General features: G+C 38.0%; 1 protein-coding gene and 1 long non-coding RNA gene across 6 annotated transcripts; both read right to left on the bottom strand.

Annotated features, from left to right (window-relative positions):
• Positions 1–7,724: 7,724 nt before the first annotated feature.
• Positions 7,725–108,370, bottom strand: LOC115209716 (serine/threonine-protein kinase A-Raf). 5 transcript variants are annotated; one of them, XR_004999529.1, is made up of 18 exons: positions 108,145–108,368; positions 73,766–73,867; positions 60,438–60,668; positions 53,930–54,039; positions 45,835–45,943; positions 41,863–42,062; positions 40,974–41,136; positions 38,849–38,915; positions 37,255–37,401; positions 26,498–26,658; positions 26,175–26,371; positions 21,170–21,346; positions 18,952–18,998; positions 14,268–14,386; positions 13,946–14,077; positions 13,576–13,710; positions 9,761–11,880; positions 7,725–9,728 (listed from the first exon to the last, which is right to left on the bottom strand). XR_004999529.1 is itself a non-coding variant. In XM_036503513.1 (18 exons), exons 2-18 carry the CDS (start codon positions 75,268–75,270, stop codon positions 11,701–11,703), a joined length of 2,298 nt encoding a protein of 765 aa, XP_036359406.1. In that variant the 5' UTR covers positions 75,271–75,403; positions 108,145–108,286; the 3' UTR covers positions 7,725–11,700. The 5 variants fall into 5 exon arrangements, 4 of the variants coding, with proteins under 4 accessions (XP_036359406.1, XP_036359404.1, XP_036359402.1 ...); XM_036503513.1 differs by adding an exon at positions 75,250–75,403 and having other exon boundaries at positions 7,725–11,880; positions 108,145–108,286; XM_036503511.1 differs by having other exon boundaries at positions 7,725–11,880; positions 40,974–41,091; positions 108,145–108,370.
• A 5,692-nt stretch (positions 108,371–114,062) lies between these two features.
• Positions 114,063–117,038, bottom strand: LOC118763791. The gene is made up of 2 exons (XR_004999533.1): positions 116,866–117,038; positions 114,063–114,178 (listed from the first exon to the last, which is right to left on the bottom strand). It is a non-coding gene; the product is annotated as an uncharacterized LOC118763791 (long non-coding RNA).
• Positions 117,039–125,174: the final 8,136 nt, after the last annotated feature.

Genomic DNA, 125,174 nt, shown 5'->3' with positions numbered 1-125,174 from the left:
GTAGGTTTATAAGCCCTAAAAAATTCACTCTACAATTGCCCATGGGCATATAGCGTAGTGGTTAAGAGTGCAGGTTACTAACTCTCTAAGTTCAATCTTGAAAAATAATATCAGCAACATAGCTTAGGAATGAGAACAGTGTACCGCATTAGTCAAGTGAAGGATTGGCTTTGAAATTCCACCAGAACACCTGACGAAGACTGGAGAGTAATTAGCTGGAATGTTGTGATAACACCTACCTGTCCATTATAAATAATTCCTCATCCCAAAATATAGAATAGTAATGAGCCTTTGTTAACTTGGAGATGTAATTAGCAAAGGAGGTGGTTGCTGTGAAAATATAGTTTTTAGGGTTCTAGGAAAATTCGCCTCAGGATTTTTGGCCATAGGAAAGTTTTGTCGCAAGACAAAACATGAGTTGCTCCCCTTGGTACATGATAGTTACCAATAATAAAAAAAGGGGGGAAGTAAAGAAATTGGATCTAATTAATTTCAGTTGGAAAACCAGCCCCCCCCCCAACCCCCCAATTTTGCTCAGATTGTTTTCAGTTTTGGTGCATTGTAACTTAAAGAATCTGATTTCATTTCGAATTAAAGTTAGGAAAATTTGGGTTATTTTAGCCAATCAACAGACAGCAAGGCATTAACAGCTTGTTACCACGACAACCACAAGTGTTTGTTTTACTTCATCCACACATGTTGTGTTGATTCTTCACGCCACAAAATTCAATTCATCCGTGTGTTTTGTTTCAATAAAAATTTTAATTTATCAATTAGAATTTTATTGTTGATATTTTTCGTCAATTGTCTTAATATTTTACACAAATTTCTTCAAGTTGGGGTCAGAGGAGCTTGGCTTTTCTTTTGCCTCTGACCTCTAATATTACGAGACAAATGCGATGATGTTGGCATCAGTGACTGTATTATCGTTTAAAATGGGTAAAATTTCTGCAATTAACGACTGTGCAGAAGTTTGTAAATTAGTGGCTGGTGATTTCAATTTCATTTTTGCAATGCAAACTTTTGGTTTTGAAGGATGGCAATGCTTGCTGAATGTCTTACATATAAATTATCATTTCCCATCTATCCTATAAACAAAGGTAAGATCATCAACTAATTTCATACCACCTCTGCTAGTTCCCACTTGATAGACCATTGTAATGGGTTGACTATACAAAAAAATATTGTCGAATGAATTAAGAAATTTTGGTTGAAACAATTATATACCAAGGTGGGGCAACTCATTTTTTGTCTTGGGGCAAAATTTCTTACGGCCAAAAGTCCTGAGGCAAATTTTTCCTGTGGCAAAAATGTTTGTGGCGAACTTTCTAGATACGAATTTTTTGAGTTAGAACTGTACTGGAGAAAGTTCAGAGAAGTCCTACCACTGTTATCAACAAAGATCTTTCCCCTAAGAGTGAAGAGTGAATTGTATGAAACTTGTGTTAGAACTGCAGTGCTGCATGGTAGTAAGACATGTACCTTGAATACAGAGGACATGAGAAGACTGGAGAGAAATGAAGTGAGCATGTTCGGTTGGATGTGCATGAAAAAATGAGTACAAAGGCACTTAGTGAAAAACTGAGCATTAGATATGTGTGAATGAGGACAACAGTTGTATAAAGGAGTCCATCTCAATGTAGAAGGTGGAAGAAGACCCAGGAAGACATGGAACAAATTGAAAGTTGATGTCAGGACTTTGAGCCTGATGGATGAAACAACAAAGTACTGGGATCTCTAGTGAAATGAAGTTCTCAATAAGACTTGCCCTTCTCAGCAAAACTAAGTTCTAGAACTGCTATATTTTGGGTTCTCCACCTGTTACAGCAACACCCTTCTCTCATGCACTAAATGTGCCTCTTTTTTTGTCACTCTGCCTTCCCTTGCAACTGTATCGTCTGGACGTTAAACAAACTCTGGCTACTTGCTATCCACACTCTTCTGCACCCCTCTATCATCCCCAGTTCATAACTCGTCTCATCTTTCCTTGAACCCTACGCATTTTTGGCATCCTTCCCCTCCCATCTTTCGCTTTTCCATACAGTCTTACAAACCACTCACTCACTTCTCAGCTTGTGCCTTATGGGGCCATGTGGACACCTCATCACCATTACCGGTTTTGCAGCTCCTACTGATCATTTTCTCTTCACCTTTTTTCTTTCTTCATACCCACTGCAAGAACCTGCTTTACCCATCCCTCTCATAGTAATTCCCTTGACCCCTATCAAGAAGGTGACCTCCCCACCCTGGTTTGTAGTCCTGTGAACTGTATGGTGACACAAAAAAAAGTACCCAGTTCATGCTGTGAAGTGGTTAGTGTTAGGAAGGGGGCATCCATCAATAGAAACCATGCCAGAGCAAACTTTGGAGCTCAATGCAGCCGTTGGACACGTTGGTTCCTGCCAAGCCATCCAACCCATGGCAGCATGAAACATGGATGTTAAATAATGATGATGAAGGTGATACATACATATGCAACATTGTGTTTGAAAGGCAGAGTACAAAGGTGCTCTGAGCAAAAAACTGGGAAATTGGGCAGAAGTGGAATCTGTGCCAGAAAGAAGAACCCAGGACTACACGACTGAGAAGTGAACTACATCATTCAGTGTTGCCCTATAGTACAAAACATAAGTATCAATGTAGAGCAGAATTTACAGATTTATTTAGATAATTGGCAGTATGCCTTCTCTCTCTCTCTCTGTTTATCCATCCCTCTGATATACATATCATCATCATTTAACGTCTGCTTTCCATGCTAGCATGGGTTGGACGATTTGACTGAGGTCTGGCAAAGTTTCTACAGCTGGATGCCCTTCCTAACGCCAACCACTCCGAGAGTGTGGTGGGTGCTTTTATGTGCCACTGACACGAGGGCCAGTTTGGTGGTACTGGCAACAGCCACGCCCAAATGGTGCTTTTTACGTGCCACCTGCACAGGGGCCAGTCCAGCGGCACTGGCGACGACCTCGCTCGAATATTTCACATGCCACCAGCACAAGTGCTAGTAAGGCAATGCAGGTAATAATCACGCTCGAATGATGTGCTTAACGTGCCATCGGCACGAAGGCCAGCTTGTTGCTCTGGCAACGATCTCACTCGTATGGTACTCTTAGCACTCCACTAGCAACGGATGCCAGTCACCGAATTTGATTTCGACTTCAATTTCACTTGCCTCAACTGGTCTTTGCAAGCAGAGTTTAGTGTCCAATGAAGAAAAGGCACACATATGTGGACCCCTAGCATAGGCCACAAGGTTATGGTCACACATGCGCTTGCCGAGTCTTCTGCAGCACAGCATATTTCCAGAGGTCCTGGTCACTAGCCATTGCCTCAGTGAGGCCCAATGTTTGAAGGTCATGCTTCACCACCTCATCCCAGGTCTTCCTGGGTCTACCTCTTCTCTCAACTGCTAGGGTGTGGCACTTTTTCACACAGCTATCCACATCCATTCTTGCCACATGACCATACCAGCGCAGTCATCTCTCTTGCACACCACATCGGATGCTTCTTAGGTCCAACCTTTCTCTCAGGGCACTAACACTCTGTCGAGTATGCACACTGACATTACACATCCATTGGAGCATACTGGCTTCATTCCTTGTGAGCTTACGCATATCCTCAGCAGTCACGGCCCATGTTTCACTGCCATGTAGCATGGCTGTTCATACACATGCATCGTACAGTTTACCTTTTACTCTGAGCAAGAGGCCCTTTGTCACCAGCAGAGGTAAGAGCTCTCTGAACTTAGCCCAGGCTATTCTTATTCTAGCAGCTACACTTTCAGTGTACCCTCCCCCGCTACTGACTTGGTTGCCTAGGTAACGGAAGCTATCAACTACTTCTAGTTTTATCTTCCTGGAATGTGGCGGAAGTTGTTTTCCGCACATTTTCAGTGTTATTTATAGCTCCTGAGCATCTGCCACATATGAAAACTAGCCAATTCTCTGCTATACTTTTACAATCTCAGTATTCCATTAAAACACTGACAAGTCATTTAGTAACAATACAGAGGAGAAATCAGGTTGGAACAAACATTTTGTTAGATTTTCAAGATGAAATTTTAGATGACATTCATTGAAGTATTGTCTCTTGTCATCAATCCTGGACTGAAGCAATGAGAGATTTAAATTTTCTTCTTTTGGGTTAAAAGAATATTGGTCAGAATCTGCTTCAATATTCACCCCCAATGTTCATCCTAACTAAAGAACACATTAGATGTGCTTTACTCAACATGTTTCATAAAGGTGCCAATGTGAGTGCAGCAGCAAAATCCATTCAGAGCACTGATGGAGATGATATAGTGAATGACAGAAGTTGCAGGAGGTGGTTTCCCTGTTTTCAAAGTGAGAATTTCAGCCAAGACGATGAGTCAAAGGAGGGTCGTTCCAAGAGTTGGAAGCTGCTATCACAGCAAATCCTGTTAGTAGTACTAGGAAACTCACCAAGAAATTTAAAGTAAACCATACGACTATCCTACGTGATCTAGAAAGAATTCTGTGGCTGGAAAATGGGTCCTGCATGACCTGTCTGAAGAGAATCCGCAACATATTGCTGGTTGTGAGCCATATTTGGATAGGCTTGTTATTGGTGATGACAAGTGGGTCCTTTTCATTAAACACTGCTGTCAATGAATGAGTTGTGGAAGCAAAACCTCCTCAGTAACTGAAGGGATGACTTCATCCAAAGAAGATCATGTTGAATGTATGGTGGGATATTCAAGGAATAATTCATTATGAACTGGTAGGCAACAAACAATCAACCTTGTCATTTGAAAGCAGCTTTAGGTAAAAATCGCCCAGCCTTAGTCAACAGAAAGGGAGTCAGTCTGCATCATGATAATGCAACACCCCCACTCCCACTGCACAACTAGATAAAGAGCTCTGCTGAGAGAAACTGCTTCGTCTTCCATATTCTCCTGACCTTGCATCTTCTGATTATCACTTGTTTAGGGGATTACAGAATCATTTGGATGGCCTGAGGCAGACATCAAGAGGTTGAAAATGAGTTAGCATTGTACTTTGCATCAAAATCCAAAGAATTTTACAAGCATGGCATCTATAAAGCTTGTTGACAGATGGAATGAAATTCAATGAAGTAATGGAGGTTATGTTAATAACTAAATATTTCTATAAACAAATTTTTCATTTATTAACAAAAATTTTTATTAATTAATATTAATAAAATTAATAATAAATTTCATTTATTTATTAATAAAAATGTTTAAACTGGACATAAATTTTGTTCCAACCAGATATATATATATATATTATATATATATATATTTGGCGTTAGGAAGGGCATCCAGCTGTAGAAACTCTGCCAAATCAAGATTGGAGCCTGGTGCAGCCATCTGGTTCGCCAGATCTCAGTCAAAATCGTCCAACCCATGCTAGTATGGAAAGTGGACGTTAAACGATGATGATGATGATATATATATATATATATATATATATATATATATATATATAAATGGAAGAAGTACCACTCCCAAACAGTTGAAGGAATCCCGGGGAGAGGTAGACCCAGGAAGACATGGGATGAGGTGGTCAAGCATGACCATCGAACGTTGGGCCTCACAGAGGCAATGACAAAAGACCGAGATCTCTGGAGATATGCTGTGACTGCAAAGACCCAACAAATAATGAGTTCATGGCTGTTTCCTGCACCAGCCCATCCAAAGTACCTTGGATTGCAGAACAACCTGCTGTGCTTACCTTGGATCATAGGGCGACCTGCTGTGCTTGAGGAGACCAATTGAGTCAAGTACATCAACATCAAAATAAATATCAAATAGAAATTGTAGTTGTGATACATGTGCCGATGGCATGTAAAAAGCACCCACTACACTCATGGAGTGGCTGGCATTAGGAAGGGCATCCAACTGTAGAAACACTGCCCAATCAGACTGGAGCCTGGTGCAGCCTTCTGGCTTCCCAGATGCTGGTCGAACCGTCCAACCCATGCTAGCACGGAAAACGGATGTTAAACGATGATGATGATGATGAAATGGAACCACCATCTAATGTCTGTGCTCCATGCTGGCATAGGTTTCTATGGCTGGATGCCCTTCTTAATGCCAACCATTTTACAGCATGTACTGGGTACTTTATTCATGCCACCAGTACTACAAAGGAGGGGTAGGGTATTAAGTATGGGGGTGGGAAGAAGGGAAGGGCAACCAGGTTATGCTGAAGAGTTATTTGGTTACTAACGTTTTGGAGAGAGAGAATGAGGAAGACCTGTCTTCTTTCTTACATCTGATCCCTCTCATGCCCAGTTTTTCTTTCAGCACATTTGTACTATGTTATTCATTCACACTTACATTGCAAGTCTAATAGAGCCTGTTCACCTCATTTCTTTCCTGTCTTCTCAAGTCCTTGGCATTTAAGGTCCATTTCTCACTACCAAGCAGCACTGCAATGATATGTGTCATTATCTAATAAATGACAGGAATATATATTTTATTCAATTCATTTATCTAGTGTTCATTTCATTTCATTTGAGTTCGAGTCCATGCTCAGGACAAGTCGAAGACTCCACCCTCAGAGTCTGGTGTGGTTGCCAGGTTGTATTCTCTGTTTAATTTTGACATGTGTAGGAGCGAGTTTGAGTCAGTTTGTGCTCGTTGTGTATATCCTGGGAGATGGGGTTCATCTCTAATGGTGCTTAAGTATCTATCCAGCTGCAATTTGAATGATTCCACACTGCATCCTGATAGATTTCTGACATGTACCGGAATGGAGTTGAATAGTTGTGCTCCTCGAACCAACAGACTTGACTCTCGCAGAGTTTTTGCTGCCTGGCCAGCCTTTTTGTTGATTGGTGGTAGCTGGCATCGTCTTCCCAAATAATTAACCTAAAAAACAGGACATTTATCACCTGTGCATTTCACACAAGTATCACCTAGGACATACCATATGTGCACACACAGACATTTCAGAATTGGGTGGTTCACTTAATCAGAAATGGAAACTCAAACAATTGCATCATAGGAGAGTCCTGGTAGATATTTCATCACGAACGACCTTATTATATTCAGGATTTTGAAAAAAATGTAACAATATTATCTTAACATCAAGTCTTAAACATCATATATCTACAACCTGATGAATGATAATAAATGAAAACGAAAGAAGCATATTCCTACATAATGCACTCAAATAATAACCACACTAAATTTACAGAGCTGGGATTCTTGACAGACATTCAAAATAAAACATTTTTGGTATTTAAACCATGTTAATAGTTCAACTAGCTTCAATGAAAAAAAGGGGAAAAGAACCTATTAATGATATACCTGGTGCGTGTGTCTACAGGCTTTGCAAGCCCTCTTACATTGTTGCAGAAATTCTGGATGGGCATCAAAGTAACTGATCCAAAACCTCACAAAATAGTGAATCTACTCAAGATAATTAAGGATCAGGTGGTGTTATTAAGGCAAGTTCTCAATTAGGCAACAACTAACTCTCAAACTTATATTTTAGGCTCTGACTATTTGCATATTATAACTGAATTATTCATAAATACCATGGTTGTTAATTAGTAACAATCAGATTTGCAATGATAAAACAAGATACTCACCTATGAACTGGTGCCTATCAACAAACTAAAATAGTCAGGCAGAGAGTTTTTAAAGTGATAAAACTCTCATTGAACTCGTTTACAAGCTGGAGTACAAGATATTAAAACATTAGAATGGAATAAAAACAAAGTGAACAAACACAACAGTTTTTACAGAACTTCATTGTAACATCTTTACAACTTATGTGAAATATATAAAATGAAATAGCCTGTCCTGAAGTTGATATAAATAATACATTTCATCAGTCCTCATATATTAACAGTCTTCATTTTCATGTTTTCCTTTTTTTTAAATGTTTCTTAAATTTTACTTTTTTTTGAAAATATTTTTTTAAAGTATTTTTTTTAAAAAAAAAACATGTCCATTTTTCATTTCCAGAGTATTTTAGTCAGAGTTAGGATGCTCAGGACAGAAAAAAAGTTCTTTTTTCCTCCACTGATCTTCCATACACACATCCATATTCTAACATGCATCATATATTTGTTCTCCTCCTTTTCATCAATAGAATTTGTCTGCAGATGTTTGTTAATCGTAAGAGGGGGGAGGGGGGGACAGCAAGCAAGAGCAGAGATGAGCAGGAACTCGGTAGCATCACTTGCAGATTTGGTGGCAGGGCTGGCAACATCTGGCACTAGAACTGAATGAGCATGGGGTAGGGGGGATCAAGGGTGCCCGCATGCAAGACTCTGATTCATCAGCCATTTCACTGATAATGAAATGTATGGTGGGTGAGATAGAAGATTACAGGAAACCAACAACATTGGGAAAGAACTGTAGCAAAGAAGAACTCTCAGAAGAAAGAATTAATAGTAAGAACAAGAAATTTGAATTCAAAGCAACTTTAGTTGAAGAGTAAAGAGAGGAAGAAAGACATTTTCTATAGAGAATAAGAGAAATTGTGGAATGAATAAGATATAAGGGGAAAATATAAATTTTGGTATCAGCATTAAAATGTTATCCAATACAAGTTTAAAGGGAGGAGCAAGCTGAAGAATTTTTTTTCATTAAAGGAGAATATTTAAAAGAATAAACATCACTGCTACATATTTGTCAAAGAAAATGTTGGTCTTAAGCTAAGAATACTAACAAAAAATGTCCAGTCTAAAACTAATTCACCAAATATATCTTTAAAATTTTTTATTTAGGAAAAGAAGTTATGGTAGGCATCATAATGTTTGTTTTTCAAGAATACCCCCCTACCTACACACACACTTTGTGAATGCAAACAAAAGGAATTTGTAACGATCTTAACATTTCTTTTATATGTCATGAAGCTAATATTTTTTTCAATTTTTAAAAAATATTTTAAAATAAAAAAGACTAATGCAACCAAATGAAATTCCCACTTTTAAAAGTTGTAGACAATTAAAAAGAGCAGCCTGTGGCTTGAAGAGGGTACTGCTATATTTTGCATACTATTAAATAAAAATGATATAGAAACTTTGGACTGTTCGTTTTGTTTAATAACAACACCAGCAAACAAATCAGAGCTCTGAGGAACATAGACAGCAAAATTTCAAAATGTTTCATCACCAACTTAATGTTAACTGTAATAGCAAAATAAAATAAATGTATTATATTGTTTTCAAGCCTTATCATCATCATCATACACTAGTACAAACAGCAGGAAAAAAGAGGGAACTTAGATATTATTTAAACCTAGGTTTGTTTTAAAGAAACTTTACTAATAAAATAAAATTTAAAAAAACCCAGTTTATATAAAATGTTTAGATGCAGAGCCAGAGTCAAAATAAACAAGGAATATATTTTTAACATTTTAACCTATTATCAAAACATTATTAAAATTTAAAAGAAAAGTAAAATTAAAATAAACTAATCATAAGGTTTATGTACAGAATTATTGGTTTACTTCATACGAAAATGTTTCAACAAATCTGCATCACACTTTGCACAAGGCATACAATTGGATTTTGACAGCAACCTGCAGATTTTGTCTTCTCTGTTTATCAGCTGTGATAATCAGTGGCCACAATGTGCGTGCACGTGTGTGTGTGTGTGTGTGAGTGAGTGTGCATGTGTGTATACACAAACACCTGCATGTGGTCTTTTGGCTAAGATTAGTGTAGTTTATATACATATACATGCATACACACACACACACATATCTATGCACACACACACATATCTATGCACACACACACACATCTATGCACACACACACATATATACATATTACACACACATATATAATTTATTTAAATAGATGTAATAATTTACAGAAAGGAAAAATTCCACAAAAAGGTGAAAAAGAAAAGAAAAACGAAAATTGGCCAGGATATGAGAAGTATGAAAATCAACTCCATTTTCTTGACATTTAATACTAATGAATGGAGCTTGTTGAGAGAGTTTTCAATAGATTTGCCAGACTCAGTTAAAAATGTTCTAAAAATGAATTTGATGCTATGAGAACATTACAGAACTGTGGTAACTTAGCACCAACAATTAGGAAATTTCCTGTTAGAATTGCCAAAGTTTTAAAATTTATACTTTATTTTTGAAAAAAAAATATCAAACAAAACATTAAATTAGTTCCATCCTTGATTTCTATAGAATAAAATGTGGTTACAATTTTAATGCAATAGTTTACTGTTTAGCTACAGTAAATGACAGGCCTCTACAGCTAAAGGAACAGTGATGAAGAATGCTTGGGCAAGATTAGATATGGCATTAACTGCCATGATACAACTAAAGTTATTTAACATCAGACACATGGATGTTTTAATGCTGATGGCATCATTGAAAATAAGATGCAATAAAATTTGGGATGAAGTATTTTTCAATATAAAAACACAAACTAGTAAGAAAAAAAAATATAACAATATCTGTTAACGCATAAGCCAGAGAATCAAATATTTAAGAGATTAAAAAAAGAAGCTAGAATAGCAGCTTTATAGAGACCAAAATATTCTGAAGAATCCAGTAGAATCTGTCAGAGACATGAAGCTGGTAAATTGGAAGTGAAAAGAATCAATAACAGTAAATATAGCTGTAGAGAAAGCAGAGATTAAAATTCACCAGATTAAAAAGGCACAGGATATCTTAAATCTACTCAGTGATAAATCATTTCACTAATGGTTTCTTCTTCTCTCTCTCTCTCTCTCTCTTTAATCAAATACAATGTGTGAGTGTGTGTGCGTATGTATGTGTATACATATATATATATATATAAATTTGTATGTGTATATATATACACACACACACACAAATATATGTGTAATTGAAAAAAGCCACACCCTCACCACACACACACACACACCACACATCTATGCAAACATTGTAACATTGAAAAAAATATCTTTAGCAATCACGTGGAAATGGCACCAATGTTTTAGTATATAAGTTAGAACGTGTTTATAAAGTGTTAATGGACCAGAAGGAAGAGAGAGAATGGCACAAAAGAAAATACACAAAGAAAATAAAGTGAATTCATGATGTTTCAATGTGTTTGTTGATGACTAACTTGTACTCATCGTTAGCTGTAATACTATCAATGGAACCAGTGATGAATCCTCGAGCCCAATCCAAGAGAATAATAGCAGGTGATAACAGCAACTCTTATCTGTGTTGTTCTTTCTTGCTCATCCTGAAATGAGTGAAATTGTTGTTTTCTCTTGTCAAAGTAGCAATAACAGTTTGCAGCAAGGAGAACAGTGATTGAAGTCAACCCACAAATAATATTGCTGCTGCTGCTGCTATCTTCTCTGTTTCAACCAACAGTATAGACAGAATGAAAAAAAAAAAAAAAAAAAAAAAACCAATATAGTACAGCCAGAAATATTGGAATTCCAGAAATCCATGCAATATTCATTGGATCTTCACTTCCAAGTAAAGAAAGACACGGTACTGTTCACAGAAACCTAAGTTCCCTCATTGCTTATAAAATTATCATCATCATCTTAGTTTCCACTGGAACGCTTTGACAGCAGTGTTAGGAATGAACATTAAACTTAAAATTGTTCTTTTATATATTAAAAAAAAAAGAAAAAGAAAAAAGAAAACTCATACTTTCTCTCTTCATCATTTACCTAAATTTTTTTTTTCTTCGATCTTACTGGAGAAATACAACACCCCAAACTGTTGATATCAACATTACCTTCTCAGGTATCTAAATCATAAAATGTGAACTGTGCATATTGACAGTTGACGGGAGTTTTTGGTGATGAAAATACATTAAATAGATCCAAGTCATCTGATGACTGTGGCCGCAGTGTAGGTTCTGAGTGGCTTTTTTGTAGTCTTTGAAGAGATCTCTTCAGAGATTCAATAGAAGACAATATCTGAAATTGACAAACAAATAAGCAGACTAATTAAATGGGAAAGGAAAAAAGACACAAATGAAAAAATTCCTTAGAAAGGATTACATGAACTCATAATGAATCAAAATTGTAAATGATGGTTGTGGAGTGAATTACATCAACACATCACATTTACTAGAGATTTCGTTAAAACTAGTGTTATGGATACGTTATCACTCATAAATTAGTAAGTAGCATATGCTTTGGTATGCTTTCTACAGATTGATGTCCTTCCTAACGTCCAATCACTCGAGTATTGCATGCTTTTTTTTTCATGTCACCAACATTTGTGAAGTCAGCATGCAAGACTACAAACCCCAAGGGAGGCAACTTTAGGTTGAAATGAGAAATAGAAACGGGTAGAGTATGAGAGATAAGGCCCAGAGCAGAAAAAGTTTTTTTTTTTTGTTGTTTTTGCTGTAGAGGTGCTGCATGACTGTTCACATTTTAGAAGAGAAGTAGGAGTGATCAGATGGAGTAGGAAAACGATAAAAACATAGTGCTGAGATGGTGCCAGGGTGGACCTTCAAGGTATAAAGTAGGTAGGACAGAAGGGCCAAAATACAGTAGACAGGAGAAGGATGAAAGAGAGATGATATGTTGTTGGGTAAGTTGTGGAAACATGGGGGAGAGAAGGGCAGGTGTAGTGTATGGCAGAAGGTGGGATATATGGCAGAAGGAGAAGAAAGAAAAATTTGGTGGCACAGTGAGTGGGTGGGTGATCAATGAAAGTATAGGTGGAGAGAACAGTATTAATGAATAAAAGACAGAGAACAAATGAAAGGGTTTTGGGTTGTAAGAAAGGAGATATTAAGGAAGCACTGCAGTCAGGGAGGCAGTGGGTGCCTTGAGAAGGAAGGAAATTGGGTGAAGGGCTCAATTGTGAATTTCATTGAGATGAATAGGTCTTCTTGGGAACAGCATATCACCAGTTATCCTGGTCCTTTGCTCAGTGAAGTTCAAGGTCCTGAGATCAGCCTTTATAATCTTGTCTCATGCCTTCCTGGGTTTTCTTCCTTCTGCAATTTCCATCCACATTTGTCTTACTACCATTAATCATTAATTATAATTCATCAAGTCATTTCATTAGTTTTCTAGCTACCTTTACTTTCTATGTTGGTAAGAGACAGATAAGCAAAAACTTCATATATCATCATCATTATCATTTAATAGCCATGTTCCATGCCAGCATGAATACTCCTGATCTTTTAAAACGACAGTCTTTGAAGTAAGATTGACTAACTGTGCTGAAAAGTCAAGCAATGAACATAGAATCTCTAATATTGGTTAATATTGGAATTCTAAACTTTGATGGTAAAATGAAAACATTAGCAATGGTTAAAAGTTTGAAATATTGTGAGTACTGACACTTTCTGACAACAAAAATGGAATGGAGAATGTTGCCATCTTTTAAACTAAAGAAAATTTTCTGGTGCTTCAGCCATTACTTTTGCAAATTTGGGAGCAATAGTCCTGACATTACATGCCTAGTATGGTTGTAAAAATTCTAACAGCTATCTATTATGATAAAGGTTTATAACTGAAGTCTTAACATTAAGTAAAGTATGCTAAGTAGAAATACAGTGTGATAAGGAAATGACCACCCATTTCAAACCATTTCAATGTGATTAATACATTAACCCTAACTACCACATTTAAAAGTTTTCCCTTGCATACCTGTGGAAATAGAGGCCTTTCATTTCGATCGTATTTACAGCACTCCATCATCAAACGTTTGAAAGCTTTGGGTGTATCTGATCTGGATTTACTGGGGTCAGGTCGTATATGGCCTTTACCAACCATGAAGAGGATCTAATTGAGAGAGAGAGAGAAGTTTTTCAAAAATTATGAATATTTTAATAGTAAAGCTGGTACAACAAATAGCTTCCACAAGAAGTTAAATGTAATTGAGAGGACAAATAGTTCAACAATACTGCAATGAAGATATTTTTAAGCAAAGGTTCAATAATTTGAAGAAATCTGAAATGATAATGACTTTAAAATGCACATGTATATTCTGTATATTGTTTGAAAACTTTTCTCTTACCTGGTCCTTATTGTTGATGTGAGAATATGGCAGTGAGCTGGTCATCAACTCAAAACAGACAATACCATACGCATACACATCAGATTGGAATGTGTAAGGGTTGTCATCTTTCATCCTTATTACTTCAGGAGCCTGCAGGAAACACCAATATTTATAGTAGCATCAACATATTTTCAATAAAAATATATAATTTAACAAGTTTTTCTAATTTTTTGTATTTCTAGTGTAGTTATTCTCAAATTAAATCCCAAAGCAAATATGAAACAAATTTCAAAATGATATCAAGTTTAACTGATTAGATTTTATTAAAAAATAATTTTACCATCCACAGAATGGAACCAGTTGGCTGTTGGAATTGATGGGATCCACTCCATCGAGCTTTCACAGTTGCAAGACCAAAGTCACCAATTTTGACAGTGAAGTCTTCTGTCAAAAATATATCTGGAGAGCAATAATTTAAGGGAAATCATTTTGTTTTTGTGTTAACATCTAATCAATAAATGAATTTTAAAAATATTGTTTGTTGAGTTAATAGACAAGAGTTGAAGCAGCACCTAGAAGCATAGACATATTTCCATGGGTTTTATAAACATTTATTTAGGTTAGAACGGGTTAGACAGATTGTAATTAAACCATCCCAACATGAAGTGAATACAACAAATTTTTAATAAGATCAGCTTCTAGAAACATCTACCTTAAACATGACTCATTACAATTAAAACAGATTTGTTAGTCAATGAACACTAAAGCAACTGTCATTATATGGGGAAGAGGGGGCATAGAATTTATTCATGTTACCTGTATCACAATTTAGAGATAAAGATAATTCATGTTACTTGCACCACAGATTAATATGGAGAAAGATAACAATGGGCAACAAATTTCTTCATATTTTCTGTTACATGAAATTTTCCCACTAATTCTATTCATTTGTCAATGCTGATTTCAAATATGAAATAGGTTTCCCTCAATATGCAATTTGAAACTTATTTTCACAAAAAAAAAAAGAACACATTGCTTTTTAGATGTACCTTAACCTTAATTAGGCAATTTCTTTTTTTAAAGATATATTTTCTTTATTTTTAAAGTTAATTTTGGATTTTAGAGATTTATCTGATTTACACAAAAACAACAGCTGTTTCTCTTGTTTCAAATCTTAAATAGTTTCTTTAAGTAGACATGTGTAAATACACTGTTATGTATGTGGCTGCTGCTGCTTTGCACTTCATCAAAGGCACAGTACAACATTGTGAGGAGCGGTGCCCTATAAAGCTTACTCTCAAGTTCTCCCGAAAAACCAAGACCAGAAATGGGCTCTTCATATTGTGGGTCACAATTGTGAGGAAATGGTTCATAACTAGACAGAATGAAAATGAAAGGGCCTGCTTTTGGAGTTTCTATGGTTTGGTGAAAACACAAGGACAACATATACAGACTGCTGTTTCTGCTTGATCACCATGAACGTTTTGGCAAGAAAAAATTAGCATCAGATCTTTTATCTTTGTATTCGCTCAACAATTCAACCTATTCCACACTATGAGGAACTGCCAGTTCCCGTTTTTAATGGTTTTGCCTCATCTGAAGACAAAGGGAGTGAACAGGAGAAACATGAAGATTTTGATAATGAGCTTCAAGAAACGGTTTTAGAATCCAAAGATTCCTCATCTGATACCATTGTAATCAGTCCCTCAGCAGTTATCCAAACAGAATATGACTTTGTGCATGATTCAGTACCCTCCAGATGGAAACTGAAAGAAGCCTGTTGTATATATATAATGTATGTTTGTGTGTCTGTGTTTGTCCCACCCCACCATCGCTTGACAACCGATGTTGGTGTGTTTATGTTCCCATAACTTAACAGTTCGACAAAAGAGACCAAGTGCTAGGTTTACAAAGTCCTGGGGTTGATATCTTCTATTAAAGACAGTGCTCCAGCATGGCTGCAGTCAAATGTGTGAAACAAGTAAATAAATAAATAAAAGAGTACTTGGCAAAAGATTCATAATTCTGAAAGTGGGACCAGACTTTTGTGATCTTTTTTAAGAAGACAAGCAGTTTGTTTACTGCCATGATATCCCAGGATTTCTCAGGCAATTTAGGTGTTACCACATATAGTCCAACAGAGTGGCAATTATTTCTGGATACCTTTCAGTGCAGCCTCAAGCATGTTCCACTTGCACAATGGCAATGTTTATGGGGCAGTCCAGTTGGTCAGTTGTGTATTTGTGAGAAGAACATAATGACATGGAAAAAATAGTTGTTGACATACTCGAACATCACAAGCACAACTGGACCATTTGTGTGGACATGAAAATGGTCAATTTCCTCTTTAGTCAGCAGTACATGTGGGACAGCAGAGCTTGAAAGAAACACTGGAGCCAGAAAGGGTGGCCCATTTGTAATGGCATGCCAAACAGTGTGAATGACTCAATGGTAAGCTGAGAATAGATAATCTTGCTCCCATTCCATGTCAAGATTGGCTTGATGAAATAGTTTGTGAAGGCATTGAATACTGATGGTAAATGGTTTTAACATCTAGTTTCTGTTTTTCCTTTTGTCTTTTGAGAAGATCAAATCCTGTATATATATATATATATATATATATATAAATTTTCAGAATGAGATAAAAATCCAAAGCTTTGAAAGATTCTAGAACATTTATAAAGAGGTCTTACAGCTGTTTCCGGGATATTTTATATATCCCTTCATTGGAGACAGCGTGAGAGAATGGTTAAGCAATAGTTATTTTAGATAAGATATGATATAGAGAGTGAAGTGGAGGAATGAAAATAGACGTGAGATATGTAAGGACATTGCATCTGTAGATCCATTATTTAGGCAGAATGGTATACATATAAGATTCCAGTACCTTGTGAGTAAGTTCCAAATATAGAGTTTGTACATGGTGTTATTGAATAGAGGATTTTATTTAAAGTGACTTAAAAGTTGGGAATGTATTTATAAGGTCAAATTGAAAACAGGAAGAGAGGAACAAAGAGAAGAAAAAAAAGGAAAAAAGTGGGGAGAGAGATAATGAAGAGATGAAAAGAGGGAAAGTGTACTGGTTAGTGGTCAGTCAAGATAAATTGATAGAAGGAACAGGAATGTGAGGGTGATAGAGAGATAAAGATATGAGAGTGTAAAAAGATGATAGGGTAAAGACTAAAGGAGTGTCAGATAGAAGGAATGAGGGGGTGATGGATGACAGAGAAAGGTATGAGAGTATAAAGAGTGAAGGAGTGTCAGATATGTAGTGATAGAGCCTAAGTGAGGGGAATTTGGAAATATAGATTAGGTTGGTTGGACAGGTCAGTGCTTAGTAGTAGAAGAAAATATATACGTGAAGATGTATACAGATGCATATATTAAACATGCATATATATATTTATACATATTAACATCTACACATACAACTTGTACTCATAATGTACATGTATATATGTATACCCATATATACATGTATCTGTATGTATTATCGCCCTGCACATGCAGGTATATCTTTCTTTCTATCAATTTATCTTGACTGACCACTAACCAGTACACTTACCCTCTCTTCATCTCTTTATTATCCCTCTCTTCACTTTTTTTTCTTTTCTTTGTTTCTTGCTGTTTTTTATTTGACCTTATAAATCCATTCCCAACCCTCAATTCAATAACGCCCTTTACAAACTCTATACTTGGAATGACCAATTTTAAATACTATTGGAACTTACTCACAAGGTACTGGAATCTTAAATGTATACCATTCTGCATAAATAATGGATCTACAGATGCATTATCCCCGCATATTTCACGTCTATTTTCATTCCTCCACTTCACTCACTATATCATATCTTATCTAATTTAACTATTGCTTAACCATTTTTTCACACTGTCTCCGATTAAGGGATATATAAAATATCCCGGAAACAGCTGTAAGACCTCTTTATAAATATTCTAAAATCTTTCACAGTCTTGGATTTTTATCACATTCTGAAAATTTTTTTATACATACACATGTTGATATATGACCTACGTTGGACTCCACAATCGCATAATCACCGAACCTGGAGCTTAACTATAGTCTGTCCATAGCACTTAGCATTACCTGACACCTTTGGTTCTTATTGACACCATTACCTCTCATAACATATTATTATATACTAGCAGTATTGCCCGGCGTTGCGATTTGTTTAGACCCTTTAGAATTGGAATTTTTTGAAAAGTAAAAATTTGGCAGTATGTAGTTTGTTATTCTCTTTAAGTGAAATACACCGAAAAATGGCGACACAGCAGTCAAAACATCATAAAAAATAGGGATTTTCATAGAAAAAAGGCACCTTTTTGATGCAAATAATTTTTGGTGTTAACATGGTCCGATTTGAATTTTTTCTTCTACAGAAGGAAGAGTTAGCCTTCTTCTATCATACTCTCATATGTATATATATATGTATATATATATATATATATATATTAATACGAAAAAATCCCTCCAGGCTACATCCCGAAAATTCATTTCTTTGCCGAATTTCTACAACGTTTATGGTGATTCGTTTTTATATCTTGATTTTTTTTATTTTTCATGCAATTTACACATGCTTGCACGCATGGTGAACACAGTTCACGTCAAACAGCTGACTGAGTAAAGTTTACTATTCAATGCATGAGATAAGGCCTAAACAAACACATTATCGATTTTTGCACTTGCAAGATGAATTTTGGAACAGAAATAGCGCAGTTCAATTTTCATTCGCCTAAACTTTAATGACCCATTTTTGGTGGTTCTACGATTTGTTGGCTAGGAGATGTGCCGGGAAGTTAAACACACAGATACACAGATACACACACAGACACACAAGTTGAATTTTATATATATATATATATATAGATATATATATATATATATATATATATGAGAATTTTAAAAATAAAATTAAACAAAACAACTCTAATATTAGTTTTCTCAACAAAATCATTACACAAATGTTTAAAATATCTAAATTTACAATGAAATTTTAAAAGGATACTGTTGGACTTCAAATCTCTATGAATGATAAACTTTGCATGTAAATAACTGTAAAAAAAAGAAAATGAAAAATTATATAACACATGTTTAACTAATTTTCACATCATTCTTTCAAGAAAAAGGGTTCCTGACAAAAAGTGTTGTTGCCACCATTGTCATTGTTATCATCATCATTTTTATGTCTGTTGTTTCTCTGCTACACGGACTGGATGAGATTTCTTGTGATAGTATTCTGCATTCTGTGTTGCCTTTCTAGATATCAACCCTTGTTTTCAAGTAAGTTATTTAAAACACAGATTATTCCAGGTCTTCACATGTCAAACTACCCTATGCTGCTGGATATAAACATCACTACCATTCAAAGCTGTCAATGTGAAAACATTCTGGGGAAAACCCACACATTATCATCAGTGTATCTACTTCTCATGGGTTATGTGCCTATTATAGCCCAAATCAGTTCTTAACAGGAGGAGTATGTTTCACTTATGTCCTTTTTGGGGTTTCTTTTCAACAGCTGTATGCCCTTCCTAACACTGACCATGTTAGAGTGTACTAGTCTTTTTTTTTTTTTTGTAGTTGTGATACCTGTGCCGGTGGCACGTAAAAAGCACCATCCGAACGTGGCCAATGCCAGCGTTGCCTTGACTGGAGTCCGTGCCAGTGACATGTAAAAAGCACCAACCGATCGTGGCCATTTGCCAGCCTCCTCTGGCCCCTGTGCTAGTGACACATAAAAAGCACCCACTACACTCAGAGTGGTTGGCATTAGGAAGGGTATCCAGCTGTAGAAACACTGCCAGATCAGACTGGAGCCTGGTGCAGCCTCCTGGCTTCCCAGACCCCAGTCGAACCGTCCAACCCATGCTAGCATGGAAAACGGACGTTAAACAATGGTGATGATGATTACATGAGCACTGTCGGGGTTTGCCTTGTAACTTGCAAAGCAAAAGAGAACATCCATGATTGATGGAACGAATTTCTTGCAAGAGGATGATAATGGAGGATAAGAGTAATATCAGGGTTTTGTGTGGAAGGGATGGACAAGGTGGTAATGGTAATGGGATGGGGTGGGATGAGCGGACAAGGTTAAGTAGGTGGAGCCAGTGATGGACTGGTCAGTCTGTCTGCCATACCAGCAGGTGCTGGCTGTTTGTCAGGGTCCAAAAAGTTCTTATTGGTTAGACAGTTTTATTGTTGAAAGAGGGTAGTAGGAAAGACAATAACAGAGACAATGTTAGGGAAGGGGGTTAAAAGAGGGAAAGTGAGAACATGAGAGAGAGAGAGAGAAGATAGGGGTAGGGCCGAACAGGAGGAAAAGCAGTGTTACCCCCATGTAATACATGGGTAGGTGGAATGGTGTATGGGCAGGAGGAGAGATAAGATGATGATAAGGAGCCAGGGTATATCCAAAGTAACGTCCAAGAGATTGTGAAGACAGGTGAATCAGGGAGGATGGGTAAAGGTTGATCCCCATGTAACATCACTGGTATCCAGGTACAAACAAGATCATGTATGAAAGACACTCCACTAAATAATACTAGGCATTGTAAAAAGAAAAAGAAAAAAAGTAAAAAAAAATGAAACAAACAAAAAATATCAACTGGTGGGACATCAACCACATATCTATCACTTGCTGTTGTTGATATGTGGTTTATGTCCCACCAGTTGATATTTTCTGGGACTTATAATGTCTATAAGATCTTTTGAGTCAAAAAAATATTGGTTTGCTATTCCTGATCCTGTAGAATTCCTTATTTGCTCAGCTGCAGGTTTAAGTAAAAAAAAGGTAAAAAGAAACACTTGAAATTAACTTTCTTAATTTACAGAATGAAAATAATAATTTTTAAAACAAAAATTGTACTTAATTTAATGCACAAAACCTTCAGATTCATTTATGGACAATTCACAACTGTTCTTGTAGTAAGCATGTAGTGGGAATTCTTAAATATTTGATACAACTATCAGTTTGCTTATTCAAGTACAATCTCCACTGAACTATTTCCTCTTCAAAAGAACTCAAAATGCTAACAAGTCTTTCAAATTTAACCAAATACAAATCTCTTGTATGTAATATATATATATTATCCCCCTATAACATAAACATATTGACAATTTCATTTACTTTTGTTATACTTAACCACTATGTAGCAGAAGCAGTTCTTTCTTTGAAATGGCTAAATAAAATTTGTATTAAAAGGAGAAACAAAGTGCCAACTTACTCCATGCCTTGTGAAGTTTGACGACCTATTTCAACTAACTGAGACATATCATACTTGGTTTCTTCTACATGTAAACGTTTGTAAAGACTTGACCCTTCACACCACTGAGTGACAATCTGAAGCTGAGGTTCAATGGTGTAACCCATAAATAATAAGATGTTTAAGTGTCGAGTTTTCCTGAAAAGAGAGAAAAATAGGTAAAAAAAATGTCAGTCTTATGGAATAGTATGTTTTAAAGACATTTCTTGTTAGAGTTGACGAAAAAGATTAGGAAAGAGATTTGAATATATCATCATCATCATGGCTTAACATCTGCTTTCCATGCTGGCATGGGCTGGATGGTTTGACTGAGGACTGGCAAGCCAGGAGGCTGCACCAGGCTCCAATCTGATCTGGCAAAGTTTCTACAGCTGGATGCCTTTCCTAACACCAACCACTCCAAGACTGTAGTGGGTGCTTTTTACATGTCACCGGCACAGGGGCCAGTTAGGCAGCTCCTGCATTAGAAAATATGAAGAACATGTATCAAAAGTAACTATCTTTCCAGTACACTTCTTGCCAGATGGTAGAAGTAGATTCCTTTGTTCTCAGTATTCAGTCAAGTTCTTGGAAGAATGCGAAAGGTTTATGAAGGCAGTCCAACCCATGTCAGCATGGAAAACAAATGTTGAATGATGATGAATAAAGATTCATGGAGTGTAAAACAGCTGACAATTTGAAACTTGTTCCACTGCAGGCAAGAGGAAGACAGTTTAGATCTTATGCAAAGGCAAGCTTTGCTTTGCTGGTATAATTAGTGTAAAAAATGACAGCTCAGTTTCCTTGTTGAACCTACCTGAAATAACCTAGTCTTATTTAAATTAGAATTTCATTACAAATCCTGTTATTTTTAAGCTTTACTAGATAAACAATTGCCCAACAATTCTTAACATGAAATTTATTTTGTTCAACTCTTAAAATATTTTTTTCACTTCACAACTATTAGCCAAGGGAGTAGCAGAAAAGAAGTTTGACAATGTTCAGTAACATGAGGACCAAAGAACTGAAGTAGTTCGGATAGCAAGACAATATGTGAGAGAAAACCATGATGTCATACGAAATAAATGTATCCGCATGGATTGGTGCCTTTGTGTTTAATGATTCTGCAAAGAAAGAGGCTTGGAGAAACCATTATGAAAGACTGCTGAATGGGGTGAATGAATGGGAGGAGGAGAGTCTGCCAAATGTTGACCTAATTGAGGGACCAGCTATCCGAATAGACAGCAGATAAATCAGGGAGATAAAGCAATTAAGGATATGAAGACAAGGAAAGCACTTCCCATCAGGAATCACTGCTGTGATGCTTAAAAATATCAGGTGGTGTGGGTTATGGTCTTGTCACCCGCATCGTAAATCAGGTAGTTCATGAAGGAGTCATACCCAATGACTAGCATAGCAGCACCATAGTCAACTGCTACAAAGGTAAAGGTGATGCTTTAGATAGAAATAACTACAGGAGTATCAAATTATTGGATCAGGTGATGAAAGTTACAGAGAGGGTCATAGCCCAACTAATTAGGGAGAGAGTTAGCCTAGCCAAAGATAAATCTCTGTACTTGGCTTTTGTTGACTTCGAAGACTGCCTTGCAAGAATAGAAGTTTTAACCAAGTTGGAATTAAACATCTGTGTATTTCTCATGGGAGATTTCAACTTGCCCAATGTAGAGTGGCCTGAGGGCCTTTTCCTTTCAGGAATGACATGATGTGAACAAAGCCAAGTGGAGTCAACCTCACCAACAAGTTATATATGGAGCAAGTAATACTCCAACCAACCAGGGCAAACAATATACTTGGTCTCTGTTTCATAAACAATATGGATCTCATCCATAATGTGAAAGTGACTCTAATCTTGGACTACAATACAATAGAGCTGACCATGTACATACCAAAGACATGTAGCTTATGAGAAGCACCCAAAATCTATCCAATCTGAACTTCCACAAACCAGACTGGAAATCAATTGAGAAAGAGATCACCAAACAGGATTGACCCCAATGTCTATCTACACCTGACACTGATATGAAATTCAAACAATTTATGTCCATAATGCAAGCCATATGCTATAAGATTGTTCCAGAGGGAAAAGCCACTGCACATAAGAACTAGATTCTCAGGGAGAAAAAAATTCTTATGAGATAGCATACAAAGACTGCAAACTACCTCAACAGAATACTAAACGGCAGTGAAAAATCTCACCTGGAAACAGCTGGAGATTGAGGAACACCTGAAATGTTCCCACGAAAAAGAAAGAGAAGATAAAGAAGCCTGGGTTATAAGAAATATAAAATCAAACCTAAAGCCTTCTTTAAATATGCCATAAAAACTGCCTGTGTGTGTTGGAAACTAGTACCCCTCCTCTAAAAAAGATGGTTCCTTCATGGGAAACACAGTGAGGATAAGTGAAACATTGAATAAACAATTCAAAAGTGTCTTCACCTCAACCTTCTGGCACATGCAAGTCAAGAAACCTCTAGAATTCTTTACCACTACAAATGTAAAAAGAGAGGCAGTAACAACTGAATTACAACAACATCAAAGAAGATGATGTAGATGCAAACTCAGCCCCAATGAATTCCCAGCAATCCTCCTCAAGTCATGCAACTGAGTCCTTGCAAAACTACTGCAACTTCTTTTTCAAAGCTTCCTTGCAAATGGTAAGCTCCTGGACAAACTGAAAGAGGGAATAATATATCCTATTCATAAAGGAGGAAGCAGAGTAAATGCTAAAAACTATTGGCCTCACACATCAGCACATCTTGGAATGAATAGTCTGAAGGAAACTAATTGCATTTCTTGAAGAGAATGACTTGCTGACAACCAGCATGGCTTTCAACCAGGTAGAAGCTGCCTGACACAGCTCTTGCTGTACTATGACTGGGTATTAAAGCAGCTGCTCAACAACTCAAATGTGGACACGATATATCCTAACTTTGCAAAAGCCTATAACAAAGTCGACCATGGTACGATATGTCACAAATTATGTAATCTTGGTATAGTTGGAAAACTTGGAGAATGGCTACATGACTTTCTAGAAGAGAGAAGTCAGGTAGTGGTGGCTAATGGGGCTATCTCCAAGGAAATGCAAATAATGAGAAGTAATAATAAATTGCCATATGCATGGTGAGCAGTGAGAATTGAAATGATACAAAATTGAGCATAAATTCCACTATTTCATATTTTACCTTCAGGGTACACCTACTTTTATGTAAATTTAACTTCAATTGAAAATTCAGTAATGCACACAATTCTATCTTACAATTTTGCTGTATATCCAGTAACTTAGTAAAGGGAGAAATCAGATGCGTGGTGAGAGGTGTGTTTATAATGATAATGGTTCACTTGTTTTTACAGACGCCAAAGAGAATGAGGAATGGAATGCAACTTTGAAATGATGCTAAATGAGGGGATTGCATGAGAGAAAGACCACATCATGTAACCCAACAGAGGGTAAGCTATACAGTCGAAATGGCTATTAAAGAGATATGAAGACAGGGAAAACAGCTGGTCCATGTGCTGGTGACTTGCATAGATAATCAAGTGGTGCAGGGAAGTGTTTTATCCAATGACTGGGCATAATAGTATCAACAGCTGTTACAATGGCAAAGGAGATGCTTCAGAAAAAAGCAACTATAGATGTATTAAACAGATGGACAAGATTATGGCAGTGGCAGAAAGAGTTACAGCACAAGGAATTAAGAAGAATTGGCTTTGATGAAAAGCAAGACAGTTATGTGTTTGTACAGGATATCACTAATGCCTTCTTCCTGGTGAGACAAGTGACATTTTCAGCAAAAAGTAAGCCAGTACCTAACATCCATCAACCAGGAGAAGGCCTTTAACAAAATATCATACCCTGTAATGTGGTGTTTGCTAAGAAAATTACATGCAGATGAATGGTTTATGAGAATTATGTACAAGGTATGAGATCAGTGGTGAATTTTGCATGCAAGGTGTATATCATGGCTCAGTTCTAAACTTGCTCCTATTTATGATAGTTCTTCAGGCCATTATAGAGAAGTTAATGACAGACTACCTGTACCAATGACCTAGTTCTCATAACTGAGAGTTATGTTGGAGCATTAGAGAAGAGATTTCAAAATGGAAGTAAGTCCAGATACATGATAATTTAGAGTAAACCAAAGACAAACGTTTTAGCAGCAAAGAAAACAAGAGCCCAGTGCTATTTAGAAAGTGACCATACTCCACATGTAGAAAAGAGTAGATCAGAATGCTATACAGTGTATCCAATGTAAACAAAGGGTGAATAAGAAATGCAGGGGTACCACAGGCAGGCTGACATAGGAGAACTTCATATGAAGTAGATGCACAAGAGTAGTAAGCACCAAAAATACCTTTGAATCAAATTCTTTTAAAAGTCCAAAAGGTTTCCTCAGAGCAGTTGATAGCTGCTGTTATATAGGAATCATAATTAAAAGAGGCGGGAGATGGAATAAGGTTGTAATGGAAAAAGTTCAAGGAACTATCACCCTAGTGACAGCCAAGAGATTCATGTATTCAAGAGAAAGGCAGACTGTATGTGTTTGGTAACAAAACATAACAAATGAGTGAAAAGTGTGACAGCTAGAGAGAAATGAGTTGAACATGCTCTACTGGATTTGAAGTGTTAGTGTATATGAACAACAAAGTACAAATAAACAGAGAGAAAAATACTGAGTAGAAGAGGAAATCTATTTTAATGTATGAGCAAGATGGTTGCATTCTCTGATCTCTGCATGTGACGATGAGTATAAAATAATTGTCAAGTGATCTAAGTGAAAGGGATCTGCGGAATAGCTGTATGTGTGGAAAGAGAGATTTACATCTACATATATACAAAGCAATATATGATATGAGAAAATATAGAAATAAACCCTGTAATATTATCTTCTAAATATAAAGATCACATTAAAAACTAAAATGAATAACTCTCCCAACTTAAGACTGAAAGAAGAAAGAAGATATGTACTTTAAGACAGCAACTTCATTTTTGAAAGCTTCTAATTGCGCAGGTGTTGGATGAACTACATTCAGCTTTTTCACAGCAACAGGCCCATGCCAGTGACCACAAAATACTGTTCCAAATGATCCTGAACCAATTCGACGAATTAATATAATTTCTTTGTCAGGAAGTTCCCATTCTTCATTTGAATCTCGTCGTAGTCGCTATAGATTAGAAAATAAGACAAAATATGTAAAGATCAAATAAACAGTATGAGACTTTGGAAATAGGAGCTTGTTTATAAAACTAATTTATAAATGGATTTCAAACAGATGTCATAAATTATCTACCACATGTTGTCCTAGCTCTGATTCTACTGATTTTGCACGTGGCCGCATTTGTTCAGATTGGTTGGTAGGTGAACCCCTTGCACTGTGGATTTTAGTTGGACTATTTCCCTGACTGTGGCTTGAACCAGAGTTAGGTGGAGCCAAACAATTAGTGTTGTGACCTGAAAAGAAAATAAATATCTGAAAATCAGTATTAAAATTATATCAAGAGAGCAGTTCTTAAAAAAAAAAAAAAATGCACACACACACCAAATTATCTTAAAATATTACAAACATTTGCCATAGAAATAGTAGAGGTGATACATTTTGAGTAATTAGTTTCTTGATCAAAGAAGAATTAGTATCATTTTCAAAATGAACATATTTCTAAAGAAGACTATTTTAAGCATTCCAGAATTCCCCAAATATATTTTGTTACAAAATAAATTGCATGATTTTTTTTTTTTTTACCTCAGAAAATTTTCATGTAAAGCTTTACACATAATGCAATAAAGTGTTCCTTTGACAATCCATTATGGTTAAGCATCCACCAGCACTCGGAACATTCAATGCTGAGTTCCAACGAAACACATGTAGGAACAAATGATATAAACTTGTGTTTATTGTCATTTCTACTACATTTGCTCTGCATTTCCTAACTAGTAGCACTATTAAGTATAGTAGTAGCTAAAGCACTATACTGGAAGCAGACTGGATGATGATTATCAACTTGGAGACTCAACAGTTGCTGTCATACATCTCTTTGTACACTCAAGCTCACAAGATATCCAATATCCATATCTCTATATGTGAATGAATCATGGATGTGTGTGATCTATCTCAAAGTAACTTTTGAAGATCTTTTATAGATTTGATTGGACTTCTAGCTTCTTGGCTATCTTTATTGGTGAAAATTCTCAACCATACAAAACCACAAGCAAGACTATCACCCCAAAAAACTGGACGTTTATGTTAGAATTGATGTTTTGTTATTATTCAGGTTCGGTGTATAGGCTGCAATATGGCCCCTGCTTTATCAATTCCATTGTTTACATCACTTTCTGTGCTTCCATCATTGCTGATGACACTTCTTGGGTAGAAGAAATTGCCCAGGTCTTCCACAACTTGTTTGCTGTTTACAAATGAGGAAATCCTCCGATGGAGCAAGTTCCTATCATTGCATCACATCACGGAGCCATGTCAGTTATACTTGGCAGGTCACATTTTGCACCTGCCTACCACCTGGTACACAAAAACAGCAACGACAGGGAAAATGGCAGATCAATCCTTGCTGCCTTTGTGTGCCTCACAACATGGAATAGCTTAAGTCTAAGTAATGTGTGTGTGTGTATATATATATATATATATATATACACACACACATACATATATATATATATCATCAATATTGTTTAATGTTCACTTTTGCTTGCACGAATCAGGCAGAATTTGTTGAGGCAACTTTTCTATGGCTGAATGTCCTTTCTGTTCCAAATCCTCACCTGTTTCCAGGTGAGGTAATATTCTCCAATGACCTGATGTGTTTCACACAGAAGAATGGAAATGAACAATATCCACTGTATGATGGTGAAGTTCTTTTACAACCATAATATGATACCAAGACAAGAGCGCACACATACACACAATTTCCATCTGGGCCTGGGGCTATTGAAGAAGACACTTGCCCAAAGTGTTATGCAGTAGGACTGAACCGAGATTGTGATTAGAAAGCAAGCTTCTCAACCATACAGCCATATTTACACTTTATACATATAACACACACACGTGTGTTATACGCATATATGTGTGTGTGAGTAATCAATTGGTGAGGATTACCCCATTGTTGCTCAGAGTTTTATGTGTACTGATTAGTGAGACAAATATATACTGTGAATTGCCATACATGCCTATGTGAGTACATGAATGTTTATAATTGTTTACAATCTGCCCCGAGCCACAGCTATAAACAGCGAAACCCCTGTTTTGTAATTTAGCTGCAACTGATGATGTTTATTAACATTTCTTGCCAACAAATTATTAGTTTAGCTCTGTGTTTTTAAATTTCTCTGGAATAAAAAAAAAAACAACCTTACTTGAAAAAATAAGGATTAGTGGCAGGAAGACCATCCAGTTGTAAAAATCCTGCCTTCAATCTTTCTCTGTCGAAGCTGTGGCTGGCATACAAAAACAAACAAATGAACAATGCACAGAGAAGACAATACATGATTCACCATATATTGTCTGACTGATCACGTACATGTTATGGATATGAAACTCCATTAATTGTACTCCATGTATTGGGTGTTTGTGTGAAACCCATGCAAGCATAGAAAAGTGAACATTTACAATGAGGATGATATATATACAAAACAACACACACACACAAATTCAAAAAAAAAAACCCTGTACAATAATTAATTTATAACTCTGTAGAATGAGGATAGTGATTCAGTTGAACAAACAATTCTTGGACATTTTACAATATTGATTTTTCATTTAAATAAAAAAAAAACAAAGAAAAAGTCAATACAATCCACTCAGGTTCAAGGTTAGTGAAATTATTAAACAACAACAAACAACAATATAGATTAAAGGGTTTGAACTGTTGTAAATTCATCTCCATTTCTAAAGTTGAACTAGAAGGATTTCAAATAAGGATTAGCTGCTAAGTAAACACAAAAATTAGTGAAAACCAATTTACTTATTTAGCTGAGGACATGATAACCTTTCTGGTGCTAGGATAAAATAGATAAAATACATCCAGTACATAATAGGAAGGGTATCTAGCTATAGAACAGTTCCAAACATGGAACATATGAGTGAGAAGTAGCAGTCCTCAACTCAATTTCGAGGGCAGTAATTCTAAATAAGTGATTCACACTGTGACAACCTGTTTTAAGTATTGACAGCATGGAAAGCAAACATAAAACAAATAATGACCTATAGGCAATAAATAAGGACAATGTAATTATACATCAGTTACATCCTCTAGTAACTTGGGTCATTGAAAAAATTTAGAGTAAATCCCTTACCCATATGAAGTGGGTTCAACCTTAATTCAAAACGAATGCAGTTAATTTGACAAAGGTTAATATTTTAGTTGAATCATTAATTTAAGTTGTAGGAGTTGGCTTTAAAATGGGCAATGTTTTCTTCTTAAATGTTTAAATTCTAATCCTGGGGAAAATACCTAAATAATACCAATCAACAATGAATTTTCACTATTTAAGTCCATTTTTAAATATCTGAGGTTGAAAGAAACTCTAAATAAAAAGTTTTATATATCATATTCTTGATCAGATTATGTTTTTCATTAAACTTAACTCTATGATAATACCATAAAATAGTCATTATTTATATTTCGTTTTTGGATTTGGTTTGCAAGATTCTTTATATGAGTTCGTGTGTTGAAGCATATTCTGTTGTGTCTGGGGAGAGTCATTCTCTTTTAGTGCCTTATTATTTAACACACTCACCGGTAAAATTTCCACTTATTTTCAGACAGCAGAACATGGTGTTTCTCAATGTCTTGCTAGCTTGACTAAAGCTTATTATATTTCGTTTTTGGATTTAGTTTGCAAATTATTAGTTTTATTTGGTTTGCAAATTATTTAGTTTTATTTGTCAAATGTGATGATTTATCATTCTCTAATAAATATTTACAGCTTTCAGCAAACATTATGTTGATGATAACCAATATGCATATAGCAGCAGCAGTAAAGACAAATTTAAAACTTTATACATAAAAATATTATGGTAATTTAAAGACTAGGAAATTAGTTTGTGAAGACAAAACCTTTATTTAATCAATTACTAATAATAATCATTTATAATAGATGCTTTTATTGGTAAAATTATTATTAACATATAATTTCAGCTAACACAATTTTAATCAATTTAATCTTGTCTCTTTCTTTAAATAGCCAACCTATGTATAACAACAAAACTACACCCACCATACATGACCTCTAAAACCCAAAGGAATTGAAATAATTTCCATTCCTATCACCTGCTGGATGTGTTCTATGTCCCTCGATACACATTCTACATGGGTAATATAATCGTACTTTCTCACATCTCAGTGTTTGCGCAACAATTTCAATCATATATTTAGAAATGAAATTCTAATTTCTAAAAACAATTTGTTGCTCTTCAATTAAAAATGACTTAGTTTTGTGTTGCTTAGTGAGAGGAGACAAGGCAGATAGAATTAACTCTTTTCGATCTAGTGAGATTAATGATGACGTTCAACTGAAAGACAAGATTTTGCAGCAAGAGAACTGCTATTGTATGGAAGAATAAGTGAGTAATATTTAGTATAAGTAATGCTGATGACACAGTAAGTATGCAATTAGGTAATTCACATTAGCAAAGGCCATCACAATAGTGATGGGGAGATGTAGTCATACGAAAAGTGATGTTGAGGAGATGTGGAAGATAATAGGATAGGCAGAGGGGTGCATGCACTGAGCAGTAGCTGGGAATGTGCATGCACTGTCCTATTATTTCATAGCATTTTGCTAAGCTTGCACAGGAGTCAGGGTCTTCTGCAGCACTGCCTACCATCAGATGAAAGTCCTCTCTCATCTCTTTTATCACATGTAATAACTTCAGGTCATTTTCACCACCTCTTCTCAAGTATTCTTCAATCTCCTTTTTTCCACAGGTAGCACTCAATTTGAACATTCATAAGCATTTGCTTATGCAGACGTCATTATGTGCCCTTGCCATCTTCTTTCCCCTCTCATTTCATTTACATTTTGTCATTCACATACACTAACGCAAGACAGCGAAGCATGCTTGCCTTATTTCTTTCTAGTCTTTGCAGGTCCTTCACATTTCACTGCTATACTGCACTGTACCTCGCACACAAGCATCATACAAGTTGCCCTCGTCTTTCAAGGAAAACCCTTTGTTGCCCAGGTAACAGTGCCCTGAACTTTATCCAAGCTGTTCTTGTTATAGCTACAACACTTTTAGAACAGTTGGCCTCAATGCTAATTAAATCACCTGGAAACAAAAGCTTTGAACTGCTTCTGTGGAACTGTATGGGCAGCTAAGGAAATCAGCTTCCTAAGCACTTTTAGTGCTTATTGCTCTGGAGCACCTGCTGCATATGAAATCTACCTTCCCTGTTAGCCTGCCAATGATCCCACATCATCTTTTGTATGTATATTGTTTACAATGTGCACACCACACTCAGAGAACAGGCATGGCTGCTTGAGAAGTTTCCTTTACAACCAGATAGGTTTGAGTTCAGCCCCACTTTTGCTGAACCAGAATGAAGGAGATGGCTGTAACAACACTTTGAACACATCCTACTAAACAGCTTGTCACAGCTGACTAGTTTGTAGAATGCAGTCAGGATGTTTGGAAGCTTGCTATGCAAAAAAGTCTTGTGTTAAACTGGGCGAAAATGCAATAGAAACTTACGAAATGCTCTAGACTGTTTAGTTTATGCATTAACTTTTTTGCTAACACAAGAAGTTTGAAGATGATAGAGAGAAGGTGAGACAATGAGAGGTGTGCAAAGGAAAGGACACCAGAACATCATAGGTAGTTGGGGAAATCTATTTTCTGAATGAAGTTCATCAGGAGTCTATAAAGATAATAAGCATATAGTTTGGGAGTTGGTGTGGCAACTGTATACAGGATTATTCAGGAAGATGTGATAAGTTTGTTCTCAGATTGTTCTGTGATGAACATCCTGGTAACCAACCACTTGACAGAGACAAGCAATCAAAACTGCCTCTCATCATTTCCCACAGTCCAGATCTTGCTCCCAGTGACCTTTTTTGTTGCTCAACAAACTGAAGGACAACCTCGAGGTCAGTCATTTTCAAGAAGAAGGAGGCTGTGACAAGGGTCCTGGACACCTTCACTTTAGAGGATTTCCATGGGGCTTTCATGAAGTGACTGGAGCACCACAACAGGTGCATTGAAGTCAGAGGATCCTATTTTGAAGGACATTAGAGTTTTGTATTTATTTGAAAATAATAAATGTCTCTCCTGAAAAAGTCACAAAACTTCTGGAATGCATGCACCTTGAGTGTGTGTGTGTGTATACATACACACACTAATAATAAAGAAAAAGAAGTTAGAAGTGATGCAGGGTTTGTTTTTCAGTTTATTTTCTAGGGTGTGTGAGAAAGAATTGTGATGTCATAGGAGAGAAATGTGTCCACATGGATGATGGCTCACTTGCATATAATGATGCTGCAAGGAGAGAGACTTGGAGACGCCACTATGAAAGGTTGCTAAATGAAAAGAATGAACGGGAGAAAGAGAGTTTGTAAAATATCAACCCAACAGAGGGACTAGCTATCTGAATTGACAGTAGCTTGGTAGATAAAGTAATTAAGGATATGAAGACAGGGAAAGTCCCTGGCCCATCAGAAATCACTGCAGAGGTGCTTTAAATATCTGGCTGTGTAAGCTATAGTCTAGTCACCTGTATAGTCAACCAGGTGATACATGAAGGAGTCATACCCAATGACTGGTGTAGCAGCACCATAGTCAACTGCTAATAATTACACTATAGTCATCAAATTGTTGGATCAGGTGATGAAAGTTAAAGAGAGAGGCAGAGCCCAACTAATTAGAGAGGGAATTAGTTTAGATGAGATGCAGTTTGGGTTTGTGCCAGAGAGAAGCACTATTGATGCTATATTTCTGGTAAGACAGCTGCAGGAGAAATTCTAAGTCAAAGATAAACCTCTGTACTTGGCTTTCATTGATATGGAGAAACCTGTTGACAGGCTCCCCCCTGATCCCTTATCTGGTGTTCAATGTGGAAACTAGGGATAGATAAGTGGTTGGTGAGAGCTGTACAAGCCATGTACAGGGATGTTGTAAGGTGACAGTTGGCACCTAGTGAAGAATTCGGGGTAGGAGTAGGGGTTCACCAAAGATCAGTCATCCTCCTCTTATTCATCACAGTCCTCCAGGCAATAATAGAGGAATTCAAGACAGGATGCCCCTGGGAGCTCCTCTATGCTGATGATTTTACTCTAATAGCTGACTCACTACCAGAGCTAGAGAAATTGCAGGTGTGGAAGTAAGGTCTAGAATTGAAGGGCCTTAGAGTCAATCTAGCAAAAACCAATGTAGGAAGGCAGACAAATCACAAATCTCTTCAGGTAGATGGCCCTGCTCGACCTGTAGAAAAGGTGTAGGTAGAAATTCCATAAGATGTCTCCAGTGTAAGCTATGGACACATAAGAGGTGCAGCAATATCAAAAGATGGGTAACTGGAAAGATAGTATTTGTGTGTGACAAATGCACAGGGACAATAAACACTGAAAATGTGCAGAAAACAGCTTCTCTTACCTAGGTGACCAAGTCAGTAGCGGGGGTGGTTGCTCTGAGAGTGTAGCTGCTAGAATAAGAACAGCCTGGGCAAAGTTCAGAGAGCTCCCACCTCTGCTGGTAACAAAGGGTCTCTTGCTCAGAGTAAAAGCTAGACTGTATGATGCATGTGTGCAAACAGCCATGCTACATGGCAGTGAAACATAGGCTGTGACTGCTGAGGACATGTAAGCTTGAAAGAAATGAAGCTAGTAGGCTCTGCTGGATGTGTAATGTCAGTGTGCATATATGACAGAGTGTAAGTGCCCCAAGAGAAAAGTTGGACATAAGAGGCAAGAGAGACAACTGCGCTGGTATGATCATGTGTTGTGTATGGATGAGGACAGCTGTGTGAAGAAGTGTCACACTCTAAGAGTGGAGGGAACTTGTGGAAGAGGTAGACCCAGGAAGACTTGGGATGAGGTGCTGAAGCACGACCTTCAAACGTTGGGCCTCACAGAAGCAAGGTAACATATCTCCGAGACCTTTGGAGATATGCTGTGCTTGAGAAGACCCAGCAAGCTAAGTGAGATCATAGCCATGGCCTATGTCAGTGTTGCATAACCAATCCATTTAAGAGTACCCTTCAATCGTCGGGCAATATGCCGTGCTTTGAGAAGACTTGTTGAGTCAAGTGAAATTGTTGTTGTGGCCAATGCCTGATTGGCACATAAAAAGCACCATTCAAGCATGGTCGATGCCAGTACTTCCTGACTGGCCCCTGTGCCAGTAGCATGTAAAAAGCACCCACTACATTCTTGGAGTAGTTGGCGTTAGGAAAGGCATCCAGCGGTAGAAACCTTGCAAGATGAGGTTGGAGTCTGGTGCAACCTCCCAGCTTGCTAGTCCTTAGTTAAACCATCCAACCCATGCCAGCATGGAAAGCGGATGTTAAAAACAATGATGATAATGATATATAGGTAATATAATACAAGTATTAGTGAGAAGGATACAATTGATTTTGAGAAAGAATTTTGTCAAAACACGACTCTAGATAGAACAAATATGTAACCCCTCATCTACCATCTGTAATTGTTCCTATATTATTTTAGTTAATTTCCATAAGCACAGAGATACCTAATTCGCAAAGATACGAAGTTCCAAAGGGTAACAGAGATTTAACGGATGTAGTAGCTAACCGAGGATATTGGCTTCAAAGCAAAATCCAAAATTCTGACAATTCTAGCACAGAAAATGAGGCTTTGTACACAGAATCATTTCCCAAGTCGATTAAATTTTCTTCTGTTAATGTTTATGGCAGGTGTGTACTGTTGTATCTTGTGAAAGGATTGATGACCTACTCGCACATTTGATAAACAAGTGAAGGAAAATACTTAGAAAACGATACAAAGAGGTTGTTTTCTATCTTCTGCATGTGTGACAAAATTTTGAATTTGTTTGGAAAAGACTCTACACCTGGGAAGTAATCAAGCTGTGAGATTTGAACTTTCCTTATCCACAGTTCTAACCTGTCAGTGAAAGACTTTAATTGTAAAATTTTTGTTCACTCCTTGCAGACTCAAATTTAACATCATTGAGAAATGCTACTTCCAGCCACCAATTATCATCATTAATAAATCAAAAGAGCATTTTTCCTTTCGAGAGACATTGCACATCTGTATGAAACATTAAACACTTAAAATCAGAATCCATAGTTTCACATAGAGATGCAAAAGTCTGCGCCATAGGAATGCAATTTTATGTAATTCACTACTTTGACAATGTTGTCTATTGTCTTCAGGAGACCATCAGGTAGAGATTTTGACACCCAATACTCTGTAGTGAATCATGCAATGTACAATTTTAACTTGTGAATTTTTTTGTAACACATGAGCAACAAAGCCTTTTTCTCAACCCTGCATGGATGGAATGCCATCAGTGCAAACACTAATATAAGTTTGCTACTGCATCCCTCTCAATGTAACATTTTGGTTTACCAGGTTAAAGACCATCTTCTCTTGTCATTCTTTCCTTCAATTCTCAAAAGAAAAATTGACTTATGATTTTACCACCTCTGATGATTCACAGAAATGAAATTAGTTGAGCTTTTAAAACCCATGTCTGTACTTTCATTGATTTGTAAGGCTCACAAGTTTTCGAGTTAATTTTTTGCTTCAGTGAAATGTTTGCAAATCATGTGGGCAGACAAAGGAATGGTTTTAGTTTGATGGCTTCATCATCTTATGTGTAGGAGAGAAAAATGGCCGTAAAAATGAATTCAATAGACAGAAAATACACACACACACTGTTGATGTTGACATTCTTCACTGATATTATGACCTGTAACTCTGCACTATGGTATATAAAAAAAAACCCTTGAAAAACACACAGTGGCAGGAAGGGTTTCCAGTCATAAAATCCTGCCTCAAACAAATCCCCATCATACTCATGCTAGCTTGGAAAAGCAAATAGCCAAATAATAATATGAAGGTGTCTACAAATTTGCATCTAATTTGTTAAATATTTTTTATAGTTAGCTTTTCTTCTAATTTTTTTTTCTGTCCACAAAACTATTTTGTATGCAAAGTGTTTACATCTGAGATACAGCAACTCTATAGGTATATTCTGTATTACAATATTACCTTGGAGCAAAACGCTGTTAATGCACCAGTCACAAAATCAGCTGATAGGCAAAAGGTTAATCAATTTTGTCTTGGGAACAGTTCAGAGGTTATTATAGAATCTGAGACCTTCATATTTTGATTAGATACCAAACACTATGTACCGTAATGAAGAGACACTGTACTGCTAAAACAAAATTTTATAGCTTGGTAATTTTTAAAAAATTGATAAAACAAATATAATGAATGATTAATCCATTTTATCAAATGGATTTAATTTGAGCAAAGAAATACTCTATACAAATAAAACTTGAATGGCAGACTTCAGAACTATAATAATCATGGATGTTTCGAAGGGTCTCCTAAATGAATTTATAACCTTTAAAAACTCATGTAAGACATTCACAAACGTATCAGTGCTATTGCTTTCACTTATTCAAATGTATCAAATTATGATACAAGTCCATAATTCTTATTTAGGATTTGAATGAGTAGCCTGGGGGATTGCTTAAAATAAAGTTTCATAAGTTCAAATAATAACTCAATCAACTAGTATGTCACATGATGAACACAGTAGAGAAATAAAGTCAAGAAGCAATTTGAGAGAGTTACTCTTGTTATGAAGACTAATATTTCTAACCATCAGTGATTTTAAGAAGACATCATGATATAAACTGGATACATGTTTCACAATAAATATTAGTAAAACACCTCTGGCGCTATTATTTACTGAAATGTGATAATAAAATGATTAGTTTGCTTCAACTTTATTCTAAAGTCACAGTAAAAGGTTAGGTGAAATGAAAACGTTATCTGAAGGAAGGGCAAACCAAATCTTCACACCACTCTGAAGCATGCAGTAGTGTATACCTCTGGACATAAAGGAAGAGAAAAATGGAGAAATTTTACAAATAGCTGTAATACTGTCGCTAGCATGACGTTTATCTTTATACTGAAGAGCTTGTCTGTGGCTCATGTTACTTCTGTTGCTGTGGTTTGTACCTGGTGCAGCAACATCTGAAATACATAGAAACAATGCCAACAGCAAAAGAAAGGTGATGCTTCAAATACCTTTTGGGCAAACCATTCAGAAAAACCTTTCAAGTTTGAAGTTAAATTTCAGCAAAAGGAAATAGAATTCATAAACTAGTAATTCTTCAACACTATTGTGGCCTTTCCACCTCAAAGCCAGCTTGTCTCATACCCCTTATCTAACTTATTCATCTGCTAAGTCCCACTAACAACTATACACAATCTTTCCATGCCTGAATGTCACCTCTCTGAAATTCCCACACCACTCCAGATTTTCCTGTAGTTCATCAAGAATAACATCAACTTCACTGGTCTAAGAAGTCCTGTGGATGCTATCAACAGAGCTCCTTCTTGCGGTCAAACATTGATCTCACTGGTCTGAGAATATTTTTGGCGGTTATGGACAGTCCTTTCCATAAATTTAAACAATTTTGAAAAATACCCGCAAAACTCCATGATTAACAGAGATATGAAGTAAGTGTAAAATCTTCTAAGAATAAAGTTTTAATTTTGTGTTTCATCATATAAAACACGATTTGAATTTACAGACACCATACATATCAGATAAAACATTTCAGGTAAACACTATGCAAATTGGAAACATGTTTCATCATTTCAAAGTGCCATGGTAATACAGTTTATAGATATTTTCTTCAACCTTTACATTACTTTATACAGTAATCTCATATACTTTTAAAATATACAACACCTAAGAATTGAAGTTGTTAATGATTCACAAATCAGCCCAAATTAAAATCATTCTCGTTATCATTATTACATCTTTTTTGCAGGCATAGTTTATCTCGGATTACATTATGCAATATATCCTTCAGTTTTTCTTTTAAAGTGTTGAGATACACTTGGCTGCTATTTCTAGTTGGTCAAGCAGCTGCAAAGATGCTCTCATTATATAATATGAATGATTTTTATATTATTTACAAGGTGGAACCTTAAAAACATGTCAAAAACAATAGAAATGATTAAAATGTGAAGAACTGACATAAAAAATAATTTCAAAAGAATTCTTGAATCAAATTAGCGTACGTTTGCAATGAATATAAAGGAATGGGAAAAACAATAGAGCAAGTTCCAGAAGGTTTATGAATATGAGATTTTGTGTGAAAAAGTGATGTGAATTTATTACAACATTCTTAAATACAACTATTTGAGTATTTTTTTTTTTATGAAAATGTTACAATGGCAGTAAAGAGTTAGAACAGTGACTTTCTGTATTTTTCACATTTGCAGATTTATAAATATTGCTCTTGAAAATACTCTATGTACAAATAAATTAAAATTAAGAATATTTCTTGGAAGAGATTTCCTTAAATCAATCTACAATTTTACTTTCAAACATAATACATTATACAACTTTGGAAAATTGTAGCACAGAAGTAAATATGTTCAAGAAATGGTTTATAGGTATACATACTTGAATGATCTCCAGGATAGTCCATGTTCTTTCTACCCGATTCTTGTTCAGATGTCAAAAAGGAGCTCTACATAGGAGTGGAACAAAAGAAAACAAAATATATTGCCTAATATATTTGATCTTTTTTCTATTTTAATTATTATATATTTTTCGTGGCTCCTGAGAAACAGTAAAAGTAATTACTTGATCAACGACAGGTATTACTGCTGGTATATTATAATTTACATAAGGCTATCCAACATGTAGAAATAAGAAAAAACTAGTTGTAACAATATTAGAATTTGTAAACAATCTAACATCCCAGTTTACAGAAAAGTCAAGTGACGAAGATGTTAAGAATGATTAAGAAATTTACTAGTGGTAATAATTAAAATCTATTATCAAATTCATAGTAAAAGAGGTTTCAAGTAAAATTTACAGAAAAAAAAGCATAGTTGGCAACATGATTTGTACAACAGCAAAAGGGTAACTGAAATTTCACAACAGCAAATTTGAATCATTCTTCTCCATGTTAGTTGTTTGTAAAATTGAAATTTTTTAAACGTATACATTAGTAAATAGACTAATTAACACCCACATGTGGACACCAATTTTGCCAGTTATGACTAAGATGTCCCAAAATGTTAAATCCTTTCTACTCAGGCTAGCATGGGAAAATAGATATAAAACTCACAAATATGCACGAAGTGACACATGCACACACAATTTTCTTTAAACAAACAGTAAATATTCATACAGATTTTTACTCTACTTCCCTCTCGCTCTCTGTATGTATGTGTATATATATATATATATATATATATATATTGGGTCATCCCATAAATAATGTGGGTTTTTCAATTACATGAACTAAAAGTTGGAAGAGGACAGGATAAACAACCTGTTTCAACTTAGTATAAAAGCAGGCAGTAATTTTACCTTGTTCTTATTGTTAGTGCAGATTGATTTTAACTATTTTGCCAAAGCTACAATGGAAGTGACAAAGGAGTATATTTGGCATATTTTGCTTGATGAGTTCAATAAAGGCAACAATGGAAAGTATTTGGGGATCAGACTATAAGCATAAGCCGGTGTCAACGGTGGTTCTAGCAATTCTGAGCTGGAAACTACAGCCTAGAGGATGAGCCTCATCCTAGAAGATGTGTAGAGCTTGATGAACAGTCCTGCAAACCTTGGTGGAACAAAACCCCATTGTAACTGTTGAGAAACCAGCAGAGAAGCTTGGATTTGGTCATTTGACCATTCATCAACACCTGCGTGCCATCGGAAAAGCCAGAAAATTGGGTCAATGGGTTTCACACAAATTTCTGAGTCTAATTGCACACAGAGAGTAAATGTGTGCTCTTCTTTGCTGTCACATCTCACAAATGAACCTTTTTTGGACCGAATTGTGACTGGTGACGAGAAATGGGTTCCATATAGAAATATCAAGTGGTCAAGACAGTGGGTAAGGAAAGAAGAAACAGCAGCAGCTCAGGCTAAAGAAGGTCTTCACCCACGTAAGATGTTCTTATCTGTTTGGTTGGATATGAAAGGTTTAGTCCACTTTGAACTTTCAAACCCAAACCAAATGATAACAAAGGAGATCTACTGCAAGCAACTTGAGCAGCTTAAGTCAGTGCTAGAAGGAAAAAGATCATTTTTGGTTTCAAGACGAATGGTGTTCTTTCATCAGGATAATGCTCAACCACATACAGCAAGGATGACATTCCAAAGTGTGGAGCAGTTTGAATGGGAAACAATGCCCCACCCAACATATTCGCCAGATACTGCCCCATCTGATTATCATTTATTCCATAATCTTCAAAATCATTTGGACGGAACACATATAAATTCTGTAGGTGAGGTCAGAACAGTACTGGAGGAGTATTTTTCGTCATGGACAAGTGAATTTTGGAAGAGGAACCTTGCAAGTCTACCACACAAATGAAGGAGAGTATATTTTAGATTAAAAAAGAACTTTGTTTACCTTAATTTTGAAAAATAAAAGTATAAGAAAACCGCATTATGTATGCGATGAACCAATATATGTATGTGTATATATATATCATAATGGTGATATACATATATAAAATTTTTACTCAAAGTCAACATTAAGTAATGAAAGGTAGAAGCTATTACTTACATTGACTAGATTACAGCAGACATTTGGAGCTGATGTTGAACGCTCTCTCTGGCATATTGGAGGAGGACGCTTACGAGTGTTACGTTGATTTGGCAATGTCTGGAACTGATTGAACGGACTGGAAACGTATGTAGGTAGTGTATGAGATACATCTGGAAATGGTCTAGAAACAATAAAATTATGTGGCTCACTAAAGGCCAAATTTTTAACAAACAAAAAGATATTTCTCTGAAGGGTCTCTCCATCAGAGCAAAGTGGATGGTGCCTGTGGAAGAGGAAGACCTAGAAAGACATGAGAGAAGAGGCAAAACCCGATCTGAAGATGATGAATCACATAAAAGAGATGACAAGTGACTGCAGCAACTGAGGATATGCTGTAATGGAGAAAACCTGCTCCCTTAGGCAAGCATGGCAGAAAGAAAGCTAATGAGAAGAGTGTTGATGGCTAGGATGCTGCTCCTCTGCCTCTCCCCTTCAATGTTCTCTCTTCTTGCCCACCTTCCCAGGACAATTTCGTTGCTTTTATCTTCTGCTCCTTGCCTTTACAGTATTCTCCTCCAACTACTTATCTCACATTTCTTGTTGCTTTTGCCCTTTACTCTGGGTTATTTTACAATTAAATATCTTAACCACAGACAAGGAATCAAATGTCAACCTCTCAATTGTTTAGTTTCATATCAACTAAAGGATTAAATTGTAATTATTTCTTTAGAATTAGAATTAAATTGGTCTTTAATTAAAAATAAAATGTAACTTAATATTAAGAGGTTTTTAAAATTTAGGTCAGTAACAAATATAAAAAACACATAAAATGTGATAATCCATGAAAAGCAATATACTCTCCCACAAGATACAAATTCCAATGGTAAATAAAATAGTGTTTACTTACTGATTGTACATTGGTTCTGAAATTCTATTTGGACTACCATAATGTGAATGGTAATCATCACCACCATCGCAGTAGCTGTAAGCCCGGTGTATACAACGTTGATGCACGCGGAGGCCACAAGTTGCACAGCGATAACAACCATGGAACAACAACTTTCTGCACAGATCACAGAAAGCTATAGTAAAAAATGTCTTCCTTACCTACAAAAGTTAATTTATACTTTAGATCTTTTTAGACTGCATATAGATAAGAAGGAAATCATAATGTTAGATGGTTAATATTTGAAATGATGTCATGAATGTAATTTACCATAGTAATGACAAAAATAAAAATATATAAACATATAAATTCAAGAAAACTAGAGACAATATAGATGTGGCTGGCAAAATGAACTCAAAAGTTTTATGTTATTATAGGGGACACATTGATTAAAATATTAGATTTATCAGTTTTGTGGTAAGCATACTTCAATTTATAGAATATTTAAAATATTTACTTTAGATATTCATAATTTTGTTTTAAAGCATGATATATATATATATATATATATGCCCATCCTTGGATTTTCTTACATTGGTATATTTTACAATGGAGTTGCCTTTAACTTTAGCATCATTAAATCATCTTGCATTTAAACTTAAACCATTCTACTAGAAAGCTATTGAAATATTATATGAAGTCAGAAAGTTCTGAAAATAGTCATTAACAGATTACAAATGCAAAAATGTAGTATAAATATGAAATGTTTTAAATCTTTCATAAAATATACTAAATTGCTAACAATAGAAATTAGTATTATAATTGGAATATCTTTAAAGTTGCTTAAATTTATAGTATGCTACTGACTCTTAAAATTTGTCAATAAAAAAAGAAAAGCACAAATCGATGCTATAAAGAATTAAATTTTTCTTTTAACATGAAGAAGTGGAATTCAACATTTCCTGGAGGAGTGGGCAGAAGAGAAAGCAGATTTGCTCAGTGCTACAGGAATGGTTTTCTGAGGATTATGTTGCATTAACAGAATTAGTTTGTATTTTTCTGCCCCATTAATAATGATACTTCTCTTTCTAATCTAAAACATCTTGCTATTTCATTTGTATGCAAATTATGATAGCTAAAACTAATGCATTCAAATATGTACTAACAGACTCCATAACAGAAAAAAAGGCCTATTTTCTTCAGTTAACCTAATTAGGAATAATGTACGTCACTATATCAAATGAAGAGAAAATTTGCTGGATTAGTTTTTCTTTACATTTTCTGGTAAGCTAACAAAAATATTTTTGATCAATTTTCCAATGTTGAAGGCAGTTGAAAATATCTTTGCATTACACTAGGTATCACTATAGAGCACCATATAATGGAGACAAGCAGAGTTTGAACACACAAAAACACACTTTTTGCTTCATTTTCATGTCAAAGTAAATATTTTCCTCAAAACATTATATATCATTTGAAAGTTTTAGACATGAACTTTCTTCTTATATAGTTTTAATTAAAGTCTGATTGTTACATATCATGTCAGGGTCCCTCAAACACACTGGTATTTTCTTGCATTTACAGAGTTTATCCCATTTTTTTTCCTGCTGAATGGTAGCCCTTGTTCTGGTTCAATGTCATGGAGCATTGTAACTCAAGTTGTGTTCAAAATCATAGTCATGAAGGGGAATGTTTTTGCTTTATTTTGATATAAAAATATATAGGGGTAGGTCATATAAGCATTACAAAATATAAACGTGAAAATTTTATCTTTACTTTTCATTTAGAACAGATCATATTTTCTTCAAAATTTTTATATCATAGGAAAGAAAAATTTCTTGCAAATTTAATATGGTCATTGCTAAACTTGGCCACGATATGATGATGAAAGGGTACAAAGTCAGTAAAGTGGGTGGTATACTGATGCCACTTGCCAAACTGACATATTTACGTGTAACAACAGATCAAACAGAACATGAGCCAGAATTTCAAGAAACGAATGAAGTAATTACTAAGTAAACACATGCACTGAACTGAGACAAACTTTACCATAGACTCGTTGTATTGAGAATGTTTATTTCATCTCACTTGTTTTAATGTGCAGAGAGCTGCTAGGGAAACCTAGCAGATATTCTTGTACATGTAAACTTTGTTTTCCTTTGAGAAATATTGGTCAAATTTCACCAATAAAAATTATATTGTACAATGAATATAATTTTGTAGACTATTAAAATCAGATGAGATTCTTTTTTTTTCCTGATTTTGAATATAGACAGACAATTAGTGTTATTGTTTACATACTTGTTTAGGTTTTTTTTTTTCTCTCTCTCTTACTAATGATTTTGCTGTAAGTTACAAATGTTTTTAATTTTTGTTTTTTAATGCTTAAAACAAGGAGTTTTCATATTTTGTCCTGTATTTCTTTTTTTAAATCTAGGTCTACATGCAATTCTGAGAAAAGAACCAGGTGTGTGTAGAATGTGTGAGAAACAACAGCTAAATCTCCCTTAAATTACACAATTTCTTTGTTTGAAAATATTAAAAATAAATACAGCTTTTTAGTGAAAATGCTTCTCCCATCGTTTTTAAGTGCTTAATGCAAAAAAAAAAAAAAAAAACATTAGCTAAAATCGGCCTGGATGGGAGGATGGAAAAAAATCATAAATTTTCCAAAAAGCTTACCCCTATCCTTTCCAAGACTTTTATTGAAATAGATTAAAAAAGATAAAGAAAAAAAGGAAACATCTGTCAAAATGGGGAAAATTCAACTTATGTGGGTGTCCTAATCTGAAACTCCACCATTTATAGCCATTTTTAATTGTCCAGTCTGAACTCTGCCAGATCAGACTGGAGCCTGGTGCAGCCCCTGGCTTCCCAGACCCCGGTCGAACCGTCCAACCCGTGCTAGCGTGGAAAACGGACGTTAAACAATGATGATGATGAATGTCATCTTCCAAAATCTCAGGATTTATTTAGTTCTATACCTACTACAAATGTACCAAAACTCAAGTCCCTGTGGCTTGTGCTTCTTGATTTAATTAGGCCTGAAAACACTGTGAAGTTGACAGCTTGTAACATGTAACAAAATAGGTCTGAGATATATATATAAAATTGCTCCCACCCAAGTTTTCTTTCCAAAATCCTGAAAAAAAATAATAACCAACTGGTATACCATGGTCACTAGTAATTTGAGTAATTTGAAAATTATATGAGACCACAAATATAGCTAATTATTCATTTAGGCCAATTAGACAAGATTTCAACAAGTTTGCTGATCATTCAAATTGTCATATTTCCAAACATATTCATCCAAATATAACAAATGAAATATCAAAAATGTTTCTTTTTGGATGCTCTCTCAGAAAAAGTACAGTAGAAATCACATTCAAATAATCTCCAAGATTCATAGAGATACTTAATTATACATTATACAGTGAAATACCGATACAATATAAACTTCTAATGCTTCAAGTAGCTAATAAGTTGATAACCTGTTCAAATGGCTTTCAATAGACGGTAGTTATATGATGATCAGTTGCTCTCTGCATCCTAAGATGAAACATTTACATTTGTCAAGTAGCTGACCTTAACCACAACACATGTTTTGCAAACAAAAACAAGTATTATGGCTAAGGTTCTTAAACAATAGGTACTTTACACTGAAGCAACTCTTTCCAAAAGTGCAACAGAGTATTGCTTTTGTCCAGTAAACTGGCAAGGCAAGCTGCTGATATATTCTCAGATGGCCAACCACAACCTAATAATTTCTTACTTCAAAATATTGAAGTTGTAAATACCTTAGAGTAGCCAGTTATTCTAGTTTATATTGAAATCCTACAGAAGTTAGACTCGCCTTTGATTCAAGGTTAATTAAACAGGTAGCAGTAATATATTGGATGTCATTTTAATCAACACAACTTTCAAAAACAAATGTGCTATCTTGCGCCAATGTGAGATTTCATTATAAAGATATGTCTACAAAAAAATACTTACATAGTTGTGGCATAAAGGCTTGTCAGTGGGGAGATGTTGGCTGATAAATTCAACAGAAAGTTCCTCAGCCGCCAGCATTGAGAGATCAACATCCCAGGGAATAAATTTCCTGAAGAAAAACAGATTATCATAAGTCTCAAAAGCTGAATAAATATGAAAAATTAGGAGATGTGTGATTCAACTTTGTCTTTCATCTTTTGGAGGTTAATGATTTAGACTGAATATCTAGCAGTATTTCTTCTGGTTTTCGGCAGCGGTGGCGATGATGATGGTCATCATCATTTGACATCTCTTTGTGGGTGGTATGGGTTGGATGGTTTGACAGGAGCTGGAAAAGTCAGGGCTGCACCAAGCTCTGCTTGCTTTGATATGGTTTTTCTGCCTAGATGCCCTTCCTAATGCCAACCACTTTACAGAGTGAGCTGGGTGCTTTTTACCTGACACCAGCAAGGTCACCAAGCAAATTACAAGAACAAGACTCTTCAAATGAAGAGGGGGGGTAGTATTGAAGGAGGTGGCTTTGTGTCAAATGATGAGAAGTATGAGCAGAGGGACAGAAATAGGTGTCTTGCAGTTGAGGGGGAGATATTTCTACCTCCATAGGGGGGAGGGGTGTTGGTAAGATAGATAACATGGTAAAGATGTGATGCGGTGTACAGCCATGTTGAGGGGAGATGAATAAAGTGAAATGGATCAGGGATTGGATAAAGTGAGTGAATGGGTAAATACACAAGATTGTGAAAGGTGAGTGGGAGAAGGAGGGGAGGCGTGTCAGGAGGACATGTTGTGAGGAAAAGATTGGATAGAGATGTGTCTTTCAATCCTCTTTCCTGCTATCAACCCAGGTTTTCATCAATCACCCCAATCCCCAACCCCTATTTTGCATCTTCCTGGCAACACTTGACTGCATATATTACAACCTTTGTACCTTTCTTTCTTTTACACATCTATGTTTCGATCCTTGTTACTTGTGAGTATACCCTGGCGCTTCACCATCCCTCTCCTGCTCTCTCTTGCTCTTCCCTCTGGTTGGGTAGCCACAGATCTCTTCTACAGCAGCACACCTATTTCTGACCTCATTTCTAGCTGCTCTCTCTCCCTCTCTCTCACTGGGTAACCATGTACCTCCTCTATAACAAGACACCTATTTCTGCCTCCCTATTTCTCTGTCACACTTTAACCTTTCATCATCTGAGTTTGGATCACCTCCTACAATGTGCCCTCTGTTATAGCAAGACACCTGTTTCTGCCTCTGTTTCTTTGTCACCTTCTAACCTTTCATACCCTGACATGAGTTCTCATCCTCAAATGCCCCTGCCCCTCTCATAATTTCTTGTCTTGCAAGTTACGTAGTGCTGGTGCCATGTAAAAAGCATCCAGTCCACAATAAAATGGTTGGCACTTGGAAGGGCATCTGGCTGTAAAATTTATGCCAAAAACTAATCTCGCCTGTGCTAGTGCCATGTAAAAATCACTGAGTCCACTCTGCAGAGTGGTTAGTGTTAGGATGGGAATCCAGTTGTAAAAACCCTGCCAAAACAGACACAGTAGCAGAGGGTAGATTTTCCACCTGGCCAGCTCCTGTGAATCATCCTACCCATGCATGCATGGAAGATGGACATGAAACGATGATGATGATACTCTGTGCAGGAAGGTTCATGAGGGAGAGTAGGATAGAGGGAGGGGAATACAGTGAGTGGTGAACACAGACGGCAAGAAGTGGGAGAAGCTAGGAAGATGGGCTGTGGGGGGTGAAGTTTGACAGGACAGATTGTGTGTGGGGGGCATGGATATAAAGGACATGTCTTCATGGCATTGATTTTACTTAGCTGGATGGGGCTTCCTAATCAGACCAAATCACCAAGTGTCTTACTCCTTTACTATCTCCTCTCTGAAGCTCAACATCAATTTCTCATCATTTCATCCCATGTCATCCTACATATTCCTCTTCCACATTTAGTGATCAGCACTTCTTTATGCAGTTGTCATCATTCATACACATCACATGACCATACCAGTGCAGTTTTCTCTCTTGCCTCTTCTACCCAATTTCTCTCTCAAAGCATTTACACTTTGTCATACATGCACACTGACATTGCACATCCAGCGGAGCATACTGGCTTTATTTTCTTCAAGCACTTCACATGTCCTCTGCATTCATGTTTCACATGTAGCATAGCTGTTTATGTACAATTTGCTTTTCACTTTTATTAAGACTTTGGTTTTAGTTAAATTGATTCCAAGGCCCTTTGATTCTAGACATTGTTTCCATACCTGAAACTTCTCCTCTAGTTCTGCTAGTGATTCTGATATTAAAGCAAGGTCATCAGCATAGAGAAGCTCCCAGCGGCATCCTGTCTTGAATTCCTTTGTTATTGCCTGGAGGACTATGGTGAACAAGAGGGGGCTGGAATTTCTACACCTCTTCTATATCAAGCAGGACTATTTCCTCGAAGAGATTAGTAATTTGTCTACTTTCCTGCTTACTAGTACTTTGGTCTTTGCCAAATTAACTCTAAGGCCCTTTCATTCCAGTTCTCTAATTCTACAGGAGATTCAGCTACAAGAACAAGGTCATTAGCAAAGAAGAGCTCTTGTATGCAAACAGTCTTCAACTCATCTGTTATGGCCTAGAGGATTATGATAAATAAGATGTGGCTGATAACCGAGTCCTGATGTACTCCTATCTCCATCCTAAATTTGTTGCTCTACTCATTGCTGACTTTCACCCTACTGACAGCATCCTTGTACATGGCTTGAGCAGCTCTCACCAACCATTCATTTACACCTTGCTTCCATAACAACCACCAGATGAGAGAAAGTGAGGGGTCTTGTCAAAAGCTTCCTTTTTTCATGCCAACAAATGCTAAGTATAGCAATTTGCTTTTAGCTGAATGCTTCTCCTGCAAGTGCCTTGCAAGGAATATAGCATTAACAGTGTTTCTCCTTGGTAGAAAACCAAACTACATTCCATCAAGTTTTTCTTAATTAGTTGTGCTCTGATATTTTCTGTAACTTTCTCGACATGGTTCAACAATTTGACATCTCTGTAATTATTTCCTTCCCTTAGTAGCAGCTGACTATAATGGCTGCTACACTTGTGGTTAGGTATGATACCTTCCTGGACAACCTGATTGACTACACAGGTGCCTAGCTCATATCCTACTCCACCAAATATCCTGTCCTCTCTTCATATCCTTAATTACTACAGGCATAAGAGGAATTAGATGCACTATGCAAGAGAGAAGACTGCACTGGAGGATGAATGTAGACAGCTCCATAAAGAAGTGCCAATCACTCTAAGCGGAGGGAATTCGTGGAAGAGGGAGACTCAGGAAGATAAATGGGATGAAGTACTGGAGTACGATCTCAGAACACTGAAGCTTAACGAAATGACAAGGGACTGAGATATCTGGCACCTAGCTGTACTGAAGAAGATTGACCTGCAAGAATCCTATACTGGTGTCATGTAAAAACTACCTGAGCTGGCACCACTTCGAAAGCACCTGTGCAGGCTGCACATGATAGCACCCATGCCAGTGCCACATAAAAGCACCCAGTACATTCTGTAAAGAGGTTGGTGTTAGGAAGGGCATTCAGCTGTGGAAACCAAACCAAATTAGACTGGAACCTGGTGCTACTCTCCTGCTTGCCAGCTCTGGTTAGAGGGAGAAGTAAAGCAAGTGGGCCAACCTATATTATATTAAAGAAAAGGTATACGAGAATCATTGTTTAACATCTGTTTTCCATACTCGCACTGCTGGGATGGTTTGACAGAAGATTGTTCTAAGTTCTACAATCTACCTTGGCATGGTTTCGACAATTGGACCATCATCATCACCATCATCGTTTAATGTCTGCCTTTCATGCTGACATGAATTGGATGATTTCACAAGAGCTAGCCAGACAGAAGACTGCACCAGACTTCAGTGTCTGTTTTGGTTTGGTTTTTACAGCTGGATGCCCTTCCTAGCACCAATCACTCAGCAGAGTGGACTGTAATTTTTATGTGGCACCAGCACAGGCGTGGTCAGTTTGGGTATAGTTTTTACAACTGGATGCCCTTACAAATGCCAACCACTTTACAGTGTGGACTGGTTTTTACATGACACCAACACTGGCAGGGACACCAAGTACCTTGCAAGACAAAAGATATTTTAGAGGGGAGGGGATATTAGAGGAGGTGATCATGTGTCAGATGATGAAAGGTAAGAACGTGACAGAGAGGTGTGTTGCTGGGGTGGAGGTACATGGTTACCAGGAGAGAGGAAATATATGGCTACCCAACCAAATGAAAGAGCAAGAGAGAGAGGGAGTGGGCGATAATAAGAGTGCAAGAGAGAGATGGTGGCGAAGTGCCAGGAACGGGGATCATAGAGTAGATGGGATAGGAGAGTAAGGAAGTGAGAGATAAATGGTGGCAAGTGCCAGAGCATACCCTCAAGATATGTTGGTCATAAAACACATGGCTGGGTATTATCAAGAAAGGCACAAGTAGGAAGCGGAGGTGGGAAATAGTGATTGGTGAGAACCTGGAGATAGCAACAATACAGTGAGCAGGGCAGTGAGGACAGGATTAGGGAGTGGGAGATAATCACAGCATATGAAGAGGAAATGTGAGGAAGAGAAGTGATGCAGTTCGGGAGAGGAGAAGTGGTTTGATTTGTTGGGGTAGAGTGAGTGAAAATTTTATTGTTGTGTGTGGGTGGAGCACAATGCTTCTAGAACTCAGTTTCACTGATGCAGATGGGTCTTCTCCAAAACCTCATATTGCCAGATATCTCAGTCCATTATTATTTCCTCCGTAAGCTCTAACATCTTGAGATCAATCCTCACCACTTCGTCCTGTCTTCTTGGGTCTCCCTCTTCCACAAGTACTGTCCACTTTCAGTGGCACTTTTTTATACAGCTGTCTTCATTCATACACATTACATGTCCATCCTCTTATGCCCAACTTTTCTCTCAATACATTTGCACTTTGTCATTCATGTACACTAATGCTGCACATCCATCAGAGCATAATGCCTTTATTCCTCTCTAGTCTAAGCATGTCCACTGCATTCAAAGTCCATGTCTCTCTACCATGGAATATAGCTGTTTGTACACAAGCATCATACAATATATCTTTTATTCTGAGACTGAGTCTTTTAGTTGCCAACAGAGGTAAAAGTTCTCTGAACTTCCTCCATCCTATTCTTATTCTAGAAACAATACTTTCAGAGTATCCACCATCATTGCTAATTTGGTCACCTAGGTAACAGAAACTATTTACAACCTTAAGAAAACCTCCTGGGCATTTGAGAGAGTCTAAGTCCTGTGTGTCCTTAGTGCTTATTGTTCTTGCACATCTGTCACATATGACTTTATCTGTTAATGTATCTATGATTCTACTGCATCACTTATGTGTCCATAGCTTACACTGGGTGTAGCAAAAGGAATCACTTCCAACTCCTTTCCTACATACTGAGCTAGGCCATTTACCTGACAGAAAGAGAGACTTATTTGCTTTCTTGCTAACAACAACTAGGTTAACTTCAAGGTCTTTGAATCCAGATTTTGCTTCCACACCTGAAATTTCTTTTCCAATTCTACTACAGACATCCAGTTTTGAATTCCTTTGTTATGGCCTGGAGGACTAATCTATATATATATAACTCAACTTGTGTGTCTGTGTGTGTATCTGTGTGTGTGTGCCTATGTGTTTAACTTCCTGGCACATCTCCTAGCCAACAAATCGTAGAACCACCAAAAATAGGTCACTTAAAATTTAGGTGAATGAAAATTGAACTGCGCTATTTCTGTTCCGAAATCATCTTGCAAGTACAAAAATCGATAATGTGTTTGTTTAGGCCTTATCCCATGCATTGAATAGTGAACTTTACTCAGTCAGCTGTTTGACGTGAACTGTGTTCACCACGCGTGCAAGTATGCGTAAATTGCATGAAAAATAAAAAATCAAGATATAAAAACGAATCGCCGTAAACATTGTAGAAATTCGGCAAAGAAAAGAATTTTCAGGATGTAGCCTGGAGGGATTTTTCCGTATTAATCGTTTGGACTTTGTGAACACATACCAATTGTTTTCATAAAATTTGAATTAAATGTGACCATTTTGCATTGAGTCTGCAGTTTGAATCACTTTAACCAAATTTTAGCAGGCCAGATTTTTGATCATCACGATACATCGCCAGCGACTCCCTGAAACTCTCCCCTGAAATCCTCATTGAGAAATACTGATCTAAAAGAATAATTCAACAATGCAATTATTTGATCAACAAAAATTTATGAAACGCTTCTACGTACTTCCTATTGCGGAAATGGAACACATAAGGGCAAAAATAGAGGGCATTAAATGCTTGATTTTAAAACCAAAATAATTGAATTTTGATTGAACTTCATCCAAGTTTAGCTTAATTTGCGCGTGCATAGAACGCACGAGCTGGGCAGTACTGCTAGTGATGGATAAGAGGAGTGGACCGAGAGCTGTGCCCTGGTGAACCTCTACTTGAGCACGAAATTCATCACTGTATTCATGGCCAACTCACCTTACTGACAGCACCACTGTACATGGCTTGTACAGCTCTAACAAGTCACTCCTGTACTCCTAGCTTCCTTAGAAACTACCAGATAACAGTGGGTTACTCTGTCAAAAGCTTTCTCCAGGTTGACAAAAGCTATGCACAATAGCTTACTTTTAGCCAAATACTTTTCCCCCCAACTGTCTCACTCCTCACAAGTACAAAACCAAACTGCATCTCATCTAGTTTAATTCTATTCCTAATCAACTGATCTTTCTAGCTCTAATTCTGAAGTCACTAACTAGTAGCCTATGTTGGGGTGTACACTCTTCAACTGGGAGACTTAACAATTGTGAGCATCTGCCTTTCTGGCTTACTAATGCCAACTGCTTTACTGGGTGTACTGGAGGCTTTTTACATTGCACAAGCAGCAGCAGCAGCACTGAAGTCACTAAACAATTTACAAGACAAGATCCCTCATCTGTGGGAGAGAGTAGTGTTGAGAAAGGTGGCCGTGTGCCACAGTATGAGTAGAGGGACAGAAATAAGTATCAGGCAGTAAAGGAAATACATGGTTACCACAGTAGGAGTGAGAGAAAAGGGAGGGTGAAGATGTGACAAGGGGTACACTCAAGTTTCAGGGAGGTGCATATAAGCGGGACCAAGGATTTAATAGGGTGAGTGGCAATGCAGTGAGTGAACAGAAATAGAGAGATTGTAAGGAGGATATGTTGTGGGAGATAGAGAGGAGGGGTATACAGTGGACAATGAAAATGGGAGAAAGGAAGGGTGAAATGCTGGAAAGACGGGATGTGGGGAAGAGGTTTGTCAGACACAGATTGTCTGTGGGGTGGGTGTGTATGAACATGGCTTTATGGCTTCAGATTTACTTAGCTGGACAGGTCCTCTCAAGCACTGCAAATTGCCAATTGTCTCAGTCCTTTCACAATTCGAATTAAGATTGAATTAAGAATAGGGTAGTTTTGACATACTTAAAATGCAAATATTATTGAATAAAATGAGACAAAATTAAAAGCAAAGAAAACAAATTTGAGCTTATCTGGACATTGCCTTTTGTTTAACATAAGGGAATACAGTTGATAACAGCAGGGTTCAATAAATGAGAAACAAAGCAAACATACTGATGTATTTGTGTGGCGGGATGACAAGAAGTTGGAACTAGCCAATGGACAATCAGGGAGACAGAAGGGACACCAAGACAATGGACAAGATCAAGAGGGCGACCAAAGACAAGATGGCGAGATGATCTCACCTGCTACCTGGGGCCTACATGGCCATGACTGGCCAGAGACAGACAGCAGTGGAAGGAGTCCGGAGACGGGTTCCTCCTTCGAGAGTGTGAAACCCTGGAAATGGAAGTGGATGATGATGATGATGATTATTATATCAACTATACCTCTACCTTGTGTTTATGTTAGAAATTAGCATTACTATTGTAAATTTTGGAATATTTGCAAAGCAACAATCATATTGCATTATATTGTGATAAGATATGTAAATAAATATTATATAACTTTAAGATGTAGAATGTTTTCTTTAAAAAAAAAAAATCTAACCTGGGCCATGGCTTTTGTATAAATACCAAACATCTGTCAGGTTCAAAGTCACGCAACTTCATAGCTTTAGCAAGACTTCCTTTCAAGGTTACTCCTGGTTTTACATGAACCTGTAACAAATGTTGAAGAAAAAAAAAATCAATAAGTCAGATGAGTAATCATTCAACAAAATGGTTACAAAATGTAAAGGTTATTGCTGGTAAAGCATTAGACACGTTAGTTTAATAAATAAACATGTTCAACCTCAAAAACATTATAATTAACTAGTGATCAAATTATCAATGATTATTACAAGCTTATTACAACTAAGATTATTTTGATGTCCCCCACTCTTTGAAGTTTACTATTATCCAAGGCTTATTGGTAATATGGCCAAGTAAGTTATATTATCATTCAAAATTTATTGAATTAGAGAGAGAGAAATGCAACTAATTCTATTTTCATTAGGATAACTTCACTGCCACTTATGAAAAGATAAATGGACAAAATACACTCTTTAAACATTGGTGAGATGTGGTCCCCTGATCCATCTAGGGAAACAATAATTATGAATATGAAGTGACTTGGACTGAGATGACCTGTCCAACCCATGCTGGTATGGAAAGTAGATGTAAAATGATGATGTAGATCATACAAAGAACAGATGATAATGCTTTATTTTTGGTTCTAGTAGTAGTATAGTTGATAGTGGTTGGTATTAGGAAGGGCATCCAACCATAGAAACCATGCCAAAACAGGCAGCTGGAGCCTGGTGCAGCTCTCCGGCTTGCCAACTCTTGTCAAACTGTCCAACCCACGCCAGCATGGAAAACAGATGTTAAATGATGATGATGATGAGATAACATCAACAATATTTCCCAATCACTTTTATAAACTATTTTATTGCTCAAGGGATTATTTAATCTGAGATAAAGGCAACCTTTCATTACTCTGAACATACAAACAATTCCTTGGATTAAATTTCTATAATTCAAAGTTGTTCTAGCTAAGATTATAATTTTTTGTAATATTAGCCTCAGTCACTTCAGAAGATCTACAAATGCATAGGACATTATGTTATATTCCACACACACACACACACACACACACAAATATCAAACAGTGAGAACGAGTGCTCAACACTGCATTTGTGAAGGATCTTCACAACTGCTTATGAATGCCACATGAAAGTGTTGGTACTCATCTCCATTTTGGAGGAGGATACATGAGGTTGTGTGTATGTATATATGATAGCCCCTAATACCTAGGTGACCAAGTGTAAGCCCTGAAAGTGTAGCTGCTAGAATAAGAATAGATTGGACAATGTTCAGAGAACTTCTACCTCAGAGTGAAAGGCAGATAGTATGAGCCCTGTGTGCAAACAGCCATGCTACTTGGCAGTGAAACATGGACTGTGATCGCTGGGGACATGCATGAACTTGAAAGAAATGAATCTAGTATGCTTTGCTGGATGTGCAATGTCAGTGTGCATGAACAACAGAGCGTAAGCATCTTGAGAGAAAAGTTGGGCATAAGAGGTATCAGATGTGGTGTGCAAGAGAGATGACTGTGCTGGTATTGTCCTGTGATGCGTATGAATGAGGACAGCGGTGTGAAGAAGGGTTGATCTATAATGAAGGGGACTGGTGGAAGAGGTAGACCCAGAAAAACATGGGATGAGGTGGTGAAGCACGATCTTTGTGCGTTGGGCCTCACAGAGGCAATGACGAGTGACTGAGACCTTTGGCAAAATGCCATATTTGAGAAGATTCGTCAAGCCAAGTGAAATCGTAGTTGTGGCCGATGCCAGTTTTGGGTAACTGGCACCCATGCCAGTGGCACATAAAAAGCACCCTTCAAAAGTTGGGCTTCATAGAGACCCATGGCAATATACAGTGCTGTGCTTGAGAAGACCTGTCAAGCCAAGTGAGATCATAACTGTGGCTGATGCCAGTGTTACACAACTGCCACCCATGCTGGTTGCATGTAAGAAGCACCCACTACACTCTTGCAGTGGTTGGCATCAGGAAGGGCATCCAGCTATAGAAATCATCCCAAATCAGATTGGAACTTTCCAGCTTACCAGTTTTCAGTCAAACCATCCAACCCATGCCAACATGGAAAGTGGACACTAAATGATAAAGACGGTGTGTGTGTACGTGTGTGTACATGTGCTGTGTAAAAAGTACTATTGCCAGTGTTACAGCACCAATAATGGTGGCATGTTAGAAGCACCCAACTGTAGAAACCAAGTCAAATCAGACTGGAACCTGGTGCAGCTTGCCAGTTCAGGTCAAAATCATACCAGCATGGAAAACAAATATTAAAGGATGGTTATGATGATAATGCATTTATATATCATGGTTTCGGGTTCAGTCCCACTGTGTGGCACTTTGGGTAGGTGTCTTCCGCTATAGCCCCGAGCCGACCGGAGCTTTGTGATTGAATTTGGTAGGCAGGAGTTACTGCCATGTGTCTATGTGTGCCTTTCCGAAAGAAAGAGATATTCTTGTGTGTGTATATATATCATCATCATCATTTAATGTCCGTTTTCCATGCTGGCACGGGTTGGATGGTTCGACTGGTAAGCCAAGAGGCTGCACCGGGCTCCAGTCTGATCTGGCAGTGTTTCTACAGCTGGATGCCCTTCCTAACACCAACCACTCCGAGAGTGTAGTGGGTGCCTTTTTTACAAGCCACCGGCACAGAGGCCAGAGGGGACTGGCATCAATCACGATCGGATGGTGCTTTTTATGTGCCACCGGCATGGGGACCACAACTACAATTTCAATTTGATTTTGATGTACTTGACTCAATAGGTCTCCTCAAACACAGCATGTCACCCTACGATCCAAGGTACTTTTTGAGTGGACTGGTTATGCAACACTGGTGTAGGTTACAGCTGTGAACTCACTTTATTTGCTGGATCTTCTCATCTCTAGAGGTCTCAGTTTTTTGTCATTGCGTCTATGAGGCCCAACGTTCGAAGGTCATGCTTCACCACTTCATCCTATGTCTTCCTGGGTCTACCTCTCTCTGGATTCCTCCAGCTGTTTGGGAGTGGCACTTCTTCACACAGTTCTCCTCATCCATCCATAGTACATGACCATACCAATGCAAATGTCTCTCTTGCACACCACATCTGATGCTTCTTATGTTCAACATTTCTCTCAGGGTACTTACACTCTGTCATGTGTGCACACTGACATTACACATCCAGCGCATCATGCTGGCTTCATTTCTTTTGAACCTATGCATGTCTTCAGCAGTCATGGCATGTTTTCACTTCTGTCAAGCATGGCAGTTCATGCACAAGCATCATACAATCTACCTTTCACTTTGAGCGAGAGGCTCTTTGCCACCAGTAGGGGTAGAAGCTTTCTGAACTTTGCTCAGGCGATTCTTATTCTAGTGGTAACACTCTCTGAGCATCTACCCCCACGACAGACATTGTCACCTAAGTAGCAGAAGCTATCAACTACTTCTAGTTTCTCCCCCTGGCATGTGATGGAATCTGTTTTCTGAATATTTGTTGTGTTTATATAAATATATATATATATATATATATATATATATATATAAACACCACATGTGTATGTGTGTGTGTATATGTATATACACATACACACACACACACACAGATGACACGTAAAAAGCAACCCCTACACTCTTGGAGTAGTTGGCATAAGAAGGGCATCCAGCTGTGGAAACCTTGCCAGATCAGATTGGAGCTTGGTGCAGCCTACTGGCTTGCCAGTCTTCAGTCAAACTGTCCAACCCATGCCAGCATGGAAAATGGACATTAAATGATGACGATAATGATATATATATATATATATATAATATATATATATATATATATATATATATATATATATATATATATATATGAGGGGATGCTGAAAAGTTTCTGGCTTTGGGCAAAGGAAAACAAACAAGATCAGTTAGTTATGATTTTATTCGACATATTCCTCTCAGAATCATAGGCTTATTGCAGCAGTTCTTCAGTTTTTCTAAGCACTGTGAAAGGACTCAAGGTTGGGCCTCCAACCAGGCTTTTCACAATACCCTTAAAGCCAGGAACTTTTCAGCAGCCACATGTGTGTGTGTGTGTGAATGCATGCACACGTCATGCAGACATTTGCAGTAACTTTCTACTAGAGCATGATAGCTGCAGCCATTATATGCTGGGCTGAGATCTCTTATAAAGGAATATATTTTTTGAAGTGACTCATTTCAACTTTATAATCTGCTTCATGTGTAGCAGATTGGGCTTTTGTATGACACTGTAGGCACTTGGCAAATCCTTTCTTAACAACTATGGATAAGAACATCCTCGTTAATTCAGACTCAATCTAGGACTGTGTAAATCATTGAAACATAAATGTAAATACAAGCTCTAATGGTGAGGATAAAAGCCTGGAAAATCAGAACCTTAATACTTAGAAAGTACCAAGAAATAAAGTCTCTCTATAGGAACAGCATTTCTAATGTAGTTGTTGTCAATCATCATCATTATTATCATGGTTTCCATGCTAGCATGGTTTGGATGGTTTGATAGGAATCGGCAAGGCCAGGGGCCACAGTGGATTTCATAGCTGGTTTTGGCTTGGTTTCAACAGCTGGATGCCCTTCCTAATGCCAAACACTTTACAGTGTGGACTGGGTGCTTTCTATGCGGCACCATCACCAGTGCTTTTTATGTGGAACCAGCATCCACACCAATGTTGTTTTATGTGGTACCTTGGTTTTAGGATATCGATTCTGTTGTGGCTGGCAGGCCTTATAAATAATTACATTCTTTGGGAAAAGGAACAAAAGAGCAAAATAAAAAGAATTTAGAGATAAAACATCTGCAATCCAACTAATAGATGTATAAAAGTCGTGGCATAAATATAAATCCATTTGCTTTTTAAACTTTTTTCTTTCATTTGCATCTGGTGCACAAATCAAGAAAATAAATTTGTATTTTAAAACTTGAACATTTTAAAAATTGTTTGTTAAATGGAAAATTGCTTAAAAGTATGGAGTGAATATGGAGGCCTGAAAGATATTCCATTAGTGAAACCCTGACAAGTTTCATTGTTAGTTAATTACATGGGCAAAGTTAATATTCTACTGTCTTCACTCGTTCATTTTCATTTACAATGAAAAGTTATCTTGACAAAGCATTATATTAACATGTGGTACTTTTCCACATGCTACAAAGTGATCATAAGATATTTCATTTCTCTCCAACATAGAATTTATTCAACACTTTATAACCTCATCATGTACTATATTTTTGAAAGGTGATAGAATTAATGTAATATTAGCCACTCTGTCTTGTACACCTATTATCTACAGTTAGTTTTGTAATACAGTAGTTGCTTGAATGTAGATTTCTTCCAACATTTAACTGTTTCCCCAACTTCATTTTTTCCTTTACAGTAAAATCCATTGTGAGATAATCTTAGAGCAGTATTAGTTTGATTCAAATAAAGGATCTTTTCCTTTTGAACGGCACATGTCAACACAATTTCGAGTTAACTAAACACTTTAAAACTTCGTATACTGGTAGAATGTGTCAAAATAAAACATTTTTTTCTCTTGGCTTTCTTGAGAAAATTGTAATTCGTTTGTTTAACATAGTTTAATTTTTCGAATTTTAACCAATCAATTGCCTCTAATTGAGCAAAATCATTTGCTGCATCTAAAACTGAGACAACATCCTGTCACTAACCCTAACCTCACCCTCACCCTAAATTTTAGCCTTTCTTATTTTTTTTCTTGTTAAATTAATTTAAGGATAACAATTAAGAAAAAAAAAATGAATGGCTAAAATGAAAGCAATGGAAAATAATTAAAACAATTAACAAACAAAATAATTCTATAATTTTATACACACGCTTTCCGTACGTATACATAACGAAAGGCTAAAGCAAAAACAAAACGAATAATTTTAGACACACGCGTAACAATTACATTAATTTAACAATTAAGAATAAAAATACGAAAGGTAAAATTTAGGGTGAGGGTGAGGTTAGGGTTAGTGACAGGATGTTGTCTCAGTATTAGACACATCAAATGATTTTAGCTCACTAGAGGCGATTCATTGGTTAAAATTCAAAAAATTAAACTACGTTAAACAAACAAATTACAATTTTCTCAAGAAAGCCAAGAGAAAAAATGTTTTATTTTGACATTCTACTAGTATACAACGTTTTAAAGTGTTTAGTTAACTAGAAATTGTGTTGACATGTGCCATTCAAAAGGAAAAGATCCCAAATAAATTTTAAAAACATATGCTCCCAATTAGCACTTTTTAAAAGTTACACTAATATATGAGACAAATTGTTTTGTGAAAGAGTGAGAGAAACTAAATTAGCAATATGTGTTTTATATTATTGATCGCTCTTACATTTCATAAAAACCTTTATCTCTTCAGCACATTGTATGAAACTAACAGGACCTCCTTTAAGTAGCAGTTTATTATATCTTTATTATGAGAACAAAAATAAAAATCTCAAACCAAAAAAAGTTGACTTACCCGAGTGAATTGTGCATTAGGGAGTAATACCTTTATAGTAGATCTGACAGGAGATTTCAATGGGAGCTTTGGACTAGATGTGGAACTATTTGTAGGTGAAGGTAACTTTTCTTCTTCTTCTTCATCATCATCTTCATCTTCAGTTTCACTTGACGGAATAATCACTTTATCTAACAGCTGCTGCTCTTTTAATTGGAAATCATGAATTTTGTTTGTAAGTTGTTCATATTCCTACATGAAAAAATCAAATTAATCTATTAAAATCATCAAAACTGAAAAGGACAAGTCATGAAAATCAGAGGGGAAGTTATAGCATGACTGATTAGGAAGAACATTAGCTTAGATTAGCAGATGCACCCAACATTGCCCAAGAGGGGGAATATACAAACACACAAATTTTATATAAGTTTATATATCATGGCCATTTAATGTCCATTTCCATACTGGAATGGGCTGAATGGTTCAACAGGAGCTAGCAAGCCAGAGGACCAAGCTGTAATGTCGACTTTGGCATGGTTTCTATGGCTGTTTGCTCTGGCATTACCCTTCCTAATGCTAACCAGCTACCAGCAGGTACTTTTTACATAGCATTGGTACCAGTAAAGTCAACAGGTAACTAACAAGACCTCTAAACTAAGAGGGTAAAATTTTGAGGGAGGTGGCTTTATGTCAAGAAACAAGAGGTTAAAGCATGAATGGAGGACAGGAACAGATGCCTTGTCGTAGGGGAGAAAGTACATGGTTACCTCAGTTGCAAAAGAGAAAGATAGTGGTGAAGGTGTCAGAGCATACCCTCAAGTTATATGAAGATGAATATAAATGGTATAGAGGATTAAGTAAAGTGAGTGGGTAGGTTCATGAAAGTATGAAAGGAAAGTAGCAGATGGTTAGAGATGGGGATGGAGGGGAGCATAGTAAATGGTGAATATGGCTGAAGGCATGGCCAATCATAAATATCAGTTTAGCAGGGAAAGTGGAAATAGTTGGTCAGGGAGGTAATAGGTGGAAGTACAGATGATTGAAGTGTGTGGAGTGCCAGTGACAAAGTCAGAGGTACATAGGGTTGAAAAAAGTAGATGAACAGGGGTAATGGGGGGAGGAGCTATGGCAAAATAAGAGGGTGTATAAGGGAAAAAGAGGGGTGAACAGAGAATTCAATGAAAAATAAAGTGATATGGAAGGACACTGACAACACAAGACAAAGAAAGTGCTTCAAGGGAGGGAGAGATAAATAAGTGCAGTTCTGCTACCACCATCACCAACATTTCACATCCACTTCTCTATGCTCACATGAGTCAGATTTTCAATGGCTGGATGCCATTCCTATTGTCAACCATCACCTGTTTCCAAGTAATATTTCCCTATGACCAGACACATTTACACAGGAGATTGAAATGTGGAATACTGCTTGTATGACAGTCATACATGGCTACAACCATCACACAAAGTCAAGGTAAGAGACAGTAACATATTCACGATAAGCTTCTTTCAGTTTCCATCTACCAAATCCACTTACAGGGCTTTGAAAGGCTCAAGGCAATAGAAGAAGATACTTGCCCAAGGTGTCATACAGTGGGACTGAAACAGAAACCATGTGGCTGGAATGCAAATTTCTTATCACACAACCATGAGCGTTATATATCACCTGACTACTAGATGTTGCTATATAGATCATTGGTCACAATGCATTTCCAACTCTTTCTTAATAGCACTCTTCCTTTCCATCTTGGTACAAGCCATTTAATTAAATCATTTTCCCATTATCATGGTAACCTCCCAAACAGGCCTTTCTGAGCACTTGACAAATCTGAATCTAGCTGGCTGTTTTTTTTATGCATCTTGCAACAACTCTGCTCCAATGGAATTAGTGCTAATGGTTCCAATATGATTCCAACAGGAATCACCACTAAGATGCTTAAAATATCTGACAGAGTAGCATACAACCTAGTCATCTATATAGTTATAATCAGGTTATACTAGAAGGTGTCATCCCCCAATGACTGATGTAGCAGCATTATAATCAGCTGTTACAAGAATAAAGGAGAGACATTAGAATTACTGGACCAGGTCATGAAACTTCCCAAGAAAGTTGCAGGCCCAACCAGCTTTGGGTGGCTTTTAAGCTAGCTCATGTGGAGGGCTCTTTATTGGGTCTAGAGCCCTATAATGACACTTCATGCATATAGTACATATTAAATTTGACTAATATTTTTTCAAGCAATGAACAATTTTCATCAAAACAATGATATAATATGGAGGGCTTGGACTTATTGCAAAGCTTCATGATAGACAACATTCGGTGGGTAGGGAGGTCATCAGTACAATTTTTTTTTTCTGCCTAACATTTCTCTCTCTCTCTTTCTTTCTGTTGATTGTTTTCAACCATCACCATCGCCACAACTGCCATACACACACCATTCAGACTTCTCACGCCACCACCATCAACACCTTTGACTTCACTGTCTTCCTCTCCACCACCATCACCACTGTCTTTCACAACCCTTACTATCACTGTCATGCTTGACTGCCTCAGCTACCACCACCACAGCTGATACTATTACTATCACCCTGTTACCATCTCAACTGTCAATCTACTACTGCCCTCACCTTCTCTATGCCTACTATTACTCTCACCCCAGCAAGAGGAGTAGAAGAAGTGTCATTGAATAGTGAGAGGGAGTGTCAAAGTGTAGCACACTGACACACAGAAATTCATTTAGGCATTTATTATTATAGATTAATGCAGTTTGGTTTTGTGCAATAATGAATTCCAATGGTGCCATCTTCCCAGTAAGACAACTTCAGAAATAGCTAAATGTAAACCATTTTATTTGACATTCCTTGACCCAGAGAAAGCCTTTGACAGAGCCCCTCACTTTGAGATCCAGTGGTCTCTAAGGAAGCTAGGAGCAGACAAGTGGCATTTAGTAGCAGCTTTGAAGAGATAAATATCACTAGAAATCTTATGAAATGCTGTTGAAGCAGTGCCTAGTAAGCTTAAGGCTGTATTAAAGAAACAAAGTGGATTTAGTGAATAATTTTTTTGCTGTAACATTGCTAAAAATGTTAAAAACTGGTGTGCAAGTTTTCAAGCAAATTGGTTCAGATTTAGCTGAAATACATTTAACTTTTGTAACAGAACTTTTGGGTCACCCTGTACAATTTTTTACTTACATCGGCAATGACCTCACTTCTAATGCCATCTCTGTATATTGCAAAAATGTAATACTTTTCCCTAAATAAATTCCACTTCATATTCGAAGGCCCAATGAAGCTATAGAATGTTATTCTGGCATTCAACTACGAGTCCACTGCATCTTATAGCAGAAACAGCTGTAAACTAATGAAGTTCATAACATAACCATTGCTTTTCTGGTGTCATCTGACTTTTTATTTTTTATGTCATCATCATCATCGTTTAATGTCTGGTTTCCATGCTGGTATGGGTTGGACGGTTTGACTGAGGTCTGGAGAGCCAGCGGCTGTGCCAGGCTCCAATCTGATCAGGCAATGTTTCTACAGTTGGATGCCCTTCCTAATGCCCCACTCCGAGAGTGTAGTGGGTGCTTTTTACATACCACTAGCACTGGAGCCAGTCAGTGGGTACCGACATCAACCATGTTTGGATGGTGCTTTTTAAGTGTCACCAGCATGGGTGCCAATCAGGGGGTACTGGCACTGGCCACATTCGGATGATGCTTTTCACGTGCCACCGGCACGGGAGCCAGTGAGGGGATATATATATATATATATATATATATATATATATATAGATATATGTACATACGTGTGTGTATATTCTTTCTTTTACTTATCTCAGTCATTTGACTGCAGCCATGCTGGAACACTGCCTCAAAGGGTTTTAATTGAACAAATCAACCCCAAGTCTTATTTTTTTAGGACCGCTAAGTTATGGGGATGTAAACATACCAACATTAGTTGTCAGGCAGTGACGGGGTAACAGACACAAAGAAACACACACAAACATATATGTGTGTGACGGGCTTCTTTCAGTTTCTGTCTACCAAATCCACTCACAAGGCTTTGGTTGGCCTGAGGCTATAGTAGAAGACACTTGTCCAAAGTGCTATGCAATGGGACTGAACCTGGAACCATGTGGTTGGGAAACAAGCAAGCTCCTTACCACACACCCATACCTGCACACACACAAATATACATATATATCATCATCATCATCGTTTAACGTCCGCTTTCCATGCTAGCATGAGTTGGATGATTTGACTGAGGGCTGGCAAACCAGATGGCTGCACCAGGCTCCAATCTTGATTTGGCAGAGTTTCTACAGCTGGATGCCCTTCCTAACGCCATTGATCACGCTCAGTTGATGCTCTTAGCACCCTACTAGCACGGGGCACAAGTGCCTGTAAGGCGATGCTGGTAATGATCACACTCGAATGGTGCCTTTTATATGCCACTGGCATGGAACCCGGTTAGCCACTCTGTCAGCGATCACACTCGTATGGTGCTCTTTGCACCCCGCTAGCACGGATGTCAATATATATATACATACACACTTTAACCTTTCATGTCCTGGTATAAAGCTGTGGGGAATTTCAACTGTTGAGTGAGTGATGAGCAACTGAACAAAAAATGGTGGGTGATATAGAATTTTGAGTATTAAGATATTTTAACATAAGCTACCCAAATAAATATTCAAAGAAGATATGCAAAGAATCTGTAATAACTATACTAAGTATCCTTGCAAACGAAGAATATTTTGGTATATGCAACACTGTTGAGAAGGGCCATAAACATTTAAAGAATTCTTTGGATGAAATAACATTTTGTTTTTGGATATAAGTTAGATAAGGGAAGGCCACAAACAACTTTTCCCAATAAAATTAAGAAGTGAGCTTGGGATAAACTTGCCAGCACCAAGTGATCACACAAAATCAATACAGGCAATGAGCCTCTAAGAACTCTGGTGACAGGCTGTAGACAGGAAGGTATGGATGACAATGCCAGACTAAATATGAGAACTGCAAGATGAGACCTGTTCACAGCTCAATGCACATGCTCATGTAAACAGACAGCTGCATGAAGCTGCTGGATTGTATTGATAGCCAAGTGATTGCAACACTTGTGTTGTTGCATTTGTGGAGAATAGAAAATGGATGTCGAGTAACAAAACTTTTTTCTGTATTGTACAATTTTTAAACACTCCAATGTCTCCATTTACGAAAATTTGTTGTCAATACAGTATTGATTATTTATCTTATAGGATTATTACTTCTCGTCAGAGCAGTTAATTGCCTATGTGTTTTATATGCAACCAAACTTTAAGCAACAAAGCCATGAAGGCTTCAGGTTTATAGTATCATTTATATTCCAAGCATTCTGACCAGAAGGAAAAACCTTTGTAATATTTCTTCTACCTTAAGACCTAATTCGGAAAGTGGAAAATGATCTTGGGATTTCAGAAAGATAATAGGATGATTGTGCCATACAACATTGTGTTACTGGTTGCAAAGGCCGATAAGCTCCACACTATAGGAGACACATTACTTTGACCTGTTATTGAAGAAGTTCTTTTGACTGTCATGCATAGAAAGCGTGACAGAATTCTCAATACAATTCCACTTAGAAATAACACAATTTCTCAACGTATACATGAAATGGCCACTGATGTCAAACATGAGCTCATCTATAATCTTTAGAGTTCTGAATTTTCCATACAAGTTGACGAATCAACAGTTGTGGCACATCAATACTTAATGATGATGTATGTTAATTTTTTTTTTAAATGAAAATATTCAACTTTGTGAAGAGATGCTGTTCACTGATCAATTGCTACTTGACTCAAAAGGTACATTGAACAATATTGTGCATCTATTTGATGGAACACCTGCTATGGTGGGTAGGTATGAAGGGGCAGGGAACAGCTACAAGGTTACTTGGAAAGGGGGGAGTGGGTGATTAATAGTCACAGAAGTGGCAAGTGGTAAAAAGAGCGTGATGGAATATCAATAATAGTAACATAGAGGAGAAGGAGTGATGATCAGCAAAACAAGAGGGTAAGTGGTGGGGGTATATAAGATATCAACACATCTGATGGAATCCCTCATTACAAAGCATTGTGAGGGGAGACACATGATAGCTACAGGTTTGCTGGAGAGAGAAAGAACAGATGGTAGATAGTAATAGAAATGGTTGAGTGGTTTCAATATTGAAGTGTAATGTTAAGAGGCTGAGATAGATATCTGCATCAGCTGCACAAGCAGAGTATCCTGTCTCTTTCAAAGCCAACTTTAATCAAGGCTGCAAGTCCACATTCACTGACTGCTTCTTAACACCATCCAGCAGGACAGCTGTAGGATGTAGTCAATAAGAGTGGACTTATTGCATTTGACTACTTTCACTGAACCCTTGGCATTTGCACATTGGATTTTTATGTCAAGTCTAAAGTTATGAAAACATAGCTTTGATGGGTTTCAGCCAATGTAGGCCCTAGCCATGTCTAACTTAATAGCACCACCTGGTGAAGTCTTTTAGTCATATAGGGGGCACCATAACCCACTCTGGCAAAGAGTTATTATTGTTGGAGACATATCCTGGTGTAGGAGGTTGGTCTGGGATTTTTTGAAGAAATTTGTCCAGTGAACATTTAAATTTTATGGGATCCATTTCTATTTTGACGTATTTTGGTATGGTATTAAAGAGAGCTGGACTGGTTGAGGTAAAGTAATTGCAATGTAATGTTGCTATGTGTACTGAGTTCGATTTTTGTAGTGGGCAGATAGCACGGGGGCCAAGTCTTGGATGGATTTTAAAATTGATGCCAACATCATTTGTGCAATATTGATGGAATATTTTCCACATAACACAAATGATGTAGCGCACCCGGCAGCGTTGGAGAGAGTAGAGATTGAGTTTTTATAGTTGACCCCAATAATCAATGCCTCTCATGCCATCTATCTTTCTTGTTATTGAGTGCTTCTACTGTCATAATGAGTTGCTTCATATAGGAGGGTGGGACCCGTGGGCAAGAGTATTCAAGGTGAGGTCGGGCAAAAGTAGAGTAGAGAAGGATGATGGTGTAGGCATCTCTAGGCCAGAAAGTTCTCAGAATCCAAGAGCACATCTCGCGGGCCAGGTCAACCTTGCTGTTTACGTGGGAAATCCAACTTAGATTGTTATCAACAATTACTCCAAGGTCTCTGGTATTGTTGGATGACACCAGGGAGTCACCCGAGGGAAAAGCATATGGTATTTTCAGTTTCCTCTTCTCCAAAGTGGATCAAATCAAACTTATCTTAATTTAAAAGCATATTGTTTTTTTTCTGCCCATTGGACAACAGCAAACAGATCCGACTGAAGGCATGTTCGGTCTCCCATGCCGTTTATGGCTTTCTGGAGTTTGGAATCATCTGCAAAGATTTTCAATGTAGAATGTTTGATGACATCTACTATGTAGTTGATGTAAATAATGAAGAGGAGTGGCTGAGCTGGATCGTATTCCCTTAAACACAACATGTTGGGTTCTGCTCATCAAGAAATACTTTATCCAGTGCAGCAGCTTTCCATGGATTCCAATGTTGGACAGTTTCTTCAGCACGATTTTGTGGTCCACTCTGTCAAATGCCTTGCTGAAATCAAGGTATATGATGTCAGTGTTGAAGCCCTCTCCCAACGCTTTTAAGATGTCATCAAAATGGTGCAGAAGCCGTGACAGACAGTTCCTGCCATGATGGAAACCATGCTGGTTGGGGTTCAGCAGATTGTTGTCTTCGAGGAAGTGGGTTATTCGCGATCTCACCACCCTCACAAATACTTTAATGATATGAGGAGTAAAATCAGACAAGAGTTCACTGCACACATTTGTTTCCCTTTCTGAAGACTGGAATGATAGATTGGGAAAGAATATGATCAGGAATGTAGCTGGCATCAAGTGAGTTTCCCCAGAGCTTACTGGAATTTATCGGGATCTTCTGCCAAGTTGTGCTTGATCTTATCTATTTCTGTTAGGATATCAGGAGCACCAAAAGTTATGTCAGATATGGTTAGTAGAGGGTTTACTACACTGATACTAGCCAGATCAACCGCATTAGCGTTAGTGAAGACAGAGCAGTGTTGTCTCTGCAGTATCTTGCACCATCATGTAGAGTGTTGTTCTCATCAACCAGAGGACCAACAGTGGAAACAGCATCTTTATGTTTTTTTGCAAATGAAAAGAACATTTTGAGATTGAGTTTTATTTTCTCAATGGCCCAACTCTCTTCAGCTGCTCTTTGACTGTTAATGATGGTCATCATGCGTTTTTGGAGGTCATGTTTTTTCGATTCAAGAGATGCAATGGCAGTCGAATGGGTGCATTACTGCTGGCAGTATTTAAGTTGGTTGATTTTCTTGTTAATTCTTTTTATTTTTCTGACAATTGCGCTTCTATTTCTAGGGATTCTGCACTTAGATTTGTATACTGATCTTAATGGAGTATGTTTTGTGTATATATTTGTCACAGTATCTACAAATGTCTACCATGATGTGTTTATGCTTAAGGGTGTGTGTGCGTGCGTGAAGACCCAATCAACTTGTGAAAGATCACGATTGATCGCATCCCCATCTGCATTATGAAGATGCATAATGTCAAATGGATGAGCTGGAGAGAAGTCACTGGATTTGATCTTTGGGTGGTAGAATCTCAGATTGCAGAGAACCATATCATGGTCTGAGAGTAGTGGAGTTTTTCCCACTGCAATATTGAGGATAGTGTCAGTGTGGTAACTGAACACTAGGTTCCAGGTGTTTTTGTGACACCTTGTTGGTTCATGAACAAGCTGGGTCAGGAAAAACTCATCCATGAAATCAAAAAGCAATTTGATTGCTTCCTTATACAAGGTTGAGGTGGAAAAACCTGATTTCAAGCTGTTTGTGAACCAATCAAAATAGTTGGTTTTTACTTGTATATGAGTTGATTTAGTGTAAGACAATATTGAAACTAAACCTTGTTAAAAGCCCCCAATAATTACAAGCAATTTTCTATCTTGTATACCAATGTTCCAACACATTTGCTGTTATATCAGAAATCTTCCATACTGCTTCCTTGATTACAAATATCTGTTGTTCATCTTCATCCATATCCATCAACTCAAAGTATTATGTGCGACAGTTTTAGCTAACAAAACCCCCATCTTTTCTTCAACTGTAACTAACACTAAATTACAACTTAAGTGAGTGATACGGAAGTTGAAAAAAATAAATTTGTAGAAGGAAAAATTGTGCCATTTAATATTCAAAAACAACAAACTAACAAAGTTGCTTTTGAATTTTCACACCAACACATACAAAACTGTCAAAGCCCATTTCCAACACAGACATCCCTGGCTTCCTCAACATCTGAACTCACACGATCAAATAGATCTGGTAACATTTGTGCTCCTTTCTTCTCAGCTACTCTGTAACAAAAAATATTCCAAACTAACACAGTGTGGTGTAACAGCATCTCCATATGACAGGAAAAACCTGAATGGATAATGAGAACACAACATGGTCAGAGTAAAAAATTAAATCTAACTGTTAAAGTTAAAAATCACTGTCATTATGAGAACAAAGTAAGGGTTTGGGGATTCATTTGTATAACATTTTAGAAAACAATAATCAATTCCTTCCATGCATTGTTAACAGATGAAGTATAAAAAGAGTATTGGAAGGTGTTCACAGCCTCAAGTAGGTCTTGCTAATCAGTGACACTGCCCACATTACTGATATTTGGGCATGTTTTTACTTACAAGGCCCATGGCTCTCTATTAATGTGTTTGTATGTGCAGACCCCTAAAATGCCTGTGCTGATGGCATGTAAAAGCACCCAGTACACTCTGTAAGTGGTTGGCACTAGGAAGAGTATCCAGCTGTAGAAACCAAGCCAAAACAGACATATGGAGCCCGGGTAGCTCTCCAGCCGACCAACTCCTGTCAAACTGTCCAATCCATACCAGTATGGAGAATGGACATTAAATGATGATGATATCATGATGGCGTTTGGATTTACTAGTGCCACCTTCTTCTTGGATTTATCATCTCAGGGTTTACCACTAGTTGAACCAAGAAATAAACTGAAGTAAATGCTTATAGGGTAATTTCAGAATTTCTCTTATGCTCTAATATAAAGACAAGTCAGGTGTGAGGAGCAGGGGCCACTATAATAGTAATGTTAGAAGCAGTGTTAAGAGTTTGCAGTAGGGCAGAGGCAGGGGTGGTACTTTATGGATGTAATCTAGGATTGTGCACAAAAAATATTTTCATGAAATGAATAGTAGTTTTTCTTTGTGATCATGGAAGTTTGATATTTAACATACCCCTGTTCATATCATATTAATGAAATGAAATGCCAACTCCAATTAATTTTGACAATAATCAAGCATCAATTAATTAATTTTACCATTTACTATTGATGTTTAGTCCAGTAGTTCTAAAACTGACACACTCAAGTCATCACCCCCACCAAATTAATCAACATCATTTCCTCTCCTATTAATGAGTAGACTAAATAGGATTTACATGCATATAATTATTATGCAACACTGGCACAGCTGCTAGCTATGTGACATTTCTATGGGTGCTACTTACATGACACTAGCATCGGCCACATTGCCCCTGTGAGGCCCAATGCTCAAAAGGTGCTTTTTTATGTGCCAGTTACATGATACTGGCATTGGCCACAACTATGATTTCACTTAGCTTAATGGGTGTTTTCAAGCATAGCACCGCCAAAGGTTTTGGTCAATAGTCATTGCCTCCGTGAGACCCAATGTTTGAAAATCATGCTTCACCACTTTGTCTCATGTCTTCCTCATTCCCTCCACAGTTAGAGACCAGCACTTCTTTACACAGCTGTCCTCGTCCATATGCATCACATGACCATACCAGCATAGTTGTCTCTCTTGTACACCATAGCTGATGCCTCTTATGCCCAACTTTTCTCTCAAGATGCTTAAACTCTATTGTACATGCACAGACATTGCATATCCAGTGAAGCATGCTAGCTTAATTTCTTTCAAGCCTACACATGTCCTCAGTGGTAACAGCTCATGTTTCACTGCCAAGCAGCATAGCTGTTTGCACACAAGCATCATACAGTCTGCCTTTCACTCAGAGGGAGAGGCCCTTTGTTGCCAACAGAAGTAGGAGCTCTCTGAACTTTGCCCAGCTTATTTTTATTCTTGCAGCCACACTCAAGGAGCATCCACTGCCACTACTGACTTCACCATCTAGATAACGAATTCTATCAACTACCTCTAGCTTAGCCCCATGGCATTTGATGGAGTCTGTTTTCTATACAAATTTATTGTTTATTGTACCCGTGCACCTTTCACACACAAAAATTATTTTCCCAGTTAACCTTCCTCTGATATTGTTGCACCTCTTATGTGTCCATAGCTTGTACTGGGTACATCTTAAGGAATTTCTACCTAAGCCTTTCCTACTGATTGAGCAGGGCCATCTACCTGAGGGTATCTGTAATTTGACTGATTTCTTACTTACTAAGACTTTGGTTTTCTCTGTTACTAATTACCACAGTCCATTGTGATCTCTTTTGTGTGGCTCAGCATCTGGAGATCAATTTTCAACACTTTACCCATGTCTCCCTGGACTTTCCTTTACCTGATGTTCTGTTAACTTTGAGTGTTCAATATTTGTGTGTGTGTGTGTGTGTGTGAGAGAAAGAGAGAGAGAGAGTGTGTTTGTAATCCTGTCCGCAATAAAAATGTTTGACAGTGGTTCAACATACAGACATGGAATAAAGTAGCTTGCTTGGGAGAAAAAAGGGTTGGCCTTTAGAAGTGCGTCTGATCATAGAATACTGCCCTAAGAAATCTTGTTCAACCTATCCTCACTTGGAAAAACAAATCTAGGTTAAACTGAAACAGACATTATAAGCTGACGAGGTTTATTTTATTGAATTTAGTTTGAAATGGCACAAAAATAATTAAAATGACTCCTCAACATTCAATAGTTCATGTACACTCCACTGTTTGTTTAGATTCAGCAAGTAGAACATTTCAATATGGCAGCTAACAGGCGATGTGAGATTGTAGCTCTCAAAAAAGCAGGACATAGCACCAAAGATGTGGCTTCAAGGGTTGGTGTTGATCTTAAACAGTCTATAATATCATGAAATGCTAGAAAGACAGTTTCAATCAACAGCAAGCCCATTCCTGGTTGAAAATTACCTATAAGGACGAAATAAATGGTGGATGTTGTCCAGCGACTGGACAGGTACAAGAAAATGACAGAGGAGGTTCAGAGTGCCGGTGACAATGTCTTCATCTGATTGGATGAAAATTTATTCACTGTGGAGGCTGTAGCGAAAACTGAGGTCGGATGTTGTTCTCAAAGGCACCCATAAGGTGTTTTGCTGAATTAAACCTGCTAGAATGATGGTTTGGGTATCAGAGCCATCCGATGGTGGAAAATCTCCTCTGGTGCACGTTAAAGAGGGGATGAAGGTCAATTCAGCAATTTACACGAAAATATTGGGAGATAATGTTTTGACATGGTTGACCAAAGCATTTGGAGATTATTACATGTTCATGCAAGACGCTGCTCCTTTTCATACGTCTAATGTGACACAGCAATGATGCAGAGCCATTTCAGCAGGTTCTGGGACAAGAATGTGTGGCCCCAACCCTGCAGCCCAGACATCAGCCGTATGGACCTCGCTATTTGGTCCATTCTAGAAAGTGATGTTTCAAGAGTTTCCTATAAAAATATCACTGCCATGAAGAAAGCCTTAGTTGCGTCACGGGATTGTTTAAGTGAAGAAACCATCCAGCATTCGTGTGACTCAGTTCTTGGCCATCTTTGGGCGATTGTCAAGGGTAATGGCAGACATAGTGAATGAGACACATCTTAATATGCTACATGACCATATTTAATTAAATCCTAAAGAACTTGTGCATTTCTATGCCCCTTACTAAAAATTATGACTAAAAAGCAATCAGGAACACTTTATGATGCACCCTGTAACGTATTAGACAAACTGTTTCTTCTGCCTACCTTTTAACTGATATTACAATAACCTTTGTTTCTTTCCTTCATTCAAAGTTTCCTGACACATTTATCTCTCATCTTCATCTCTGCTGAGTCTCCATATCCTACATTAAACACTTTCCCAACCATTCCCACTTTTGGAATTCCCTGGAGACATAACCAAGGATTAACCACACCAATATCACCTGCCGAGAGGGCCGACAAAGGTAATGCACACTTTTTTGATTAACTTATACAGAAAAACATGACAAAAGCACAAAAGCAAAAGAAAAGACAGTACATTTTCATATGAAGGAGGAACAAAAAGTAACATTACAAACCTGAATATATAATGGATGTGGATGCTGGTGTTTACCAAATTCTTTGTTCATATCTTCAAGTTTTTCTTTGGTTAATCGAATGACATTTCGAATGTTTTTCAACTAAAAAAAAAAAAATATATATATACTTTTCAAATTTCATTCAGAGAAATCAGGATTTATTTTACCAAATTTCAAATATCGGTCATTAGCTGATCCCATAATTTTCGCTCGTTGTTGCTTTATAAAATAAATCTGGAAATATCAGAGGTAAGCATTCACAAATTAGGAAAAGAAATATTAACTTCGTTTTTGTGTTTCGTTTGCAAGATTCTTTATGTGAACTTGTGTCGAAACAAATTGGTGTAACGACTCCCTATATATATATATATATATATATATATATATATTATATATATATATATATATATATATATATTTTAAAAAGGATAAAATACTATCTGTGTAATTTAGTAAATACTTTGAACCGATACTAAAAAAACCTCAAACAAAAAACGTAAACTAAAATTTTAAATATATTAACAGGTAGTGAAAGTTTCAGAAACAAACAGCTAAATCTGTGAAAATTGTTTTTTTTTTATTTATTTTAAGCTTATACTAATAAAGCAATCAAAACTGGAAGCCTTTTAATTAGTTAATATAGAAAAATCCTTACTGAATATGTTAGAACTAAAAATCTATTTCCATCATTGATCAACGGTAACAATAAAAGTGAATTCGAAATGTAGCTTACATTGATGAAAATAGACTAAAACAGTCAACAAATCGTTTTTTTTTTCTGTTTCATTCTTTATTCCAAATGTTTTCACGTCACCAAAGCTCTATTTCTTTTTATTTTACCTTTAAAATTTTTAACGTGACAATCACGATATTTGCTATCAAGGACTTAATTTGATGTGCTTTTCTTTTATCTAAGTTATACGACAGCACAATCAATACGACTACTAGTTGCCAAATGGGGAGGGAGGCAACACTACGTAGGATTTTCCAATAACTTTGCAAATATAAGATAACTCCAAGTGATGCAACTGAAAGATTGTGGTTTATAGAGAAAAAATATTGCCTGAAGGATAAAATATGTCTAATAGGCATCAAACATTTAAATTTATATTTTCTTTGTCTTTATTTTATTTTTTTACAATGACATAAAATTAGCTTTACATAAACATAGCATTTCCACTAAGAAGCGGATATTTACCTCATGACTATATTTTGTTAAATCTTAACGAAAATGGGGAAAGAAAGCAGAAAGCTAAAAATTAGAGGAGAATGTAGGTGATTCTATCAACATGTGAATAACTAAAGGTATCAATAAGTTACATCCAGACCATGCCTAGCTACACCAACGTATATACGAGAACACCCCCATACTTACACAGCGCGTTTGGACATACATCATATGAAAACATACATTAACGCAGACACTGATTGAATACTAAAATGAAAGAGGGGAAAATACACAAAGCTTTCAAATAAATAAATACTTGATTGTCAGTAGTTGTCATTTTCTTAAGATTGTGAGGTGGTTGTAAGACGTTTCTTTCCGAATCAGTCGGGATATCCCAAATCAGTCGCCAATACAGAAGCAGCAGCTCGCCATCATAACTTACCAAGGTCAAGTACAACGCTGGAGAGCACCTGCATCGAAGGGGAGATAATCAATGGAATTCTACCAGAAGAAAAGGAGGACTCGAATCTTCCCCGCTTTCTAATAGTTTCGGAAGCAGCGACGATAGTCTAGAGAGGATAAAAATAAATAGGAAGGAAAAACCTACGAAAGAATTTTACTGGTCATGTCAATGTAACCTATACTCACCAGACTTTCCATATGGTATTAAAACAAATTTATTGTCAGATCTCTAATAATCAGAAACCAAAGAAAAGGTTACTTCTTAAAAACTGATACACGATACCACAAAAACAGGCATTTAATCCGGTTTCTATTTCAATATTATACGTCGCGCGAGTAGTTTACTTAGAAAGTTTCGGAAATTCAAAGAAAACTTATCAATTTCAACAAGATATGAATAATTTTGAAAAGTCAGAGAGAGAGAGAGAGTTGTTTTTCATGTTCCTTGTTGATTGCAGATATATTGTGCACACGCATACACACGTGTGTGTTTGTGTGTACATACATATAGGCTGACTAGATTTGTATATATATAAGCCGAGAGAGACGAGTAAATGAATAGAAAAATATTGTTGTATTTCGAAAGAGTCTGCAAATAAATTCATGCCAAGCAAACTTTAAAATCACATACATACACACTTTAACATAATGAAACAAAGAAATTACGCTTTTTAGTGCACTAAATTCCCAACTATCCCCCTCTTTAAACACATACATACACATAGATACATATGTGTATATATCTACATTAACAGATCTGTGGAGTCTTTTTTTTTTTTTTTTTTTGGCAACGGGCAGTGGTGCGATCATCTGAACTACCTGCAGACTAAATTGGACTTCAAGTGGCTGAGACAATTGTCCCATGAAACGTAATTCTCAGGTGAAATCAGTGTGACACATTCTCTCATTCACGCCACACATACACACACACTCCACAACCACCATCGTTTTAGCGACCACTTTCCAGGCTTCATGGATCAGACGGAACTCGTTGAGGCACAATAAGTGGCTGGATAGCCTACATACTGATAACATTACCTAACACGGTAATATTTCCCCAAGGTCGGACGTATATAACGAAAGACTGAAAACGAATAGCATCGCTTATATGACGGTGACGCTCTTTTACACATATCACGTGATGACAAGACAAGGACAAGTTCCTTTCACTTTCTGTCAGCCAGATCCATTTAGTCTGAAGAAAGAGTACTCAATACTGGAATAGAGATTAATTCTATTTTTATCTATGGGAAACTGATTATCTGATCTACACACAAACACCAAGTAAGCAGAAGACAGACTCTACATGTGTGTGTGTGTGTATGTAGATAGCGGGGAACAAAGCTGCTGGAGTTTTGTGATGCTCATGGCTTACTGGTCTGCAACATCAACTTCAGGAAATCTGCCAACCATCTGATCACTTATCAATCTGGTGGACGTACTAGCTAGATTAACAACATCCTCAGACACAGGGACAGGTGTATACATGTAAATGCAAAATCTTTCCAGGTGAAGAATGAACAACTCAACAGAGGATAGTGGTTAATAACTTCAGGCTTAGGATCAGAAGGATTTAAAAATGCAAATTAATATGGAAAAGAGGTTATGGGAGCTGAAGTATCCTTCAAACAGGCAGAAATTTAGAGATGTTCTTAATGAAACCTTTGATAAGGGGTAAGAAATAGAGATGTATGACAGAGGAGAACTGTAAGTTCCTACAGGACAATCTACAAAGGACAAAAGACCAAATCTGTGGTTGGAGCAAAGCCTCTACCAGATCAAGGGTGACATAGTGGTGGAACAGTGACACTGACAGGGCCATAAAAGAGATGGGTCTGGAAAGAATGGAAAAGAGTGGGTAGCAAAAAATCATATCAGAAAGCTAAAAGGGAAGCTAGATGCCAGGTTTATTTAGCTAGAGCAGAAGCAAAAAAAGAAGAGGCTTGCCAATGTCCTATAGTGTGAAGATCAGAGACTTGAGGTGTTTCAGACTGCTAGACATAGAGAATTGAGATATTGTAGAAGAGAAGCGTGCATGGATGGATAATAGTATGCTTGCACTTAGTGATGAGAACAAGAAAGATATATGGAAGAGTTATTATGCAAGGCCATTGTCCTCCAGGCCATAACAGAGGAATTCAAGACTGACAACCCTTGGGAACTACTATATGCTATCTTGCCCTCATAGCAGATTCTATATCAGAACTAGAAAAGAAATTCCAGTTGTGGAAGCTAACATGGAATCTAAGGGCCTTAAAGTTAACTTAGCAGAGACTAAAGTCTTAGTAAGCAAGAAAACAGACAGGACTCTAACCCATCAGTTAAGTGGCCCTGCTGGATTTGGAGGAAAGGTGTAGGCATGAATTTCATATGGTGTACCCAGTGTAAATTATAGACACAAGGTGCAGTGGAATAATAAGGTTATCAAAGACGAGTCTGTATGTGGAAGATACACAGCAGCCATAAAAACTACAGCCATTAAGGAAATTGAGTTTCTTAAATGCCCCTGAGGCTCATTAGAGGTAGTAGATAATTTCTACTTTTTAGGGGACTAAATGAATTTTTTTTTTTTTTGCAAGGTATGTAAACAAAAGAAAAAAATCTTCAATGAAATAAGTTTTGAGAAAAGTACAAAAAAAAAGGAAAAAAACTGTAGTTCAGTTCATGTAAACAATACATATTTTGTTTATAGTTAAAATTCAAAAATGAAAGTTTGCGATGCACTCAAGGAGTTTGTCAAACAAATTTGAATTTTTTATGCTCTGAGAGCATAGCTGTAAGAATAAGAATAGGCTGGGTAAAGTTCAGAAAGCTTCTACCTTTATTGGCAACAAAAGGCCTTTCTCACAGAGTGAAGGGCTGATTGTATGATGCCTGTGTTACATGGCAGAGGACATGCAAAGGCTTGAAAGAAATGATTCTAGTATACTCCACTGGATGGGTAATGTCAGTGTGCATGTACAACAGGGTGTAAGCATCTTGAGAGTAAAGTTGGGTATAAGAGGCATCAAATGTGGTGTGCGAAAGAGATGTGTGCATTGGTATGGTCATGGTATGGATAAGGACAGCTGTGTAAAGAAGTGCCTATCTCTAACTATAGAGGGAACTGTAGTGAAGCATGATCCTCAAGTGTGGGGTCTCACAGAAGTGATGAGAAGTGATCATGACTTTTGGTGATCTGCTGTGCTTGAAAAGATTTGTCAAGCCAAGTGAAATTGTAGTTGTGGCTGGTGCTGGTGTCACATAGAAGCACCCATGCTGATGACATGTAAAATCACCAGTGCTGGTGACACACAAAAAACACCCACTATACTCTTGGAGCAGTTGGCATTAGGAAGGGTATCCAGCTGTAGAAACCAAGCCAAAGTCAGACTGGATCCTGGTACAGCTCTCTGGCTTGCCAATCCAGTCAAACCATCAAAGCCATACCAGCATGGAAAGTGGATGTTAAATGATGATGATGATGATGTATCTCCTGCATCACATAAACCTGCAGAGATGTAAGTCAACCATATAATAGTGGGTGCCACAGCATTGTTTATTTGTTTTACACATGCTCATGCACTTTCCACTCACCGCGTGTTCCTGAAAGAATCAACTGACATACGCATTCCTACAGTCTGTTGTGATTCAACATGGCGCCACATAAAGAAAACATGAAGGTGTAGGCACAGTCTTCCAAAAACCCATTGCACAGTTAGCACCCTTCCTCAGTTGTATTTACATCTTGAGAAGAGTGTTTTATCTATCTCAAGACCACCAATCTGAATGGGTTGCAGAAAAGATCCTCCATACATATTCCATCAATATAGCTGTTGTAATCAAGAGCTGTGCAGTGGCAAGCAGACTATACCTTTGCTTGTTACTATGGAAACAGACACCAATGTGTATGTGGATTTCAATTGGGTAAAATTTCCCAAAATTTGCAGAGTTTAAAAGCTGCTAACTTTTTGATTATTAATTTATGGCAAAAATGAATTTCCATAATTAGCATACAAAGCTACATCAATATACCAAATTTGAAATCAACTGGAACAAAATTAAAGGAATTGAAAAGTGTGAGCCTAACAGAAAAGATCCACACACATGCACATATATACATACATAATGGGCTTCTTTTAGTTTCTGTCTATGAAAACCACTCAAAAGGCTTTGATTTGTCCTATAGTAGAAGATACTTGCCCAAGGTGTCACACAGTGGGACTGAACCCAAGGCCACAGCCACATAGCTTGGAAGCAAAGCTACACTATCATACAGCCATGCCTGCATCTATGTGCATATGCCATCATCACCATCATCATTTAATGTCCATCTTTTATGCATACATGGGTAGGATGGTTGACAGGAGCCAGCAAGCCAGAAGACTACTCCAGGCTACTGTGTCTATTTTGGCAGAGTTTTTATGGCTGGATGCCCTTCCTAACACCAATCACTCTGCAGAGTGAATTCAGTGCTTTTATGTGGCACTAGCACAGCCGGATGTCCTTCCAAATGCTAACCACTTTACAGTGTGGACTGGATGCTTTTTACGTGGCACCAGCACTGGAATGGTCACAAAGTAACTTGCAAGACAAGGAATTTTGAGAGGGGCTGAAGTGTTTGAGGAGGGGAACTTGTGTCAGGAGATGAAAGATTAAAATGTGACAGAGAGACAGAAACAGGTGTCTTGCTATAACGGAGGGGTCATTGGAGGAGGTGACCCAGTGTCAGATGATGTTAGAGCATGACAGAGAAATACAGAGGCAGAAGCAAGTGTCTTGCTATATTTGTATTTTATTTTTTGGTTGAGTCAGTTTCTTGCTACTCTGAGTTTTGCCTGTTGGCACACAGGGTCTTCAGAAAATTATGACTAAAGGAAATGATGGAATTTACACATCTATACATAGGATTCCTGCCAAGATATGACTGTGGAAGAGAAATGTTATAAAAGAAAAGGAAAAAGAAGAAAGAGGAGAAAGAAATGGAAATAAAAAAGAAGTATATATATACAGGGTGGCCCAAAAGTAGGTTTACAGTTATCATGTAGGCACTTTAAATTTCTTTTAAAACATTTTATTTGAATTTCTATTTTACAAACTAAAAAGGGAGATTGGTAAAATTAACTAAATTAGCATAGAATAATTTCATATTTTTTTATAATTAAGATCTAAACTGTTAATATATGAAAGCTAAAAAGATAGTTGAATAACTGTAAACCTACTTTTGGGCCATCCTCTGTGTATATATATATATATATAGAGAGAGAGAGAGAGAGAGAGAGTGAAAATTTACAAAAAAAAAAAAAAGACGAAGACAGGTGTGTAAACAACAAATAGATGTATTAGTTTAACGCTCGGGAAGCGAGAAAGTCTTTTACATTTCGAGCCTACACTCTTCAACAGAAAGGATATATATATTTATCCTTTTCTTTTCTTCTCTATCTAGTTGGCCATGAAAATTTGAGGGTCTGTGAAAGCAGCGGTTCAGTTGAGAGGTTATATTATTCATGAAACTGGTAATGTGCAAGAACAGTTTGCCTGCAGGCAAATATCTTGAATACTGTTATTCAGCTCCCTACTTGCTCTTTGCTGCTTGTTCACATCCTTACAGAAACCACAGTCAACATAGATATGTTGGAAGATAGGTCTGGTGAAATTGTTGCAAAGCTAGAATGGAGACATACTGCATGCAAAAGATAAGACAAAGAGGAATCTCAGCCTGACTTGTCACAAAACAGATATAGCATCTGGAAAAGCAATAGTGATAGTGTAAGAAGTGTGGCCAGAGAAATGGGTGGATAAAGTGATTGAGACAGTCAGAATGTGATACAATAATTAGACTAGCCTTGGAAAATACAAAAGTAACTTTGTGTATGCCTATATAATTGGGATAGCAGGATGAACAAAAAGATCATTTTGACAAACAACAGTGATGGATTTGGTTCACAAACTGAGGAGGGAAGAAGAGTCTTGGAGTTTTGTGAAGTAAATGACCTAATGATCTGCAACACTAAATTCAGGAAATGGTCAATCACTTCACTACTTATGATCTGGTTTGCACACAAGCCAGATGGACTACATTCTCTCCAGAATGCATGATAGATAAATGCAATGTCCTTCCCAGGTGGCGAATGTAGTCCTCAACATAGGTTGGTTGTTAATTACTTGAAACAACAAGAATTCAGAGAGACAAACAAACCAGTCTGGAAAAAGAATATATGGAAAATGGACATAAAATGAGGATGATGATAGTCATATATATATATATACAGAGAGAGAGAGAGAATAGGCCTCAATAATCTTTGATGTATGCAAGCAGGAAAAGTGGACATTAAAAAAATGATGACATACACTTGAACATGTGTGAATATACATATACCTATATACACACACTCATACATGGATATATATTTATATATATATATACTTATGATAAAATGCTATTTGTGCCCTGTTGGTCATGGTTTGTGGAAAGAAGAGTAAAATAACAAATGGAGTGGGAGTGAGCAACAGTCAGAGGCAGAAAAGCATGCAAACAACCTTCATAGATTTTGCTCTGAAAGACACTGATATTTTACTCAAAATAAAACTGCAAATTTTTATCATAAATTGTATTTACTTATCAGTTTCTCTCTCACCCCCCCCCCCACACACAAACATCTATATGAAATTAAATACTTGTTTTCAAAATATTGTTTACCAGCAACGATTGCGCTGGTATGGTCATGTGGCAAGAATGGATGAAGATAGTTGTGTGAAAAAGTGCCACACCCTAGCAGTTGAGGGAACCTGTAGAAGCGGTAGACCCAGGAAAACCTGGGACAAGGTGGTGAAGCACGACCTTTGAACATTAGGTCTCACCAAGGCAATGACTAGTGACTGAGACCTTTGGAAGTATGCCGTGCGTGAGAAGACCCGGCAGGACAAGTGAGACCATAACCCGTGGCCTCTACCTGGGATGTAGCCAGTTCACTTCTGCATACCTTTCCTTCTTGGGACACAAAAATCTGCTTATGAAGACCTGTTGAGGTAAGTGATATTGAAATCGATCAAAAATCAATGGAAATCGTAGTTGTGATACCAGTGCTGGTGGCACATAAAAGAACCATCCAAACGTGGCCATTGCCAGCGCCGCCTCGACTGGCCTCCATGCCGGTGGCACGTAATAAGCCCAACCGATCGTGGCCATTGCCAGCCTTGCCTGGCACGTAAAAAGCATCCACTACACTCACGGAGTGGTTGGTGTTAGGAAGGGCATCCAGCTGTAGAAACACTGCCAGATCAGACTGGGCCTGGTGCAGCCTCCTGGCTTCTCAGACCCTGGTCAAACCGTCCAACCCATGCTAGCATGGAAAGCATATGTTAAACGATGATGATGATAACATATATAAAGATGTTATGTGAATGAGAATATCACCATCATCATTTAATGTCTGCTCTCCATGCTAACATGGGCTGGACACTTTGATACAGGAGAATAGGATTTCACTCAAAAAACATGTTCTCAATATTTTAATTTTCTCCCTCCCCAACCCGGTTTCTTAATTTTTTTTTTACTTTTTTCTGATTTTTTTCTCGATAATCCATGGAGAAAAAACAAAGTATAAATCTTTAAGAATTTTCTTCTTCCTATTTTCTAAAAGAAACACTAAAATCTCCTTCCTCAACATTCACCCATCACATCACCCCTTTCAAAAAGCTACAAACTCCCAATGTTTCACTTTTAGCTTTTTGGAAAGCAGGGAAGTTTCTACAGAAATAATGTTGTTTAGCTGTTGATTGTAGCATGTTAGGTTTTCTGGTAATGATCTGGTATTTTTTACGTCTGCTATTTCAGTGTGATTCTACGTAAGCATGAAACATCAGATGAAAGTGAAACATTGGGAGGTTTTAGCTTTTTGAAAGTGGGTAGGTGATGGGGCAAGCAAGGTGGGGAAAGGGGCATTGAGTATTTCCTGAAGAAAAACTTTTAAAAATATATATATTTCCCAGATTCGTAATCTCTGTGTTTTCTACATGGATTAAAAAAAATTTTTTTTAACTTACAAATTAAGAAATTGCAATGTGGATGGGGAGAAATTAAAATTTTGAAAACATGATTTCTGGACAAAATCGTATTAATTTCCTTTTTATACAATGAAACAATACATAGTTTGTGACCCTTCTTAAGAACAGAAAGCACTTTCATGCAAACCCATGCAAATTATACCCACACTCTTCACTTTTAAACAAACAATAACTTCCATTACGCCAGTAATCCAGTTCACTATATATCAGCAGTGCCAATTCTGCACACAAGAAAGGAACAAATAATACAATGTGGCTGTTGGTCATAACACCTGGGCAATGCTGGGATACATTGCTAGTGTGTGTATTGTGTACTGTTCTGTGATGGTAAGATCAACAAAAAAAGTACTCCATCTGGTGAGAGTTAAATAGTATTTAATAAACATAATACATGTTTTTATGTGCAAGTAATAGATTGTTGTGTTGAAAACATGCCAAAACGATGCATACCCTGTATGCACATAATTTCTTTTGTAAAAAATCTGCACAGTCAAAACATTTTGATTCATCTGTCCACCAGTTTTGAAGATAATCAAACCGAATTTTCATCATTTTGAGCCACTCACCCAATGAGTATTCCTACTCAATTTGGTGAAAATCCGTTTTCCAGTAATTTTGCAAACACACAAAGATGAGTGACTACAAGACTCTTACTTACATATGCAGGGTAACAAGAGTTTTATGAACTGTTAACAGGATTGGTAATATTGATTTCAGAATTTGGCACAAGGCCAGTAAGTTTGGGGGGAGGGAGTAAGTCAATTACATCAACCCCTGTATTCAACTGGTACTTATTTTATCAACCCTTAAAAAAATGAAAAGCAAAATCAACCTTGGCAAAATTTGAACTCAGAAGAATGTGGAGACGGACGAAATGCTGCTAAGCATTTTGCCCAGCATGTCAATGATTCTACCAGCTTGCCACCATCAGGATTAGAAATAATAGAAAAAGGTGTGTCTGACTATACATACCCCAAAATTCATCCAAAAATATACAAACTGCAGATCTAGTATGGGAGCAGAAACAAAGCAAAATGTGGTGGAAATATATATTTTGGTTTCTTTTAGATGCAACATGATCAGTAAATGTATTTTGAATTGAGAAACACTTAAAGTTCATCTCACATCTAGAATTGGTGAAAGAATTAATAATTGACTATATTTCCAAGAAAAGAAAAGCCCCTGTTGATACCACTTCTCCTGTAATCAAGGAGCCCTGACTCAACATTATACGAGATTCTATCTATCAAATTTCCTCACAAAGCTTTGGTTAGCCCAGGGTAAGACACTTGCCGAAGGTGTCATGCAATGGGACTGAATCTAAAGTCACCTGGTTTTCAATTAAACTTCTTAACCATACAATCAAGATAGTACAATGGTTTATTACAGTGTAGTAACCTGTACATGCTCAAAATATGACCAGAGACATTGTTGGAGTTTAGTTCTAGTTTTCATTATGTAATTAATTAACAAACATAGATGCACATTATTTTTAGCTCTGTGGGATGGTTGGTGTTAAGAAGGATATCTAGCTATAAAAACCCTGCCAGAGTAGACACAGAAGTCTGGCGCAGTCTTCTGCTTGGCCATTTCCTGTCAAGCTGTCCAACCCATGCCAGCATGGAAGGTGGATGTTAAACAATGATGATGATGATGAAATTACTAACTGCATAAGAATAAAAACAAATTCTTTTCTAAAATACAGCTAATTTTCACAGTAACCTGACCACAAAATACTAAAAAGCATTTGAATAAACAAATCCAGTTAAAACTATTTTCTACTTGTATATTTCAGGGTTGAGCTTTTGACTTAAATTTATTCAATAATCTTTTTCAACAAAATGTTAAAAGTTAAACTAGGGACGTGAAACAAAAAAATTCTAGTAAGAAATTAACCCAGAAGACTTGTAACTCTACACTATATAGTGTATATTATATGTGGAGGTTCAGAAATGCGTACAAACTCTGATAGTCTAGCAACAGGAACAATGTTATATTTATCAACTTATAAAAACCAGTGAGGAACCCTCTAGGTAGTTTCTCAATCAACTAGAAAAACAGACAAATATCTCTTGAAACATGCATCAACATATTAATCTTTTGTTACCATATTTCTATTGAGATACAGTACCTTTATTTCAATTAATTTTTAAAATAAAGAAGAATTTAGTAAGATAACTTTGTCATTATTTAACTGATGCTTTGAGCTTAAATTAACAGGAAATTTTGATGGAAGATATTAATTCCAATCAGTTTAAAACAGGGAGTTTGTATCACAGAACAAAGGGCAGTCTTAGCATGTTGGTATCAAAAGTATTAAGGAAAAAAGGCACATTAGATAATGTCCTAAATGCACCCCAAAGATGGGGTGGTTACAATTTGAATTTCTTTGATTAGGGGTCTGCTTCATCAGAATTGATTTGAGGTTAAAAGTCAAAATAATAACTCATCCCTAGATAAGGAGAGTAGTCATCACATATCCAATCTCATTTAATCATCATCATCATTTAACATCCGTTGTCCATGCTGGCATGGGTTGGACGGTTTGACTGGGTTGGCACACTGTGCTAAGATCCAGTCTGATTTGGCATGGCTTTCTACGGCTGGATGTCCTTCCTAAAGCCAACCACTGAGAGTTTAATGGGTGCTTTTACAAGCCACTGGTATGGCTGCCATTTGCATGACACCGGCATCTGCCACGACTACGATTTTGCTTGGCTTGATGGGTCTTTTTCTCAAGCACAACATAATGCCAAAGATCTTGGTCATTGCCTCCATGAAGCCCAATGCTCGAAAGGAGCTCGGCCACTTTGCTACCATGAAGTCCAACACTTGAAAGGAACTCAGCCACTTTGCCTCCATGAAAAATTAATACAGTAATATAATAGTAGTGCAATGTGTAACTACACTGTAACTATATAGGCTTCAGCATATACTAAAATGTTTTACTAAGCAACTCATCTGTGAATGAAAAATAGTTTGTCATCAAGAACAGAACTATGCAAATAACTTTAAAACCACTATACTATTATGAGTAACATTAAACCAAGAAGATAAGGCATATCTAGTGTGTGTGTGTGTGAGTGAGAGAGAGAGAATGTGTGTGTGTGTGTGTGTGTGTGTAGTCAATAATTTTAAGGTTGAGTTGCATGTACCTACAACTGTGTCAACCCAGTGCAGTAGAGGTGTCAGTCTGACTGAAATACTGACAATACAGCTTAAACTAAGTTGTATTGTCTACATAATGTCAAGCTATAACTTTCTTATAAGCTGAACGATATTACTTGTTACATATTTTAGACTTTGTAATTTTAGCTACCAGCAAGTACTTTAAGTTGTTTCTGCTTAGGCTACAAACTTTTGTAGTTTGCAATGTTAGTGCTAACAAAAAAGAAATAATAATAATAATAAAACAATATCTTTAATTAAAAGAAGACACCCTTTACTTTAGAAATATGAAGCCTTACTTTTAGAAACTCATTAGAATAAAAAGTTGTGCAAAACCTAGCCTTAAATTTTCAGCACTTGCATAAAATCTCTATAATCTTTATGAGTTGATAAATTATATCTTTCGTTCTTTTTGCTTTCCACAAGTAACAGCCATTCCCTAAAAAGACTAAAGATGGATGTAACTTTGTGGTAAACATAGCAGACACATATTTAAATAAGTTACCATTGATGTTCAGCCGCTTTAGTTTTCAATGGTTGGTTTATTTTTGATGTCATTTTTATCAGATAATAATCCTATTTCTGTATTTTCTGAACGACATTCTTAGTGTCAAATACAGCAAGGTGCTACCCTTAATTATTTTTTACAGGTTACTTCTTATTTCATCAAATATTCCAAGCTTATTATAAATCAAGGCTGTGATAAATTCGTCAAACTAAATGCACCCTTAATTATTTTCATAAGTACTTCCAACATGCTTTGGCATCTGGCAGCTCTATTAATTCATTAGTTGTATGAATTTATTATTTTCTGATCTATCCTAATAACTTTGTTCTGTAGATTTTTGAGTTTCTTGTGAAATACTCTGCTTTTCCTGCTTCTTTTGAAAGGGTGAGCTTTTAGTCAGGTCAACTTGCAGAGATTTCCTGACATCCATATTCCTTAATAGCATAAATACATCACAATAGAATTTCCCTTATGCTCACTCTAATCAATATTATCTCAGCACTCTTCAGTCTTATTAATCTAAACATATCACACCTACCATCACTTATTTCAGTCTATTCCACAACTTTCTTTACTCCACCCATCTTTCATTTTATTGCCTACCTTTTAGAATCAGTCTATTCCACAACTTTCTTTACTCCACCCATCTTTCATTTTATTGCCTACCTTTTAGAATCATACTCTTTATTCACCCAAAATTCCATTCTTCTTATACTTGTCAACATTCATTCTTTTCTAGTTTTTTTACCACAATATTCAGCCCCTAAACCACTAAATATGACCTTTAAGAACTCATATGAAAGTGCAAAAATTTAGCAACTTGCATATAACATGTTCAATCTAATATCTAATTTTATATAATCATTATAAAACTTCTGCAATGTGATTACTACTAAAAGAAGGCTTTTAGTTGAAGTTTTTTTTTCATACTTAACCCTTTTGTGATCATATTTTAAATAAAATTCACTCAAAACATTAAACACTGTAATCTACCATTATAGTGTCTCCAGTTGACAAACACATGACTAAATAGGTTTCATTTGCATACAAGTTGAATTAACATTGTTTACATATGATTCAACTGATAGAAGAATGTCCACAAATAAATGACAGTTACATGTTGTAATAGATAAACTTTCCTCTTGTATAATAGCTTATTTTCATTAATTGTTGCACATATTAGTAACAATACTTTTTCACTCTCATAAGTATAAGGAAAATGTCTAAAAGTCTTTGTCTTCTCTCTTTAAGAGTAAACACAGCTATGTGGTAAAGAAGTTTGTTTAGCAACCATGTAGTTCAAGATTCAACCCCTCTGTAAAGTACCTTGGACAAATATTTTCTACTGTAGCCTCAAGTAGACCAATATCTGATGAGTAAAATTTAAGAGATGGAAACTCTGCATGTATATATATATAACCGATTCTTCTTCCTACTCGTGGGAGTTGCTCAAACTTTCTTAAAAAGGAACGGGGTACACCAGTGTAAGCACATAAACGTCAATCAAAACTGTTTGACGAATAGGGACCATTAATAATGTTACGGAGGTAAAATTAATGGGAAAACATTAATGCGGACAGCCAGCCAGGAGATGACAACGGTGAAGTGAGGAAGACAGCCAGCAGCCAGGAGATGAAGATGAGAGAGACAGATAGAGGTAGTGAAGAAGATGACAGTGAAGGGACAGGTACGAGAGACGGTCAGTTAGCGAGATGAAAATTTGTAGTGTGCTCAGAAAGTGTTGCCGATGGAATATGTGCCGGTAATATTTATTTACGTTTCGATTTGTGTTTTGAACTTTGATGTTTTGATTGTAAAAATATGGGGAATCTGTGACATAGTCTGTTGAAAAGAAAATTAAGAAAAAAAAAAGAACTGTAAGATGTGTTTCTAAAAGGAAGAAGTTTTAAGAGACTGTAAAAAGAACATTGTGTTGGAAGGAGGAGAAAAGGAAAGAGAAAGAGACTGTGAAAAGAAAAGAGAAAGACTATTTGCTTCGATTGTTCTCCAACTTCTGTATTGTTTTGATTGTTGTTGGACGTTGTATTTTGCTAAATGCCATTGATTGTTCTTTTTTTAACTCTGTGCACGATCTGTTAAATGTCTGTTAACCTTGTGGTTAAATGCTTTTGTTTGTAAATGTATTTGAAATGTTTTGATTGATTTTGTGAAGTTATATAAATTGTTAAATCTAAGCAACTGCCTTCCGCTGTCTCTCTTTGTTGTTGTTGTCTTCGGTTTCTGGCTTGCGTTTGCTGCCCACCCCCGCTTTCTGTTGTGGATTTCCGATTTGACTGAGCGTAGTCGTCGTCGCCAACTTAGGGCCCTTTATCGACCCGGAAGGCCTAGGGTCTTAGGGTCCTGAGTTGAGTGGCGGCGGTGTAACAATAATAAAGCATATTACTCTACTTCCAGTATTCAAGTACAACTTCTGCCCCCACCTTATTTTACATTTATGTGCTTACTCTGGAGTATATATATATATATAAATACAATAAGAGGCTTCCAAAAAGGAAAGCGTTGTGCTAGAAAGAGCAGTAGAAATCTCAAGACCACAAAAAAGAATAATTCACGAAAGGAATGAAAATTAAAAACGTTTACCATCTCGAGATGGTAAACATTTATCCTTTTTTGTGGTCGAGATTTCTACTGCTCTTTCTAGCACAACGCTTTCCTATTTAGAAGCCTCTTATTGTATTTCTATATGAATAATATATAGTCTAATGACTAATTCATTTTTTGTGCTAGGCCACTGGTAATAATAATTTATTAACACCCTATTTTATTATGGAATAGTTAGTATGAAGCATTGTGTAGAATATATTATATAAAATTCATGAGTAAGGCTGGAACAATGTGAAATAAATCCATGGTAAATCACAAGAAAACAGGCATATGAATTAATGGTGACTTACCCTGCATTCAGGGTTATGTCACCCTCTTCAGGAATTAGCTAATACCTCCTCAGAATTGGTGAATTCTGAGGAGGGTTACATTTGCAACATTTGCTAATTCCTGAACAGGGGTCACAACCCTGAAATATTGAATGCAGGGTAAGTCACCATTAATTCATATGCCTGTTTTCTTGTGATTTACTTTGGATTTATTTTGCATTGTTCCGGCCCTACTCATGAATTTTATATATATATATATGAATATAAACACACATGGATACACACTGCCAAAATGCATAGAGAAAGGATCATTGCACAACTAATTGAGAATTAACCTTGATGGGATGCAGTTTGGTTTTGTGCCCGGGAGAAACATTATGGATGCTATATTCTGAGTAAGGCATCTGCAGGACAAGTATCCGGTCAAAAATAAACTATTTCTTTCTACACACACACACACAAAGAACTACTTTCAGTTTCTGTCTATCAAGTGTACAAGGCTTTGCTCAGACCAGAACAATAGTAAAAGACACTTGTTCAAGATGCTCTACAGCAGGACTGAACATGAAACTTCTTAACCACATAGCCATGTCTGCACTGATATACTACACATCATCATCGTTTAATGTCCGTTTTCCATGCTGGCATGGGTTGGATGGTTTGACTGAGGTCTGGAGAGTCAGTAGCTGCACTAGTTTCCAATCTGATCTGGCAATGTTTCTACAGCTGGATGCCCTTCCTGATGCCAACCACTTCGAGAATGAAGTGGATGCTTTTTACATGCCACCGGCATGGTGCCCAGTCAGGGGGCACTGGCATCAGCCTGAAATTGCCACCACCAAGGAAAATATCCCTCATATTCACCACATGCTAATGGATGACAAGCAATTGAATATAAATCAAATAGATAATGCTATTAGCATATCCTGTGAGAGAGTTGAGAATATTCTGCACAATTAACTTGTTAAATGAAGGTTTCTGTTTGGTGGGGGCCACATCTGGCACCTTATCAACACCAGAACAATCATATAATGGGAAAATCTGACATTGTTTGAGGCAAATCCAGCTGGCTCCGTGAACATTTTCAAAACCATGATGAGTGCTGGGTTCATCACTTTAAGCCAAAGACAATCTATGCAGTGGAAATATCCTTCCTCATCTGCTCCAAAGAAGGCCAAGGTTATTTCATCTGCAGGGAAAGTGATGGTCTCAGGTTTTTGGGATACAAAAAGCTACTTCAAAAGGGCCACAATAGAAAGTACTATGCCAATATGCTGACACAGTTATGAATGACTATCAAGACCAAAAGCTAAGGAAAATTGACAAAAGGTGCACAAGAGAGACAACTGTGCTGGTATCGTCATGTGATGTGTATAGATGAGAACAGCAGTATGGAGAAGTGTCACACAAACTGGAGGAAACCTGTGGAAGAGGTAGACCCAGGAAGATATGGGACAATGATCTTTGAATGTTGGGCCTCACAGAGGCAATGACAAGCGACTCAGACCCTTGGCGATATTCCGTGCTTGAGGTACCCATCAAGCCAAGTGAAATCATAGACTTGCCAATGCCAGTGCCGTCTGACTGGCGTGTAAAAAGCACCATTCAAGCAATGGGCCTCACGGAGGCAGTGACAGGTTACCAAGACCCTTGGCAATATACCATGCATGTGTAGACCTGTCAAGCTAAATGAGATTGTAATCGTGGCTGATGCCAGAGTCAGGTCAATGGCACACATGCCAGTAACACATAAAAAACACCCGCTACAATGTCAGAGTGGTTGGTGTTAGGAAGGGCATCCAGCAGAAAAACCTTGCCAAAACCGATCAAAACCTGGTGCAGCTCCCTGACCTACCAGTATTCAGTCAAAATGCCCAACCCATGCCAGCATGGAAAGCAGACGTTAAATGATGATGATAATATACAGACAGAATGACAAAAGACTGGGATACCTGGCACTTTATTGTCCTCATAGCAGAAGCAATAAGCCCCCCCTCTCCCCCGAAGACGATAGGCCTGCAAAAGAGGTCTGTGCCAGTACCACATAAAAGCACTTAGTAGACCCTGTAAAGTGGTTGGCATTAAGGAAGACATCCAGCCACAGAAACCATGCCAAATAAGATTGGGGCCTCTTTAGTTTTCCATGTATTCCATTTTCTGTCTCTCTTTTTCTATTTTTGTTTTATATATTTATTATTTATATATACATACACACACACACATATATGTAGGTATGCATGTCTGTGTATATATATATATATATATATATATATATATGATAGCTTCCGTTACCTAGGTGACCAAGTCAGTAGCAGGGGAGGGTGCACTGAAAGTGTAGCTGCTAGAATAAGAATAGCCTGGGCAAAGTTCAGAGATCTCCTACCTCTGCTGGTGACAAAGGGCCTCTCGCTCAGAGTGAAAGGTAGATTGTATGATGCATGTGTACGAACAGCCATGCTACATGGCAGTGAAACATGGGCCGTGACTTTTGAGGATATGCGTAAGCTCGCAAGGAATGAAGCCAGTATGCTCCACTGGATGTGTAATGTCAGTGTGCATACTTGACAGAGTGTAAGTACCTTGAGAGAAAAGTTGGACCTAAGAAACATCAGATGTGGTGTGCAAGAGAGACGACTGCACTGGTCATGCGGTGAGAATGGATGAGGATAGCTGTGAGAAAAAGTGCCACACCCTAGCAGTTGAGGGAACCTGTGAAAGAGGTAGACCCAGGAAGACCTGGGATGAAGTGGTGAAGCACGACCTTCGAACATTAGGCCTCACCGAGGCAATGACTAGTGACCGAGACCTTTGGAAATATGCTGTGCTTGAAAAGACCTGGCAAGCCAAGTTGTGCCATAACCTTGTGGCTTATGCCAGGGGTATAACCAGCCCACTTATGCACACCTTTCCTTCATTGGACACTAAACTCTGCTTGCGAAGACCTGTTGAGGCAAGTGAAATCGAAATCAAATTTGATGACTGGCATCCATGCTAGTGGAACGCTAAGAGCACCATCCGAGCCTGATCGTTGCCAGAGCAGCCAACTGGATTCCGTGCTGGTGGCACGTAAAAAGCACCATTCAAGTGTGATCGTTACCAGTGTTGCCTTACTGGCACATGAAAAAACATTCAAGCAAAGTCATTGCCAGTGCCGCTGGACTGGCTCTTGTGCAGGTGGCATGTAAAAAACACCATTTGAGTGTGGCATTGCCAGTACCGCCTGACTGGCCCTCGTGCTGGTGGCAGGTAAAAGCACCGACTACACTCTCGGAGTGGTGGGCGTTAAGAAGGGCATCCAGCTGTAGAAACTCTGCCAGATCAAGATTGGAGCCTGGTGCAACCATCTGGTTCGCCAGTCCTCAGTCAAATCATCCAACCCATGCTAGCATGGAAAGCGGACGTTAAATGATGATGATGACACACACACACACACATTCTTTTATCTGCTTCAGCCATGTAGCTGTGTTCATGCTGGAGCACCACTGTAGTTACTTATGATTATCTTTTGGCTGATTTCCTTAGGCTGGGGGGGTTCACCTCATCACTCCTGCATATACATTTGTCGGCTTATTTGGTGTATGAGAGTTTGGTTACACTGCCCTCACCCTACTTCAATTATTACATATTTTTCTCTTATAAAAATACACTGGCGGAGCCCCAGCATGGCCACAGCTCGTGAGCTGAAACTAGATAAAATATAAAATATAATATATACATACAGGAGGGGTAAATTATAATGTAAATCCCGTTCTGTCTGTGTGTGTGTAAAAGATTATAATAGCTGTATTTTTCAAATGATTATCTCCAAACTGGGAATATACATTACTTATGTTCGAGGGATGGTTTTAGACTCTTAAAATTTTTCACATAATGAGTAACTGGCCCCCTCGGGGCAGAAAACGCTCATTCCTGAGTTATGTGGAGAAGGAAGGTAACTCTTTGTGAAGTAACTTTCAGAAATTGATTGTCTCCTTTACATCCATTGGTCATAAGGGGAAAACAAAAATTGCTTTTTATATTAGATTCATATTTTTGAAAGTTTAAAAAAATATTTACTTCCGGTTTTCTAGCATCAGTGATGTCTATATTTCTCTATCCATCTCTCTCTATATCACTGTATCTATTTGTTTATATCTTATCTATCTATATCTATCTTATTTGTCTAACGAGCTAGCTCTCTCTCTCTCTCCCTTTATATCTCACTCACTCTCTTTCATTTACACTTGCATTTTTCAGATGCTATTGTTTTCACTTTAAGTTCAATTGCTATTATTTTCACTGTAAGTTTTCAATCACTATTTACAAACAACAACAAATTACTTTCAGAAAGAAGTTCAGAAATACTGATGAAAATAATTTTAATAGTGTCACTGTTAATACTGAAACTATTATCTCACTTATATATATATATATATATATATATATATATACATGCATACATACATATATGTATATATATATATATTGTCATTCTTACTGTAGAAGAAATAGCTAAGATTTTTGGATGCTATTTCTAAAAAGTTTGGTGTGTGGTAAAGTAAATTATTTTACTGAACCCTATTTTTATAATGTGTGTGTATATATATATATATATATATATATATATATATGGAAAAGAAGGACTTGGACGCTTAGGAACCTTTCACATGGTAAGAGATTTAGGGATATCCTTACCGAGAAATTTGATGATAGAGAAGAGGAGTTACAGTCCTGTGACTTGGAACCAGCAGAAAATTCCTGTGAGACAGCTTGCTGAATGTCACAGACCAAATCTGTGGTTGGTGCAATGTCCCTTCCAGACCTAGGGTAACATGGTGGTGGAACAATACTGTAGACAGGGCCATTAGTGCAAATAAACAGGCCTGGAATGCCTGGAAGAGTGGGGGTAACAGGAGAATATATAAGATAGCCAAAAGGGAAGCTACGAGACAGGTATATATAGCCAAGGGAGTAGCAGACAAAAAGTTTGCCAATGTTCAGTAACATGAGGACCAGAGAACTGAAGTATTTCGGATTGCAAGACAATATGTGAGAGAAAACTGTGAAGTCATAGGAGAGAAACTTGTCCACATGGATAATGGTGGCCTTGCATTCAATGATTCTGCAAAGAAAAAGGCTTGGAGAAGCCATTATGAAAGACTGCTGAATGTGGAGAATGAATGGGAGGAGGAGAGTCTGCCAAAGGCTGACCCAATTGAGGGACCAGATATCCGAATCAACAGCACCCAGGGAGATAAAGAATTAAGGAAATGAAGACAAGGAAAGCACCTGGTCCATAAGGAATCACTGCTGGGATACTTAAAATATCAGGTGGTGTGGGTTATGATCTTGTCACCCACATCGTAAATCAGGTAGTTCATGAAGGAGTATACCCAATGACTGGTGTAGCAGTGCCATAGTCAACTACTACAAGGGGAAAGGTGATGCTTTAGATAGAAATAACAACAGGGGTATCAAATTATTGCATCAGGTGATGAAAGTTACAGAGAGGGTCATAGCCCAACTAATTAGGGAGAGAGTTAGCTTAGATGAGTTGCAGTTCAGCTTTGTGCCAGGCAGAAGCACCACTGATGCTACATTTCTGGTAAGGCAACTGCAGGAGAAATACCTAGCCAAAGAAAGCTTTCAACAGGGTCCCCCGATCCCTTATCTGGTGGTCAATGCGGAAACTGGATATAGATGAGTGGCTGGTAAGAGCTGTACAAGCCCTGTATAGGGACACTGTCAGTAAGGTGAGGGTTGACAACGAATATAGTGAAGAATTCCGAATAGAAGTAGGGGCTCACCAAGGATCAGTCCTCAGCCCCCTCTTATTCATTAAAGTCCTCCAGGCAATAACAGAGGAATTCAAGACAGGATGCCTCTGGGAGTTCCTCTATGCCGATGACCTTGCTCTGATAGCTGGGTCATTGCCAGAACTGGAGACGAAGTTTAGGGTGTAGAAGCAAAGTCTAGAATCGAAGGGCCTTATGGTTAATCTAGCCAAAACCAAAGTCATAATAAGAAGGCTGTCAAATCACAACCCCCTGCAGGAAGATGGCTCTGCTTGATGTGTAGAAACTCCATACAATGTACCCATTGTAAACTATGGACACATAAAAGGTGCAGCAATATTAAAGGAAGGTTAACCGGGAAAATAATTTTTGTGTGTGGCAGATGTACTGGGGCAATAAACACTGAAGATGTACAGAAAACAGATTTGATCAGACGCCAGGGGGAGAAACTAGAAGTAGTTAATAGTTTCTGCTACCTAGGCGATCAAGTCTGTACTGGGGGTGGTTGTTCTGAGAGTGTAGTAACTAGAGTAAGAACAGCCTGGGTAAAGTTCAGGTAGCTCCTACCTCTGCTGGCAACTAAGGACCTCTTGTTCATGGTGAACTACCATGCTACACAATAGTGAAACATGGGCCATGAATGCTGAGGACATGCATATGCTTGAAAGAAATGAAGCTGGTATGATCCACTGGATGTGTAATGTCAGTGTGCATATATGACAGAGTGTAAGCGCCCTGAGAGAAAAGTTGGGCATAAGAAGCATCAAATGTGGTGTGCAAGAGAGGTGACTGTGCTGGTATGGCCATGTGTTACATATGAATGAAGACAGCTGCGTGAGGAAGTGCCACTCCCTAACTGTAGTAGGAACCTGTGGAAGAGTTAGACCCAGGAAGACATGGGATCAGGTGGCGAAGCATGACCTTCAAACATTGGGCCTCACAGAGGCAATGACAGGAGACTGGGACCTTTGGAGATACACTGTGATTGAGAAAACTCAGCAACTAAAGTGAGATCGCAGTCTTGCATGTCTGGCCCTGTTAAGAATACTCCTGATGCGTCAGGTGATATGATATGGCTTGTGAAGACCAGTTGAGTCAAAACTAATATTGTAGCTGTGACTAGTGACGCCAGACTGGCTCCCATGCTGGTGGCCCATACAAAGTACCATCTGAACATGGTTGATGCCAGGTCTGCCTGACTGGCTCCCATGCCGGTGGCACATAAAATGCACCAACTGAACGTGGCACATAAAAAGCACCACCCAAATGTGGTTGATGCCAGGTCTGCCTGACTGGCTCCTATGCCAATGGCATGTAAAAAGCACCAACTGAACGTGACCGATACTAGTACCCCCTGACTGGCTCCTATGCCAGTGACATGTAAAAAGCACCATCTGAACGTGGTCGTTGCCAGGCCCACCCTGCTGGCTCCTGTGCTGGTGGCACATAAAAACCACCCACTACACACGTGCATGCACACACACACATGAATGGGCGGAATTACGATGTAAGCATGTGCTAAAACCCCATCATGATTTTTGTGTTTTTACGAATTTTTACAAATTTTTTTCGATTCTGTCTTTTGCATAATGAAATTGATATGATTATGCATGGTTTTAAAATACAGACAGTCCAAATCTACTGTTCATTTCTCTTTATAATTTTCAAATAATCTTTTAATGCCTTTATGGAAGAAAGTCAATTGACAGTCTTCACACTTTTTCACATAATCCTGGACTTTATATGTGAAGTGCCAGTGACATGCTGCATGTGCATCAGCAATATTAGCAGACAGACAGCCATGCAATTGTATGACATATAGTTCAAGTAGACGAAAGCCTTCCTTTTTTAAGAGGAAAAATGAAGTTGGAAGAGTGGTGAAGAATTTTTGGATGCTTGTGATTGTTGTAACCGATGGTGTGATCTGAAGCATATTTGTAGAAAAGAAATATTTAATTTTCTCAATGTTATGAAGAAGCAAATCTTTATATATATATATATATATATAAAGCAAATCTATATATATATATACATACAAGGATGTATATAAAACTAACTCTGTAAAAATGTATGTGTGTGTATGTATTTGTATGCTTCTTATGCATTTATACATCATCATCATCATCGTTTAGCGTCCGCTTTCCATGCTAGCATGGGTTGGATGGTTCAACTGGGGTCTGGGAAGCCAGAAGGCTGCACCAGGCCCAGTCTGATCTGGCAATGTTTCTACACTCCGTGAGTGTAGTGGGTGCTTTTTACGTGCCAGACGAGGCTGGCAAACGGCCACGATTGGATGTTGCTTTTTATGTGCCACCGGCACGGAGGCCAGTCGGGGCAGCGCTGGCAATGGCCACATTCGGATGGTTCTCTTACGTGCCACCGGCACTGGTATCACAGCTACAATTTCCATTGATGTTGATCGATTTTGATTTTCACTTACCTCAACAGGTCTTCACAAGTAGAGTTTTGTGTCCCAAGAAGGAAAGGTATGCATAAGTGGACTGGCTACATCCCAGGTAGAGGCCACGGGTTATGGTCTCACTTGTCCTGCCGGGTCTTCTCACGCACAGCATACTTCCAAAGGTCTCGGTCTCTAGTCATTTCCTCGGTGAGACCTAAAGTTCGAAGGTCGTGCTTCACCACCTTGTCCCAGGTTTTCCTGGGTTTACCTTTTCCACAGGTTCCCAGGCACTTTTTCACACAAATATCTTCATTCATTCTCGCCACATGACTATACCAGCGCCAACGTCTCTCTTGCACACAACAACTGATGCTTCTTAGGTCCAACTTTTCTCTCAAGGTACTTACACTCTGTCGAGTATGAACACTGATATTACACATCCATCGGAGCATACTGGCTTCATTTCTGGTACCGGTTTCGAAATTTAGCGCCAAACTGGTACCAGGTTGACCAGCATTTACTTGTTCTGACCCATTTGAGATAAGACATTTATTATTGTTCACTGATATTTTTTTCTATCTTGTCTGTAATGGATTTGTAACTATTCGGTGGTACAGAAATATTTTATGACTTCTATAATTAGCGATATAGGTACTCATGTAGTACCCTTGTATATATATGTACATATCTAATATTGTATGTATATATTTTATTAATTTGTCTGTACGGCTAATAATTTGCTTACCACTTGTGATGGTATTTTAATAATACCATATATATATATATATATATATATATATATATATATGTATGTATGTATAATGTTTATATATATATATATCTTTTATCTTCTACTGGTTTCAGGCCAGGGCTGAGGTCAAGCCTATAGTAACTCGGTGTTGTTTCCATTATTATTTTTGGTGAAGTAGCAAGTTGGACGGAGCTGCTCTTCTTTGTGTCTCCTGTCATGATGAGGGTTCATATGGTATCTAAGATAGAAACCTGTCCAGACGTTCCTTGAAAACTTCCACATCAACACCATGTAGATCTCTAAGGTTGCCTGGCAGGCAACAATTGCAGGCCCAGTTTCCCATAAATACCGAGGTTTTGCAGCTTGTGACATATCATGCCATAATCAACCCTGTCGAAGGCCTTGGCAAAGTCAAGGTCTATCACGTCTACAGCTGACTGGTTTAGCTGTTGCTTCAGTACTTGTGCTGCAGCTCCTCCTTGGACGGAAGCCATGTTGCTTGTGTGTGAGAAGGTTGTTTTCTTCTAGGAACGTGATCAGCCTTTTTCTGACAATGCATTCCATTGTCTTGCTAACATCAGAGAGATGGGCCTGTAGCTTTTAGCATCTGTTCTGCTCCGTCCTTAATGGACAGAGCATATTATACCTTCTGTTAGCATGCTGGGAAGTTTACCACATGCAGTGGCTTTGCCAGAGCTTTTTTACATGTTTTTAAGAGAACAGCTGGGAGTCCATCCAGACCTGTTGCTGAGTTTGATCTTATCTCATCAATGACTGATATTACATCCTCTTCTGTTATGTTGATGTAATCAATGGTTGCCTCTTTCCCAAATAATTCTTTTACATTGAAAAACTCCTCTGGCTTGTTTATGTTCCAGTGGAGAAGTGAAAATACTTTGGAAGTGTTTATTTAGTTCTTCACTTGTCTTCCCCTATCTTATAGCTTTACTGAGGCAGACTCCTTTGCCAATATGTAGAAGGCTTTAGGATTTCTTTTTACATTTTTGACTGCCCAGGTTTCTCTTTCTTCTCTATCTTTTTCATGGGAGATTTTGAGTTTATTTTCTATCTCAAAGAGTTCCTCTGTCAGGTGGGATTTCCCACTGTCATTAATGTATTTGTTTAAATGATTTGAGATCTTTATTCTCTGCCGCATGAGTATTCTCCTGTCTCGAGGAATGATGTTTTTGTGTATATTGGTTCTCTTCTCTGGGACATATTTAATGCATATGGCTCACATCATTGGCATGAATTTATTGAGTTTCATATCTATGTCTTGCATAGAGAGGCTTGTAGGCCAGTCCTGCCAGAGTATCTGTTTTTTAACTGATTTCCAGTCAGCTTTATAGAAATTTAGGCTGGATAGGGTTTGAGCGCCATCTGTGCAGAGTTTATCTTTAGTTAATTCCAGGCCATACATTGTCAGTTCTACCATGTTATGGTCTGAGAATACTGTCGGTGATATATTTATGTTGTGGATAATTTCCATGTTGCTTGTAAAACAGAGGTCCAAGATATTTTTGTGCCTGGTTGGAGAGAGTATGATCTGCTCCATGAATAGCATTTTCGTAAGATCAAGCAGAGATTCTGCTTGATTTCATTCTTTGTGTGTCATTCCAGGGGTTATATTGCCCTCAGGATACCTGATGTTGGGGAAGTCGAAGTCATCCATCAGGAATATAGTAGCACGTTAATCAAATTTTCCATCATAATTTGAGGCATCAGGCATGCGATATAGCATGCATATTACTATGAGTGTGTCACACACCAAGTTCGACAACAGGGTTAATGGCGTGACATCTTCGCAGATGTTCATCGCAACTCCACTTTGACTTCTTTTTCTTCTGCCTGTACGGAAGATAGCACACATTTGTATGTGTATCTCCACATCATTTATGTCTGCAGATAAATGTGTTTCTGTAAGTGCAATGCATATAGCTTGATTGCATGCAGAAAGATTCTTCAGGTGCTCAGAAAGATTCTTCAGGTGCTGTTGTTCTGTAGCAAGTCTCTTATATTAGTTAGAAACTGCATTGGTTTTGGTGTGATGGGTAGCTTGGTGGCCAACCAGGGTCCATCAGTTGTGGAAGTCTTGTGTGTGAAGGCACATAGCTCAGCTTTGTCTGTAGCCATGACAGCCATTGCACTATTTCCTGTGCCGCACTTAAAAAATGTTGTTGCTCAACTGCAGCAGCTTGTACTGTATCTGCATATGATTTCTGTCTGGCCTTCTTCTCTGCAGGTTTGTGCTGGGATATAGATTTTCGCCAAGTGTGGTTGTTTCTTTCATTTGGTGAGTGATGGATTTTGCTCCAGCGTTGGGTGCGCAAATTGGCAGTTTGTCCCACTCTCTCTATGCCAGCAGACACCTCTTTTGTGGAACTTGCAGATAGACCTTTTTTCTCTGAGAGGATCTGATTTGGGTTTTTGTTTATTTTAGAAACATTTTCACTTGGCTTTCGTCTGGTTTCTTCTTTTTCTACTTCTACATTGTTACTTTGGGAGGTGTTGGGATTGCGTTTGCAATTTTCTCATTCCTTTCCTTGTTGAGCTTTTTATCTTTGGCTTTGATGTTACCACTGCTTTCTGTGTGGGGTTTCTCATCACTGTTTGCGCTACCTTTCAAAATGTCCAGCTTCTCCAGGTGCAGCCGTACGAGTATATATATATATATAGTATATACCGTAAAAACCCATGTAATTTACGCAGTTTTTATTGCAAAAATAAAAATAAACTTTAGCGGGTGTGTAAATTACATATTTCCAAAAGTCTCGGTCACTAGTCATTGCCTTGGTGAAGCCTAATGTTCGAAGGTCATGCATCACCACTTCATCCCAGGTCCTCTTGGGTCTACCTCTTCCACAGGTTCCCTCAACCACTCGGGTGTAGCATTTTTTCATACAGCTATCCACATCTATTCTCACCACATGACCATACCAGTGCAGTTGTCTCTCTTGCACACCACATCTGATGTTTCTTAGGTCCAACTTTTCACTCAAGGTACTTATACTCTGTCGAGTATGCACACTGATATTACATATCCATCGGATCATACTGGCTTCATTCCTTGCGAACTTACGCAAGTCCTCAGCAGTCACAGCCCATGTTTCACTGCCATGTAGCATGGCTGTTCACACACATGCGTCATACAATCTACCTTTTATTCTGAGCGAGAGGCCCTTTGTCACCAGCAGAGGTAAGAGCTCTCTGAACTTTGCCCAAGCTATTCTTATTCTAGCAGCTACACTTTCAGCACACCTTCCCCTGCTACTGACTTGGTCACCTAGATAACAGAAGTTATCAACTACTTCTAGTTTTTCTCCCTGGAATGTGGCAGAAGTTGTTCTCTGCACATTTTCAAAGTTTATTGCTCCTGAGCATCTGCCACATACAAAAACTATCTTCCCAGTTAGCCTTCCTTTGATATTGCTGCACCTCTCGTGTCCATAGCATACACTGGGTACATCTTATAGAGTTTCTACCTACGCCCTTTCTACAGACCAAGCAGGACCATCTACCTGAAGGGATTTGTGGTTTGCCTGCCTTCCTACTTATTAGGACTTTGGTTTTAGCTAGGTTGATTCTCAGGCCCTTCGATTCTAATCTTTGTTTCCACACCTGAAACTTCTCCTTGAGTTTTGATAGTGACTCAGCAATTACAGCAAGGTCTTCAGCATAGGGGAGCTCCCAGTGGCATCCTGTCTTGAATTCCTCTGTTATTGCCTGGAGGACTATGATAAATAGGAGGGGGCTAAGGACTGAACCTTAGTGGACCCCTACCTCTACCCAGAATTCTTCACTGTACTCGTTGCCAACCCTCACCTTACTGACAGCGTCCCTGTACATGGCTTCCACAGCTCTCACTAACCATTCATATCCCTAGTTTCCTCATTGACAACCACATAAGGGATCGGGGGATGGCTAGGCATTTTTGATGATGATGATATATATATATATACACACATACATAGTATATATACATAGTGTCTATATATATATATACACACAAAGAATATTTACCAAAAAAGGCTAATGGTGTCTGCTTGGTGGTCCTGCACTGGTGTCATCCACTACAGATTCATGAGACCCGGTAAGTCAATTACAGCGGATGTATGCATCAACCAATTGGATGAAATGATGAATGAACTTGCAATTAAACAACCAAGATTGGTCAACAGAGGCAGGCCAATTCTCTTGCATGACAATGCTTGACCACACAATGCACAAAGAACATTACTCATGTTACAGGAACTGAACTTGGAAGCACTCTGTCATCCATCATATTCACCAGACCTTGCACCAACTGACTATCCTGCTTTCCAGGCATTAGACAAGTTTTTGCGAGGAAAAAACTTCAAATCTGAAGAAGATGCAAAAACAACCTTTTATGATTTCATCACCTCTTGCTCTCCAGAATTCTTCACTGCTGGCATAAATAAACTTCCGATAAAATGACAAAAATGTGTTGATAATTTAGGTGCATACTTTGATTAACTGCATTGCTTTTTGTTGAGATAAAGTAAAATAAACTTTCAGTTCAAAATTGGATATTTCATTCTTAATGGCTTGATATATTATCTCTATCCTTATAAAAAACAAAGTTTGCTTGTTTGTACGTTGACCGCTGAAAACACTAAATAAAATTGAGAATATTTCGAGTTTTTTGTAAATTATTTTGACCATTCCACTGATAATTGTGCACTTATTTTCCAAAAACAAATTAGGGGAGGGGAGACAGGCTGGTTGGTAGAGTATCAGCTCCTATTTCTAGCAATTCATGTACTGTCTATATCTTATCTCCATCTTTATAAAAAGCAAAGTTTGTTTGTACATTGGCTGCTGAAAACACTAAATAAAATTGATAATATTTCAGGTTTTTCGCATCATTTAAATTAATCTGACCGTTCTGTAAATAGTTGTGCACTTATTTTCCAAAAACGGATTGGGGAGGGCGAGTTGATGGTGTATTGGCATGTATTTCTAGCAATCCATGTACTGTCTATTTCACCATAATGTCTATATATCCTTATAAAAAGTAAAGATTCCTTGTTTGTTTGTATGTTGACCACTGAAAACACAATATAAAAAGCAAAGTTTGTTTGTTTCTATGTTAACAGCTGAAAACACTAAATAAAATTAATATTTCAGGTTTTCATTTCATTTAAATATAACCATTCCACAGATAACTGAAAATGGAATTTTGGTGGGGTGGGAGCTGGATTGGTGGTGTATTGGCTCCTATTTCTAGCAATCCATGTACTCTCTATTTCACCATAATGCTTTATACAGAGTGAAAAAATACTCAATCCACCTCCAACTTTCTCTAAGTTTAACATTACATATATTCCTTTGAAATCACTGCCAGACCTCTGCTTTTTCTCTGTCTACATGTCCCTCTCTGGTTGTATATATGTCTCTCTCACTACCTCTACTTCTTTTTCTCTTTAGTGAAAAAATACATGGAGACAGATAGAAAGGGAGTTAGGGGAAAAAAACAAGCGAGACAAAGGAGGGATAGAGGTAGCCACATCTATAAATCTATTGATAAAGTTGTCAACACAGATGATACTGTTCATTATCCTCTTGAATTCCTCAACCGTCTGGAACCATCAGGTACGCCACCACAAACCTGGATCAGTCAAGATTGTGCAATGGTACACATATGATTGTGACTGAACTACAGCCTCATTATTGAAGCAAAAATCCTGACTGAATGTGTAAAGGGAGACATATTTATACCTCGAATACCACTAATACCAACAGATGTCCCCTTTCATTTCAAATGAAGGCAATTCCCAGTGACAGATATGCATTGACCATTAACAAGTCACAAGATCAAACACTGCGGGTTGTCAGTCTCTATCCAGATGAGGACTGTTTCTCACACGGTCAGTTGTATGTAGGTTGTTCCAGAGCAGGAAGCCCACAGAAACTCTTCATATATGCTCCAAAGAAAAATGTTAAAAACACTGTATATACTGAGGTTCTGTAAACGTTTTATGATTTTCATACAATACATTTCTGTATTATGATCCATATTACTTTCTGTATTTAGATATTCTAAATAGTTTTAAAAAATTATGTTATGCAAGATTTAAAAACATTTTAACAACTTTTATTGTAAGGAAAATGGGCATTACAAAAGATGCCAATATGTGCCTTACGAATACATTTCAACACTGTACAGACCGGGCCAAAGGCTGGGAAGCATGCTAGTGTGTGTGTGTGTTTATATATATATTAATGTCCAGCATGGAAAACGGACGTTAATCGATGATTATGATATGTAAGTTATTTGTTGATGCTGCTAGTGGTGGTGCCATGTAAAAAGCATTCCAAATGCCAACCAGCTGCAAAAACTATGCCAAAACTGACCTTGCCTGTGCTTGTGGCATGTTAAACACACTCAGTCCACTCTGCAGGGTGGTTGGTGTTAAGAAGGGCATCCAGCCAGAGAAACCATATGAAATCAGACACTGAAGCCTGGTGCACTCTTCTACCTAGCCAGCTCTTGTTAGAACATCCAACCCATGCTAGCATGGAAAGTGAACATTAAATGATGATGATAATATACATACATATATTCTTTTATGCATTTTAGACTTTAAAAAATGTGGCCATGCTGGGACATTGTCTGTATTATCACCTTTTCAACAGCTAGTTTTGGTGAAGGAAGTTTGATATTGTAGCCCTCTTTAGAGTTTCTTGTTGTGATGTAGGTTCATGGTGGGACCTTGGACAGCAGGCAATCAAGTTGTTTCTTGAAAACATCTATCACCACTACATGTAAATTGCTCAGATTTTTTGGCATGATATTAAATAGCTGGTGCACTTTGAATCCCAAGCTCTTGCAGTACATGGTTCCCACTCTAGACAGGACATGTGAGACTGTTGAGATAGAGCAGTGATGTCCAGTTCAGGGCTGGTATAAATCACTCTCAATGCCAACCCCTTCTTGATCTTCCATATATATATCACTGCATATCTCTCCTGTCAGCTCAAGAGACTAAGGGTGTAATTCTTTCAGTCTTTCCCAATAACTCAGCAGTTTCATTGATGCAACTTTCCTAGTGTAGTACTGCTAAACTGCTTGATGTTCCATTATTGATTTGATACTGTGCGACAACCACAGTTAAGAGCAATAGTCCAAACAGCTGAGGACAAATGTCCTCCATAGAACCAGCATAGTTTCCTGGTCCCTTGTTCTGAAAGTTCTCAGAATCCATCTGGCCAGTTACCTGTACAGTGCCACCTCTTGGTGATATGTACATGAAATGAGGCATCATTGTTCATATCAACCCCCAGATCATGCACTCTGACTCTGGGATTGCAGCTCCTTTGGCTCCAAAGTATTTTTGTTGTAGCATGTTAGCACAAGTTGACTGATAGTGGAGAGCTTGGAATATTCCTGTATTAAACTGTATGCTTTATTTTAAAGCCCATTTATATATGGCATTTAGGTTTTTAGCATCAAAACATTCCTTGACTGCTTTTGTGTCATCAGAATAGCTAGTAAGAGTGGGTGTCAGTGTAACTGATGACATGTCCAAGAGAGCTATCATAAACAGCAGTAGCACCAAGACAGTTCACTGAGGCACTCCGCTTGCTATTAATGTCTCTTTGGAGAGAGCCCCTATTGGCTGCTACAGCCTGGTTTCTATCTCTTAAGAATTCTTAAAACCACTTTTCCAGTTTCTGAGTTTCTGTAGCTAGCAATCTTTTGCAGCCTAGCCACTTTATTTATGTCATGAGGGAATGTTGTGTGAATGCTCCCTCTCTCTCTCTATATATATATATATACAGAGAGAGAGAGAGAGATCTAAGCCATCACTGGACAGTGCAACGATTGTTTAACTGGTTGAAAGTTTGAAGTCACAGTGAATACAATTCTTGTTAGAAAATAATAAATTTGTTTTCTACAATATTCTTTAGTTCAATGTAAAAGAGTAGGCGTGGCAGGGTGGTAAGAAGTTTGCTTTCCAACCACATGATTCTGGATTCAGTCTCAGTGTGTTTGTCCCTACCACAGCTTCCAAACGGTATTGGTGTGTTTACGTGCCTGTAACTTAGCGGTTCGGCAAATAGTAACCGATAGCAAAATAGCAGACTTAAAAAGTTAAATAATGCAGTCGATTCGTTCGACTTTAGTTCTTTTCGGCATGGCTGCGGTCTAATGACTGAAACAAGTAAAAGATAGAAGACAAAGATAACATAAAAACAAACATTAATAAATATATGTACGTAAACGTGAGTTAGGAAACGGTGGCGATTGAAATTTTGTTAATAGAATTATAAGCCTTCTTAACCACATAACCATGAGTCTGTGCTGTTATACTATATATACGTATATTAAATATATGTACACATACGTTAACAATTTATAAATTACATGGCATTCTTTCGACTTTAGTATAAAAAAAACATATCACTCTACCTCCGAAGTACTATTTTTTTACACCTTGTTTCGTATTTATGTGCTCACTTGTGTGTGTGTAAGTATGCATTTATGTGTGTGTGTATATATATATATATATATATATATATATATATATATATTATTATTATTAAAGTGTCTATTCGCAATTTAGAACCACCACCACTGCCTGACAACCGCCGTTGGTTTGTTTACGTCCTCGTAACTTAGCGGTTCAGTCAGAAACCGATAGATTAAGTAACAGTCTTTAAAAAAACCCTCTAAGATCGATTTGTTCGACTAAAACCCTTCAAGGTAGTGCCCCAGCATGGCCGCGATCCAATGACGGAAACAAGTAAAAAATACATCGATTACATTTATACACATAAAGCATATGTATATACATACATTATATATATTTACATATAAACTGTGTGTATACTGAGGCTAAATATAGATCTATTTACGCACTCACGCGCGCACACACACAAACATATATATATGTTTGTGTGTATGTATGTATATACACAGTTTTTTTTTAAGCTTCTGGTTTTGAGCTTTCTATTTTGGTCAATACCTGTTTGCTGTAATATAACAATGTCAAATTTCAGTTAATCTCCAACATGGATCGTTCGGTTTAGACTTGAGAAATTGATCGGAGTGAAAAAAAGGGGGAAGCCCGACTTGCTCCAATCTCTCATTCCATTTATAATAACAATCTCAACAACAACCACATTAAAATAACAGAGTATTTCAAAGAGGACTCTCTGAATAAAACGAAACGAACAACTTACCTCTTCTAATATCGTATCTCGATCATAGTCATCATCGTCGTCAATGTTTGTATTCTCCCCAAACGTTGTAATATCACCATTTTGGACTGTTGATTCAGACACCGCCATCTTACCTCCTTGCAGCGGCCGATCACGTGATTCTCTCCCTCTCCTCCTCTCTCACTCACTCTCTCTCCTTACACGATTTACGCTGCAATGATCATTAGGCATTCCTCCTCTTCCTTCTTCTCCCACCACCACCAACACCACTACTACTACTACTACTGCTGCTATAACCACCGCCACCGTTGTGGAGGGGATTCTCTACGCCGTTGCTGGACCTGCTAAATATAGCAGCTAAATTCTCTTGAATTTCACCTACTACTTTGAATAAAGGAGAAATTGGACGATGAAATGCTGATGTGCAGGCGATGGCCAAAGATAGAACGTACAGTGCATGTAGGATACAATAATTAATGTAGCCTTTGTTGCTGTTAGGATCCCTCTACTCTTCCTCGATTAACCAGCCCAGTAAACCTGTGATGAAAGACATTCAAGTGGTGTGCTTTCCAATCGTTTATTTTTAGGCAGTGTCGCAAAGTGCAAAATCTATTGTGTCTTTGTTAAGTTGGCGCTATCGTCCTAATCTAGCACATCTATCGTCATAGATGTTCAATAATAACCATCTCGTCTATATTTTTAAGCATGAAATAACTAGGAGTACATTATCTGATGTGTTCTTCCTTGTTTGGCTGCTACGCCCATGTTAGACGCGATCAAGATAAACTATAAAAAGCGTTCTATTCATGCCCATCTCGTCTTTTTCCTGTTCACACATCTGGTTAGAAACATTGAACACATATTTTTGTTTTGTGGATGCTAAGATAGATTTCGCTATCTCTAGCAGATCCAGCGATAACTCGGAGGCATAAGGCCAGACATTTGATTGGAGGAGGGGAAAAGGGTTATTATTGATTTCTTTGCAGTTCGTGATTAGGAGTAATCGATCAGAGAACGGGTGGTCTTAAAGGGCCATAACTCAATAGAACAGGGGACGTAACTCAAAACCACAACCGATTTCGATTAATGCTCGATCAATTAACCACTTAAAAACACTTAAACCAATTACTCTGTGATAAGCACAAAGTCAAAGTCGGTTAGACTGGCTTCAATATTTCACTAGAATATATTTTATCAAAGGGGAAAATGTGATGTCGCTACCAGCAAGATTTGAACTTTATCTTTCATTGATAAACTATTGCTAATTCGGCGACTATATTTCTTTAGCTATAACACAGAAAGCTGATTATAATTAAATGCAATTCAGCTATAATCAAGTTTTTTCTTTTCTTTTTTTGTAATATAGTAATTTAGTTACGATTTATAGTTAATTTCCACTACGTAGAGGCTTCCTCGTTCAAAACTATGATAGGGACGGTCAGTTGTGCTTTTCTCCCAAGTATAAGTTACTGTTCTTGTCACTGGTCTACTTCTTATCTTTAACTCTCATAATTGCCCGCTAATGCACCATTCTTCCTCCATAATTTTCTGCAAAATATTTACTGGTTCAACAGGGTAGTTTACCATCGTAAAATTTAATAAAATTATCCTTATAAAATGAAATTATATTGCGATAGAAACCGGAAGTTATATCCCGTAATTTCATAATATTATGTATCCAATACATAAACGTGCATATATTTAACAGGAAAACTATACAAGTATTGGCAATCTATTTTATATAAGATGAAAACAGTCACATTTAGGCGGTCGTGATCGCCCACATTTACATAAAAACATAACAGACAAGTATTCATTGAGGGCATAAACAAAGATAGCGGCGAAGTTCCGGCTACTTTTGGCTGACGAGACACATGACGAAGCACCGGTAACCCAGAATGCTTTCTGCAAAGGAGTGTGTGGACGCACCGTTGTATAAAAGAAGGCAATTATCCTCCTCTAGCGCTCGACATTTTAGGCGTGTTAAGACTAGATATACAAATATTCATAACAGTCATTGATGCATAAAATGAGATTTGTAATAGATTTTCTCGATCTCTAAATTTGATTCGTCACACATGTTCATGTAAATAAATCATCACTAAACCCACATTGTCGCCTAAGTTTCTTCTTGTCGAGCCTCTCTCGCCTTTCTATAGTCTGTATAGATGCTGTCATCAAATTTGAGTAGATGATTGACAAGTTCATGGTTGCAGAAGTTACTAAGACACAAAGGCAATCCACCCATCGATATCAAAAGAGTTCCATTTGTAATCGACTGTCGTCACTTCCGGTTTCTATCACAATATACTTTCATTTTTAAAAAGTGATATACTTTCACCATTTTACGATTTTAACTGCATGCTAACCCATTTATTTCCATTTCCGGATCTTTTCCTTTTGAACGGCATATGTCAACACAATTTCTAGTTAACTAAACGCTTTTAAACTTCGTATACTGGTAGAATGTGTTTATAAAACATCATTTTGGGGGGCCTTTATTGAGAAAATTCTATAGTTTGTAAGATATTTCCACTTTAAAATCGAGCATTTGACACTGCTAGAAAAAAATCCCATTTTCCATAGCGGTGTCGTATGAAATTGTCACCCATAATTATAACCCTAGTATCGATCTATTGCATTTCAATCTGTTTTAGGCACATACTGGGAAGATACTTTCAAGGATCATGTGAGATCATCTCATGAAAATGTGTGTCCACATGTGATTCCCAAAGAACAGTGTGGTTTCAGATCTGAGCAAGAAACAATAGACATTTTCTGTGAGACAGGTTCAAAAGAAATGCTTAGAAGAACAAATGCCACTATACCAGGTCTTCATAGATTTAACTAAGACATTTGACACAGTAAACAAGGAGGTGCTGTGAATTGTTTTGTATAAACTTGGTTGCCCAAAACATTTTGTATGTATTTTTAGGGAACTAAATAGAAACGGGAAAGCTCAGATAGTCTTTAATGGTAAGTTATTTTGTGAATTTTTGGTAGACAACAGTGTCAAACAAAGAGATATTCCTGACCCATACACTTTTCTATATTTATTTTACTGCATTGCTTTGGTATGCCTTTAAAGACAGCAACAGGGAAAATTGAAACCAGATTTCAGACATCTGGTCACATTTTAAATTTTACCTGGTTTAACTGCAAAGCAAAGACTTTCAAAACACTTGTAAGAAAATTACTTTATGCTGATGATGCTGAATTGTTGGCACACTCGGAGGAGGAGATGCAATATATAATGGACAGATTCTCCACTGCATGTGTACATTTCAGACAACATAACGTTTACTTCCATGCCAGGACAACTGCATTCTGAGCGAAACATTTTTGTGAATGGAACAAATTAGAAATCATTGAAATTTTTGTTTACTTTGGAAGCACACTGTCAGGAGATGGTAGTCTTGATGTAGAGATCTACTATTGAATAGTGCAGGGAAGTGTTACATTTGGAGAGCTCGAAAAGTGAGTCTGGGCAGATAGAGGTATTTCACTGTAGACAAAAATCAGTGTCTATAAAATGAATGTAATGACTGCACTTTATTTGAGTGAGACATGGACCACTTACAGGCGTCATATGAAAATGCTGGAGAGATTTCATCAAAATTGCCTCAGGCATATCTTGTGAGTCAAGTGGGGAATGTTTTGTACCAGATACAGAAGTTTTGCACAGAGCATGTTGTAGCTGAATTGTACAATATGTCATCTTGTCTCAAATGAGGTGGACTGGACATGTTATTAGAATGAAAGACGAGTGATTGCCAAAGCATTTTTTCATGGGGAGCTCAACTCTGGTAAGTGATCACAACATAAGGAAAAGGTATAAATATAAGATTGTGTGAAGGAAAATCCTGAAGAAACTATATATGAACAAAAGTGACTGGGAAAATGATGCTTTGAATTGGAACAAGTGAAGATGTGCTGTTAGGACATTTTGCAATGGCTAGGAGCAGCACAAATCTACATGTCTCCATTCAAGCATCTCAACAATCGCACCTAACCTACCTTTCAGTGTGCCAACCCTGAAGGTGTGGGCCTGGGATGGGGGACAGCAGCATCATGTGCCTGAAAAGAAAGTTTGCATTTGACAGAACTCATAAACATACAATAGATTTCAATCTGCATGCACTACACCATCATTTTTTTTATGTGCTAAATGTATATATATATATATATATTGGTAAAACGGTAAGATAACAAAAGAAAGAGACCTCAATATTATGTAAATAGAGGAAATTTATCTATACAATTATATGTTACATTACTCGATAGTCAAGATATCTTGACTATCGAGTAATGTAACATATAATTGTATATATATATATATATACATACGTACATACATACATAGTTCAAATTTATAGAGAAACAAAAGATAAAGACAAGTGTAAGAACAACAAGCAAGTGTATCAGTTTGATGCTTCGTAAAAATCTGTTACGGTTTGAGCCTATGTTCTGCAATAGAAAGGAACAAGAGGAAATAAACAGAGAAAGGATGGAAAAAAACCACATGGGGTTAGGGTTAGTGGTCCAACAAAGTGAATACATACATACATATATATGAGGGTGTGCCGAAAAGTTCTAGGCATTGGGTAACAGAAAATACAGGAGGATCAGTTAAGTATGATTTTATTCAAAATATTCCCTCTTAGATTCACACACTTATTGCAGGTGTCCTTAATTTTTTCTAAGCCCCAAATTTGGGATTTTAAACAGAGATATGTAAAACCTATTTCTGTGATTAATTATTGGGCTACAGCTGTGGTGAGATAGATTTTTTTTTATCTTTAGTTATAATAGATTTGATTATTCATTAATTTACTACATTTACCTTGAGTATCTTGGTGATCTCATGGGTAGAGACATAAACAGACAATCGCATTGACCATCCTTGACAGGGTTCAATCTCACCTAGGGCCTGTATTAATAGGAGTCTTACTAAAATTTTTGTTTATTTATCTCTAAAGATAAAAAATGAAAATATTTAGTCAGAGCACCCTGTAATTCCTGGCAGACATTTGAAACCTCTGCTTCTATGTTATGATACCACTATCTAAATACTCTTACCTAAGCAGCAACAACTTTAATGAGAAAATTAAGATATTTAAATTTATTTCAATTATTGGGTTTACTGTAAAAATTTGAGGGAGATCTGTTAAGTATGTGAAGGCTGCCTTGTGGCTCCTTCATACACACAATCTATTTATTGAAGAAAATTTAGTTGCTTAAATAAAAATATTTTTCCTTTGTAACCACCACTTCTAAACACTGTTATCTACTGGGCCATCAAAGCAGTAACAATCCTACTGAGAAAATGAAGATATTTACATTCATTTTAATTATTGGGATTGCTACAAAGATTTGAAGGCGATTTGGTTACTATGTGAAGGCTACCTTGTGACACCTTCTTCATGAACAATCTTTTTGTTGAAGGAAATTTGGTTGCTTCAATAAAAATAAGATCCCTTGTAATTTCTGGCAAAAATTTGAAACCACCTCTTCTAAATAACCTTAACTACTGGACCACCAAAGCAGCAACAATCTTAATGAGAAAATTAAGATACTTAAATTTATTTCAATTATTGGGTTATTATGAAAATGATTTGGTTATTATGTCAAGGCTGCTTTGACACACAGAATCTTTTTGTTGATAGAAATTTAGTTGCTTAAAAATGGAATCATTTTGAAAAAAAACTCTAATAATTTTGGTAGGAACTTGAAACCTCTACTTATGTGTTGTATTACTACTTCTCAACACCCATACCTATTGGGCCACCAAAAACCTCAACAACCTGAAGAAGAAAATTAAGATATTTAGATTTATTTCAATTACTGTGCTTACTATAAACATTTGAAGGAAATTTGGTTACTATGTGAAAGCTGCCTTGTGACCCTTTGTTCACACAACACACAATCTTTTGTTGAAGGATATTTGGTTACTTAAATAAAGATATTTAATAAGATTCCTTGTAATTCCTGGCAGAGATTTGAAACCTCCACTTCTAAACACCCTTACCTTCTGGACCATCAAAGCAGCAACAATCTTAATTTGAAAATTAAGATATCTAAATTTATCTCAATTATTGAGCCTACTATAAAAATTTGGTTACTGTGTTAAGACTGCCTTGTGAACTCTTCTTCACACAATCTTTTTGTTGAGGGGAATTTGGCAGCTTAACTAAAAATGAAGCTATTTAATATGATCACTTGGAATTTTTGGCAGAGATCTGAAAACCCCAACTTCTGCATTGTGTTAATACTTTTCAACATCCCTACATACTGGGCCAGCAAAGTAGCAACAACCAAAATGAGTAAATTAAGATATTTAGATTTATTTCAATTATTGGGCTTACTATAAAGATTTGAAGGAAATGTTACAATGTGAAGACTGCCTTGTGACCCCTTGTTAATGCAACAGACAACCTTTTGTTGAGAGATATTTGGTTGATTAAATAAAAATATTTGATAAGATCCCTTCTAATTCCTGGCACTGATTTGAAACCTCCACTTTTAAACACCCTTACTTACTGGGCCAACAAAGCAGCAACACTCTTAATGAGAAAATTAAGATATTGAAATTTATTTCAATTATTGAGCAGATATGATGGCGATTTGATTATTATGTGAAGGCTGCCTTGTGGCCACTTCTTTACACACACTCCTTTTTATTGAGGGAAATTTGGTTGCTTAAATAGAAATATTTAATGAGATCCCATGTAATTCCTGGCAGAGATCTGAAACTCTACTGGTGTGTTTTATTCCTACTTCAGAGGGCACTTACCAAGGGGCCATCCAAGAAGTAACAACTTTGTGAGATGACGTCAGCAGCTGGGGAACTGACTGGAAGGGGCAGCGAGCAGGGGATTCTACCTTTTCGAGTCGGGTCGCCGAGGGGCCAAGACGGGTCATCACGTTGTTAAGGTTAGGTGAAGCAGCTGCTATCTCTAGCATCCGGGTCGGGCTGTGTTGAAGGATCCGTTACCACTGAAGGGTCTCCATCTGAGCAAAGAGAAGGTAGGTGCCTTTATTTCGAATCTCTCGCATACACCACAAGCTATTTCAGCGCTCCATATAAGACGTCACCACGATGGCAGCGAAAATCAGGATCGCCAGCGACATCATCAGACCCTTTAATGGTGAAGGCGATGTAGTGGCCTGGATTCGCAAAATCAAGCTGGTGGCAAAACTGCAAGGTATAAGCGATGTGGCAAGTCTTATGGCGCTGTATTTGGAAGGGAGTGCGTTGAAGCTATATCTTGAGATGGACGAGGAAGAACGTCTGAGCAGGAAAAGATAGAGCAACGTCTGAGGGATGCCTACACAGAGTGTGAATACACAGCTTTTGCTAAGCTGGGTACGATCAGATGGATGGGAGGACAAGTGGACGAGTACGCGGCAGAAGTTCGAAGGTTAGCGACGCTAGTTGGGTTTACAGGAGAAGGGCTGGAGAGAGCAGTACGACTGGCGTTTGTAAATGGGTTCCCCGACGATGTAGGGATTCACCTACAACGATTGCTCGGGATTAAAAAGATGGCGCTGAGCGAACTTGTGACTCAAGCCCGCATGTTGACGCGACACTCTGGGCGGAAGGCGATGGCGGTGACAGAGGTGCGTAAAGACGTACAGAAGCCTACCATGCAATAACAGCGGCCGTTCTCAGGTCGGTGTTTTAGATGTTAGGGGTCGCACATGGCGCTGGACTGTATGCAACCGGGGCCCGTTTGCTATCGATGCAGGCAGACTGGGCACATCAGCCGTGATTGCAACCAGGGAAACGACCGCGAGGAAGTTGCTGCCTCTCGAACTTTCCCTGCAAATGAAATAAAGGCACCTACCTTCTCTTCGCTCAGATGGAGACCCTTCAGCGGTAACAGATCCTTCAACACAGCCCGACCCAAACGCTAGAGATAGCAGCTGCTTCACCCAACCATAACAACGTGATGACCCGTCTTGGCCCCTCGGCGACCCGACTCGAAAAGGCAGAATCCCCCGCTCGCTGCGCGCGCATCACGGCTGCCCCTTCTGGTCAGCCCCAAGTTCCGGTCAGCTCCCCAGCTGCTGACGTCATTCCACACAGCTGAGGAATCTGTGCCGCAGAGAGCTGTATTTAAATATGAATGGAGGCACCCGAGCAAAGCGCTGGAGGGCCACGAGGAAGAGAAGGGACCCGTTTGCATGAAAATAGGGGAGGAAGTCTGGGTTAAGCCACGAAAGGTGCGCTGTACGTCTCAATGGAGCAGAGGAATGGTGACGGCGGTCAATTCCAGAAACAACGTCTCCGTGGATGGAATGCCGCGACATGTCTTGGACCTTCGCAGGAATGTCGCTTTGACGTACGACAATTGTGGAGAGGGGGAGAACGAGGTGCCCAGCTTGAGAACATCTCGATGCACAAGGCGCCCTCCCAGTTGGATGGTGGTCTGCGACATGGAGTAGAGAAATTGTGATCTTTAAGATCAGGGTGGCGTGTGGGATGACATCAGCAGCTGGGGAGCTGACCGGAAGAGGCAGCCATGACGCGTGTGCAGCAAGCAGAAAATTCTACCTTTTCGAGTCAGGTCGCCGAGGAGCTAAGATGGGTCATCACGTTGTTAAGGTTGGGTGAAGCAGCTGCTATCTCTAGCGTTCGAGTCGGGCTGTGTTGAAGGATCCGTTACCGCTGAAGGGTCTCCATCTGAGTGAAGAAAAGGTAGGTGCCTTTATTTTGAATCTCTCGCATACACCACAAACTTTAAAGAGAAAATTAAGATATTTAAGTTTATTTCAATTATTGGGTTTACTATAAAGATTTGAGCAGGGTTTGGTTACTATATTAAGGCTGCTTTTTAGCGCCTTCTTCACACGCAGACACACACACACAATCTTTTGGTTGAGGGAAATTTGGCTGCACAAAAAAAATTAATAAAGTCCCTTGTAATTCCTGTCAAAGATTTGAAGCCTCCACTTCTAAACACACTTACTACAGGGCCCCAAAAGCAGCAACAATATTAATGAAAAAATTAAGATATTTAAATTTATTTCAATTATTAGGCTTACTATAAAGATTTGAAGGTGATTTGGCTACCATGTCAAGGCTACCCTGTGACCCCTTCTTGACACACACACACACACACACACAATCATTTTCAACATCATCATCATCATCATCATTTAATGTCTGCTTTCCATGCTGGCACGGGGGGAACAGTTTGACTGAGGGATGGCAAGCCTGAAGGCAGCACCAGGCTCCAATCTGATCTAGCAAAGTTTCTACAGCTCGATGCCCTTCCTACTCCAAGAGTGTAGTGTGTGTTTTTTATGTTCTACTGGCACAAGGGCCAGTCAGATGGTACTGGCATCTACCACACTTGAATGGGGCTTTTTATGTGCCACCAGCATGGGACCAGTCAGGCAACTCTGGCAACGACCACATTACAATAGTGCTTTTTACATGCCATTGGCATGAGTGCCAGTCAGGCGGTACTGATTTTCGGCCACAACAATGACTTCACTTGCATCAACAGGTCATCGCAATCACAATTTATTGCCCAATCATTGTAGGGCCGGTTATGCTGCACTGACATAGGTCATAGTTACAGTCTCACTTGGCTTGTTAGGTCTTCTCCTGCACAGCATATCTCCAAAGGTCTTGGTCACTTGTCATTCCTCCGTAAGGCCCAACATTTGAAGGTCAAGCTTCAATACCTCATCCCATGTCTTCCTGGATCTACCTCTTCCACAGGTTCCCTACACTCTTAGGGTGTGACACTTTTTCACACAGCTGTCCTCATCCATACGCAACACATGACCATACCAGTGTAGTCATCTCTCTTGCACTCCACACCAAATGCTTCTTGTGTCCAACTTTTCACTCAGGGCTCTTACACTCTGTCTTGCATGCACACTGACATTACACATCCAGTGGAGTATACTAACTTCATTTCTTGCAAGCTTACGCATGTCCTCAGCAGTCATGGCCCATGTTTCACAGCTGTTCGCACACATGCGTCATACAGTCTACCTTTTACTCTGAGCGAGAGGCCCCTTGTCACTAGCAAAGGTAGGAGCTATCAACTACTTCTAGTTTTCCCCCTGGAATTTGACAGAAGCTGTTTTCTGCACATTTTCAGTGTTTATTGCCCCAGAGCATTTTCCACACACAAAAACTATCTTCCAAGTTAGCCTTCCTTTGATATTGCTGCACCTCTTATGTGTCCATAGCTTACACTGGGTACATCTTATGGAGTTTCTACCTATGCCTTTTCTACAGATCGAGCAGGGCCATCTACCTGAAGGGATTTGTGATTTGTCTGTCTTCCTACTTATTAAGACTTTGGTCTTTGCTAGATTGACTCTAGGGCCCTTCGATTCTAGACCTTGCTTCCACACCTCAAACTTCTCTAGTTCTGATAGTGACTCATCAATTAGAGCAAGGTCTTCAGCATAGAGAAGCCCCCAGTGGAATCCTGTCTTGAATTCCTCTGTTATTGCCTGACAGACTATGATGAATAAGAGGCGGCTGAAAACTGATCCTTGGTGAACCCCTACCCCTACCTGGAATTCTTCACTATACTCATTGCCAACCCTCACCTTACTGACAGCGTCCCAGTACATGGCTTCTACAGCTCTCACTAACCACTCATCCATCCCTAGTTTCCGCATTGACCATCAGATAAGAGACTGGAGGACCCTATCAAAGGCTTTCTCCATGTCAACAAAAGCTAGATACAGAGGTTTATCTTTGGCTAGGTATTTCTCCTGCAGCTGTCTTACCAGAAATATAGCATCAGTAGTGCTTTTCCCTGGTACGAACCCAAACTGCATCTCATCTAAACTAACTCTCTATGACCCTCTCCATGACTTTTATTACTTGATCCAACAACTTGATACCTATGTAATTCTTCTTATCTAATGCATCACCTTTACCTTTGGAGCAGTTGACTTTGGTGTTGCTACACCAGTCATTGCGTATGACTCCTTCATGTATCACCTGGTTGACTATACAGGTGACTAGACTATAGCTGACACCACCAGATATTTTAAGCAGCTCTGCGGTGATTCCTGATGGGCCGGGGGCTTTTCCTGTCTTCATACCCTTAATTGCTTTATCTACCAAGGTACTGTCAATTCGGATAGCTGGTCCCTCTGTTGGGTCGCATTTGGCAGACTCTCTTTCTCACATTCATTCTCTTCATTTAGCAACCTTTCATAGTGGTGTTTCCAAGTCTCTCTCTGTGCAGCCTCATTAAATGTGAGTCATCATCCATGCAAACACATTTCTCTCCTATGACATCATGATTCTCTCTCTCACACTGTCTTGCAACATGAAACACTTCAAGTCTTTGGTCCTCATGATGCAGAACATTGTCGAATTTTTTCTTATCTGCTTCCCCACTGGCTAAACAAACCTGTCTACTAGCTTCGCTTCTGGCAGTCTGATACAATTCCCTGCTACCACCGTTCTTCCATTCCTTCCAAGCCTGTTTCTTTTTTCTAATAGCCCTGTCAACAACATTGTTCCATCATCACATTATTTTGTGTCGAGAAGGGACTTTGTGCCATCCACAGATCTGGTCAGTGGCCCTCAGCAGGTTGTCTCGTAGAAACCTCTAGTTGTCTTCCACATCATGTAATGCTATATCCCCTTTTATTTCATCAAAGGCTTTGAGTAATATGTCTCTAAATCTCTGTCCATTCACAAGATCTTTAAGCTTCCAGACTCTTCTCCTCCATGCTGGTTGTCTTCTGGGCATCCATTTAGCCCTGATTCTGAAGTCACTAACTACTAGTCTATGTTCTGGGGTACATTCTTCATCTAGGAAGGTTTTGGCATTTATAAGCAGCCATCTTTCCCTTTTCCTAGCAAGGATGTAATCAATTTGCCTAGTGTGTCCACCAGACCGGTAGGTGAGTAGGTGGCTGGCAGGCTTCCTGAAGTTGGTATTACAAACCATAAGATCATTTGCATCGCAGAACTCCAGCAGCCTGGTTTCCTCCTGGTTGCAGGAACCAAAATCCATGGCTACCATGTACGCCATGGAAAACCCCTACATGTTGTCCAACATGCCCATTGAAGTCACCAGCCACAAAGAGAAGGTCCCTGTCATTCATCAATGAGGGTGTCATAAAATCAATCTTTCTGTTCATCAGGTACCCCTAGCTGAGGGGCATAAGCCAAGATAATGGTTGGTAATCCATGTTGCAGCACTAATCTAATCCTAAGTATTCTATCACAGGCTCTGACTACCTCAATTATCTCATCAACCCATTTCTTCACAAGAAGTATACCCATGACTCCAACTCTATCAGTGTTCCTGGCCCAGAAAATCTTGTACGTATGTTCTTTGCTTGTGTGGAACCTAGTAGAACTGCCTCTCCACCTTACTTCTTGGATGCAGCACAAATCTACACGTCTTCTTTCAAGCATCTCAACAATTGCACCTAACCTACCTTTCAATGTGTCAACACTAAAGGTGTGGAAGGTGTGGGCCCATGAGATCCTGGGATGGGGGATAGCAGCATCATGTACTTGAAAAGAAAGCTCGCATTTGGCAGAACCCATAAACTTACAATAGATTTCAATCTGCATACACTACACCATCATTTTTTATGCACTACATAATCACTACATTAGATAGGAGATAAACCCTAAGTTGGGATGAGGGAGCATTAAGCCTATGGAGGTGTTCATGGGAAAGACATCCAATAGAGGTCAGAGGATAAAGACTTCCAGTACTGGTGGGGGGGGGGGCAGATGCACTGCAAAACAGCAAAAGCTCAGGCTGCTGGTATGAAAGATAGTAATAATAATAATGAGACAGAATTGGGTATTTGCATTCTTAATCAGAGCTATAACCAACAGTTTTCAAGATACTTAAATTCATTTCAATTATTGGGCTTACTATAAAGATATTAGGGAGATGTGGTTACTATGCCAAGGCTGCCTTGTGACCCCTTGTTCACACACTCACAGATACAATCTCTTTGCTGAGGGAAACTTGGTAGCTGAAATAGAATGAAAATATTTAATAAGGCCCCTTGTAATTCCTGGATGAGATTTGAAATCTTCACTTCTAAACATCTTCACCTACTAAGCCAGTAAAGCAGCAATTTTAATGAGAAACTTGAGATATTTAATGTTATTTCAATTATTAGGCTTACTGTAAAGCTATGAGGGAGATTTGGTTACTATGTGAAGGGTGCTTTGTGACCCCTTGTTCATACACAATCTTTTAGTTGAGGGAAATCTGGTTGCTTAAATAGAAATGAAAATATTAAAAAAAAACCATCACCAATGTTTAACATCCACCTTCCATGCTAGCATGTGTGGGACAGTTTGACATGAGCCGGCCTGGCAGAAGCTTGCACTAGACTTCTATGACTGTTTTGGCAGAATCTTTACAGCTGGATACCCTTTCAAATTCCAAACACTTTACATCCTGCCACAATTCTTGTGCTTCACCTCAGCTGAGGACTTGATGCAATTTTCATGTTTTATCTTTAATGGTTTGCATTGTCAGTAATACTCTGGTCCAATTCTTTTAAAACTCTGGCGTTGGTATCATGCCTAGCCCAGGAACTTGATATAGTTGCACCATCACTGTTAGGCATCCTTGCAGACTCAATGTGAACCATTGTACCAGGTGTTGCACTTAATTCTGGTTCTCGTGTGTTCAGCAGGACCAGTTGCACAACTGCCACTAACTAAAGTGGGTGACCCTCCTTAATCTATGCAGTATTCTTTCTGGCATGTATCACATATTTTGCTTTGGATGCAACCTTGTTGAATGAAGTGTTGTGTATCACATCCTCACCTCTTCTAAAGAATTAGTTTACAGCAATCCACAATGGTCTTTTCATTAACTTTTTGGCTGGTGATAATTTACAACCACCCAAGGCACTCCAATGGTTGAACAGAATTTTGTTCAAGTAGTTGCTGAAATTCCCTGTCTTTGGATCAAAATGCTTCAGTGCAGCTTTCATAGTTTGTAAGGTTCTTTCAGCTGTGCCGTTAGATGCCAGTCTGTAAGCAGATGTTTTCTGCAGCCCATTGATGACAACATATTCTTTAACATGACAAATTCAGGCCTGTTGTCCAATAGTAAAACTGTGGACACACCAAAATGAGTGAAGACATCCAGCAACTTGCTTTTTACTGCCTCGGTCAAGCGATTGACACAGGAAAGCTTCGATCCATTTTGAAAAGGCATTTACAATTACGAGTATGTTACTGATGTTTGAAACATATGCCCACGTTTCCAGGGCCCAGAAATAGGCCATGAATCATTTGCTTTCATTAAATTTGGTGTAACTGTCTGGTAACTATCACAAGATTTGACGAACTTCACCAAGTACGCCAACCCAGGTCACCAAACACAGTGTCGTGCCTTCTTAATTGTTTGTTGAAGGCCGATGTGTGTGTCATGTATTTTTAGCTAATACTGTGGCTCTGTAAGGTGCTGGGATAAGCAGAATATTTTTATGCTACATTAAGCCATTTTAACATGTTAGGAAATCATTCTCATTTACAAATCCACATTACAGATTCAAGATTGATCTCCTATTTTGCAGTAAAATTTGCTTTTATTTTCTTATATAATACGTTTGCATTTAGTTGTTTTGGGATGCTTTCCATCATTATCACAACTACAATTTCCATTTGATTTTTATTTTGATGCTGGTGTTGACATACTTGACTCAATAGGTCTCCTCAAGCACAGCAGGTCACCCTAAGATCCAAGGTTAGCACAGCAGGCCATCCTGCGAGCCATGAACTCACATCATTTTTCATGTCTTCGCAGTCACAGCATATCTCCAGACATCTTGGTCTTTCGTCATAGTCTCTGTGAGGCCCAACATTTGTAGGTCATGCTTGACCATCTCATCCCATGTCTTCCTGGGTCTACCTCTACTCCAGATTCCTTCAACAGTTGGGAGTGGCACTTCTTCACACATCTCTCCTCATCCATCCGTAGTACATGGCCATACCAACGCAAACGTCTCTCTTGCATGCCACATCCAATGCTTCTTATGTTCAACATTTCTCTCAGATTGCTTACACTTTGTTGTATATGCACACTGACATTACACATCCAGCGATCATGCTAGCTTCATTTCTCCTCCAAGCCTACTCATGTCCTCTGCAGTCACAGCCCATGTTTCACTGCCATGGAGCATGGCAGTTCACACACATGTGTCGTACAATCTACCTTTCACTCTGAGCAAGAGACCCTTTGTCACCAGTAGGGGAAGAAGCTTCCTAAACTTTGCTCAGGCTATTCTTATTCTAGTGGTAACACTCTATGAGCATCCACCCCTGCTACTAACTTGGTCACCTAGGTTGCAGAAACTATCAACTACTTCTAGTTTCTCTCCCAGGAGTGTAATGGAATCTGTTTTCTGAGTATCAATGGTGTCTATTGCCCCTGTGCATCTGTCGCACACGAAAGCTATCTTCTCAGTTAATTTTCCTTTGATGTTGCTGCACCTCTTATGTGTCCATAGCTTACACTGGGTACATCTTATGGAGTTTCTACCTACACCTTTTCTACAGATCAAGCAGGGCCACCTACCTAAAGGGATGTGTGATGATTTCAACCTCCTACTTACTAGAACTTTGGTCTTTGCTACATTGACTCTAAGGCATTTTGATTTTAAACCTAGCTTCCACACACGAAATTTCTTTTCTAGTTCCAGTTAGTGATTCTGCTATGAGGATCAGGTCATCAGCATAGAGGAATTTCCAGGGGCAACCCGTCTTGAATTCCTCTGTTATTGCCTGGAGGACTATGATGAAATAAAGGGGACTGAGGGCTGAACTTTGGTGGACCCCTACTTCTACCCAGAATTTTTCACTAAACTCATTGCCAATCCTAACCTTACTAATGGCCTCTCTGTAAAGGGCCTGTACAGCCCTTATTAACCATTCGTCAATTTCCAGTTTCCGCATCGCCCACCAGATAAGGGATCAGGGGACCCTGTCAAAGGCTTTCTCCAAGTCCACAAAAGCTAAGTATAGTAATAAAATTTAGTTAAGGTAAACAGAGTGGGGAAATCATTATGTAATTATATCAATAAAGAAATAATTTTGATATAAATTAAGTGTGATGTCATCATTATACTCCTATGATAAGTATAATGTCGATCCTGCAACCTAATTGGTCAACTAATATTTAAAAACAATAGCATGCCATCGGGACTGTTAAAACTAATCAATAAAATACAAAACAAAAACATTGAAGGAAAATTTAAGAAGAAATTGTCTAAGTGGCCTTAAATACTAAGGGCAGGGATGATAAAAATAAATATGTACGGAGAGGAATCTGTTACTATGTTATGAATAAATACTTCTGGGGCCACTGTTTTTCATGCTAGCCCTATCGGATATGCCATCTGTGACAGAGGCAGCCATGCTTACCAGCTATGCCGACAACGCAAAAGTCGCACAGTCAGTCAAGGAAACCTCTGATGCTACGCTCTTGCAGAAAGATCTAGATGCCATCTATGGATGGGCTGAGGATAACAACATGCTGACTGGTTTGCAGAACACCTCCAAGACATCCAACTTGGCAATGACACCCCGGTCTCGTGCCATTTCTGCTCTACCGGTCACTCTTTGCAACACCTGTCTGTGTTCGGATAGTCCTTGCACAGGGGCCATCCAGACTCCTGTTTGCACCGTGTACAGGAATTAATCTTCTCTCTTCACTCCTTTGCACCACATGGGCTCAACTCTCCTCTCTTCCCTTCATACCTACTTCTTCCCACCCACCTCTACTCTCTTGCTCTGACTCTTAATTCTTCTCTTCACTCCTACTCTCCTTCTCCCTTCTCTTCACTTCTACCCACTTTCTCCCTCCCTTGTAACCCCACCCACCCTTACACAATCCAACCCCACCTTCCCTATCCATCCCACCTACCCCCACCCTTGCTTTCCCCACTCTCGCCTCCCCCACCATCACACCACACTAGCACTGACCACTTCCCAGACCAACATCCACACACCTACACATACACACACGCACACGTTAAGATCACCATCCCTCTTCCACATGCATATA

This window comes from Octopus sinensis, linkage group LG1 (genome assembly GCF_006345805.1).
Source record: "Octopus sinensis linkage group LG1, ASM634580v1, whole genome shotgun sequence".
In the NCBI taxonomy this organism is placed as follows: Eukaryota; Metazoa; Mollusca; class Cephalopoda; order Octopoda; family Octopodidae; genus Octopus; species Octopus sinensis.
The sequence above is the reverse complement of the archived record's forward strand: the minus strand, read 5'-3'. Positions and strand labels throughout refer to the sequence as shown.

Excerpts from the sequence above, each read along its gene's own strand:
- LOC115209716 (XM_036503509.1), bottom strand. The coding sequence starts at position 108,252 with ATGGCGGTGTCTGAATCAACAGTCCAAAATGGTGATATTACAACGTTT. Across the intron at positions 54,040-60,437 it reads CTAATGCACAATTCACTCGG|GTTCATGTAAAACCAGGAGT; the intron begins GTAAGTCAACTT and ends CATTTGTTACAG. Across the intron at positions 11,881-13,575 it reads AAAGGCCTCTATTTCCACAG|ATATTGTCTTCTATTGAATC; the intron begins GTATGCAAGGGA and ends TGTCAATTTCAG.